Source organism: Ochotona curzoniae, unplaced genomic scaffold (assembly GCF_017591425.1).
Source record: "Ochotona curzoniae isolate NIBS_2020 unplaced genomic scaffold, NIBS_Ocur_1.0 contig_4612, whole genome shotgun sequence".
NCBI classification, from domain to species: domain Eukaryota; kingdom Metazoa; phylum Chordata; class Mammalia; order Lagomorpha; family Ochotonidae; genus Ochotona; species Ochotona curzoniae.
Window position 1 is genome coordinate 14,316,777 of NW_024466343.1, and position 144,179 is coordinate 14,460,955.

Sequence of the window (144,179 nt, forward strand, 5' to 3'; positions counted from 1 at the left end):
CTGCCCCCAGTTCCAGCTCATGCTAGGAGGTGCTGCAGCCTAGCCCAGCCTAGCCAGCCCTCAGTTCTGGCCTTAATATGAATTGGAAGGTCTTGGGTGTCAGCCTGATCTGGCCTGTACCCCATCCTGACTCTTGCACCTGCCAGCAGATGTTGAAGACTAACCCAATCCAGCCCGCCCCCAAACCTGACTCATATGCTGATGGGTACTGTAGTCTGGCTGGACTGGACTTTTTCCAGCCTCAGTTTTTGCCCTCGCCAGCCAGGGCTGCATCTTAATGGGGCAGTTCCCCAAGCTTCTCTATCAGACCAGCTCCCAGTTGCAGACATTATGCACACTTATATGTGTTTGGCTCAGCATGACTGGACCAGGTCCAATCCCAACATTAAATGGTGGCTGCTGCAACCTTGCCAGACCAGCCCACACCTGTTCCTGCTCTCACTGGTAGGGACTACAACCCTACCCTACCACTTCCTGGCCCACCCCCAGACCTAGTTCTTATGTGTATCTTCAAGTGCCATGACCTAGCTCAGCCCACCCCACACCTACTCTGTCTCTCTCAAGCTCCAGTAGGTGCTGGAACCTAGCCCAGTCTGGCACATCCCTAGACCCAGCCCACAAAATGCTGAGAGATGTTATCATGTTCAGCCCAGTCCATCCCTATTGTGGTCACTGGTGGGAACTAAAGCGCAGCAGATGTATCTCCTTAGCTCCCCAACTAGGTCTGCTCTTAGCCAAATCTGTGGACATTCTAAACAGTCTAATAATTTGGTCTTCCTTCATGCTAATACTCACTTTTTCTTAGGTGAATAGACATACAAATTAGAATTATAGAGAGAAGGATAGGCAGAGATCTTTTATCCACTGCTTCATTCCCCAAATGGCTGTAACAGCCAAGGCTGGGCCAGACCAAAGCCAGGAGCTTTTTCAGGCCTCCCACATGGGCAGAGAGGTTCAATAACTTGGGCCATCCTTTGCTGCTTTCCCAGGCAATTAGCAGGAAGATGGATTGAAAGTAGAGCAACAATAATTCAAATTGGCATCCATATGGGATGCCAGCATCACAGGCAGTAGTTTCATCTACTATACCACAGCACCAGTCTTGGAAATAACTTCTTACACAAGGTATCACAAACTGGGAAACTTTGGAGGAATATACCAAACTCCTCAAAATTTAGATATTGAAGCTGGCTCAGTTTAAGGATAGGAGTACTGCCTTGTGGTTGAATATCATAATTTGTACCCTCATATAGTTTTTAAAAAATTAGATCATACTTGATTGAGGAAAGAATGAACTTATTGTTCTCTTGCTATATGAAAAATCTTCCTGTAGAAATCTGAGCTGACAAACTGTTTTCAATGCACTATGTCAACTGAATATCATGAAGATACTAAATTTTATGACAGCTATGTTGTCACTCTCAATCCTTGCCCAACTTGGCTCGGGGAAAGTGTTATCAGCTCAATTTTTGCAGATAAGAATGAGATTTACAGAGTTTATTAGCTTGCCTGATGCCACTTGCCAATAAAGTGGCAAACTTAGACTTCAACTCTTGTTTTAAGTACAGTATTGTTTGAATGTTTCCAGTTAAGAAAGAAAAATCTGCAGTGCCATTGGTAGTCACCATTGCACCTGCAAAACTGGCTCTCTCGTTCCTGATGTCTGCTTATATTGTAGGGCCATCCCCACCATTACAAAGACTCCCCCACCACCAGCTGTTCCTTCGTATAGGGAGTGGAGCCTTATGCTCACGGAGGAATCTGCCCTGCTACCACAGAGTCCCAGTGTTTCTCCTGAGCCCATGCATCAGCCTACCTGGGGAGATCAACTTCTCACAGCTTGCAAGTCAGCTATAGGGCACTATCTTCCCTAGTGGGAAGGGCCAGTGGTTCAGGTGCCTGATGAACCTAGGTTCTCCTTAGTTCCCCCAAAACTCAATCTGCTCTCTGCAGAAGTAATAACTATGCCTTTCTCCCACACTTCAGTACTGTACATATTCAAATTTTACTGACATTTTATTCTGTTTTTTTCTAGAATTATCAACACTGATCTTTTCCTTCAGTACTCATGCTCTGTTCCCAGGCCAGGCCCTGATGTCAGGTTACCCTGTTTCTGAAGCTGAGTATGTTTCTGAGATGTTCACTAATTCCTCAAGCACAAGGTGCTAGTTGATTCCCCCAGCACCTTGAGCACCCACAGTACCCACAGCAGGAGGGGGCTCAAACAAGGGTGCCTACCTTTGCTCCTTCCCAAGCATCCTGATGCACATGGCAAAATCGATCATCTATTCCAGAACTCCACCTGTAGAGTCTGAGCTAACTCATAATATTTCCATAAAAGGAATAGGAAAGTCACCAAAATAATGAGTAAAAGTATACCCCTTAGCTAATTAGATTATTTTTTGCAAATCCAAAAAGAAAATTATCAACATGCCATTGAATAATCAGAAAATAATTTTCAGCTTATGACTCTACATTTCCACTCAACTAATTTACCTAAAACCTATTTTTAAATATTTCGATATTTTAGGCCAACTTAATTCAGCTTCCCCATAGAACACATGTCTATCAGTCACAACAGCAATCTTTCATTTTTTTTAATCTCCTTCCATGAAAAAACAGAAGGTCAGTAACAAATTCATAACATGAACAAATTGCTAAACATTTAGCATTGAATTTCTCTCTTGTATTGTGACTTATGAATCATTCCTTCAAAGGAGCATCCCCTTGGGGTGTCTCTCAGAAGAAAAGCTGACAGAAGGGCTTGGTGTCTCCTTCAAAGCACAAGTTATAATCCTTACTTCCTTAAATTTGACTGAAAAACAGAAACTTAAAAAAAAAGAAAGAAAGCAAGCTTTGGAGGAGTACAAAGAGGCTTTTACCAGAGAGTTCTGAAATGATGTGTTTTCATAAATAGTCAGTTACATGGCTGCTTCTTTATATATAAAGAAACAAGACATCACTCCTGCCATGAGTCTAAAGCGACATCCATGTAAACAAGCCATGTGGTACAATGTGTTATTTTCTATAAGGAGGAAGCAGAGGGAAGAGTGACTAATTCCATCTGTGCTTGTATGGCTTTACTGAGAAGGTGATATTTAGTTGGGTCTTAATCAGAAATAAGTGGGAAATTCAGGTTGGGATAGTGGTAGAAGTGGAGGCTGTGAGTCAGCCAGGATTGTTGAAAGGGTCTGACGTATTTAGGAGCCATCAGGAGCCCTGTGTCAGCAGAGCTCTGGCTCCAGCCTAGGACACACAGGTTCCAGGACCTGGGTGGTAGTGTGGCAGAGGCTTTGAAAAACCATAAAATGAGCAGCCTATACTTGTCTGGAGTTTCTTTGCATTTATTCAATTTTAAATCAATTTTAGTTAAGAATAATTTTCAACATTTTCTTTTTAAATTTTATTTTCAAAGATGTATTTATTTTTGTTGGAAAGGCAGATCAACAGAGAGGAGAAGATGCAGAGAGAAAGGTCTTCCATCTGGCTTACACTTTGGAGATTCACAGTTCAAGAATGAGTACTATCTAGTGGAGGCTGACAATGTGTACATGCACAGAAAGAATCATAGTGAGCCAGGAAAGACACCAGAGGCACACTTGGATTCTACACTCAGCTCTCTTCCAAGAACTTCGTTTCTGTGGATAAGCCTCCTGTCACCTAAAGACTTCCATGAGGCCCACCTAGCAGAGGCCTAAATTAGATAAACTCTCCTGCCCTTAATCCACCAGCCATTAACTCAAGGCTTCCAGATTTCAAAGTCTGTAGGAGTTTGTGATGCCAAATTCAGTTCAATCCCTAACAGATGGCCAAGTGGAGATGGATTATTTTAGCTACTTAGAAAAGAAAAATAACAGAACTTAGTGATATTTCCACTGTGAGTAGCAGGAGTGGAGTCACATTTCTAGTTTTGCAAACTGATGGACAGTGATATTATTTCTGAAGACAGAAATAAAGGAGGAAGAAACTTTCATGAAACATACCTAGAAAGTCATCTGAAGGATGAATTGAATTTGTTTCTGCTAAATTGTGGTACCTGTGTTCCCATAGTTCATGCATCCAATATCTGCTGTGACTATCTGACACACAGCAGTGACCTAGACAGGAAACTGAACATGGAAAATGACTAGGGGAAATTCAGGACTGGTGTTTAAGGGCTAGGTTAGACTGAGGCTACAGAAATGCAAGTCACCGAAGTGTTCAGAGGTAATACTTGAAATTACAGGCAGAAAATTGATATGATGTTCTCAAAAGCGAAATGTACTTGACTTTTGCACTCATAAATTTTTCAGAAATTTGAAGGAATATACACGATCCCACTGCACATGACATCATTCTTATCTTCAGTGAAGATTATGGGTTCTCATTTGTTCTAAATCTCTGCAAATCTCTTTATATTTTATTTAAATTGGTTGTAGTACATTAAATCAGAGAATTTACTGAAATGCATTGCAATTCCTTGCTTAAATCCTGCCAGTTTACAAATTATATATATACTGTAATATAAAGAAAACGGGCAACTGCTCAGAGCTTCCCTCTATGGATCCCACAGGGACCATTATCATAGATTAAAAAGATTTCTTGTGCTACAAGGAGTCAAACTTCTTTTCTTGAGGCCACACTTCAGTTTCTGAGTCCAGCTCCTTATAAAATCAGTCTTGGCAAACGTTAAATATAACACATAAGCAGCCCCAGGATGCCCGCGATACTCAGTGGAACCTGATTTCCTCGCAGGTTCCTAGAAGAGCGATCGACAGGCGTACTGTCCCCAGGGGATTTGAGCAGCAGTCTGCAGGCACACTCCGGAAGGAGGTAGGGATGCCCTGGTGCGACCGAATAGCCGAACCTGTCAGCTGGGGAAACGCCATCACCATGAACACGCTCGGTTTGCTAAAATCTCTCCTCCGGAGGGAGCTGGCTGCTCACGCCAAGTTCATGTTGGATGACGTCACCGCATGGCAAGCAATCAAAAGCCTTCTAAGAAAGAGACTTTCAGGGAGCAGGCTCCCTATTGGTGGTAATGCTTTGTCAATCTCAGCAGAGGCTTCGCCTCTTTTTTCTCAGCAACGGATGCGTCCTAGCAACAGCCGCTGAGGAACAGCGGTTTATGCAGTTAGCGTTTTGTTTTTCCGAAGGAGTGTCAGACGCTCCTCTCCTGCTCTCGAAGGAGTTTTCTCCTGGGTACTGCAGTTTATCACTATCAGGTAAGGGAAATTGAATGGGAAAAAAGATGTGGGGAACAATTTAGTAATTTCTCACTCTGAAAGACCTTCAGAGCCGTCGATGTGCCAGTTGCCGTGAAGATGACGAAAAAAACATAAGGCTTTCCAAGCCTCTACCCTACCTAAAGAGACAAAATAGTGAGAAAGCAGCTAAGGAAATGACAGTTTAAGAACCGACGCTGTGTCCTGCTAATGAACATGTTGTACATTTCTATCACGTTGCTTGGCACATGGCTGAAGCTCAATAAGTCCTGAATGAAAAATTCATGAAAAGCGACCTTATCCTGGCTATTCATCAGTACAGGGAATCAGAAAACAGAATAATACGGGTTGACATCAGAATAGTTAAGAAAGTGGTGGAGGCAGTAAGGTAAACTGCTGTTTTGAAAGCCTGAATCTCAAATGGCAGTACCCATCCAGCTTCCTGCTAATGTGCATCCTGGGCTGCAACACATAATGGCTCAAGTATTTGGGTCCCTGGGAAAACCCAGATGAAGTTCCAGCTTCAGGTTACAGCTTAGTCCAGTCCTGGCTGCTGTGGGCACTGGGAGACTGAACGGCAGGTCAAAGACTCTCCCCTCCCCTCCCCTCCCCTCCCCTCCCCTCCCCTCCCTCCCTCCCCTCCCCTCCTCCCCTCCCCTCCCTCCCCTCCCCTCCCCTCCCTCCCCTCTCTCCCTCCCCTCCCTCCCTCCCCTCCCTCTTCTCTCCCCTCCCCTCCCCTCCCTCCCCTCCCCTCCCCTCCCCTCCTCTCCCCTCTCCTCTCCTCTGTCTCCCTCCCTCTCTCTCTCTCCTGTTCACTTTCAAATAAATAAAAATAAGTGAACATCTCAAACTATAAGAAAGATTATGAAAGATTATATGAAAAACTCTGAAAGTAAGGAATTTGATTTATTCCTCTAACATAGATATATGCTACTTCTGAGTAAACGTACAGCCATCTTTCAGGCAGCCCTGAGTCCGAGGCCATTTGCCCTGGCAGAGGTTCTGGCATAATTAACTTATACACATTGTGGTTGGAATTTGTCAGGGAGGACAAGATCATTTTAGCTTGGGTGAGAGAGTATGGGAAGCTTCGGAGAGAAAGTCATGTTGAAGTTGCACCTTGAAAGATGAGTAAGATTTAAGCAAACAAAATGAAGCATGTGTGGTGTGGGGCTGGAGAGATGGTAGGGAAGGAGATTCTCTAAATGAGGAGAGGGATAAGTACTGGATTGCTTAAGAATGGACAGTAGCCCTGTGAGGCGGCCATAGAACCCAGATGGCGGCTTTGCTGAAGGAACCTGTGAACAGTGTTGAAAACCATGCTTATGAGCTGAAACTTTATCCTGGTCTACAAATTCTTGTCTGCAGACCATAGTGCAAGAGTACCTAATAGATAGTGCTTTAAAAAAAAAAAAAAGATCTTTTTATTTTTATTGAAAAGGTAAATCCATGGAGTGAAGGAGAGACAGAGACAAAGATCTTCCATCCGCTGGTTCACTCCCCAAATGGCCGCAGCTACTTGAGCTGAGCTGATCTGAGGCCAGGAGCCAGGAACTTCTTCAGGGTCTCCATGTGGGTGCAGGGTCCCAAAGCATTGAGCCTTCCTTCATTGCTTTCCCAGGCCACAAGCAGGGAGCTGGATGGAAAGTGGAGCTGCTGGGATACAAGCCAACACCCATGTGGGTTCCCAGAGCTTGCTACCCAAGGTAGCTTATGAACTTTGATTGTAAGGCCTGATTCAGACGTTAAGAGATGGTAGGGTTAGAATTCAGGAGACACAGAAAGCTGTGAAAGAATAACAGCTGCTTAAATGAATAAGCATCAAATTTTGAAAAGATGTGGATGTTCAGTAGGAAGGAGGAGAGACATTGTAGCAATGGTTGTCTTGTGGGGTGTGTTTTTATGTTCCTGTCAGAAAAGTGAAGGTTTCAGGAGTCTTGAAACCTATGAGACTCCTATGAGAGATATACTGAGAAACAACAGTTCCTCAAGATATGTTTGCTGGATAACTAAAATATTAGTCTTGAATTTTATTCTAAATCTATGTCTTAAGGGGAAAAAAGATGAGAGACAAGCATAATGAGTTTGTGAACGCTTAGGAAAGAGAGGAGGGTGATAACTTAGCCAAGGTCAGCTAAATGAAGAAGACTTAGGAGGGATGATCCAAGGTCAAGAGAGAGCATCTTTTCAGAATTAAGATCTCGTGGCTGGAATTAATCACACATAGGTACAGGCAACAAAAGGCAGCATATAAACAGGTATGTGAATTACAGCTGAATAAAGTGAAGGAGGAGGCCAACAGCTATTTAAATCACAGTAGTATTGACTTTGGAGGCAGGCAAAAATAAGTATTGGTGAAGTCATTAATAATAAGTAGCATCTCTTTTTCCATGGTCATTTTCCTCTGCTGTGAGTTGGCTATGATTTGGACGCATTCTCAGAAGCATGATCCCTGGTAAGATGATATTGAAATGATGGAACCTGTAAGAGACTAGGCCTAATAGAAGGTGATGGGCCACTTGGGGCATTATCCCCTGATGGAATTCATGTAATTCTCTCAGGAACCCTAAGCAATTTGTTATAAAAAGAGCAAACCAGGTACTTGAATCCCTCTGTGTCCTGTCTCTACCACGTGATCTCTTCCACACACACTCCAGCAGCAAAAGACATCCCTAGAGACTATACAGAGACTCTACTGATCTTCAGTTTCAGCACCCCCAAAACCAGGAGCTAAGTACGTCTCCATTTTTTAAACTTTGCTAGCATTTTGTTGTAGCAAAAGAAAACAAACTAGTACATCCTGCCATGTAACAGAAGCACCATTAAAAGTCACAGTCAAGACCAATCTAGAGAGTTTGGAGACAGGGCGTGAATGGCCATGCATGCAATGTTTCTTTTAGAGAGAACTTTCCATGCCCATTTCAGTCAGCCTCCCATGTCTTGCTGCTAATGTGGAAGTAAGAAAAAGGTAACCTTTCATAAATCAGTGGCACAAAAGGATTCTAGACTGGCTGAATTAATTTACAAAATAAATAAGTGATCTTAATAGAAAAATATGTTTAATGAAGTAGTTAAAGATTTCCAAATGCTACCTTCCACTATTTCTGTTTGAAATGCAATCAATTCTGGTGCTTTGAATATTAATTGTTACACAAGCTAGTGGATTAAGAATAACTTGTGTAAGGAGTGTCTCAAACAGTGTCCCCATGACTGACTCTACCACCTTGGACTCAGTGCCACCTTGAATGCCTGCTTACCCAGTACTGCCTTAAATGCTCTAGGTCTCAGTCCTCTTAAATACCTGGTTACCCAGCACTACCATAAACCTCCTAGATCTCGACCCCCTTGCCTCATTAAGCTTAGTGACCTTTAGGTTTAAACTGTGAGCTCCACCAATCCCTTGAGGCAGGTATCCTTGGTTTCCACTTACTGCTGCATCTGCCAGTCCCTGAGCTGGCACTCCCCACACCCACCCCGAAACTATAAAGATGCCTCTGCCATTTGTTCTCTCTCTCTCTCCTTTCCTCCTGTTCTCTGTCTCTCTGCTCTTCTTTTCGTCCTTTGCTTTGCTTTCTCTCTCTCCCCAACCGCCTCCCACTGCTCTCACTTACTCCCTACCCACACACTGCCACCCTTCCCGAAATAAAGACTTCTTGTGTGGCTTACTTGTGTCTCTGTCTAGGGTTTGTGAAAAAAAGCTAACAACCTGTAACTTAGGAGCCAGTGAAATATATTTTCTGTTCTTAATTATGAATTGATATCAGTTGGGAGCAGGAAAAATGGGCATTAAAAGTAACCTTACTTAAGTAGCATGTTATTACTTTTTTTCACAATTTGTTGGAAAAAAATTATTTGAGAGAAAGTTTCTATCAGTCCCAGATTGTCAAAATGGCTAAGACTAGGCTGGGCTAAAGACACGATACAAATCTCCCATGTAGGTGGCAGGGCCCCAACTATTTCAGCCATCACCTACTACCTGCCAGGTCTGAATTAGCATCTTAACTGGTGTCTTAACTGCCAGCCAAATTGGACATTTGGCCTCGTGGCTAAACCAACCCATGGGATGCCTGCAACCCATATGCAAATGCCTGGGTCTGAGTCCCAGTTCTGCTCCTGATAAGATACACCTCAGCAGCAGGAGGTGATGGCTCAAGAATCAGGGTACCTGCTAAATACATGGAAGATGTGGATGGAGTTCCCAGGCTCGACTTCTTCCTGGCCTAGCCCCAACTGCTGCAGACATTTGAGGAATGAAGCAGCAGATAGTAGATTTGTGTCTCTCTACCTTTCAAGTAAGTAATCAATTTGTAAAAATCAATTTAATGGAGGGACCAATGTTGTGGTACATGTGATTAACCAATGCTGTGGTTAAGCCACAGCATGCAAAGCTTCATTTCCCATTCAGTTCCCTGCTAGTGTGCCTGGAAGGGAAGTTGGAGAAGGCCGAGTCCTTGAGACTCTTACTCAGGAAGGTCCTTGCTCCTGGCTTCAGCTCGACCCAACCCCAGCTGTTGCAGCTGTTTGGTGAGTGAACCAGAAGATAGATGATCTCTCTCTGACTCTACCTTTTAAATAAATATTTTTTAAAAATCATTTTAATGGAAAGAATAAATTTTGGAAAAAGTAGCATATTCACTATGTGAAAATTTTCATAGATCCAGCAATAATTGCCAGACAACATCTTTAGGATTAAAAGAAAAGTAGAAATTGAAAAGTGCAACTTGAATAACTTTATTTATTGAAATCATGGAGATTACATTATTTGTTTGCTTTAGATGCCTCCATAACATTAAAGTGTTGTGTTTTCTATACATTATGTTAGTAGGGTTTATTATTTGAAATTACTAAGATAAATTAAAAAGCTTTGCCTCAAACACTAATACAGTATAAGGTGGCTAGTCTCAAAGTAATCATTTCCTTGGATGTTATCCCATCTGATCTCCACTAATGAATTTTTCTACCTGTGATGCTTAGCAACTTAGATGTTATGCTTTCTAATTAAGAGAGCTTAGAACCTGTAAAGGCCCATGAGGCAATCAGGTCTTTTTTTGCCCTCAGTCAATAGTCAATAATTTCGAATCAGAGTTAATTAGTAATTGTGAAAGTAGAGGAGCTGGTAAAGCAGCATATACCCTCTGTGTGTTCTAGTTTGGTCCCCTAACTTACTATTGGAAAACTGTCTTTAATTCCCTTGAAAATCAGAAAGTCATATCATAGAATGATGATAATAATTTTAAAATAAGTAAAAATAAAATAAAAGAAAATCAAAGTCTACAAAATTATTCACAGATAATTTAATAGCAGTATTTGAAAAAGATCTAGGTGCATATTTACTTGGACTGGTTTGAGGGATAGTTGTATTAAATGAATACTTATATTCAAGCAAAATGCTAAGGAGCCCAACACATACCTGGAAACTATTAATATATTAGAGTACATGGCAGAGAGAGATTAAGGCCACAGACCAAAATAAGGTTGCTAGTCACCTCATGTTGGGTGTTGTGTTATAGCAGCTTCGGTTGCCAGGTGAGACTCCTGCGTCTCTTATTAGAATGCCAGGCTAGACTGGCTACTCTGCTTCCTGTCCAGTTTTCTGTTAATGCACCTGGAAAAGTAGTAGAAGATGGTCTATGTACTTGGGTCCCTGCCACTCGTGTTGGGTGGACCTGCATGTAAATTGAGGCCCCTGGCTTTGGAGTGACCCAACACCAGCTAATATCAATATCTGGGGAGTAAATCAGCAGATATATTTATTCTCTCTTCATATTCTCTCTCTCTCTCTCTCTCTCTCTCTCTCTCTTTCTTTCTTTCTGTACTCCTGTGTGTGTGTGTTTGTGTGTGAGAAAAAGATAAAGACTCAGCCTTTCAAATAAATAACAAAAAGACTAAGATGATCCTGGATCATTTGGTAGGCCTACTGTAGTCACATGTACATCTGAAAGTGAAAGAGGAAAGCAGACCAGATCATCCTGTGTAGAAGAAGGTAAGCCATTCTTGCCGGCTGTAAATTTACAGGAAGGGAACTTGAACTAAAAAAATGTTAATGGTCCCTAGAAACTGGGAAAGGTGGGGGCAACTTCTCCCTTAGAGCTCCAGGAAGCTCCAGAAACCTCCAGAAAAAAATAACATAATAACCACACTGACTGCTTAATGCCAGCACAGTGAGACCCAAGTCAGACTTCTGAATTACAGAGATGGAAGACAGTAAAGCTGTATTAAGTTGTTTTAAGTTTCCGTTTGTGACAGCAGCAAGGGAATACTATTACAGCTTGCGTGCCACTTATTCCACGGGTCACTCGGCAAAAGCCCATGAAATAAGTGGTATGCAAGCTGTAAGAGGTCTGACTGATAAATCATAGACAGATTAACAGAATAATCACAAGAATTGCCACAATGGTGCAGAAAACACAATCCCCATCTCACAGCGTTTACAGTCAGGCTTAAGATGTGACTTCAGATGTCCCAAATTGCACTCCTGATCTGCTCCTCCCACAGTATGCCCATTTCTCTAAATAATAATCCCAGGCTTTCCATTCCTCATGCAGACTTTACTGTAGTCGCCCTTCATCCCTTCCTTTCTCTTAGGTGCAAATCTGTGTCATCAGCAAAACTAGCACCTACTATAGTACAAACCACAGGGCACTTCCAAAGATTCAAGGAAAAACAGAGTTAAAAGAAAAGAGAGTGTTATTTTCCTGCAGAAAAGAAAAAAAAATCTGACAGTTTTTCATAATATGCCTTTTACTGAAATATGGATTTCAAATAGTTTTGCATCAAAATAAGCATATGTTTAGTCCATTTCCACAAACTCTTTGAAGTATTCTCATACCCAGAGTCCAAACAATTATTTTTTTTTAAGTAGCTACATTTTGAATTAAACAAGAGGACAGTTATCAAAGAGATCAGAGGGCCTGTCTCATCCTGAGGTTGACAATGTAGCCCTGGAGCTAGAATGACCTGCAGCCCCCAGCCCCATCCCGGCATTCCCACCCTCTTGTCTCCAGCAAAGTCTCTTGGCTGCTTTGGGAATTTGCATTCTCATCACAAAAAGGGATGAAGGTAACAAAAATAATAAAGTATGTTTGTAATTAACTTAGAAGTATATTTTTAAAATGCTTCAAACTGTGGTTGTCACAAGGCAAGCTTGTCACCTTTGTAAACACATCTACCATTGTAAAGCAATATATATGAAAACAATTTGAAAGGGAAAACTTCTATATGCAAACCAGTAGACATCCATACCTATTTGGTCAAGATCTTGTGATTAGGGGAGCTAGTATGAAGCTCATGCTCTTTTGAGCTTGGCCTACAAAATAATATTCACTCATTGTTAATTTAAGTGAGGCAAAGCAGTTCTGAGATAAGTTGCTCATGATGAAGCTTTGTTTCAGGAAGTCCTCACAACCACATTGGTTTTTTTTTTTTTTTTGAATATATTTTTATTTTGAATTTTGAATTATGTGGTATAATTTCATAAGACAACCACATTGTGAAGTTGATTTTATTCTCAACCCATGAAACAGATGAACAGAAATTTAGAGAAGGTTGGTTATTTGCCCAGGGTCATCCAGCTGCTTAAGAAAAGAACCTGTTTTTAAAACTTGTTGTTATACCATTTAATGACATGGGTCAAAGAATGACCCCATTGGAGATGACAAACATTTGAGGTCGTGGTGATGGCTTTGACCAGTGTTCTGCATACATACATACATACTCAAAACTAATAAGGAATTCCAATGGATACTTTTCAACAACATTTTCTGACAGCACAAATAAAACCTTACAGGTTACAGCTTCACATGTTAAGATATTAACACAGCAAATATATTACTGTAAAAATTCTGTGGATGGTAAGCACCTGTTTAGGAGCCCAGCACAGGATATCAGAGAGCAAAGGCTTTGAGCAGGACCTGCATTGAGAGAGCCAGCAGTCTCTATTGTGCTTCTCCGACAGGGGCTTTGAAAGCTTGACATCCTGGCAGGTCACCAGCTCATGCCTCAGCTGAATGGCTCCCCCAACCCCCTGCCCTGAGACTCATTCTACTGTAAATGTATAATCTTCTGTTTACTGAGTGATGATGCTTACTATTCAGAACCATGAACCAGAATTTCCTAATGATGTTTTACCTCTTTATACAGCCTAAGTCAAAACCATGGCTCCCAAATCTCCACAGAAGAGCCCAGGTGGCAAAAAAAAGTTACAGGGCAAACGACGCAAACAAATCTTAACGGGTAAGATGATTTTCTTCATTCAGTGGGATTTTTTTAGCCCAATACTTGCAGTCAAAATAATCATGATTTCATGTATCAAATAAAATATCTTAAATATATTAACTAGATGAGCTTTATACTTTTGATTCATTTCAGTGTGGTAAACACCACAAAATGAATGATGTAGCACACCCATGACTGGCAAATAACTGTGAGAAAGTCACTTGTTTATATATGACCTGTTTAGTTTTCCCTGAGATAGTTTAATGCTTCATTGCACATTTGCATTTGTGTTTTGTATATTGAAGTTTATTTACGGATTATAGTATACTAATGTATATAATTGATTCAAAATATAAATTTGATATTAATTTATTATATTCTAGTTCATGAAGAAGAGGAACCAGTGAATATGGAGAGCATGGGTAAGTAGAGGCACAATTTAGTAGTTATATCCCTAGTACTACAGTAGTAATATTGTAATATTTTAATCCCTATACCTGCAAAACCATATCATGAAAAATAACAAAAAAAAATTTTAAAAAGAAAAATAACAGAAACAATTTTAAAAACAAAAAATATATACAATTAACTAAGCAAGAACACTACAAATTGAAATGATTAATCAAAAATGCACAATGGTTAAAATTACATAGTGTCATATAGAAAATGAAAAGACAAATTTTAAAGAAAGGATTTAAAATAAGTAGAAAAGATAATTTAGTTTTAAATGTCTATTTATTTGAAATGCAGAATAAAAGAGAGAAATCTTCCATTGGCTGGTTCACATTCCAAATGGCCACAACAGCCAGGGCTGGACGAAACCTGGAACTCTTTCCAGGTCCCCCAGTGTGGTAGGAGGAGCTTGTGCATGCGCTTGGACTGTCTTTCATTGCCTTCTCAGCCTCATTAGCAGAGAGCTGGATTGAAAGCAGTGCAGCCAGAACTCAGACCAGCCCTGAGGAGGGATCCAGCACACAAACCAACAGCAGAGCTGGCTGTTCCAATGCTTTCAGCCTTTGCCAGCTTCTAGAGGCCACCTGATTTTATCGACTGTGGCACCTTCCTCTATCTTCAAAGCCAGCAGTGCTGTCTGCTCCTTTTTCTCCCCTTTTGCTTTCTTATTTCCTTGTCAGAACTTCTTCCTTAGCTTTGATCTTTGCACCTCCTCTCCCAAAACCCCTTATTACCACACTACTCAGGATCCAAGTCATCTCCCCATCTAAAACTCTCAGTCACATCTGCAAACTTGCTGTCAGAAGGGGATCTCCTCATGGATCCAGGATCAGCACATGGACCTCTCTGTGGACGTTATCATTCTCTAACCACAGTGGTTAATAACATAGACACTGGAGCTGGATAGATAGGATTCAAATGATAATTCTGTCACTTAAGAACTACAGCCACAAATGACTTCACCTCTGACTCTGCCTCTTCCTCTGGAAAACAAGATAGATGCCTACCTCATAAGATTGTTGTGGACGTCAAATTGGATAGTACATGCACATTTCCTTACATAAAACTGTCAGAAGGTGCTTCATGTTAGCTGTTTTGAGTATAAAATAGTATTACAGAAACCTAGATCCATGAATGAGAATTGAGACCAAAAATAGGCCCACACACATATATATGGTCAATTGGTTTTCATAAGTGCAAATGCAATTCAGTGAAAAAAGATGGAATTTTCAACAAATGAAATTGGAACAATTGGATATTTATGTGCAAAAATATGAACATCAATCCGTACCATGCAACACAAAAAGTAGCTTAAAACAGCTAATTATAAAATAAAATTTTATTTTAAAACATTTTGCAGCGGAAAATATCTGTGACCCGTGGTTAGTCTAGAGTTTCGTAGGCACAATACCCAAAACCATAAATCTTCTAAAAATATTGAGAATTTAAGAAGCATTCTTGGTAATATTAATTTTTTTGTTTTATGGAATTCTAGTGAGCAGTTTAAAAAAATGAACTGTTACTATGTGCAGCAACATGGATTATTCTCAAAATAATAAAATGGGCAAATACCATTAACAGCATCTAAACATTCCCCAGAAAAAGCAAACTAGTCCATGTTGACCTGAAGTAGAGCAGTGATTTCCTCTGGGTTGATGGAGCATGCTGGGAGGAAGGGGACAAGAGGAAACTTTGTGGCTTATGGATGTGTTTGTTTCTTATCTTGAATGATAAATATATGTATCAAATTTTACATTTTATTTTTTTGCAGTTTACATCTAATAAAACTTTTGAGTGCAAGCTAGATAGTAACAACATTTTTTAAGTTCAGATACAATATATGGGGTTAATTGATTGTTTCAACATGCAGGGCAAGGAATGACAACCTGTTATTTGTGTTGTGTAACCCTCTGTCTTGTGCACATAATAAGACCCACGCCATGAACTGTTTACAGCTGGCAGCCTACCTTTGGGGTCTGCTCCCTCAGACTGTAAGGGGAATAAATGCCCTTCTCTGCCTACTGTGCAGTGTCACTCTGATCCTGCTCTGATCATGTGTAGTCGGGCTCCTCTGTGTTCACTTACTAAGCAGAGTTCAGACCCAGGGGTGGACCCCAGCTCCAATTCCTGCCCACTAGTCTGGACATGTTGCATGAACCACATGGACTGGGGTTTGTTCCACTAAAAATGGAAACAGTTACAGTAACCACCTCAGAAGGTTGTTGTGAGGCTAATTAGAACCAGTATTCCACAGACATTACTATATTTAACATGCCTGTCATTCACATACATGGCTATGCCTGAGGCCTGTGCTGGCCTCGTGTCCCCACACCTCCACAGCAAAAGTCCTTACGACAGATGGTCCTGAAGTTAGCCAGCTTCGGAAGTCCCAGTGGCTACCTCCTCTGCTCCAACACTATTCTCATCTCAACCAATGCCCCACTCTGCCCAAGGCTCGGCCAAACCCATGTTTATCAACCACCAAAGCCTCTTTGCTGTCACCTGGGATGCTGTCCTTAGTGTGTGCCTTGAAGCCTAAACAATAGCATTTCAAGAGAGACTGTAGGAAGTGGCCAGATACATCAGGCTTTGCTTTGTCTGGTTTGGCCATTGTGCTGCAGAGCGTGAAGATTGGCAGTATCTTGTGTGGTGTATTGGCTTCCAACTACCTGCAGTTGTTATAGATTGCTAACCCTGGCTAGACACAGTCTGCAGGTCTACCTGACTTGTGGAAAGCAGATTGTTGGATCCTATGCCTTGAAGGAACCCAATCTCTGTGGTAGAAAGATTTCTGTGAAAAAAAATATCAGCCACATAGAATTTGGAGTGTGTATTTGCTGGGCAACATGGAACAATCTTAGTCACGTCTTTCCAGTTTCTTGGATGTCAGAAGGCTCTCTGTTCTTTCCTACCATCTCCACTTACTGGTTTTTGGGGTCTGGTGCAATATGAATCAACAGTTACATTTACACTGTTACAATTACAATGTTAAAGTCTACCCCAATATAATAATTGTAAAGATAAGAAAACTGTATAAGTGGAATATCTGTTCGCAGGGTTGTTTATAATAATTGACAAGAAATGGTAAAAATTTTTGTTTTTTGCTTACGAGGATGGACATGGTTTGAAGTCATGCTACAGAATTAAGTGAAAATAAAAGGATATTGTAGAAAGATTGTTTGTTGCCAAATTGAAAGACTTAGGACATAAATATCAGCAGTAAAAGCAGGGTTTAGAGTATATGGAGTATATATAAGTATATATAGAGAAACTAGAGGAAAATATTGAAGTGTTCTTCTCAAGGGATAGTCTTAGATGCCATTGATATTTCCTTCTTTTGGCATTTTTGTGATGAAGTATTTTAAATATGAGAATAATGACTTTTGATTCAAAAGAATTATTACAAGAAAACAAATTCCCTGGTGCATACCTTTGAAGTGGTTATATCTAATGTCCAAACTCTACTTTGACTTTCCTAGGTCATCCGGAAATTTATCCTTTAGTATTGACTACCAAAACCCAGGAAATATTTAACTGCAGAATAGATGAAGATGTCACCGAGGAAACACCTTATAAGCTGATCAAAAAGGAAGACATTTTGGAGGACTTGCAGAACAGAGCTGCTGTGTCTGACTTCCACCCAGTCAAGAAACTTGTGCGGGTAAGAACTGCATCCTCTGACCTATGAGAAGAAGTTCCTGGCACCTAAAAAGCTGACTTGAAGAGTTTCAAATCTGCTATTCTCCATTATTACTTCAGATAATGCTGACATGCCCACACTTGCCCCAGAATCCTTTGTAGTGATCCTCTGTGGAAAGCAAAGCTGCAGCAGTGACCAGTCATCTTCACCCATGCCCAGAAAAGCTCATCTTTTCCCAGTTTTTATGAGAGGAGGAATATACTATGCTTTTCTTATATTGCTTTAACTGTTTACTTTTGGCTCTGATTTGTTGACAACCCCAACCCCCACCCCTACCAAAATATGTCATTTTGCCTTTTAGAGTTACAAATGGTAAATTTCTCTGAATACCTTGTGTTTTTAAGAGCTTTTCAAAGAATTTTTGCAATCTTTTGTTGTCAATCATGGATGGACTCTATGGTTCTCTTTTGTGTTGGTGGATTCGAGAAATGTTTGTTTTGTGTCAATGCTATGTAAATTGAATGACCCTTGAACATTTACCTTCTCTTTGAATTATATTCTTGTAGGAATATCCTGGTAATGAGATGCTGCTCGTTTATGACAAAGACTTCAAATATGGACTTAATTTTTACCTTATTGGCACTGAAGAAGGCAAAGAAAACTATTTAAATGTAAGCGAACCCCAGCCCTTGCCATCTGTGCTTTGTCGGAAGGACCAAAAACCTGTGGGGGACCCCTAACCTTGGTATTATTCTTTTCAACTATGTTTCCTGGGACCCAGATCAGGTTCTGGCCCCTATGGTAGGTGAGCAGTGAATGTGGGGTAAACTAAGACAAACATCTCGGGGTAGTGCGTACTCTACTCACTTGTGCTTCATTGGTCCTGGGAAAGAGGAAGCAGGTCTCGAGTCCCATGGCACTCAGCCAATTCTCTGCCTGCCTTCTCGCTTTCTCCTTGTCTTTAGTTCAGTCACCCGGCTTCTTATCAGCAAAAACAGTGGCACCCGTGACATGCTTTTTCAGGGCTGCCGTGAGGATCAGTGGGATAAAATGATGGAGAAAAACTCAACAGACTGATGAGCCTCACTCTCCTCTCTGACGTTCTCATGTGGTCAGGTTGTTTGGGAGATCAGGAGAGATGGGTTGCTTTGCATGTTTGTCCAGTAATCAAGGGAAATGCAGGAAAGTTGTGCTATTTTAAAATATCTATAGTCTGTAGTTAAAAATAATCTTATATTTTGGCTTAACATTTTCAGTCTTACTTTGGTGGTTGTTTTTTCCACTTTCTAGTGTTTTATTATATAGAAATAAATATTTTTAAATCTACAGAAGATTTAAATCTATAGAAAGCTCCTTAAGTCCTGTTTCTTTGCTCCTCCCTGGAAGGGGTCATTATTCTAAAGCAGTTCTATTAGTTCATAATTGACATAGAAATTATATCATTTCATACAGATTATTCTCAAAGTTTGTTTTTCATTGAATTATCAAATCATTGGTTTCATAAATTTTGACACATCTAGCTATGATGTATATGTAAACTGTTCATTAAAACTGTCTTATGGGATTTTATTTATGATTCTTCTGCACTGTCATCAATCCATCCCCTTACTGACCCTCCCTGGTTTAATACAGCCATTTTTTCATTATTATATATAAAGCAACAGTGAATACATAAAAACACACATAAACACATATAGACATGTTGGTTTTAAAAAACATTTAATAAATATCATATATTTGTGCTTATCCTCTTATTAAAGGATATTTCATTAAGTCAGAGAAAATTGTTCTATGTTTTATCCCAAGTTTAACATTCCTTATTCATATAGATGTTCAGAAAATCCTTTTTCCTTAGTGTTAATCTTTCCTGTTTTCCTCTTCCATTTATGTCTCTTTTTTCTTCTTTCTATATCCTTTATACCTCTTTATTCATCCTTTATTCCTCCTTTTTTGGGGCTTAGTTTACTGCTAATGAACTAATAAAAAGTACAAATAGAAGTACTTGATTAATTTATGTAAGAATGAAAGTTGTTGCAAAATGCAAGTATGAGGCTATAACCTAAATTTGGCCAAAGTTTTCAGAATGCTGTTTATTTTTTTTAGTTTCCAGAAGTACCTGAAGAACAGGAAGAATTGAAAGAACTTGTTCCTGAAGACATATATGTTTATAAACCACCTGTCTCTAAACCTTGGGTTTCTTTGGGCAGTGAAAAAGAAATTGAGGAAGAATCAGTTAAGGAATCTACAAAGCGGGTCAGCAGTTTAACTATGATTCCCATTAATACTTCCCTGTAACTAAGCTTTTATTTCTCAGAAGTCTGTTATGTTTGTATGTGTGTGACGAAGATGTTTTTGGTTTTGTTTTTTATAGAAGACTGTCATTGTTTGAGGGATTAATGGGTTGAATCTTGTCACTCCTGAAAACGTATATTGAAATCATAACCCATAGTTCTCCTAAGCCCTAGAACGTGAACCTATTTGGAAATGAAGTTTTTGCAGGTGTGAGCAGAAAAAAAAAAGAAGTCATTTGAGAGTAAGATGGACCCACAGTTCATTTCATTACAGGAAGGTGTCTGAGAGAGACACAGGGAGAGTGCCTGTGAAGGAGGCAGATATCAAAGGGATTGTGTCTGCCAAGGAAGGCCAGGGGTTGCTGGCCCCAACCTGGAGCTAGGAGAAAATCAAGCAGACTCTCCCTCCAATCCCTCCAGAGGAAACATCCTCCAACACCTCCATCCCACAGCTCTGAGAGAAGGAATTCCTGCTGTCTGAAGCCAGCCAGCTTATGTCACTTGGTGATGGCAACAACCCTGAGAAGCAAAACCACCAATGTTTCTTCCCAAAGCAACTCCTGAGAGGAGGATTTGTGTGTGAGAGATGATGTATTACAAAAAGGGCTAAGAAGAGATCATGAAGCACCACAGACAGGGACATGGAGCATGCTCTTGGAGGTGCAATCTGACAAAATTTCTACAGAATTAGGGCTTCTGCCTGAAGCCAGTAAAGCCACCCTACAGGGTAAATCACAACTGAGCTGTCCCTGACCAAACCCAAGGAAATGACCTGTGTGCTTGCTGCAGGCCATCACTGGTCAAGACATAAACTGTCAGTCATTACTGATTCTTTGTACCTGTGTGAGGCCTAGAGCAGCTTTCTAAAGAGAGGCAGCAGGTGTGGCCTGTGTGCGCAGACTGAGGGGAACACAAAAACTTGGCAAAGAGTCCATAAGAATAGAGCGCTGACATTGCCCTCCTATATATCTGTCTGTCTCCTGCACTTCGTTACCCTTTGTTGCTTCCGTGTGTCGTAGATCACGTACATGATTTCACGTAAACGACGTCAATTTGGTGCACCAGTTTCATTCAGTGACCAGAATGCTTCCAGTGTTAAAGATGCCTACATTGAATGTACGGCCTACCCAGATAAGAATTTCACCCTCACACAACTTGAGAAAGATGTTGGTATGCAAGCAGTCCCCTATATCAAAGACACAAGTACTCAGACCAGGTGGTAAGTATGTGAAGGACTTATGTGTTTACACAGCTGATTACAGCAAAAGCTAACAACTCTCGTGATTATTTTAAAGAGCTTTTTATAATAAGTAGGACTGGATTGACAATGATGGCATAGCTCTTCAGAGAGTAATTCTGCTCAAAGACCTAAGTGCATTCAATGATGCCTTTAGAAATCTGAACAAGAAAATGAGATACAGGTTTGTAAGACTGTGATCTCAGTGAAGTGGGACAGTAGCACTCTTAGTAATTACAGGGCATGTCATCTCTCACCTGGGCTATCGCCATTGCCACCTAACTGCTCTGAGCCAACACAGAATACTCATTCTTACATATCAAATTGAACTGCAATATTGCATTGCCTACATTTTCTCTTAGCTTTCCATCGCTTTCAGAAACACATCCATTCAGAGCCCTCAAGATGGCAAATAAGATCCTTCTCCAACCTCATCACCCCCTGTTCCTAAATGAACCTTCTCTGCTATGAGCTGCTCCCAGGTCCCAGAGAACCTTCATGTCTCCCATTGACTATACTGTTTTTCTCCAAAGATCCTCTCTCTGCCTCATCCACCTGGAGAAATCCCACTTTATCCAGTGAGGTACCAGAAAACACACATACACCTAGAGGTAGAATCGATCACTCCCTCGTCTCATCCGCAGTGGAGCTCAGAAGAGTCTTCATCATGGGCTAATGACCTGGACTGTACTCATTTTTTTTCTTGTCTGGGAACCATGTCATTTTCAGAGGACCAGCTCTTCATTAAAATTGGTCCAGTGAAGAAAATGATGTGAAGTGGATTGCTGATGGAATTTCACTCTGTGGACTTGACCAAGATTTGAATGTTATATAAATGTAAAGACATATTAAAATATGCTTTTTAAAGAACTTTTAAAATATTTTAATTTTGAAATAATTTTAAGTTTGCAGAAGAAAAGCCACACATTTTAAGTAGGATTTTGAGACATAGAGAAAGGGAAAGCAGCACAAATTTCTTACATGGCCTAAACAATTCAAGGAAGTGGGAGGTTTGCATGGGACCACAAAGAGAACAGCCTGGGCGAGTGGAGGAAGTAACAGGGAAGTGGCTTTTCTGAGGTGGACAGCAGGGAACTTTGGCAAGTTCTGAAGTAAGGGAGAAGGATGATGAGAAAGCTGTAAAAATTGAATGAGCCAGGTAGTATATAGAGTACAGGGCTAGGAAGAGAAAATCAGGAGCAGAGATGATTGGCCAAATAAAAGCCTGTGTTAATTAAAGCAGGTAAAATGTGATCGATGTCAAAATGAGCTGGCAACAGTAAACTAAGAGGAAGGAGTGGAAAGGAGACATGTAAGGACCCTACTATTACAACAAATAAAACTCCACTGTATTGACCCCTGTAGCTCCACCTCTTTACGATGAAACATCTCAAAGCAGTTAGCCACATTGCCCAGCTTCACTTTCCCTTCCACTATTCTGTCTGGAGCCTTTCTCTGAACAGTCTTAACAAGGTCACCAAAGACTTTCTCTGGTCTGATTGCATAACCCAGTGGTCAATTTTTCAGACCTTCTCTTACTTCACTTCTTGGCAGGACTGACCAGCTTTCCTCCTTGAAACATTATTTTCACTTAATTGATGGACAACATTTACTTCCTAACTCACCTCCAGCTCCTTCTCAGTTTCTTTTACCAGAGCCTCCTCAATTCCAAGCATTTGAGGATCCCCAAAGCCAGATACTTCTAATCTTTAATTATACTTACTTGCTGCATGAATTGATCCAGTCTTGTGGTATTACTTCTCAGTCATTTGCTTGTGACTCCCAAACCTGCACTTTCAACTTGGATCCCTCTAGTAAACTCTATTGTCATTTATTCATCACTCGGTTAGATTCTCATAGTATTTCAAATTTAATGTGCCAAGCCAACTACTTTATTTCTACCTCCACACCTGAATATCATCAGTAAAAGATGATGATATTCTTCTAATTAGATAGACCAAACACCTTGGGTTTTGTTGGGGTCTATCTTCAAATTATATCCAGTGGTATTACTTTGAACCAAGCCCTCTTCATATCTTGCTGAATTGTTGTCATCCCTCCTGAGCTTCTGTTTACTGCCACAACCTCAACTCCTAGGAGCGTATTTATAAAATGAAGGGAAAGAAGGAAAGGAGAAGGGAAAGGAGGAGGAGAGGGATGAAGTCAAGACTGGGTGGAGAACGATCTCCTGCCAAGGCCAAGCTGCCCTTACTCAGCTGAGTGTGACTTATTCCCAGTTTTGTGTATTTAGAGCAGGGTTTTTCAATCATGACATGACTGATATTTTAGGCTGAATTCTTCACTGATGTGGAAGGGCTACTTTACAGGGCATTTAACAGCATCGATGGGCTCCACCCATTAGACATCTGTGACACTTCCCAATTGTGGAAATCAAAAATGTTTCCAGATATTGCCAGATGTTCCCTAAAAGGATAGGGTGGATTTGATGGAGCACTGACTTAAAGAAATAAAGATTGCTAAACTTCTCAGTATGTTAGCACTGATGAATCTGCATGAAAGGTATATGATAGTTGATTATATCTTCCTATAACTTTCCGTAAGTTTCAGATGTTTTCTAAATGAAAATGAAAGTTTTATTATATTGATTACATTTTAAAACTGTATATGCAAACTTTGAATGGTAGTCAGTTTCAGTTGTCTGAAATAAACAAAAAATCCAATGCATGGGATTTCAAGTATTAAGTAAGATGTTAAAATAACTGCCACAGAGACAATCTTTTGACTTTTCATGATCTATACTTGCTTTTCTTTTATCTAATCTAGATGTTCACTTTTTAAAATACTAGGACATACCCCAAAAATGCTGCTACACAATATCATGCAAGAGAGTTCTCAGAAGAGGAAAAAGAGACATTTGGACAATCAAAGTCTTTGATTGATTTTCTTAACAATGTGTCCGTAAGGTAAATGATTCTATATTAATATTTTAAATAAAGCATAAAAATGTGTATATTTAGCTATCATAGTAAATCCTAGTCATCACTTCTGTAGATGGTATTCAGAGAGTTAATATGAACTGATATTCCGTAGAGTCTGAGCATTTGTTTCCTTTCACTTACTGAACAACATCCTAGACCTTGCAAGCTAGGGCCACACCATTGAGAATAATTGGTTCAGTGACAATCTTTCCCCAATTGCAAATGAACAATTGCAGATTGAGTCTTCCTTGTTGAAAATGCTTGGAACCAGAAACATTTTTGATTTCTAGTCTTTTGGAATTTGGGGATATTTACATATTCATAATGGGCTCCCTTATGCAAGGAGCCCAGTATAAACACATAATTCACTTACGTTTTCTCTATACCTTTTACATATGGCCAAAAGGAAATTCTATACAATATTTTTAATAACTTTTTTATTAAAATAATCATGAAATGAAGTTGCAGAGTATAAATATTTTCCCCCTGTGGCATCATGTCGGTGCTCAAAAAATTAAAGATTTTGGGAGCTCTTAGCACTTTAAATCTTCAGCTTAGGCATACTAATCCTATATTTGTATTCATCATAGTTTGTTTTACTTAAGTCCTTTCCTTCACTTCTCATTCACCTCTCATCTTTGTTTTTTTTTTTTTAAAGATTTACTTATTTATTGGAAAGTCAGATATACAGAGAGGAGGAGAGACAGAGAGGAAGAGCTTCCATCCAATGATTCACTCCCCAAGTGAGCGCAACGGCCAATGCTGTGCCAATCCGAAGCCAGGAGCCAGGAACTTCTTCTGGGTCTCCCACATGGATACAGGGTCCCAAGGCTTTGGGCCATCCTCAACTGCTTTCCCAGGCCACAGGCAGGGAGCTGGATGGGAAGCGGGGCTGCCGGGATTAGAACCGGCGCCCGTATGGGATCCCGGGCGTGCAAGGCAAGGACTTTAGCCGCTAGGCCACACTGCTGGGCCCCACCTCTCATCTTAATTGATCATCATCAGATGGTGAGGATGAGGAATTGTGGGTATGATGAAAAGGTGTAAAAAGGATCTTTTGACTTTTGAATTATCCTAATAGTATTCACAAAAATATCTTTGCAAAGGAGAACCCAAATTAAGACATACCTTTTGGATGTGTCACTGCTATCCCTAATTTCTGTGTTGATTCCACTCTCAAAGCAAGAATACTTCACAGTATGCCTTCTACAATAGGACCGGACTGGGCACAGAACCCTGGGATCATGAAAAACAGGCAGAGTTTGATCGAGTCTCTTTAAGCAGACATCAGGGTTCAGGGAAGTGGAGCCAGTGGGGGACACATCTGCCAGTTAAGCTATTAGCTTGGTTTCAATTTCTTTGCAAAATTAGAAATTCAGTGACAAAGTCAATTAAATAGCATATGTGAAACATTTTTATTTTTACATGTAAGAAAATCTCTTTCACAGTAGATTAAAGGTTGAGAAATTTCATCAAATTTCAGAAACTGCCAAGTATGTCCCAGAAAAATTGAATTCAAAATTTCATTAGGTGTTTTGGAAAGAGCATTAATTGTTCACTACTTACTCTCAGAGAGCATGTTGCATTTTATCCTATGTTGGCATTGAGAAAGAAGCTAGAAAACCTAAGATTTCTTATTCCTCAAATTGCAAATAACATTTGCTAATAAGAACATTTGCTTATATGTGATCACTTCTTAGGGAAAAAAAGACTGAAAAAATGTTTAAAGTGTTCTAGAAATGGGGCTGGCATTGTATGCAGCAGGTTAACCTGCCATTCTCGACACGGTCATTTTATTTGAGTACCATGTCCCAACTGCTCCACTTCTGATCCAGCTCCCTAGTAATGACTTGGAAAAAGCAATGGAAGATGGCTTAAGTATTTGGGCTTCTGTCACCCACATAGGAGACTAAGATAAAGTTCCTGGCTCCTGGCTTAATAACTTTAAATTTGAATAAATAAATCTTTAAAAAAACAGAAACTGTTCAAAATCAATGGCCAGTAGTCAATTCTCGATTATTCACAGCACGTATTATTTTAGTCTCATGTTTTTATTTTTCCCTTTCAGTCATCTTGTTAGAAAGAAATGAATAAGGAATAGTATTATAATAGATGTGGGTGGGAGGTAGAAAATAAGGAGAAGAAGAAACATTAGTACAGGAATTATAATGGCAGTGGTGAGGAAGTACTAAGAAGCTCATCCTACCTCCAGTTTCAAGTTTATTTGACTATTTTAAAAGTAACACAAGCCTGGCTTTGTTCTGTAAGAAAACCTTCTGAGAAATGAGATTTTTCATTGGTCCACATGGCTGTTTTTATGCCAATACCAGACTCTTTTGATTATAATTACCCAACAGAATGTTGTAAAATCTGATCCTACAATGCCTCCAACTTTGTATCACTTCACATTGCTTTAGCTATTTGGGATCTCTTCTGTTTCCATGTGAACTTTATGGGTCTTTTTACAGATCTGAGAACAACTTTAGTACTTTAATAGGGATCGCATTGAATCTATAAATTGATCTGGCAGTATGGAAATTTTGAAAACACTAATGCTTCCAATCCACAAATGTGGAGTTTTTTTTTTTCTTTCATTTTTGTTGTCTTCTGTTTCTTTCCTTAATATTTGGTAGTTTTTACTATAGAGATCTTCTATCTGTCTGGCTAAATTTGTCCCAAAGTATTAAAAATTTTTGTAGTTATGATAAATGGGACTGATATTACAAGCTTTTCCTTAGCCATAGTATTGTCTTTGTATAAAAGACTATTGGTTTTTATGTGTTAATTTTATACCCTGCAGCTGTGCAAATCCCTCTTACAAGTTCTGATAGTCTCTTAGTGAGGTCCTCTGGTCTCCCTATGTACAGGATCATCTCAGCTGCAAACAGGGTTAGCTTGACTCTCCCTTTCCATTAGTCTCCCTTTGATTTCTTTTCCTTGTCTATGATATATGAAAGAGTTATCTGTACCCAATGTTTACCACAGCTGAATTCATAACAGATAACATAGGGAATCATGCATGATTCCACTAACTGATGACTAGCTAAAGAAATCATACATGACCATATAAAGGCTACTCAGCCATAATAACGAATGAAATCCTGTGCTTTCCAACAAAATAAATGCTGTTGAATGTTGTTATGCTTAGTGACATAAGCCAGTCTCCAAAAGACAAATATATTTTCTCTGATTTCTGGTGCCTAATATACAGAGAACAAAAACATGTAATATATGTGAGTGAAATTGAGGTGTTGAGATTTAGTTATCATTTATAACCCTTGTCTGTTCTCCTGAGGAGCAGTGGTATTTCTGCTTTCTACATGTTGAGTTCCTTATTCAGTGGAGAATTAAGCTTGTGATTATAAACTAAATTCAAAGTATGTCATTGCAAGAAGTTAAAATAAAGAAATTAGGAAGTGGGCGTCAGGGAAGAAGTGGGGAGACTCGCTATGCTGTTACATCTATATGAAATATATGGCATCTGTTCTCTTTACATAAATAAATAAATAAATAAATTTTTTTAAGTATGGAGAGATATCTTTTTCATAGGATTTTGGCTAAAACCTAACTTATCAGAAGTATTAGTTGCAGAGAAAATGATAGAATCTGAGAGAGATGGCAAGGATATTCCCATGGCAACCAAGAAACCTGCATTTTGGAATCAGGAAAGCAGTGATGGGCCTGGGTTTTCTTCTGGTTAACAGTTCTGCCAGCCTCCAATTTTTTGCTCTCTGAATCACGTTTTCTGAGAAATCCAGTGACTGCACCTTAAGAAAAGGGTTTTTTTCTCGTCTCCCTTGTGAATGTTGCGCGTGCCTGTCACTCTTAAGCCAGTTGGAAGACTCAGGAAAGCAGAGCAAAGAACCTGTCTTTAACATCCTTTTAGGGAATTCCTGTCTCACCCAGGTTGACATAGAAATGAGTAATGGTTCAACTTGAAATTGAATTGAAGCCTTGAAGTTCCATGCCTTAACATGAGCAGCTACACGGAGCTACTCAAAGGTTAATGAGCAATTGAGCCTCCCGGGGACCTTGTTAAAATGCAACTTCTGATTCCATAGGTCACCTGTGTCTCTACCCTTCTGACAGGTTCCAGACAGTGCTGCTACTGCTGGTCCCTGGGCCACATTTTAAGTAGCAAGGTCCTACGAAATACTCTGTTTTGAAAGACGAAGTTCAAGAATCCTTTCATGGAGATGGGATTCAATCAAGCAATGACTGGTAACAGTAATGATGTAGGAAATGTATCAATCCTTTGTACATATTGTGATGAGATGTCATGGAATCATTTAAATAAATACATTTTCTGATTTTAAGAAATTTGTAAATGAGAACAGCTCTTTCAGCTCACCACACCTATGAACAACACAAGCTGCTGGGTCATTAGGATGAATCATAGAGGGCATCCTAGTTGTGGGAAAGCCCCATGAGGCCTCCAGAGCAAACAGAAGCTTCAAATCTAAGCATATAAGGGATGACCAGCATCATGGTAACCGTTTAAAATGGGAGCCAGTCAAAGCGGGGTCTCAGGTACTGCTAGGAGATAATTCTACCACTCAGAGCATCTCTTACAGGAGAGCCATTAGCAGGACAAGGCTTCATTTTAGAGACTGTTTCATGCATTGCTGGAAGTTTAATAATGCAATTTGACACAGTAGCAACTCTGAAGCTTTAAGGCAACTAATTCCCCACCCCAACATACACCCTTCTAAATTTCCTATCTTCATTGACTGAGAATCTCTTATTTGTTGTTTGGAATTATATAAACGCACTTGCACTGGTGCTATTTGTGTAAGTAATCATTTGGTATTAAATATGCCTAAGAAAATTGCCTTTTGGGCCCGGCGCGATGGTGTGGTGGCTAAGGTCCTTGCCTTACACGCCCGGGATCCCATGTGGTCGCCGGTTCTAATCCCAGCAGCTCCGCTTCCCATCCAGCTCCCTGCCTGTGGCCGGGGAAAGCAGTCGAGGACAGCCCAAGGCTTTGGGACCCTGCACCCGTGTGGGAGACCCGGAAGAGGCTCCTGGCTTCGGACTGGCTCAGCTCCAGCCGTTATGGCCACTTGGGGAGTGAATCATCGGATGGAAGTTCTTCCTCTCTGTCTCTCCTCTCTGTATATCCACCTTTCCAATAAAAAAATAAAAAAATAAATCTTTTAAAAAAATTGCCTTTTGTGTCAGTTTGGGCTCTCCAGGAAGCAACTGAGACCAAGTTGCTAATAGAGGTCTACTCAGTACTCAGGGTTGCACCGGGAAACCGAAGGAGGAAGGAGCAAGTCAGAAAGGCAGAGTTTCAGGCCAATCCCCAGCCAAGCTAGTTCCCTTCCACAGCAACTGAAACCTGGTGCAGGAGTCAGAGGCCAACCAGGCCAAGTCTGCAACTGTCACACTCGGTCCCAAAGCCAGGGGGCAGCACATGCCACAGGCAGCTCAATTGTGCCTTGAAGGCAGGCCGACCAGGAAGCTGCTAGAGGCTATTGGCTAACAGCACTCCTGGTAGCTTAACAGCAAGTTTTTTTTAAAACAAAATACTTCATATTAGCTTATTTATTTATCTTTGCTATTTTATTAATTTGTAGTTTGAAAGAAAGAGATCTGCTATCTCTTGGCTCACTTTTCCAAATGTCTGCAAATAGCCAAGGCTTGGGCCAGATCAAAACCAGGAGGCAAAAGTTCAACCCATATCTCTCAGGAACCCAACTACTTCAGCCATTATGTGCTTGCTTGCAGGTGCACACTAGCAGGAAGCTGGTACTGGGTGCATTGCTGGAAACCCAGGCTCTCCATTGTGGGATCAAAGCATCCCGAGTGGTGTCTTCATCGGTGTGTCCAACACTAACCCCAAAATTGCACATTCTTGAGAGAAGCTCTGAGCTGCACACTGCCAGGAACTTTTTCTAAGTCATTTATCTCACATGAGGTTAATCATTATTTTACCAAATGGAATTGAGAAGGATTGGTTTTTGTTCAGTCTAAGTAAAGTAACTTGTAGCACTAAATACTAAAACCCAAACACTTTATTTTTATTACAGTGTTGAAATAGCCCTGCAGCAAAATGAAATCATGGACACATTTATTGATGACTGGAGACACCTGGCAGAAGAGGAAGGCACATTTGGGGACAAGTCCGACACTCACCTGAAGGAGTACCAGTCCTTCACGGACCTTCATAGCCCCATGGAGAAGATGATCACCTGTGTGTCTTGGCACCCAACTATCTATGGTGAGGACCCTGCTGGTGAGGACATTAAAATCATCTCATTTTCACATGGAAAATAGCCTGTTTGCTCGATTTCAATAAAATCACTTCTACTTGGTGAGTACCAGCCACCTGCCAAGCACTTTCTGTACCTTCCCTTCCATATGTCCTCCCAGCTTTCCTGTAGGAGAGGTTCATATTTATTATCTCTGTTTTACACCAAGAAGAAAGAAACTCAGTGCAGAGAAGTGGCATGCTCAGGTCACCCACCTGGTGCAACACAAAATCAGAATTTGATTCAGATTGATTGTACTGCCAGGGCAGAGTTCATTCCATCCAATCCTCTGTCTCTGATTGTTAAACTAGATAATAAACACCCTGCCTTCAGCAAGCTCTGCGGTCAGAAGCAGTAGGACTACATGCAGATAGAGACATACAGAAGGGCCCTCATTTCTCGTTCTTCTAGCCCAGAGTCCCTGTTGGCCATTATGTAATACACACAAAATCCAAAGCAAATATTACTTTTTTAATGAATGTTTGAAGTCCATTGTTGATTTTATGCCAGCAGTACTCCTCAATTCGAACTAACCTCATTCCGAGTGCTAAATAAATGACCTGTGGCTAGTAGCTGCCACACAAAACAGCAGAGCTCTAAGACAGCTCTGGCGCTCCTATGGATATTTCTACTCAGATTTCGTCAGAATGGAAGCAAAGAATCATTCTGTAGAAAGTGACACTAGAACCACCTCTCCTGATTCAGTTGCAGCTGACTTAAACTTCTCCTTGTGCCTCACTCAGGGCTGATAGCTGTGTCGGTGGCTGTGCGTCTCTCCTTTGAAAACAGAGTCCAGTTTTCTGGTAAATTGTTGCTGCAGCCATCACTAATTCTTTTCTGGAGTTTCTCTGATCCCATCCATCCTCAGGTAACGAGGGAGAGTTGGCAAGGTAGTGTAAAAAAATTCAGCTGCCTTAGTGTTTTTTTTTCAAGCTATGATCTTAATATATTTTCTCACTCTTTCTTGAATGTGCTGGGTTCACCTCAGTTAATGCTAGAAAGCCCAGATGACATCTTCTGTTTCCAGTTCTGTCCCAGTGACCCCAACATCATCGCTGGAGGCTGTATAAATGGACAGGTAGGTGTGAGGGGCTTTTCAGCTACTTATTAAAGTAAAAAACATTTCTCTGCTAAGCTTTGATTTTGTAGGATTTTTTCTTTCCTTTCTTTCTTTTTTGTTTAAGAATTTCAGTTCCACAGAAGCAAAGAATGCCAGTTTTAGGTCACTTTTCATACCAGGGTACAAAGACGTGTTAGACATGATATGAAACACCTGAAGTTCTCCAGAACTGGGTGCCCTCCTGTAAGAACAAAAGTTACAAGAGGCATCATCTGATATTTCCCCAGGGTTGGGGTTAAAAAGTGATTGTAAATTTAAACAGTCATATGTCATTAAGTTTAGGTATCGATAATCTGACACTGTTTGTGTCATTTTTTTCTCCCTTTTTAGATTATTTGATGTACATAGAGTTTATAAAATTTAAATCCTGTCTTCTGATCTTGTGCTTTTCTAATAAAACAAAACAAAAATCTTTGTAATTAAAGTTTGAATTTATTGTGATTTAGTGAGCTAGACAACAATCTTTGTGTATGCCAGGAAAACTTTTGTGGTTAAGATTTAACTGCAGCTCACATAAACATTTATCCAGAACCTGGAAAACAAATTTCTCCTGCATTGTTGTTAAATAATTACAGAGGGTTGTCATAATGGCGCGCAGCTTATCCCCCAAGCCTTTCCCATAATACCTCGTTTATTCATTACAAAGGGAATTCAACTTTGCTTTAAAATATTTTAGAAAAGCGCATACTGAAAATAAAATCATGGGATTTGCTTAATCCTGACAGTTTAACATTTTAATGTACCAAAATATATTTTAGTCATTGAAAATTAATTGAATTCAGTGTTGTATATTCTACCTTATGCTGATTCTTCAAAAAGGTAACTATCTTGACATGAAAATTCAGAGTTGGCCCTAATATTCAGTTTGATAGAAGTTAGCACTTCGCAGCATTTGAGCATAGCTCGGTTTCCATACTTGATTCAGGAGCACAGACTGTTTACCTGGAGTCTAAAGCAGCTGGTCCTACAATCACAGCCCCTGGCCAAGCGGAAGAGGAACTCTTGTCAACACAAACGGAATCTCATGGCACTTGGGTTAGATTTTTAACAATACTAGAATCTGTTAAACTCAAAATTTAAAAGGCTGAGACTTCTTTTATAGAGAAGAAAGCATTCTTTTTTATTTATCTTTAAACGTTCCTGGCTGGGGGTCTGGCACGGTGATCTAGCACCTAAAGTCCTCGCCTTGAACATGCCAAGATCCCATAAGGGTGCCAGTTCAAATCCCGGCAGCTCCACTTCCCATCCAGCTTCCTGCTTTTGGCCTGGGAAAGCAGTCAAGGACAGCCTAAATGCTTGGGACCCTGAACCCACATGGGAAGAGCTCCTGGCTCCTGGCTTTGGATTGGCTTACCTCCGGCAGTTGTGGTTACTTGGGGAGTGAATCAATGGACGGAAGATCTTCCATTCTGTATATCTGATTTTGTAATGAAGAATAAACATAAATCTTAAAAAAAGAAAAGTTCTTGGTTGGGTCCCAGCACAGTAGCCTAGTGGCTAAAGTTATCGCTTTGCATGCGACTGCTGAGATCCCATATGGGTGCCAGTTCATATCGCGGCTATTCCACTTGCTATCCAGCTCCTTGCTTGTGGCCTGGGAAGGCAGCAGAGGATGGCCCAAAGCTTTGGGACCCTGCACCCACATGGGATACCCAGGAGAAGCTGCAGGGTCCTGGGTTCGGATCAGCTCAGTTCCAGCTATTGTGACCACTTGGGGAGTGAACCAACAGATAGAAGATCTTTCTCTCCATCTCTTTTTTCTGTAGTTCTGTCATTCCAATAAAAATAAATGAATTTTTAGAAAAGAAAAGCTCCTGGTTATCCCCTAGGGTGACTGACTTCTCATGTTGTATGTCAGTAGGATTTTTTTTTAATATCTGCAAGACTCAACTATCTCTGAAAATGCAATAATCATATGTGCTTTTGTTTTAGGTTGTCATGTGGGATATCACTTCACACGCAGATCGCATAGAAAACATCAAGGCAGGGGGTAGCAGAAGTAAAAAAGTCGCTCTCAAGGTTAGCTTTTTGTAACTTTGCACTTGTGAGATTGTTCGTAACAGAACTGTGAAGCTTAGCATAGTCATTGCAGGGAAGCAGGAGGGGGGACACTGTTTCCCAGGATTTCCCATCTGCTTGTGGGCATGTCCCAGTCACTTCTAAGTGGGCCTACATTAAAAACTCAACCAAGCTGCTTGCATCATCTGTGCTGGGATGTTAGGTTCTTTTTGCGATTATTGTTGTTAAACAAAATGAAGGGACCAAGTGACTTATCTTAAGGCATGTCATTGAAAAACCGTAAGTGGCAGGGTCAGGTATGCGGGGTCTGCATTACGGTCCTGTGAGGTTGGATGTGCCATCTCACATGCGCGGGAATCAATGTTCCCATGCATAAAATGCAGAGGTTACTGTCCTCCTGAGACTTCGTGAGATGGCAAGTTCTGTGGAGAGAGTTCAGCAGATGTCTCGGCTCACTCTCAGTACTTACCCACTAGATTACACATCTGCATTCATCGGCACATCAACTGTTAGCTCACCAAGGAGTGGTGGCATGTCATGTGGGCACACAGAGATATACCTTTTCAAAAATCAGTGTCTTACTGATTCTTAAGGGAATAGTTCAGTAATATTTGTGGACTTGAAAAACAAAGAAAAAGAAAAGCTTTAAACCACTAGTGAAGGTAGACAATCCTATTACCTAAGTGTATGGCATATAGGAACATTAATTTGTATTTTTCCCTGAGCTGGTATATCTCCAAGTTTCAGTTGGAATAAAAATTTAAACATGAGTTCACTCATCAGCACTCTGAATTAGCAAGTAACTCTGCTTTAACATTTTTGCAGCCTATGTTTCTCCTTGAACCAGACAGTAATAAGGAAGCGATGTATATCAGACACTGCGCAGTCTCTTCAATAGAAAACGGACACAAGAAAGTAATTACAGATATCCACTGGCTGTCTGATACATTTGAGGTAAGTCTTGATGGCTTTACACTTGTCTCAGGATGGGTTGTAAATGTTAAGGGTTTTAGCCCAAGAAGATGTTTCAAATGGACAGTTCACTTATATCTACATCAGCCAGGAACTCCATATCACAAAGCTGAGTTGCTGTTGCCATGTCAGGACCCAGCTTAAGGAGAAGATTATGATCACTCTTCCAGTGTGGAAAGCTTATAAATTAAAGATGTAGATGGTGCCAACACTGATAAAATACAACGGTGAAGAAGATGATTTGATATGTGAAAGTCAGGTATACATATGTTACAGTCTGAGTGTTTATGGAGTTAGGATGCCAGTTATCTGGAGGCCAGCAAGCCCTAAAGATCTGTGATACATTGCCAGCTGTGAGTTTGCCCAAGCACAGTTTTTGAATTGAATGACCAAGAAGGTCGTGTTTCTATGTTGATCTGAGTGTGGCACCTTCACAAATTGCCTACTGATTGTGCAGTAACAAGTCCAGGTAACTGCCTGGCACTCTGGTTCTGAATTTGCCCGTATTGGGGACTTTGGATGCTGTTTGGCACCCCACGTGTTTCCTTCAGGGATACTAAGGAGTTACTGGGTGATTTGAAGAATTGCTAGATAAGAATATCCAAGAATATACTAACTATTCTGGTAGTATTCTGAGTTAGGACAGCTAATTAGATCTGCCAGATAATCTGCCAGATATTTTAATGGCATTCCAAGTTAAAATTATATGAAGTGTATATAATTCTAAAAATCATAAAAAAAACCAAAACAAATAGCTTAGATATCATCTCTATTAGCAAGAAAAACCTAACATGACATTGGAAGTTGGAGCAAATGAAAAAGGACTTCATTTCAAATCACATCAGACACATAAATATGTTGAGATGGCTACAAATTTAAATAAAATAAATCATAGAAAATGCAGCAAATAAGAATACACTATCAGATTCTGGAATTCTTCTAAGCTTGTTAGACCTGAAAGAAATCACAAACAGAAAAACTGACAGATTCAAAAGATTCGCAACAAATGCAAATATAAAATCTCAGATTATCAAAATTTACACAAAAGTAATTAGTAAGTCATCATGAAAACATTAACTCATAAAATATCCACTAATAACAAAAGAAAATTACTGGCTTATTTCAGACTTAATTTTTAAGTGGAAATTTCAAGCAACAAAATTGTAAAACTGAGACTGCAACATGAACGTCTAGAATTAGTCAGTGTGGCTCTTCATTCAAATGTCCAAACTTGGACCAGTCACAGTAGCCTAGTGGCTAACGTCCTTGCCTTGAACATGCTGAGATTCCATGTGGACGCCGGTTTTGGTCCCGGCAGCTCCACTTCCCATCCAGCTCCTTGCCTGTGGCCCCGGGAAAGCAGTCGAGGACGGCCCAAAGCTTTGGGACCCTGCACCCACATGGAAGACCAGCAGGAGGCTCTTGACTCCTGCCTTCAGATAGGCTCAGCCCCAGACATTGTGGCTACTTGGGGAGTGAGCCAGTGGATGGAAGATCTTTCTGTCTCTCCTTCTCTCTGTAAATCTGCCTTTCCAGTAAAAAGAAATAAATCTTAATAAAAGAAGAAGAAAGAAAGGTGGGTAGAACTATATTTGATTTTTTTAAATTCTTCCAAAATTTCTGTTATATTGCTATGTTTGGGTATTTTCAAATGTTGAAGAATAAAGCTCCTGAGCGTACATCTCTGAAGTCTCCAAACTCATCCATCAGAGAAGCCTCAGTATCCCAGCATGAGACAGGCTGTCAGAAACATGAAAGGTTATCAGATTTGAGTGCAAGTTGCTAGCCACAGCTGAACCTGCGACAAGTGCAGGCCTGGAGTGGGTCAGTCGTTTTGTGGTTGTCTGGTTCCTGGGATGTGTCCGGTCTCGCGAAGCCACCACCTGTCCCTGTGCTCCATGCCTCCTTTCCTGGTTGCTTTGTAGCCAAAAACCCTGTTCCTATTCTGCTTATCATCTTCCCAGGAAAACAGGGTATTGGGCTAAGTCACATTCCTCTACTGATCTGAGAGTGGTCCCCTCATAGGTTGCCCTAAAGCTTTTGTCTCCTCTGAGAACTCGCTGAGGAAAGTTGTGGACCCCCTGGGACCTTGGGGAGTCATGAAGACCTGCAAGGGATCCACTGAGGATTGGCAGAGTTGTGCTGCTGATTAGGAGGAGTTCCAAACTGTGCTGATGTCTGACTGAGCTCTAGGTCTCTAATAAGAATGGATAGAGAAACCATGGCACATCAATAGTATATTGTAAACTACTGAGATAGTTTGTGAATGAGCAAGTAGTGCACAAATTATGTAAAGTGAAAAATCTCAGTATTAGGGCGTAGGCATTTCACACAGTTGAGTTGGACATCCAGATGCCTGGCTTCAGGTCCTTGGCTTTCCTTCTGAGTCTGGCTTGCTGCTAAGGCCACCCTAGGAGACAGCAGATGACGGGTCTCTTTCACACATGTAGGGGACCCAGATTGCATTCCAGGCTCCTGCCTTCAGCCTGGCCCATTCCTGGTGTTCCAGGCATTTGGGAAAGTAGAGCATCAGATGGGAAATTCCTCTGTGCAGCTCTGTCCATTCGTCTCTCTTTGCCTTTTAAATAAATAAAATAATTTTTAAATGTACAGGCATTCTTATCAAAACTTTAAAAATATTTCTGGGACAGAAAATTGAAAAAAATTATATGCAGATTGTGTTTGATTTTAAAATCACAGATTCATTGTTGTAGCACAGATTAAACTTCTGCCAGTGACATGAGCATGCCATATGAAAGAGCCAGTTCAAGCCCCAGCTGCTTCACTTCTAATCCACTTCCTGCTAATGCCCTCGGCAGGCAACAGATGATATCTCAAGTGCTTGGGTCTTTCTGCCACCGACATGAGAGACCTAGTTGGAATTACTGGCTCCCAGCTTTAGCCTCACCCAGACCTGGCTATTATAGCCATTTGGGAAGTAAACCATCAGGTGGAAGATTCTTTTTCCCATCCTCTCTCTCTGTGTAGTTCTGCCTTTCAAGTAAAATTAGATTTTAAAAACTTGTAAAATCTTTTATTTCCCAGACATTTATGATAGTATCATGTTCTTTTATTAAAATTTAAAACAAGGCAACAAAAAAACTTAAAAGTACCTATTTAAAAATATTCTTCTAGATGTACAGAATTGACCTTTCTTCCAATTTTTAAAAACTAGATTAACAGACTGGGCTCTGTCTATGAGAATCGAAGTGGAATATCCTGTCAACTTGTGACGTGTTCAGCAGATTGGTATGTCTCATTTCAAACACTGCCTAAAATGTTTCTATATCATATGTTCTTTTTTCACTTGGATGCTCCTAAAACTATTGTCTTCTTTTGCTCTTTGTATGCCCTTTAATACAGTAGCTAAACCCAATATAGCTAAAGGACAGAATTTTATAGATTGCTAGTAGTTCATGCTTTTACAGAGATAAATTGTAAAAAGAGCAATTAACTAGGCTCATGACTGGTATAGAAATACCCATAGTTTTTCCTGCCTCTTCATGTTCCCAATATGTGTTATTTATAATTCCATAATATCATAATTATGAAGATTGTAAACATTTAATTAGGAAAGCATCTTTTAAAAATAGAAGGCTTACATTTTTGTTGTCTATTCATACTTTTTTTAGTATTTTTTTTAGTTATTTGGGAAAGAATTATCTATTTGAAAGGCAGACATATGGAGAGCTCCCTTAAATTTGCTCACTCTCCAAATATCCACAGCAGCCCTGCCAGGGCCAGGCTGAAGCCGCAGTCCTGGGACTCAGTTCATATCTCCCAAGCAGGCAGCAGTGCCACGAGTGCTTGAGCCATCACCCACTTCTTCCCAGGGTGTGCATCAGCAGGAAGCTGGATCTGAAATAGAGACAAGACTCAGAGCCAGGCACTCTGATCTGCAATGTGCATATCTCCAGCACAACTTGATCTGCTGTGCTAAATGCCTCTTCTCTTAGTGGATATTTTTTAAATGTGTTTTTCTATGAATAACTCCATAATTATGTTGAAAAATATATACTTAAGTGAAATGATCTCAATGTGTAGAACTTAAAATTCTGAAGTAGAAAATACCAAGTACAATTTGGGAAATCTTCATAAAGTTCATAAACGTGAATATTAGGGAAAAGTAATGCATGGCTTCCAAAAAATTTTCTTCAAAAAAAAAATGGTCTTTTAATTCTGGTTATAATGGACTTTTTAAAAAATTAGCTTTTTTAATCGGAAAGGCAGATCTACTGAGAAAAGGGGAGACAGAGAGAAAGCTCTTCTATCTGCTGCTTTATTCCTCAAATGGCCACAACAGCCAGAGTTAAGCCAACCAGGAGGCAGAAGCTTCTGGGTCTGCCCTGCAGGTTCCGAGTCCCATGGACTTGGACAATCCTTTGCTCCTTTTCCAGTCGTAAGTAGAGAGCTGGATCAGAAGTGAAGCAGCTGGGACACAAACTGGTGCCCAAATGGGATGCTGGCACTTGCAAGCACAGAATTAGCCTGTTGAGCCACAGCACTGGCTCTATCATGAACTTTTTGAAGAATGATTCTCTAAAATATAAAATGTAGAAAGTACTGATTCACAAAAATTTTAGTTTCACAAACATTAAAATATTACTTCAGGTACATTGTTCATGTATAGTGACACTAAGATTATACCTCATATCTGTAATTATTAAGAAAAGTAAACCATAAACCTTTTCTTTTAGCACAATATGTTTTTGGGATATTAGACCACAGAAAACTTTAACCCCACAAGTGACCGAGAAAAAGAAAGAAGAAACCATTGAAATTCCTTTTGATGTCCCTTCTACCTTTTTACATCTAGATCTCGCCTGGAAACCTCTCACTAAGGTAAATTACACAGGATTTAGTCCATCCCATTGGCTTCCATACTCCGTATAATACATACATATCCATATATATACCCTCATATACACACCCTCTATACATGTATATACATAAATTACCCTCAAATATACACCCTCTGTTCATGTGTGTACATATATGCATACACCCCACACATATACATATATGCACATATGACCCTCATATACAAACCCTCTAAAAACAGAGCAGTAATGTCCAAACTTGGGTCAGTAGCTGGGGGCTGGGAAGTCTATCTGGGCATCCCAAATGGTTGGCAGGGGCCTAAACACGTCACTGGTTTTCCCAGGCTGTAATCAGAGAACTGAATGCCAGGTGCAGCAGCCAGACACAGACTAGTGCCCATATGGGATGCAAGCACTACAAGGCCTGCTTGACCTGCTAGGCTACCATGCTAGCCTCTGATTTGATGAGTCCTGTCTTTATAATGTCTGATTTGAATCACAAACCTGATACTTTTCTTTTGACTTGTGAGTACTGTGGGAATGACATGATGATGTACTTGCTCCCAGTGCAAGAGAGCACATGGGCAGATGCAGAATATTCCTGGAGTTCCAGGGAAAGAACTGGGTAGAAATATTCTGGGTGAGGTTTATTCAAGAGTCATTACAACAAAAAACAAGCAAGCAAAAAGTCAGTAGTCTGTGGAGAGACAGCTGGAAGGAACGGAAGGGGAAGGGAGCCACAAGTGGCAAGTGAGGACGATGATCACAGGCCCACTTCCAAAACTCAGGCGTGTGTGTCCCTAGGGAGAACAAGAAGTCCCCAGGTTAATGCAAGTTCCATCCACAACTTTCCAAGGCTTCACAGAAGAAACAGGAGAACGAGTCATTCTTTTTTTTTTTTTAATTGCATTTTGACAATCTTTACATAGTTAATTGGAGTAAAAAGGTTCAAGGGCAACAGGAAAGTGGATAAGACTATTATTTTTTCCATATTGTTTCCTTCGTGTTTAAAGAGGGGTATAAAGGGAGAAGGCCCACTCCATTTCCCACCCTCCCCAGGTCCCAGATGTAGGGTATGCTCTGAGGTTCTTGCTCAAGTGGTTTTGATATTTCAACAGTTATGAATCGCTGCCAATCTTGCCACTCCAAGCACTATGAGGTTCTTGAAGAATCCACTGATTGACATAGCGCATCATAGAGTCTCTCTTTGCCCCGTATTTCGCTGCCAATACATAGCTGACATAATTGGTTGACCTGTTCTGTCTTCTCTCTTTTCTTGATTAGGGTTCTGAGTCCAGCATTTGGATTGGGGAGATCTCCAAAGAAACTTTGTCTGAGATGTTCTCAAGCCAGATTCTTGTATGTGCTAACAAGTACAGGGCCTGGCACAGTCCATGGTCCCGATCAGCTGGTGGTTGCAATTGCTGAGTTGGTTCTGTTTTCACTCCCGACTTCCACTGGAACCAATTGGTGTTGCAGTCCAGCCTGGTTCTGCCCAGCACATGCTCGGCCCTCGCATGAACCAGTGGGAGCTCCAGCCTAGTTGGAGCGACCCAAAATAACCCCCACCAGGCCCGCCCCCTACCCTGGTTTGCCAGTATGTGTAGCAGTAGTCCAGTCTGTCTCACTCCCCATTCCACCCCAGCCGCTGTCCTAGTTTTATGCCCTCCCGTGGAAGTGGTAACCCAAGAGGGAGGAGCCCACTATTTCCCTCCCAGGCCTCTCCCACTCCCAGATTATGCAGTGGTTTGACTTGACAGAACTAGCCCCCAGTGCCAGCTTCTGCCAGCTGATGCTGTGGCTAAACCCAAACAACCCTCGCCCACTCTAATTTTGTTTGCACCAGTAGGAATAATCAGCCCAGCCTGGCTTTTCCCTAATCTAGTCCGCATGAGGCGCACAGGTGTGGTAGCTCTGCTTAGTCTGGTCTGCCCCCATCCCAGCCCATGCTCTCCTGCGGGAGTAGCTGTCCAGCAAAGGAACCCTCCCATATTACCCTGCTGGCTCTGCCCCCTTCCTTCCTTGTTCTCACGCTGGTTGGGTGCTGCGGTCCCTTCCGGTACAGGCAACCTCACCTTGGCATTCCATATTGTGCACTAGTCTTTGTTGCGACCGAACCTGGCTCAACCCACACTGGTGCTTGGATTTGCCAGTGGATGATGTGGACAGATTCAGCCTGGTCTTGCCCCCATGTCTGCCAATTGTATGCCAGTGGGTAACTTTCCATGGCCTGTTCTGGGCTGTTTCCTATCATGTTTCTTGTGTTTACCTGCCGGGTCTGTGTCCTGCCTGAGGAGTTGCCCAGGCTCCTCCATCAGAACCTCTCCCAATGCAAGGTTTCACGCTTACCAGTGGGTCCATGAGCCAGCCCTACTCAGTCCACCTCCTGTCATAGCAGGAACAGTGGCTTTTCCTGACTGGCCTTCAACCCAAACTGGTTCTTGCTGTTGGATGTTTCAGCCCAGCCATGGTTTGTCCATACCCACATATGGCTCACACATGGCTCAGTAGGGTTTTGAGACCTTGCCTAGTCCATCGCACATCTATCCCAGTCCTCCAGGACACCAGAGGGTGTTGGGGGGTCTGGCCTGGCTTGGTGCATCCAATCCCAGTCCACACTTATGCCAAGGGAGACTACAACCGTTTCCAGATCAGAACACAGCCCCCATTTCAGGTCACACGGCCCTTGGTGGTAACCTCAAACCAACTAGGGTTGTCCCCTTAGCTCCCCAACCAGGCCTGTTCCCAGCCATAGATCACTTGCATGCCAGTGGTTGCTCTGACTCAGCTTGGCGCAGCCCCTCCCCTGTCCTGACCTCTGCCTTAGACACTGTGGCTTAGCGTTCCTGGCTCAGTAGGTGCAAGAGCCTAGCTCCGCATGACCTGTGCTCCCTCCTGGTCTTTAGTTTTTCTTGTGGGGTAAGGTTTGCTCAGTCCTGCCCGATCTACCCTGTTCCATTACCAATTGACACATTTGCCAGCTGTTGGAGCTACTTTGCCTAGCCTGTCCGACCCCGAGGTCTGGAGCACATTGAAAGAGTCATTCTTTTCAAAAGAAGAAAAAAATATTTATTTTTACTTGCGTTACAGAGAGAGAGGGAGAGACAGATCTTTTATCTGTTCCAAATAGCTGCTGCAGCTAGAACTGAGCCAGTCCCAAGATGAGAGCCAGGAGCTTCCTCTGGGTTCCCAAAGTGACTGCAGGAGCCTAAGCATCTGGGCCATCTTCTGCCCTCCCAGGCCATTAACAGGGAACTGAAACACAAGTGGAGCAGCCAGTATTCGATTCATTGCCCATATGGAATGCCAGCACCACAGTTGGGGCATTAGCTTGCTATGCCATTGTACTAACCCTGAGAACAAGTTACTCTTTTATGTTAAAATGAACATAGAGGTAGCAGGGAGTGGAACATGAGAGATTGTCAGAAGACACCATATGAGACTTTGGATTTTGAAATGTGCCCCCAGACAAGCTGCCTTCTGTAGCAAGATTCTAGGCACATGACTTAGGTATTTCACCTGCAAAAAAAAGCAACTAAAATCTTAATGAAAATTGAAATGGGGAAGGTGGGAGAGATGGCTATGATTCAAGGTGATTTAAGAATATATGAACTTCTCTTTCTTACAATTTCTCCTAAAAGTTAAGGTTGTCTAAGGGTGAAACAAGTTTAGACCACTGCCCAACCAAGATCAGCCTGAAGGAAGACCATCTTCTTTACAAGGCACAAGGTAAGTGCCTTCTCTTGGAGTGCTGGTGGCTTACATCTGAAATGAGTTATGATAGTCTAACATGTAAGGACCAAAAAAACAACTCCTCCAATATGATGTCTTATAATGCCTGTAATGGCTATAGCCAATACATTAAAACCTCCTAGACACTCAAAAGGGTGAACAGAATCCAGTTCAACTTGATTTCAAATTGGGCGCATTCGTGTAGGTTTGGGAAACTCAATCCATGACGAAGGTGAGTGGCGCTAACCTAATGAATATGTATGTGCCCCAAGAACAGTTCTGTAAAATGGAGCATGTCTGAAGTTGAGCCAAATCAGTTACAAAGTACTGAGAAACAAATTACCCTTCTCAACTAGAATATAATTTTAAAAATTAATGTTTATGCAGCACTGCAATAAAACTGAGTAAAGGAAGAAAATTGCCTTTAAATTTCTCAGCCCACACAGCTGTGTGGAAATAATGAAAGGGTGCACACAAAAGCTGTCAAAGCCATGGAGACCAAGGTGAGTATGCTGTCATACCTGGAGAGCAACATATGATGAAAAGGTGGAGGAATCACCAGCAACAGAAGTGTTTTTCCAAACATTGCCTTACCAAGAGGCTTTCCATTATTCAATGTTTGGTTAAACAACAGAGCATACAAGAAGAGCACTCCATTCCTGATGCTGATACTCAGCGTAAACAAAATCTCACACTTTGGAGTCATGTGTTTTATTCAGTTAACCCAAAGCTTGATGCTATAAATAAATGAGATCACTCATTTTTATAGATATTTTCAAAGCAATACTAAGGCATTCCATGCGTTTTAGTTGTGTGAGCCTGCTTCATTCTGGAGGGAAGCCAAGCAAAGCTGCTTCCTCCTCCTCTTCTGTATTCCAATGTTGGCTATAATGTGTTGGATTCCAGCTGTAGGTTAGGTACTGCTCTAACACTGTACATGCTTTTGTTTATTCAACAGATATTTGTGAGGTATTCATTTTGTGCTAGGTCCTGGTGAGTACAAGCAGATCATTACAACAATCTGCAAGATGGCACTTGGCATTATGTTCTTATAATTACAGAGACAAAGACTGAAAGAGGTCAACTTGTCTTAGCCCTAAAACAATCCGATGAAAATAATGGCCATGAAGATATGACTACCATCACCCAGTTCACATTAAGGATGTTGTTATCTCTTTTGAAGTGTGTAGGGACTTTTGTAAATTAATTTCTAACAACTTTATGGAGCTTTAATTGAACTACCATAATTGGCCTACACATTTTTAACTAATATTGGCACAGGTGTACACCCTTGAAACCATCTTGATCAAGATATTGACCTGATCTGTCAGTACCAAAGTTTGCTCCTGGAGGAATTCTCTCTGTGTTGCCTGCCTCACTCCCAGACTATCACTGATCTAATTTTGTCACTACATGTTAGTTTGCATTTTTTATAAATTGTGCATAAATCATATATGCTGACTTGGGGGGGCGGAGGCAGACTTCTTTTATTCGACATAACTATTTTGGGTTTTTATCCATGTTGTATCAAAAGCTCATTTCATTGCAAAGTAGTATTTCATTGTGTGAATATAACACGGTTCTTTGCTCATTCACCTGGGGACAGACATTTGGATTGCTTTCAGTTTAGAGATATTATTAATAAAGCTTTCATGAATATCTGTGCACAAGTCTTTGTACAGACCCACATAATCATTTGTACCGGATAAATCCCTAAAGAATGGTGGGATCATGGTACTAAGGGTTTAACTTTAGAAAAACTGCCGAAGTGTTTTCCATCACAGTTTTACCAGTTTCCGTTCCCACTAGCAATATACGAAAGCTCTAGTTTCTCCAAATCCATGCCAACAGCTGCTGTGGTTATTCTGTATCATTTAACCAGTACACCAGGCTGCAAGGAGGGAAAGATAAGGAGGGAAAGTGGGGCCTTCAGGATTAGAACCAGCACCCATATGGCATCCCAGAACATTCAAGGCGAGAAGTTTAGCCACTAGTCTACTGTGCTGGGCCCCTTCCATGTAGGTTTTTAATAGTTTGTTTTGCATGGAAGCTTGCTGATATTTTGATTGGAATTGTATGAAATCTGAAGAATTTGTATTCAATATACAGGTCTTTCACATGTTTTGACAGTTCTGTATCTAAGTGGTTTATATTTTGGCACTCCTGTAAATGGTGCTTTTACATTTCTGATTGTTCACTTCCAATGAATTAAAAATAGAATTGATGCTTGGTGCCAGCACTGTGGCATAGCAGCCTCTGCCTATGGCGCTGTTATCCCATATGGGTATTAGTTCAAGTCCCAGATGCTTCACTTCTGATCCAGCTCCCTGCTGATGTGCCTGGAAAAGCAGCAGAGGGTGGTCCAAGGGCTTGGGTCCCTGCACTCACATGGGAGACCCAAAAGAAGCTCCCAGGTGCTATAGCCTGCCTCCATTGAAGCCATTTGGGAAGTGAACCAATGCATGGAAAATCTCTCTGTCTCTTCTTCTTTCTCTATAACTCTGCCTTTATTAAAAAAATTAAATCTTGGGCAAAGAATATAATTGCTTGTTGGATTTTGCAACTTTCTTAAAACCACCTGTTGGTTTTAGTGCCTTATTTGTAAATTTATTTAGATGGTAATGTCGTCTGCACATACAGATACCTTTATTTCTTTTCCAATCAGTGATTTTTTTTTATCTGATTTCACTGACAGAATCTTCAGAATCTTAATGGACAAGTGAGAGTGAACATCCTTGTTTTTCTCCTTATCTTACAAAGCATCCAGTTATTCATTGTAGATTTTTCACAAGATTCTTTTATAAGGTTGGAGAGGAAGTTGTTTTTTATTCAGAAATTGTCATTGCATTAGTATCCAAAACATTTTCTGCATTTTGAGATAGTCATATACTAAGCTATTACTATGACAAATTTTATTCATTAATTCTAAACAGCTGAATCAGCCGTGCATTGCAGAGGCAAATCTTATTTGTTCATGGCATAGTTTACTTATGTTATGTTGCTGTATTCAGTCTGCTAATATTTTGCTAAGAACTTTCACTTCCATGTTTGTGAGGAATATTGGTCTACAGTTTTCCTTTCTTATTATATCTTTACCTGACTTCAGTATCTCCAGCCTAATAGAATAAATTGGGAAATTTTCCCCTATTTTCCTCATTTTCTAGTAGATTTTATCTAGAACTAGGTTTCCTCATTAAATATTGGCTGGAATTTACCAGTTAAGATCCCTTGACTTGAGTTTTCTCAGTCTCTCTCTCTCTCTTTCTCTGTCTCTCTCTGCCTCTGTTTCTCAATATATATTATTTTTCTTTTCCTAGTTCATTACTTTCTGCTCTTCTATTTCTGCTCTTCTATTTAGTTTTGATACAATTTTATTTTTCCAATTTCTCTCTTTTTATTTTACTTCAAAATCAGAGTTACAGAGAGAGAGGGGGAGCCAGAGATAGAGTGATCTTCCAACCACTGATTCACTCCCCAAACAGTCACAATGGTCAGAGCTGGGCTGATCCAGTTTTCCCTTGTGGGTGCAAGGGCCTAAGGGGCCATCCTGCATTGTTTCTCTAGGTCACAATCTGGAAGCTGGATCGGAAGTGGAGTAGCTGGGACTCCAACCAGTGCCCACAGGGGATACTGGTGCCACAGATGGAGGATTAGCTTGCTATACTGGTCCATTTCCAGTTTATTAAGGAGAAAGCTTAAGGCCTTTATTCTTTTCTAACGTAAGAGTTCAGTGTCAAAGTTCAGTGTCATTAGTTTCCCAAATTACTGCCTTGGCAGCATTCCTCATATTGACTGAAGTTTGAGTCTTTTTTTTCCCAGACCAATCTAAATATCTCTGTTTTTAACTGAGATGCTAATAGGGGTTCAGGTGTCTTGACCTCTGTGCCAAACACCTGCTCCAAGACACATATTTTTAGATCCCAAGAGACGCAGACTGTGTGCCCTTTTGTGTGTCCAAAAGTCCATGTGGCACATATTTTCATGCATCTTGGAAAGAATGAAAATTTCCTGGGGATTTTGATAATGTTATTGGGACTTGAACACCAGGCTCAGTCCAACGTCTTGTCTCCATGTGAGAAAAGTATTCAAGGCAATGTAAAGGCGTACAGGAAATCAAGGTTTCTCAAAAAGGACAGCACACATCCGGATATGTATGCAGGCAGGAAGGAATTCACGAGGAAGGAAGGGCTGCAGTTCCACCAAAGTTGGGTTTGTCCCTCCATATGGTGGGAGGCAGGCCCCGGGAAGGGCTTCATTGGATATTCAAAGACAGAGTGTGGTTGGGGCTTGATTACCACTCGTTATCCTGTCCTTCTTTGGGGGAATCTCAACGTGTCATGATGTCTCTACACAGGACTGGAGCACACACTGGTCTTCTAAGGCATGTGGTGCATTGGTCATGATGTGCAAAGCCTGCATTCAGGCTATTTCCAGCTCGCAAGCACGAACGGGGATTGGGTGTGGGAAGTGCACATGCACAGGTGTTGGTGGCAGGAGTCAGCTTCTCCTCGCCCACCAGACACCTACCTGTCCACTGGCACTTGGCACTACTGAAGCCAGTGACTATAAGGACCTCTTCTGTGAATGGCCAGATTTCAGGAATTTGAGATTGAATGTGGTATTTTAGAGACACTGCCAGCTATCAGCACCTGTTTTCACTAGATTTGGATCTGATACTGACAGTACTACACGTAAACTTATTGCTTACATTCTGGTGATTGATCCTATACTGGTTGGCCTCCCAAGGTGCATAGAAAGCCCCCTAACTATTCCGTGATTGTTTTTCCTTGCCGCCTGCTCATTCCCAGGGACAGTGCCCTGTTCGCTCTCGCCACCTAGTGGTCGGAAGCGAGTCACCCCTTGCCAGCCTGTCGATCTATGATAGGTTAATGCTCTTTTTAATCATTTGCAGAAATTCTCTACTGATTTTATTCTGTTGAAGAAGATTTTGCCCTAAATTGCTCTGAGTTTTCCATTTTAAAAACTCGCAGAGATTCTCAAACATTCTTTTAGATAGCATAGTATAATGATTGAAAGTATGAGCTTAAATTCCAAAGCCATGATTTTTAATGAATGAAGTGAAATTACTTCACCTCTCTGTGTTTACTTTAAAAAAATCTCTTTGGAAACAAAATTAGGAAGATAAACAGAGTAAATAATAAAGTTAAGTTCCTCACAGAATAATGTTAAAATGAAATGAATTGACATACATGAACTGAAAAACCATGGTTAACTCAGGATAAGATGCTAACCGCCTCAGGTGAGACTTTGAACAAATTACCTACTCTGCCTGGGCTTCCACTTATTCATCCTCTAAGCAGGATTAGTGGGTAACTGCCTTGGAAGTTGCAGTGAAGTTAGTGCCTGGCTTGCAGTAAGCCCTTAGCAAGGTTCATTGCTGTTGTTACTGCTGTCTCCAGCAAAGGAAAATCTGTTACCTGGGGGAACAACTTCAGATTTACTGATATACAAAATGACTGCAATTGAGTCTGATTCAACACGGTTGATGATGACATTTCCCTCAGAATCTTTGCTTTTATGTAAATTTGACAGATTTGAAAGGCAGAGTTAGAGAGAGAGGAAGAGGGGGAGGAAGGGAGAGAGATCTTCCATCTGCTGCTTTGATTCTCCAGTCAACGGCAGTAACAGGGTTGGTCCGGACCAAGCTGGGAGCTTGAGCTTCAGCTGGATCTTGGGCCATCTTTTCCAGATACATTAAAAAAGTGCTGGATTGGAAGTGAAACAGCCAAGACTTGAACCACTGCTCAGAAAGGATTCTAGCACGGCAGGGAGCAAGCTAACGCACTGCACCACAATGGCAGCTGTGAATCTATCTGTTTAGTCTTTACCACATTTAAATGCCCTTTTTCTTGGGGTCCATGCCATCATTAGCATTTGTGACAGTTCTGACCTGTTACTCCATCAGGTTCTTCTCCTCTGTGTCCATAGCTTCATTTCCCCACGCTGCCCTCTAACCATGTATGCCTCTTGAACTTTAACTTCTTTGCTTTCCTATCTATACCGTCCTCATAACAGCATCTACCTGCATGATTCCCATTTTTAATCTCTGCGGACAATTCCCTACCCACCTGTTTTACCGTCTCCTGTGTTTGAACCCCATCTGCCCCCTCAATGTCATTGTCCAGAGCAGAAGTCGTAACTTGAGTCGTCCCTGTCCCTGTCCATAGGCCCTGACCCCCAGTCTGTCAGGATGACGGTGACTTCTGTTACTGTATATCTCCTATGGACCTCTTCTTTGTGTTCCACTTGTGACCTGTGGATCAGGTTGTTGCCTCTCCTTGTTACACCAGAGGGCTCTCAACTTTTTGATGTTATACCACCACAATGAAAATTTTTGAGTACAAAATCCTGATGTACATATATTTACTTATAAAAGTATATATATACACATATATAATATTGTATATATATATATACACACACACATATGCTTTAAGAGAAAATCAAGAGTTTGACATGGTGGCATAGCAGGCTAATTCTGCCCCTGTAGCCCTGGCATCCTGTGTAAGACCCAGTTCTAGTCTCTGGTTGTTCCACTTCTGATCCAGCTTCCTGCTAATAGCCTGGTCCTCTGGTCCCTGCACCCATGTGGCAAACCCAGAAGAAGCTCCTGGCTTCAGATGGGCCCAGCTGTAGCTGTGGTGGCCATCTGCTGGGAGTGAAGCAGCAGATGGAAGATCTCTCTCTCTCTCTTACTTTTCTTCTCTCCTTCTCTCTGTGAAAATCTTCCTTGCAAATAAAAATAAGTAAATCTTTAAGATAAAGAGAAACAAGCATAGCCATTCTACCTAGCAGTTAAAATGCCAGTTCAGATGCTTATGTCCCATATCAGAATGCCTGGGTGTGCGTCCCAGCTCCATCTCCTCACTCCAGCTCCCTGCTAACTGCAGACCCCAGGCAGGCAATGGTGTTGGCTTGTTGTTTGGCTTATCTTAACACTGTCTTTAATGTCTTAACTAGTGGGAAAAGAGACTTCTCAAAACATGCAGATTCCAGAAAAGGGGAGTATTGGTTGTACTAACTGAATCATAATAATCATTTTTCATTTCTGATAAAATTATGCTGAAGCTTTTTGGAAACATAAAATGTATGTGTATATATATATTATAGTTGGGACTTTTCTTTCCCGTTTTAGATTTTATCTATTGTCTGGCTTTCATGGGGTTTGGTTTGGTTTGGTTGTCCTGTGTCCAGAATAACGCAGAGGACACATTGAGGAGGTATGATGAGGATTTAATGAACATGTATTTTACCACCATCTTTTCCAGAAGATGTAAGAGCACATTTTTGAGAAACTGGTATTTGACTTGGGAAGGTGCTCAAGACATTTTCTCAAGAAAATGCGAGAGTAGGATGCAAATCTAAACTAGAATGTGTTCAGTAACTTTACATATAAACATTCACAGAGAAGTCATTGGGGAGAATAAGCTGATATGTTAATAATGACCATCTCCAGGGGCATGATGATGTACGCCTCTTCTTTTACCCATGATTCTCTGTCTTTTGAAACTTTAGTAAGGAACAACTGTTAATGTTAGATCATAATAAAACTTTGGTTTTAAGACAAACATCAAACATTTTTACAAAGAAACAAATTACTGATGATGCTTGTCTTACATGCCCAATAAATCAGGCTCTGGCACTGTTGGCCATAGAAGGGCAATTGTAGCTAATAAAACATAGGCCTTGGTGGAAGGGGTGGAGCAGGCTAAGTGGGAAGTCTAAAAATGCTTGAACTTGAACCCACTGCATTGGGAAGGGAATGGCGGTATTCAGAATATCAGAATAAACAAGGTGCCTGTGTTTTAAAACATCTTTCACTGCAAATATGTGCTTCCTCTGTTTTTACTCTTCTGAAAGACAAAATGCTATTGCAGACCAAAGCAGTGAAGGCAGGGGAGATGAATCCATACCATAATCTGGAAGTGGGAATGTCCAATTATCTGAAGCCAATAGACGAGTTCTGCACAAAGTTCTTTGTAGGGACAGAGGTAAGTTGTAATTGCCTGCTTTTAAAATGTATTCTTAGTTATACTGAAATGTGTGAGCATAATATTGTATATATTTGCTGTATGAAGGCTTATCAATGTTTTCCATTTGTTTATTATGCCTATTTGTATTTAAAATGTTCTTAAAGATTTCTTTCTTTATTTTAAAGAGTTATATAGTGGGGGAAAGAGAGATTGTACATCTGTTGGTCACTTCCCACGTGGCTTCTCTCTCTCCTTCTCCGTCTGTGATAAATAAAACAAAAATTTTAAAAGGACATAGTTTAATGCAAGAGGGAAGCTTATGCTTAGGATGCTAGATTGGGGTCCAAAATAAGAGATCCTTTTAGGAATTTTGAATTTTACTTGGTAGGCAACAGGACCCTGCCAAACAGGCTAATGCTTTATAATTTACTTTTCACTTTTTTAGTTTTGAAAGCTTGTGATGATAAGTACAATGTAGAAGTGACCCCCTTAAGCATTTCTCAATATACAGTACAGGGACACTAAGTGCATTCACCCTGCTACACAGCTGTCCCCATCTTCCACGGTCAGCACCCTTCAGCATCCCAGACTGCAACTCTGTATCCATCAAACAGGAATGCCTCACCCCCTCCTCCCAGCCCCCACAAGCCCCATTCTGTGTGCCCTTTCTGTCCCCATGAATTTGACTGCTCAGAGTGCCTGCTGTAAGTGGAATCATAAAGCATTTGTCTTGTCACACATCTGAGATTTTGAAACAGGGGATTCTACCAGTGGATCAACTTTAGAAAGATAAATGGGAACGCCGGCATGGTGGCCCCATTGGCTAATCCTTCTACTCCAAGTGCCAGAATCTCATAATGGGTACTGGTTTGTGCCCTGGTTGCTGCACTTTCCATCCAGCTCCCTGGTTGTGACCTAGAAATGCAGTAAATGATAGTCCAAAGCTGTGGGACCCTGTACCCGCATGGGAGGCCTGGAGGAAGCTCCTGGCTCCTAGCTTCAGATGGGCTTAGCTTGGGCCACTGCAGCCATTTGGGGAGTGAACCAGTGGATAGAAGATCTTTCTCTCCCTCTCTCCTTTTCACTGTAAATCTGACTTTCCAATAAAAATAAAAGGGTGGGGGAGGAAGGAACAAAGAAAGGAGGGGAGGAAGGGAGGGAGTGAGAAAGAGGGAAAGAGAGAATATGACAAGAAGGAAGGAAGAAAGGAAGGAAGGAAGGAAGGAAGGAAGGAAGGAAGGAAGGAAGGAAGGAAGGAAGGAAGGAAAGAAAGAAGGAAGGAAAGCAGAAACAAACAAACATAGGGCCTCACCACCCAGCTAGTGTCTTCAGTGAACTGCAGACAAACACAAGTAAAATCCAGACTTCTCCCTCAAGGCTGTCAGATGCTGCAGAGTTTGGCTCTTGGTCCTCTCCTCCCATCTGCTCCATGCCCCATCTTCCCCGACACATGAGCCATTCTGGTTTTCCTCTCATTCTTCTTACACAACCTCTGGCTTACCTCTCAAACCCTTGCCCTTCACTCATCATTCATCAAGCCCTCCCTGAGCACTTGATATATTCAGCACTGTTCTTGACTCTGGGGTAATAGCCAGGAACAAGCCAGACAGAACTGCTGGCTCCCATGGGGTTGATATCCCCGTGGAAGGCCTTTCTATCAGCCCTTGACACAGCCAATCCATTGCTTTAGCTGGTGACATAAGGATGACCTTGCTGGGGTCTAGCCGGTATGGGCTGAAGGGAGGGACCGGTGGCCAGAAGCCAGAGAAGCCAGGTGGTGATGATCTCAGGTGGACTAGACCAGAAGTGAAGAGTCTAGGCAGTGGGCCAGGAAGGTTGGCTCCAGATGGGGAAGGGGGTTATCAGTCAGGTAACCGGTTGGGAGAAGGAGGTTCAGTCAAGGCTTCCAGTCAGGTTAGGTGATTGGTGGTGGGAAAGGCACTCATTCCTTATGCATGAAATTAACCCAAATGATTCCTGCTTGACTGGGCTCTATGTCAGTGTCTCAGGTGCCAACTTGGAGACCCAGGAGATGTAGAGATCTCAAGGGACTTTGGTGACAGTTGGGGGCCACCTAACTAAAGCTGCTAAGATCTCTGGAAAGTACTGAGTGCTCTCTAAATGGTAGCTTGGAGAGTGATAGGCCCCCCACAGCCACAAACCAGTACCAGGGGCTGACCTGCATGCTTCCGCAGCCTGAGTATCCACCAGGAGTGGGGATAGGCCTCAGCCTCCAACTCAGAATTAGCAGTAGCAAATGTAGCTTCTTGCTGATAGAATGAAGTACCTGGATGAATGACATCACAGGGGAGGGACTGAGTGGGCACTAGCCGCAATTTGTGTAAGTCAAATGTGTTCTTATCCCTGCTGCCTTGTACCTCCCTGCATCCCCTCTCTGGAATCCCCTTCACTCCTCTGTTCACCCTCTTCTCCCCACCAGGTGAAAAAGCAGTAGCATTAGCAGACAACCTACAGGCAGCTTTGTGCAAGTCACTTCATTTCTCTGAGGCTCAGTCTTCCAATCTGTAACGTAGCAGCATGGGACCACCTGTTGTCTACACCTCTCGGCTGAAGCTCACTGGTCTCATCTCTCCCCTGCTTGTGGCTGTCTTCTCCTTCCCTTTGTTCTTCTTCTCCTTCTTCTCCTCCTCCTCCTTCATGTTTTGTTTGTTTTTGTAAAGATTTACCCCCCTTTCAAGACAGATCACATTTATGGAGAGGAGAAACAGAACGATATTCCATCTGCTTATTTCACTCCCCAGATGGCCACCATGGCCAGAGTTGAACCTATCTGAAGCCAGGAGTTTTTTTCTGGGTCTCCCACAGGGGTGCAGGGTCCCAATGTTTTGTTCCATCCTTGACTGCTTTCCCAGGCCACAAGGAGGGAGCAGCCGGAACACAAACCAGGTAGACCCCAGTGCTCACAAGTAAGGATATAGCCACTGACCTATCACACCAGGCCTGTCCTTCCTCTTCTTTAAAACCAGGTCCCTATGCCTTCCCCTTTCTTTAAAACGGCCACAAGGGTAAAACCAGAATATCTGTGACATGGTATTTTCTTTGAATGGAACTTTTGGCTCGTTTGTTCCCAGTATTAAACTTTAACCAGTGAGTGCTATCATATTATGCATTTATATTGCCTCTTTCTTATCCAACAAGTTTTTACTAAGTGCTGACTTTGTGACAGACTGAGGAAAAAGTGACGGAGTAAATCAGTCCTGCTCCCTCCCCTCCTGGCTCCCCAGGAGGGAGTGGGGAGGACTTGAAAACTCAGAAGCTGAGGCTGAGGTACATAGGGTAGCTATTCAGCTGCCTGTGTTCTCCACAACATGTGCATCAAATTATCATATAAGTAAATTGAGCTCTTTTTTGTTTTAAAGCAAGTGCTTCAGGCTCAGCATCTGAAGGTAAGGGCTTTTCTCTGGAGCTGTCCTATTCAACAAGCACTTGTGTTTTCAGGAGGGCGAAGTGATATACACAGATTGGAAAATGGAAAGAGACCCTGAAACTGGCCGATTGATGAGTAAGTTGAATCTTTCTGTTACCAGTAAGGTGTTCATTTCCATTGAAACTCTCTGCCGTTATCTAGAATTGTGTGAAATTCCAAGGGAGCCTGGCTTTGCTGATGGCAGGACTCCTAGGATTAATCCACATATGTGCTTGTTAACCTCAGATCCCCGAGAAGGCAGCTTTGTTGTTTCTTGGGAGCTTGCTGGAAACATGCACAAAAATCTGGGCCCACAGAACCTGAATTGGATTTTAATAAAATATAACAAAAGGTGCCTTGTTTTCACATCAAGATTTGAAGAGCACTGACCTATGTGATACAAAAAAAGCTAGAACTCTTGGACAATTTAATTTAAAAAGTAACATGCCATTTCAAGAATTCAACAGCCTTGGGAGTTCATCTCGCAGGAATATCTACACAGTGTGGAATGATGGGCTAAATCTGCGATGATCTTGAAGATCCAAGAAGAATATGGGAGAAGTGATAATAGAATCCTGTCTTGGAACTAGGAGAGCTGTTGTGCTTGTGTCTCCTGATGCCCCAAGTCCTCGACCCCAAGCACCGGAACAAAGGTGTGTAGGTCCAACATGTAGAAAGACAGGCACCCCGAGAAGCAGTTGAACAGATCTTCAACAGTGGATTCAGTTTATAGTGTTGAAGCATAATTTTTACTGAGCTTGGCGAATTTTAGGATAGTCCAAACCGGCTTATAACTCTAACAAGGCATATGTTAACAATTGAGGTGCAGAACAGTTTTAGGAGGGGTGTGCCGAGAAATCTTCAATACCTTAGTGAGGAGTAACTAATCTTTGCTTGCAATGAAGGAATCATGACTGGATTTGAACCGTACTACTGCAACAATGTGGAGGAATCCAATATGGGGGAAGAGCATGGGGAGAGGTTGGGGAAATCCCAGAGTCTATGAAACTGTGTCATAAAACAAAATTTTTTTAAAAAAAGAGTAGACTCAAATTTTCCAGATGAAAAAGATGGGTAAAGATATTGCAGATGATAAATGTGAAAACTTGGAAGCACAAAGGAACAATGAACACATGAGAAAGAGGGAAATTTAATCACCAGGGCATCAAGGCAGGTAATTGGGAACCCATTTGTATCCAGATGGAAAAAGCCTTGTGGGTCCTCCTCATAGCGTTGCATGGTAATGAAACCACCGTGGCAGAAGGGCTGGAGCTGGTAGAACTCACAATGGAAGAGGGGTACCTCTTGCCACTGTTGGGATGAGAGGCAGCGAAGACTGCAGCACAAGTTTGGCAACAGAAATGTAAAAGAGAAGGGAGACTTAAGGGTCAACATACCAGGACATACATCCAGTGGAATGTAGCTAGTCCAGAAGAAGAGGAGTTGATTTCAATTTAGTCCATTCGGGAAAAAAAATGAAAATTGCTTTACCACTGGTTATGATAATACTTTAAATCAACAGTCAAGAACTTTGTAACAGCATTGTTTTTCATTGAATACAGCTTAGGTGCGGAGAAGTTGCCATGCAGTTCCTCCTGAACTGTAAACTGTGCATCCTGCTTCCATTCCATGCACGTACAGGGCTTTCACTGCGTGCCTCCAGCACAGTATCTGTTGTAAACATCAGGGTGGTTTCCCAAGAGCCGGTCACTGAGATGTGGTCTCCATGGAACCCCACGTACATGTCTTAAATATACAACCAGGCAGGAAGGAGAATGTGCTCTTATGGGAAGAAACTTCTGACAGACGCATTACCCTGAGATGTGTGTGAGTAAGATGCACGTGGTGTGAAGGGCAAGCCAAGAAATGACAGCCTGCATGATGACAGTTGGAACAGTCGTGTCATGAAATGTACTCTAAACCACCAAATCAGTATGTCACGTGCCAGGAACTCTTCAAATTTTATAAACTAGCTCAGATAATCCTCCCACAAGTGATTGGATGGCCTCACCAGCAAAACTGGTACCCAGACAATCAGTCACAAGGTTTTGCACTTCTGATCCCTTACTCAGTTAACTCCCATGTTAGAGAATTACTCTGGAAACTATTTTTTTGTGTCTGTGTTTGTTGGTTGTCATTCTCTTTAGTACTCTGGCCCAGAGGCTTTGGCACTGCACTTAATAAGGGCTGCTCCACTCATTAATGAATGGCACTCAAGACTTACAAAGAAAAAAAGGAAAAAAAGACTTTGATGAGTCGAGAACATTCTCTGCCAATTTAAAGCACACACCCAGGCGATGTTGCTTCCACACATCTGAGGATTATGCATGTTGCAGTCACTAGTAACCATGGCCACTCCCAGAGGCCTTCCAGATGCCTGGACAGCCCTGCTGGCTGCTGGGGGCGGTGGCTAGGGAAGTCTTACTAATCCCACAGATGGGCACCAGGCTCTGAGAAACAGAAGCAGAAGCAGGAAGAGCATGGTTGGCATCCAGGGATCCTGCCTGTTACCAGGAATCCTCAAGATCACCTCAAGATGGCCTGACAAGCACGCCCCTTGCTCTCTCTTCAAAACGGGGACTTGGTGTTAATGGGAGATGAATCTCTAAAAACAAAAACCTTGGCATGGCTACATTTAAAATCTTCGCTTTAGGACCCTTTTTGCCAGTGGCTCTGATGAAGGCCTGATAATAGAACTAATGGAAATGGAATGGATTCTACCACCCTTCTTATTTATCACTTGGCTTTTTAAAATGAAATTCATGCTTGTGTGTCAAGTTGCTCTGTGTACTCATCTGCATGTGTTTCTTTAATCTTGTTAGAAAAGGAAAATAAAAAGGAGATGGAGAAAGCCGCTAAGGAACTATGGTAGAATTTATTATCCTGGATAGAAATGATGCTAATTTTATAGACCAAGTAGTTCTTCTACAGATAAAATGCTTGCAGGTGATTTAATATGCTAACTGGAGATTTTTCTACTTTTGTTTTATAAGTGTCATGTAGTGAAATGCTCCATTAAATGTTTGTAGCAGTTTTTAATGTAACTTTCCCTTCTACTAAAAATAAAAGCAATTGGATAAGCTTTCAAAAAAAAAAAAGAACCCTTTTTGCCAAATAATTTTCAAGTGTGGTAGAATAACATAAGTGATAACATTCAGCATCCTAAACCATGTTCAGGTGTATAATTCAGTCATCTTGTATACTGTCACATTGCTGTGCAGCCAGTCTTCAGAGTTTAATCTCACACCCCTTACATGATAACGTCCCATGCCCCGTTCTCCAAGCCTCTGCCATCCACCGTTCTCCTTTCTGTCTCTCTGGTTTTGACTACCCAGGTACCTAACAGAGATGAAATCCTAGCCCGTAGTATGTATCAGAACGTGCTTTGCTGTTTAAGTGGAATAACAGTCCATTGTTATGTCTGTGTCACTCATATCTTGCTTATCCATTCACCCATCGATGCACCTTTGGGTTGCTTTCCTGTGTGAGCTATTATGAAGAGTGCTGCTGTGGATGTGCACAGACAAAGTGTCTGTTTGAAACTCTATTTTATAAGCTTCCCACAAGATCTTTTGGGTCTCTCTCTGCTTCCTGTCCCATCAGAGTTCTGACTGGGGAGGCATAGGGAAATTCAGTCCTCACATAGCTGACATGATGTAATGCAGAGTAAACTCATGGTCTTAGTGTCAAGCCACTGGCCCTTGTGATTTGGCATCAACAAGCAGCTGTTGTGGCCACTAATGGGGTGAATGGCCGTGAGTAACCAGTAGTGAAGAGTGCCCAGCTCTGCAGCCTTGAGGGAGAGGCACCCACGCAGAGTCCTTGTCTTCAGAGGAGCTGTTTCTGCTTTTTAGTCTAGCTTCCAGTGTCTCTTGTTAGGTATATGCACACCAGTTTCCCGTTCACAACACTCTCACAATGGTGTAATTGTTTCTGGGACTCTGTCATGACTGTGCACTTCACTGGGACAGTAACATGTTTGGTTAGTAATTGCCTCCTCAGTCACCCGATACATGTGGTGCATATTGGCAATCCAGATATGTATTACTAGTGTAAGGAATTAAGGGATGGGAACAGGAAGCTTTCCTGTGAGCCAGAGCAGTGGCCTGGATGGGAAGTTCCCTGGACTTTCTGTATAAAGAAGAGGCAGCACATGACAGAGTAATTCAGCCTGGTCAGCCTCTTCTTCTCTGCTTTGGCATCTGAGCATTAGGGATGGGACAGTACGACCGAGATCTGTGTGAGCGAGGGCAAAACACCCTTTCCTCTCCCCCAGCAAAGAAGCCAGTGAGCCTGTACACGGTCCACGACGGCGCCGTCCACACTGTGCAGAGGTCACCTTTCTACAATGACATTATCCTCACCATTGGCGGATGGAACGTGGCCATCTGGAAGGAAGGTATCATGGTGAGTTGCCTGCGGAAGGGGAAGTGGGTTGAGGGGGTGGTGAGTGTGTGGTCCTTTGTTCCTGAGGAAGACAATAGGAGCATCACAGCTGTTCTGATGTATCCGTGCCTGTGGGATGCTTTTAGGGAAATTGAAAACAGGTGGCATAGCAGCAGAAGCATTGTATGCCTTTTGAAATCGTAAGCATTTGCTTTTTTGTCCGGAGGGGAGGAAACACCGTTTGCAAGTCCCTTTTTCTGGGCAGGCAAGCCATCTTTCCTTGAAAAGGTTTACTCTGTGAGGTTAACTTGGGCTTTTCCCCCTCACTTCAGAACACACGATGGGATCCGATTCCTGTAGAAAGCCACACCGAGTCTGTCATCTTTTTGCTTGGGTCACTGCAATCCTTCCACAGGTTCAAGAAGTGGAAGTGAGCCAGCTGAAGAAATTATCCCATGTAGCTCATAGCCTGTTCAGAGTAGAACAGGGTCTGGGCTGGCGCCATAGCTCAACTGGCTAATCCTCTGCCTGCAAGTGCCAGGATCCCATATGGGCACCAGTTCATGTCTCAGCTGCTCCACTTCCAGTCCAGCCACCAGTCTATGGCCAGGGAAAGCAGCAGAGGATGAATCAAAGCCTTGTGACTTTGCACCCGTATGGGAGACCCAGAGGAAGCTCCTGGCTTTGGATCAGCTCAGCTTGACTCATTGTAGCCATGTAGGAAGTGAGCCAGTGGATGAAAGCAGGAGGGGAAGGAGGCATAGAAGGAGGACATAGTCCAAGGGAGGCAGTAGCAGGACATGGTCAGAACCGGAAGGGGGCTGGTTCCAGAAGCTCACCTGCCAGAAACTGGCAGGAGTGTTAAACAGAGCCAAGCAAGCTTGTGGGTAATCTGGATTCTTAATGGGAATGAAAATTAATATGATTCTCTAAGTGAGAAATTTGAGATTATCTGATGCAGAAAATATATATAAATATATATTACATATGTTAAATACCTATTATGTATATCTAGATAGAATACAGCAGCCTTTTTAAACATGTTTTAAAATATGTCTAAAAACCAAATTTTAACATTTAAAAATGTTTTTAAAAATTAATTTTTTAAAGTTCATGCAAGATTCCTGAACACTATGCAGAGGTCAGGAATCTGATTATCTGTAGAAACTAGAAGAAATCAGGGGAAGTGGCAAGGAAGTGTCATCTGTAAGGAGTTCATGAACTACTTCTCCCTCAAGACAGTTTCTCATTTAGGTATTGAATGGAAGTGATGGCTCTCTAGTTTGTTTTGTTCCTGTTGTGCAAGTAGGCAGTTGAATGCACCTGCTTGCAAGGAGACTGGCTGGGTCGACAGGACATTGTCTGATCATCTTTCAGTGTGAAAACTTTCCAAAGCAGGCCGATTGTTTGTGAAAGACATGATGCTTCAATGATTTAAAATCTCTCCCAAATGTATTGGAGCTTCAAAGCTCCCAACAAAAGTTATTTAAGGAGAATTTGTCAGCACTGTGTTGGATTTTAGCATGCAACTTACAGCTGGAGTTAACAGATTTTTTTATTTGCTTTTGCCAACCACCAACGCTGTTTCCACCTGAAGCATAAACCTAACAAGAATACAATCAAAATGTCTTTATAATCTTCATTTAGCTAGAGCCCAGCAACATGCACAGAAATGGTGATGGAATTTCAAAGCAGCTCAAGTTTTAGAATGACCAGTCACTCAATTAAAAGATTTGATTTAAAAAAATATTTATTTGAATAGTGGAGTTGCAGAGAGAGGGAAAAATGAAGTTCTTCAATTCAACGGTTCACTCCCCAAATGGCCATGATGGTCAGGGCTGGGCTTGGCTGAAGCCAGAAGCCTAGAACTCCATTTGTTGTATGTCTCATGTGGGTACAGCAGTGCACGCACTTGGGCCATCTGCTGCTGCTTTTCCAGGTGCATTACCAAGGAGTTGGAATCAAAAGTAGAGCAGCCAAGATTCAAACTGGAGCCCATATGAAATGTTCATGTTGCCAACAGTAGCCCAACCCAATGAGTCACAGTGCTGGCTTCAGGTTTGATCATTTCTTTAAAAAAGCAAGTAAAAGGGGGAAATATGGTTTGTGGGTGAAAAAAAAAAGATAAAGCCCCATAACAGAAATTAGAATCCCTGTGGGCATAATTTTGCTGTCTGCTTATAGTCAGCTGAGTTCTGCATACGTAAAATCATGGTGAATTGCTCTCAGATAATGACAGAAACTATTATGTTTCTAAAAATGTTCCTGAAGACTGGGCCCCTCCTTCAGTCATGCTGTGCACCAAAAAGGTACACCTCAGGACACTGGTCCCTGACAAGACCTGGAGTTTTCTATATTGGTCGAGAGGACGGATACATTGATATCTGGGACCTTCTGGAGAAGACACATGAACCAGCCTTGTCGCAAAACATTTGCATAACAATGATCACCTACATCAAACCCTGGACCTTTTCTGGTATGTGATTTTTTTTTTTAATTTATTTTTTAAAAAATAATCTTACTTAGTTGATTAAGGCACAAATGGTCAAGGGCTACAGGAAAGTGGGTAATACCATTGTTCCCACACTAATATCATTATTTTCCCTATATCTGGGGTCAGAGGAGAAACAAAGGAAAAGCCCCATCCAGCCTCCCACCCATCGCAGGTCCCCGATGTGAGGCATGCTCTGTGGGTCCTGCTCAAGCAGTTTTGATAGTTCAACAGGTCTGAGTTGCTGCCAATCTCGCCGTTCCAATTGTGATGAAACTTATTCAGAATCCACTGGCTGACATAGTCTCTTCATGATGGGGGTTCTGAGATCAACAGTTCAGTTGAAGGAATCCCCAAAGAAACTTCATCTGAGATGATCTCAAACCTGATTCTTGTGCGAGTTTGCCAGTACAGGGTCTGGCACAGTCTGTCGCCCCAGTCAGCTTGTGTACCTGCTGGTGGTTGCAATTGCTGGGTCAGTTCTGTTTCCAGCCCTGTCTTTCATTTTAACCAATGGGTGTTGTAGTGCAGCCCGATCCTGCCCACTTCATATTCGGCCCTCACGCAAACCAGTGGAGCTGCAGCCTAGTTGGGGCGACTCCCCATAACCCCCACTATTCCTTACCCCTACCCTGGTTCCCATGCATATCAGTGTTACAGCAGGCTTGTTCAGTCTGTCCCACATCCCATTTAGCTTTCATACTTGCCAATGGACATTGAAGTCTAGTTCAACCTAAGCAACCTACTATCCAGCCCACACACTTACTGCCAGGTGTCTTTCTATCTAGCCACCCCTGCCTCTGTATTAGTTTTCGTGCTTTCCAGAGGAAGTGGTTACCCACAAGGGAGGTGCCCACTATCTCCCTACTAGGCCACTCCAACTTCCAGATTGTGTGCTATCCCGGTGGTTCTGGCATTTAACTCAACAGAATTAGCCCCCAGTGCCAGCCTGTGCCATCTGATGATGTGGCAAAGCCCAGCTAACCTTTATCCACTCTAATTTATGCTTGCACCAGTTGAAACAGCCCAATCTGGCCCTTCCCCAATCTGGCTCACATGAGGCCCACAAGTATTGTAGCCCTGCCTGGTCTGGTCTGCCCCCATCCCAACTCATGCTCTCCAGTGGGAGTGGCAGTCCAGCAGGGTAGCCTGGGGAGCCCACATTCCCCTGCTGGCTTTGCCTCCTCCCTTGCACACCCCAGTTCTCATGTGTGCTGTTTGGGCGCTGCAACCTCATCTGGTACAGCTCACCTCACCTTGGCATTCCTTAACGTGCACTGGTATGTGTTGCAACCAAACTTGGCCTGACCCACACTCCATGCTGATGCTCGGATTCACCAGCTGTTGATGTGAACCGGTTCAGCCTGATCTGCCCCTCACCAATGCCGTATGTATGATGCCACACTGCAGGGAGCTGCAATCTGCCCCCAGCCCCAAGACCCAGACCCCCTGGTATGTGAATTCTGACCTCCTAAGCTAAGTCTTTTTGGGTAACTTGGAACATTTGGACATTGACCTGGAAAGCCTCTGGGTTGCTCCATATTGTGGTTCTTGCGCTCACCAGTAGGGGCTGTGTTCCGACAGAGGAGTTTCCCAAGCTCCTCCTTCAGAACCTCTTCCTATGCCAGGTCTTGCACATACTGGTGGTTCCATGGGCCAGCCCTCCTTGCTGGCCTTCAATCCATTCCAGTTCTTGGTGTTGGCTGTTTCACCCCAGCCAAGGCTTGATCATACCCAGACACTGCTCACACATGGCTCAGTAGGGGCAGACCCAGCCTAGTCCATCCTACATCTACCCAGGTTCTCCAGAGCACCAGATAGTTTTGCCGTCTAGCTCAGCTTGGTGCGCCCAGCCCTAGTCCTCATTTGTGCCTAGGGAGATTGCAGACATATCCAGACCTGAACGCAGGCCCCATTCCCGCCCCCACACCCTCCCGTGGGAAACCCAACCCAGCAAGGGTGTACTCTCACAGCTCCCCAACCGAGTCTATTCCCAGCTATAGGTTGCACATGTGCCAGTGTGTGCTCTGACCCAGTTGGCTTAGCCCCTCACTTGTCTCAGCCTTTGCCTTCAATGCTGTGCTGTAGTATCCTTGCCTCATGAAGACCAGTTGGGGGTAAGAGCCTAGGTCGGAATGGCATGTGCTACATCCTGATTTCTTTTTTTTTTTTCTTTTTTCTTTTTCTTTTTTTTTTTTTGTGAGTTGAAGTTTGCTTGGCCCTGCCCGATCCGCCTCCTACCAGTTGCAGCCTGGCCCACCACAGATCCTATTTTAGGATGAACCTTCGGATGGTGCTGCCTTGACCTGCCCAGATTGCCATTGGTTCCTTTACCCATAAGTGATGGCAGGTGCCATGGTCGCTCCTAGTTTAGCCCATCACCATCCCAACTTGCCAGCTAACCTGCGGGACTTGTATTTCTACAGGGTTGGGCCCACACTACCCTTGGACCAAGTTCTCTCGCATACTGGTTAGTGTGTCTTGACCCTGCCAAATGTGACCAGTCCACTATTCCACCACCCAGTCAAGTAAAGGTACCTAGCCCTGCCAGACAGGCTCCCAGCCATAGCTTTTGTGTGGACTGGCATGTGGCAGTCAGTGATGCTCTATGCTAATAGCCTATCTCAGGATTCCTATTTTGGTTGTTGAGTCAGTTTGGCCCAAATAGATCTTGTGGACTCTCCCCTCCTAACCATCAGGTCTCAGTCCCCACGCTTGCCCAAGTTTCATGACCCTGTTACTGGGAATCACCCAGAATTCATCTCTCAGTTACACTAAAACTGGCCTTATTCCTGGGTGTTCCTAAGCAGCAATTTCATATCCTAAAAACCCCAATGCTCGCCATGGAGTGGCCAGCAGACAAAGCCTGGCACCACTTGGTGCACTGAGTCCCTAGCATTGGATCCTGCCTGGCAGGGGCAGGCCCCATAGCTGCCACACTGCAGGGAGCTGCAATCTGCCCCCAGCCCCAAGGCCCGGACCCCCTGGTATGTGAATTCTGACCTCCTAAGCTAAGTCTTTTTGGGTAACTTGGAACATTTGGACATTGACCTGGAAAGCCTCAGGTTTTTATCTCTTCTTCCTTCCCTCTCTTTCTGACCCTTACTTTTTCCCTGCTCATCTCCCCTTCTCCATTTCCCTTCCCTCTTGCTCAAATATAAACAGGGCTTCCTCGCTTTTCTTCCTCATCAACAATGATTTTTAAGACACACTCAGTAGGTCAGGCAAAAGCTGATTATTTTAAATTTTTAATAACATTTTCAAAAGACAAAGAGAAATAGAGTGCTCCCATCTGCCATCTTCTCTCATCTGCCATCTCTCTCCACATACATCCAATTATCAGACTAGGGCTGGGCTAGGGCCAGGATCCAAGAACTCAGTTCAGACCCACCCTTCTCCCCCACCATAGGTGGCAGAGACCGAACACTGCTTCCTCCCAAGGACTGCATTAGAAGGTAGTTGGGGTCAGGAGCTGCAGCTGAGCTGCAAACTCTTACTCCAGTAGGGGATGTAGACATTCCATCATCAGGCTAAATGCTGACTCCAGATGCTGATTTTGAACCACACGACAGAAAGTATTCTCTGAATCACACATCCTTACATCATTGCTAATTTTTGTTGCTTCTTTTCTAGTGTGGTTTTTTTCTTAACTTTTTACCCTAAGTCACATTTTCAATATTATAACATTTTTGCATTTCTCTTAGGAACAAAGCCAAGCAATTGTCATCATGAAATCTAATGACTCATCAGGGTTATATGTATTAAAAGTTTAAATTTTGAATTTATTATGAAGAAAAGTAATGTACAACAGAGCAAGCATAAAAGCAAACATAAATTTAAGGATGTATCTATGAAAAATAATTTATTTCCAAATTTTTGTTTCACTCAAGTAGAATTTTCTGTGTAAATCTGGTGTATTTGCCTTTTTATTTAGAAGAAGAAAGGTTTCTTTTTGTTTCTAGAAGGGCACAGACATGTAATAGTCCTATGAAATTGTCTCAAACAGTAGCCTCTGGAACTAGGTCTTTGCCATCTCCAGGGAGTCACAGGCTGGCTGCTGCTTAACCACACACACCACCAGCTGTGCTTTCCCATCTTCAGTACAAACACTGCTTTTGAAAGAGAGTGCTTACCAGGATGAGGAGTTCATAATTCAGCAACATAAACCTAGATCTTCTGAGAACAACAACATGTGAGACAAACGTTTTGTGCATTATACCCATCCAAAAAGTTCCAGGGAGTAATCTGTCTTCGTAAGCAGGAAAACTGGTTCAGGATGTGTCTTTGAAATTCATCTGGATATGATATCCTTCAGCCTTTGCTGTGTTTGGTTAAAAACATGCTTCATGAATTTTCTTGAAGAATCTCTTCATGTGTTCTCCCTGCTTTCTTCTTTTTATTTTATTTCAAACTCAGATTTATAAAGACAGGAAGAGAGAGAAGAAACAGAGAGATTTTCTATCTGCTGGTTCACTCCCCAAATGGCAACAACAGTTAGGGCTGGGCCAGGCTGAAGCCAGAAGTCAGAAGCTTCACCCTCATGAGGGTAGCAAGAATCCAAGCACTTGGGTCATCTGCTGCTTTCCCAGGCACATTAACAAGGAGCTAGATGGAAAGTGGAGCAGCTGAAACTTGAACCAGTGCCCAGATAAGGATGCCAGGTGCTGCAGGCAGCAGCTTTACCTGATACACCACCACACCTTCCCCCCACAACCCCTCTCCCCTTCTTTCTTCTTATTTCTACCCAGTGGCCCAGAAACAATAGGGTCAGCAAGGTGCCACACTCCTTATATACACAAGAAGAAATCAAGAGTGGAGGTAGAAGGGTAGCTGACAAAGGTTCAGAGTCTTAGCTTTGCTTTCATCAACTGGAAAAAACGAGTTTTGTATGTTTATGTGATCCAGTCATGAATATCTGAAATAGATGCCAATATCATTGTAACCACAGCAGGTCCTTTGGGAGACCACAAAACAAAAACACATTTCATATTTAACTTCTTAAGATGGATTTCTGTTTGCTGCATTTTTCCTCCCTGTTTTTTTTTTTTTCAGCTAAGCAGCAATTTATAGCCATAGCTGATTATTATGGAACACTGCATATATTAGAAATTCCTTGGACATTAAGTCACCCTTCTGCCAATGAGGTTGGTAACTTTGAGGATATCTTTGGTCGGCTCTTGGTGAGTCTTGTCTAAATATGTTATCAAGACATCCTTTTTCTAGAAGAGTACAAAAGACATATATGGTCAAAAACAAGAGGATCTGTCTCCATTGCATGTATTACAGTTTGAAGTGAGAAAGAGTTTTTCTGACAGATGAACTGATTTGAGGATTCATAATCATGATGCTATTTTCAGGTTGCAGGGGCCTTTATCCCAGTGGTGCCCTTCCCTGGGGGGCCAGTGGCCTTTTTATGCAGCTCTTCCTCCCCTACTTCCACCTAATCTTTTCCCAACTCAGTAAATTGAGGGTGGCACATCTGAACTGACAATATATCATACTAACCTCTTATACCCACCACCCAAATGCTTCAAGCAGTGTTAACAATGAGGTTATAAAAAGATCAGTAAATATATATACATAGAGCCAACATTCAACCTAGAGATTGTGACCTGAATCCCAACGGTGTCAGCCTGCTTACTGTCAAAACAATGAGGCTTCCTCCTCTGCTGGCCTTCCCAAAGGCCTCTGCTGCTTTGCCTGCTTCCATTCCTATGCCTCCACACTAAGCCCCCAGGGACCAGGACCTCAGCTCTGCCTCCGGTCCCTTTAGAATCTACATTGATAACTCATCTGGGTTTTCCAATTTTGGTTGATGATAATAAAGCTTCCCCTTACTTTGGAAGTGAGAAAGAGGAAAATTAAAAACGTATCTCCCCAATTTTGGATTTTTTTCAACCCTCTTTTGTTTTCCAAAGATTTGTTTATTTCCTTGAAAGGCAAAGTGACAGAGAGAGAAGGAAAGAGAAAGAGAGGTCTTCCTTCCACCAGCTGAGTCTCTAAATGCTCCCAACAGAGGTAGATCAAACTGAAGCCAAGAAAGACTCCATTCACATCCTCCCACTGGGTGGCAGGAACCCAGGCATTCAGGACATCATCTGCTGCTCACCAGGCACACTAGCAGGAAGTGTGGAGTAACTGGGGGTCACACCAGGCACTACCAACGTGGGAAGTGGGTGTCCCAAGTGCCAGTCCAAACCATTGGTCACTACACCTATCTCAGAAACCATCTTTTGTAATGCTGCTAGTGATCTCCAAGTTGCAGGGACCTAATTTTTAGGAAGGCAGTCACCAAATTTGAGCTAGCTTCTCTTAGAGGAATGGACTCATGAGGACAGTTCACAAATAGCTTCATTCAGAGAATTAGAAATAGCTCAGAAGTAACCCACCTAATGATGTTGCAGAGGATGAACAAATGAATGGTCAGGTTGGCTAGCCAGGGAATCCACCTGACGACAAGCAGTAGGAACCCTACTAGCATGGTCAAGAACAAGGGGACTCCCTAACCTCTCACTCGCTTTCGTTTGCCACAGGCATCAAGTGTCAACCACTACTTTGAAAGAGAAGTCAGGCACCTAGAATACGTAGAACAGCGCCGAAGTATTCGTGAACAAGAAAAGAAGGAAATGGAGCTAGAAAAGGAAAAGAAGAAAGTTGTAAGTTACATTTCAGAAATCGAAGTTGCTTTCTTCTAATTCTAGTGGGGATGTGTTTGGTTGGCAGTTTCCATAGCTGCTCTAGGAAATGCAGTGCCTTTTCACATTCCTCTCTGGTTCTGCTGTGAGTCAAGAGGACAGGACACTTGTCTGAGTTCCAGGCCCACTATGAGTGGGGACTACACTCAGTAAAACCCTCTACGATTTAAATTGCTAACATGATCTATCACGTCACAGTATATATGAGTAGATATAAAATGTGAATGCTTCCACTTCATGGAAGTTTAATATCTGCTGAATTAAAGCAAGCAGTGCAAAAAGTCAGACTATAGGAATCAAGACATGGGTGTCCAAATCCCAATGCTGCCACTTACTGGCTCTGCGACGCAGGACGAGGGTCTCATCTTCGCTGAGTCTCAGTTCTCTTGTCTTTAAAATAGGAATGTTGATAATGACCTGTGAGGATCACTGCCAGGCCTCCTGGGAAGGCAGCTGACCAGCAACAGGCTTACCCTGAAGGACAGCTTTTCTGGCCACAATAGTGAATGGATAGATAAAATCTAAGAATAAGAGAGAGATGAATCTTACTGTAATATACTGTAGGTATGAAACTTGAAATAGAAGTATTGGCACAGGAGACATCCACTGAAACTCTATCAAAAACGAACCTGAAACTCCACTGTCCTCTCCCTCTGGCTCTCTGTCTCACGCAGGCTCTATGACTCTTTCCGTTGCCTGCAAATTGGGAGCATTTAAACATTCTGTGAAGTCAGCCCTTCTCTCCTGTGACTCGAGGTCCATCCAGCCTACATCTGTGCTTTTCTGTTCTCCCTTTTTACTGCCAGCAATTCATCATTGATCCCATCTGTAGTTTCCTTTTAGTTAAATACATAGCCTCCCCCAATTTCAGGTCTCCATTAATAAGTAGCAGCATATAGAAATATTTTCTTTTTTTGGTTTTATTCTTTTTTTACTTTTTAAAAATTTTATTATTATTATTATTTTTGGAAGTCAAATATACAGAGAGGAGAGACAGAGGGGAAGATCTTCCGTCCACTGATTCACTCCTCAAGCAACCACAATGGACAGTGCTGAGCCAATCTAAAGCTAGGAGCCAGGAGCCTCTTCTGGGTCTCCCACACCAGTGCAGGGTCCCAAGACTTTGGGCCATCCTCGGTTGCTTTCTCATGCTGCGAGCAGGGAACTGGTTGGGAAGCCAGGCATCCAGGATTAGAACTGGTGCCCATATGGGATCCTGCCACATGCAAGACAAGGACTTTAGCCACTAGGCTACTGTGCTAGGCCCCATTTTTTAAAATTTTATTTTTAATTTTGAGTTTTATGATACAATTCCGTAGAGTCTGGGATTCATCCTCTCACCAAATTCCTACCCACCAAATGATTTTCCCCATATTGTTACAATAGTATAGTCCTTCATAAGGAATTATATTTCCATCAGTCTGTTATTTCAGTGTTCCCCGACATTGGTGGTACAAACAATGTCAGTCCATCTTCATGCCTGCATTAGCAGTCAATTAACATAATCACTTTGGATAGGTACTAATTAGTGCAATAAGAAGGCCTCATTTGAAATATATTGTTTACTGATAACAATGTATTAAAAAGTACAAATTAATTAACTTTTCACTGTGTTATACCACTGTAAACAATTTGGTCTTAGCTTTGTTCTTTTCTTGCTTACAAGTGTTGATTGGGGTTCTATTATGGAAAATAATCTACCACCCTTCCCTCACTCAGCAGTTATCCATCATTATTAAACATCCTTGAATACCATAGCAATAGCTCCTAATTACATACATCAGTAAGAACAAGTAGAATTGTGGATAATTCAAAAATAATTTCCATGCAGAATCATTGTAAGCCACTTGAGAGGCAGACAATGTGACACAGCAGGTGAAGTGACACAGCACCTTGGGAACACCCAGGTGGAAATGCCAGTTCATGTCCTGGCTATTTGGTTCCCCATCCAGCTGCCTGCCAATGCACGTGGGAAGGCAACAGAAAATGGCTCTCTTTCTCTGTCTCCTGCTGTCTGTGTGTGTGTGTGTATGTGAGAGAGAGAGACTGTCTTTTAAATAAAAAATAAATTTTTTATTATTTTTTTAAAGATTTATTTTTATTATTGGAAAGGCGGATATACAGAGAGGAGAGACAGAGAGGAAGATCTTCCGTCCGATGATTCACTCCCCAAGTGAGCGCAACGGGCCGATGCTATGCCGATCCGAAGCCAGGAGCCTCCTCCGGGTCTCCCACGCGGGTGCAGGGTCCCAAAGCCTTGGGCCGTCCTCGACTGCTTTCCCGGGTCACAGGCAGGGAGCTGGAAGGGAAGCGGGGCTGCCGGGATAGAACTGGCGCCCATATGGGATCCCGGGCGTGCAAGGCGAGGACCTTAACCACTTGCGCCACCGCGCCAGGCCCAAAAATTAAATTTTTTAAAACACTTGAATAGGATAATCATATCAAAATTATATCATTATTTCTGGTTTCCAAAACTTCCAGCTCTTGTAATATCATTCCATTTGTTTGTAGTATCTCTTTTAAGTCTCCAACTTTCTCTGGATCTGGATCATGAATGAGTGAATAAATGTAAAAAAAAAAGGGTTCCTTTGTTACATTTACAGCATAGAGGGGAAAAAGCTCACTAAGGAAATCCAACTGACGTTAGTCAGAAAACCTTCTTACCCACAACTGCTGATCGAATGGGAAACAGGAACAATAGTTGATTTCAGAAGACTGCATGGGGATTAAGTGGGACAGTATACTTACAACACTTTGCCAATAATGGGCATATAAAGCGCTAGTGTTTGTTCTTCAGATTTTTAAAGATTTATTCACTTATCTATTTGTTCCTTTGAAAGGCAGAGTGACAGAGGGAAACATCACAGATAGAGATCTTCCATCCTCTGGCGAACTCCTTGGGAAGCTAAAACTGCCAGGGCCGGGCCAGGCTGAAATCAGGAGCTTCATCTGGGTCTCAGCTGTGGGTCACACATGCTTGCACCATCTTCAGGTGTCTTTCCAGGTGCAGTCAGTAGGAGCTAGATGGGAAGCAGAGCAGCCAGTACTTGAGCCAGCACTCCAATATGGGATGCAGGTGTCACAAGTGAACACTGAATACGGCCACAGTGCTGGCACCCCTGAATATGACTACAGAGAGAAGGGGACAGTCACACATCTATCTGGCCAGATGATCTTCATGAATGCCTACCCGGTGCATATTAGTGCATTCTGATTAATCTTGATTGGGGAAGCATCAAGTCTGTGTGCAGCTCACTTCTTAAAGGATAATAGCAGTGATTGCTCTCACAGAACAAGAGATGGGAATTTCTCTAGCTGAAATTTTACCTGGACACTCAACACTGGGAACAAATAGCTGTCATGGGGCCCACAAGCTATGCTATCTCAGTAAGACTGAGGAGAAACAGACTTCAAAAGAATTCTACAACCTGGCGTCAATTGCCCCCCTGCTCCAGATGGCATAGGGAGGCAAGAGCTTTGGATGAGAAGCCAAGGCAAGGGATTTGGGTGTTGGGAGGAGGTGTTTGAAAGCCATGTCTCCTCCATGTCTCCCCAGATCGTGGATGGCTGCCTGCCCTCCCCGTACCCCTGAAGAGAGCAGCAGCTGTCAGCTGTTCAGAAACAGCCCTGTTCATCCCCTGGTGTTGCCAGCCATCAGCATTTGATATCCATGTCTTGCTTCTTTCCCCCTAGAAAGCGTACCAGAAATCCAAAGAACAAATGGAGGCTGAATTAAAATCAGACTATGAGAGTTACCTGGAACTGGAGAAGAACACCCTCATCAATCTTGGCCTAATCAAAGTCACAGAAAAAGTGTCATATATGGACTTGATGTAGAAAAACTTTCCGAAGAGGCATTTTGGGGACTTTATGGGTCTTGTTTTTGTATGATTTTTTTTTTTTTATGTAAGGTGAACTCGCTAACTAAACATTTTAAATTACATGTGGGCTTTTATGCAACTGATGTTAAAATTCTGTATTATAAGATCTGTTTCGATTTTTTGAACTGAATGTGAAAGACTTCAATTCCAAAATTCCCATTTTCCTACAGGAACACAGAGTTCTGCACATGTGCTCCACCCCAAGTGCTTGTCATCCACGCACAGGCCCCAACGCCAGACAGAAGTAGAAAACAAACTTGGGCCTAACAATCAGTGTGCATTCAGTCACCTCTGAAAAAAAAACAATTGGACCATTGCTCCAATTGTAAAGCCAGGTTCTAAACAAAGTGCTAATTGAATCCAAATACATATCCATATACATATGGATATTTATATTAAAGGATGTTTATATTAAAGGATGTTTATATCAAAGGATAATATGCAGAGAATATAAAGTTAATTTAGCAGTAGAAAATTAACGCTTGATTGAAAGAGAAAAATTATGGTGCATGCACAATAGATGCAGAAAAAGGTTGTATCAATCAAGCATCCACTCTTTACACTCCAAGAAAGGTTTGGCAACTACAGGAGGAACTTCCTTCATCTGATACAGGTTGTCCCGAGTGCTCTTCCAACCAACACCACACCTATCGATGAAAACTTGAAAGCCTTCCCAGGAGCAGTGAGACAAACCCAGAGCCCACTATCAGGTCTTTCAGTCAGCAATGGCAGTCAGCAATGTGCCAGTGAGGCACAGCGAGGAAACAAAGCCGGTGAATCTGAGCTGCCCGAGAATTTGGGGCCCAGCTCTGAAAGCTCCAAAACAGGCTAAGGAGCTGGATGATATTTTACAGGAAGTTAGCAGAGGCTAAACAGGAAGGTGACACAATCAGCTGTTTATATAGGAAGATAAGGAATAAAGTAGGGGGTACTTGTGGTAGCAGTAGCTGAAGGTAAAAGATGCCCTGTACTGAAGATTAATGTGAAAAACAGAAATGAAAGCAAAGGATGGGTCGAAGGTGTGTCAGTTGTGGGAGGAAAGAGAACCTTGATGTCTGATGGAAACTAGTGCTTGGTCTGAGCGCCCTGCATTGTGACCCAGCTCTGTAAATGAGAGTCCCCTCCCATCGGATCAGCTTGAGAGTACTTTCCCCACAGCATAATAATTAGACCTATCCTTCCTCATACACAATGTATATAAAGAACCAAGCACGCAGCTGGCACTTAAGAAACATTGTTTCCTTTTCTTGTGCACACTCCCACCAGAGAAAGTATTCAGTTAACTCTTTTTCCTTGTAGTAATTTCTGATTTTAATATTTTTATTACTATCAATAATAATGGGACTGTGTCCCCCCATCACATGTAATGTAAGCAGTGACTGCATGCCTGGTTTAATATTAGCCTTTGATCGTTTTAATAGGAGACCACTAATGTCCAACACAGCATTACAACCAGCAACAGTAGCTTTCTTTTTACCAGAACTTTTAACTGCTACTTGGAAGATTCATTGTTCTCATATCATTTCTTTAGATTAAATGTAATTATCACTCTACCCCTTTACAAATTGCTTTCTACTCACCAAGAAAGGTGTAATTAAGGCAGTGTACTTTTAGGTCTCCAGCTAAACACATCCTGTGTACACTTTAGATGAAAGCCATGAACTGCAGGAGACAGTGGGCCCAGTGCAGCTCACAGCTCCACCAATCTACCACTGTCAATAATTAACATCTCCCTGGGCCCTCACAGCCCAGAGCACTGCCCAGGTAGGTGGCATTCCACCCGTTGCTAGGCTGCCATTGCCAGGGAAGATATTGTATAACCAAGCAAGGTCCCCGCAACGGAAATTAAATATACTAACGAAGAGCTGATTAAACCCTGTGTAATGAAGTCACTCCCTCTATGGCTGATGAGCTGACAGCCAGACACAGGCTCATGCACAGCAGCTGTATACCCTGGAGAAGAACCCCGCAACCAACCTTGGAGGTTAAATCAGGGCATGGTGGGTTTTAAAAACAAAAATGTACTTCAAGTGCTTTCTTATGAATAAAACAAAACAGAGCAAAAATCACTGAACATGGTTGGTATGGCAAATAATACAGGATCCACATCCTAAATCAGTGCCACACCAGGTCCATGCCCAGACACAGCTCTCATGTGGTTCAGCGAGAGTCGAAACCTAGTCCAGCCCATTCTATACCCACCCTGGCTCTCACAAGTACCAGTGGGTGTTGAAGTCTAACCCAGTCTGGTGCTACCCAGACCCAGTCCATACCCATGCAAGAGGATACTGCAGCCATGACCAGCCCAGCTTATTTCCCCCATTCAGGTTCTCGCACTCACCAATGGGAATCCCAACTCAGCTGGGGCATCCCCTTAGCTCCCCAACCAGGCCTGTTCTTAGCTACAGATCTTGCGCCTGCCAAAGGGGATTGCTGTTCCACATGGGTGAGCCTACATACTCTCCACATATTCTGCCCCTAGACCTGATTCACTCACGTGCTGGTTAATGTCATGCACTAGCCTCACATTACCTGTTCCCTTTTCTGACTCTCACTGATGGGTTCCGTAATGTAGCCCTGCAAGTGGCCTTGTCCATGGAGGACCCTGATCACACTGTTCCAAGTCCCTGGAACTATAATTTTAAGAATAATAATTCACAAGGTGGCTGCCTCGAGTAGCCCCAGTCACAGGCCTGACTGGGGACCTCTCCCCACTTGGCAGGCAGCTGGTTCCAGTGGCCCTGGTGCCAATGGTGCTTGGTAAAGCCCTCAGGCCACTCATCAGCATGCTCTGGGGGTTTAGGGGTGTGGATTTTCAGGGATTCTGGGGGATCACACAAGTAAAGGTGAGCAGTGACCTGAGAGTTCATGTCCAGGTGAGGAATTACTACTGAGGGACTTCCAAAGATAAAGCCACTGCACATGTAGGTAAGCAAACGGCTGAGAAAATGGTTTGGAGGGGAGAATGGGTGTGCCTGGTGGCGTGGCCTAGTGGCTAAGGTCCTCGCCTTGAATGTGCTGGGATCCCATATGGTCACTGGTTCTAATCCCAGCAGCTCCACTTCCTCTCTGTCTCTCCTCCTCTCTGTATATCTGATTTCGTAATAAAAATAAAAGAAATATCTTTAAAAAAGAGAGAGAGAGACCAAAGTACCAGCACACGTGACCTGAGCTGGGGTAGTTAGCATCGATCATCACTGAGCATCACTCATTGGCATACACTAAAGCTAAAGCTGGGTGCCTACCTGGTAGGGCCAGATCACAGAACCCACTAGTGAGAATCAGAACAGTGGACAGGTGATATTAAGATGGGTTATGGCAATAACCAGCACATGAGAGAATCAGATCTGGTACCAAAATCTCTGGGGGTATGTGGGCTCACCCCTATGCAACTGCAATCTCTGTTGGCACACACAAGAACTATGGTTTGGAATGAGGAGCTACACTTGATCTTAGCCAAAAGTCCAAGAAGCATTTCTGGTTGGGGAGCTAAGGGGACACCTTGACTGGGTTGGGGTTCCCACTGCAACAGCCCGAATGGGGGCTGGGCTGGACATGGCTGCAGTGTCCCCCTGCACAAGTGTGGACTGGGTCTGGGGAGCACCAGACTGGGTTAGACTTCAACACCCACTGGTGTTTGTGAGAGCCAGGGTGGGTGTAGAACAGGCTGGGCTAGATCTTGATTCCTGCTAAACCAGGTAAAAGCTTTGTCTGAGCGTCAACCTGCTGTGGCTGGGCTGCAACACCTAATACTAAGAAACAGAAAGTGTGTGGATCAGTTGAGCAAGGCCACTGTTCTTGCCAGGACAAGAGGTGGACAAAATTAACCTGGGCTAAGGACCTACTGGTGTGTGTGAGATCACACAACAATCGAGTTTGGGAAACTCCATTGTCGGGCCACAATCCCTACAGGTGAGTGCAAGAATCAAGGCAAGAAGTAGCCCAGTGAAAAAGGCAAAGCAGTAGACACATACTCTGATTCACATGGAGAATATGGCAGCCTGTTGGGTACCATAGCAGAAAAAAGGGAACAGAACAAACCGAACAACTACCCCAGCCAAACTATGACAGCAAAAGTCTGGGTGAATGGAGATTTAAGGTCGACCGTGTCAGCCAATGGGCCACTAGGAGGGCTTCCTCATTCTTGAATTGGTGAAATCGACAGTATTTCAGAACTATCCAAACCACTTGGGCAGAACCCTCAGCATGCACGATATCAGGACTCTGGGTTGATACTGAGTGGCAGTTCCCCACCCCTGGATACTGGGGCATGTGGGAGGCTGGATATGGCTTCCCCGTTCATCTCTTTCCTTCCCCCAGAAACAGGAAGAAGAAACAGAAAATTTGAAAACAATGGTCACATCCACTTTTTCCTAACCCCCGATTCTTCCCAACATGATCAAGCTTGTAATCATCATCAAAAATAAAAAGTTAAAAAATCCACAATTATTCAAAAAATAATGCTAAATCAAGTTTAAGAGAAAGTATCTATTTTAGCCTTGTAAATAAGGTCAATTAACCACTGAAATTAATATAAATATTTTATTCTTAATGAAGTTTCTAGGTTATATGGATCTAAGTGTAACAATAAAAATAATTTACTCCCAATTATTTTTAAGAATATTTATTTATTTGAAAGGCAGAGAGACAGAAAGAGACAGACAGACAAATGCAGAAGAGAGAGAGAGAGAGAGAGAGAGAGAGAGAGTCATCTTCAATACATGCCCCAAAGCTGAAAACAGCCAGTTCTGGGTCAGGTCAAATTCATCCTGTTCCACATGGTCTCCTAGAACGCCATGTTGTCTCCCATGTGGTTGGCAGGGACTGAAGTACTTGGACCACTTCTGCTCTTTTCCCAGGCATTACCAGGAGGCTGAAGTGGAAGCAAAGCAACTTGAACTGGAATCTCCAATATGGGATGCCAGTGACACATGTGGCAGCTTAACTCCCTGCACCACAACACTGGTTCCACACTTTTGGTTCCAGTTTTGAGGCTGGAAATTAACAGTTATGAAAACAGTGGACAAATAAGAATTTTTTGTTTGTTTGTTTGAAAGGCAGAGTTACAGAGAGAGAGAGAACTTGTTCCCTCCTCAAATGGACACAACCAGGATCCAGGGACTTCTTCCAGGTCTCTCACGTGGGAGCAGAGGCTCAAGCACTCTGGCATCTTCTGTTGCTTTCCTAGGAGCACCAACATGGAGTTACAAGTGGAGCAGTCAGGACTCAAACAAGCACCCATTTGTAATGACAGCTTTTTCAAATGGCTTTACCTACTATGCCACAGTGCTGAACCCTATAAAAAAAACTTATGAGTTGATTATTTATATAACCAAAATCAAGGTCCATGGAAATGTCAGTAGGATTCAGCCAGTCTCCAGGACTGAGCTATAATTACTGATGGCCAGCTGTCTAGGGACAGGAAAGAAGTGTTCAAGCTCAGCCAAACCCTTCTTTGTGATACTAGGAAAGTAGCTTTTATTCTCACTTAATAAGTGAGAATAATAATCCCCACTGGACAAAATTACAAGGATTAAGTAAGATAAAACATATGAAGATATTTGGCAAAGTCTAAGTACTCTGAAAATACATATGAAAGGGCCCTATATTATGGTGTAGCCCATTACGCCTCCACCTGTGACACAGGCATCCCATATGGGTGCTGGTACAGGTCAGAGCCTGGAGCTGCTTCTGGGTCTCAAATGTGGGGACAGGGTCCCAAGAAGAGAGCTGCAGTGGAAGCAGAACATCTGGGACTTGAACCAGCACCCATATGGGATGCCTATGTCACAGGTAGAGGCATAATTTGCTATGCCATAACTTAGACTTTATCAAATATGATCAGAGGAAACCTAGTTATGTTAATTGGAGCATATTTTCCTTTACTACTTGAAACTCCTGATAGTCAATGTTTACTTAATATTTAGCTGAGATGTCCCATTCTCTTATTCCACTGGATAAATAATTCACACACTTTAGACCCAAGTTTATTTGTTCTACCAATTATGTGGATCTCAAAAGCTGGAACTTTAGATAAACGGGTAGGAGAGGTCAAGAATTCTCTTACAAACAGAGCCACTTCTTGAAGAGTGAGGAGGACACTGTATGTCCTTTCAACTGTGTTAGTGTCAGCCATGGGACCACTGAGTCATCAGTCATGTGTGTGTGTGTGTGTGTGTGTGTGTTATTTTTTGAGATTTTGTGGGCATTTTCAGCATCTCATTGGTCTGATGGTACATGTTGGGACAGCATAAGGAAAGGGCAAGCCCTGGGGGCACATCCGTCCTCACTGAATTCTCAGATGGCATGCTGGTGAGGGGATCTTCAGAAATTGTGCCCTAGAGACAGATCTGCCAACAGAGTTCTCTCTACGTCCATTTGTGAAGAGAATCTGAACTTGAACTAAGAGGAGAACACCTAGGCTGGAAAGGGGATGGAAGAAGCCACAGGTGCCTGCCATATCCTTGTGTACCTCACCTTGGCCAGACTCTTTGATGCTCCAGAAGAATCCTGTGACTGAATCCCAGCCAGTAGGATATTGGGCAAGTGGCAGTAGCCAATCCGCTTTAGCTCAGCTCCTTAAATCTCCAACTTTGTGTCACAGATGCCACTATTGGTAAAGCACAAAAGTTTCCCAACTCATTCCAGATTTTCCCAGGCAGAAAAGAACTCTTTCTTATATTAAGCCATGGACGTTTATTTATCCTGTCACAGCCTAGTTCATCTTGATGGCTTCAGGTCTCATCAGAACAGTTTTCAATCAGAAAGGACCCTGAAGCTGATGTGGTCGTTCAAATCAAAGCTGAACCCCAACTCTTCCCTGCTTACAACCTCCCAGTAGCTTCTGTCTGCCTTCATGATGGGTCTGCTAACAATGAGGCCCTCCTGGCTTTTGCTTTCTTTTTAATTAAGGAGAAAAAGAAACAGAGATAAAACTCATCCACTGAATCCCTCCCCAGATGTCTGCAATGGGCCAGTGCTGGATTCAAATCAAAACCATAAGCTGGGCCCAGCACAGTAGCCTGACAGCTAAAGTCTTCGCCTTGCATGTGCCAGGATCATATAGGGGTGCCAGTTCTAATCCTGGCAGCCCTACTTCCCATCCAGCTCCCTGCTTGTGGCCTGGGAAAGCAGTCGAGGATGACCCAAAGCCTTGGCACCCAGCACGTATGTGGGAGACCCAGAAGCTCGTGGCTCCTGGCTTTGGATTGGCACAGCTGTGGTTGTTCCGGCCACTTGGGAGTGAATCAACAAACAGAAGATCTTCCTTTCTGTATATCTGACTTTGCAATAAAATTAAATAATTCTTTTTAAAAATCCATAAGCCTCCTGGGAGCAGATTCAAACTCAGGTACTCCAGAATGGAACATAGGTGTCTTAATTGCTGACCAAACACCCACCTCCTCCCTTCATCTCCTCCAATCCAAGCTTGCTTTTTTAAGATTTATTTATTTTTATTGCAAAGTCAGTTATACAGAGAGAAGGGAAGACAGAAAGATCTTCCATCCTGTGATTCACACCCCAAGTGACCATAACAGCCAGAGTTGAGCCAATAGGAAGCCAGGAGCTTTTTCCAAGTCTCCCACATGGGTGCAGGGTCCCAAGGTGTTAGGCCGTCCTTGACTGCTTTCCCAGGCCACAAGCAGGGAGCTGGATGGGATATATCCTGACATACGCAAGGCAAAGAGTTCAACCACTAGGCTGCCATGCCATGCCCACAAGCTTGCTTTTCAAGCCCATCTTTTCCCCCTTCCCTCCTTTGTTTCCAGCCCTTGTAGTCTCCATTGGGGTCTCCATACAAAGCTGTCCTCTCTCACCTTGGTTCCCTTGAAAATACTATTCATTCTCATGGATATGAAACTCATAATACCGAAATGAGTAGATACAACAACTCTATATTTACACATTTGAAAAGTGACTCATAACCCATAAATGATCCTCCTATAGGTAATGAACACTGCTCAATACAAAGGGGAGTAATAAAGCAATGTGAATAGCTAAAATGTCACAAACAACTATCCAAATCACAGACTGGACTTTGGAGTCAAAATTCTGCAGAACTCTGTCACTAACAAGCATTAGTGACTCAACCACAAGTTTCTGCTGAAGCAGAAGGAATCCACCAAAGTGGCAGGCACTACTTCTCATCCCACATGCTTTTGTCACAGTACCCACCAAGAAATAGACTCTACCAGTATTTTCCACAAGAAAATGGATAGACTGTTGTGGTTGCCTTGAAGGAGAATATTGCAGTGCAAATGACAGCCTTCTTTCCCAGGCCAGGGACCAAAGGAGACTATGACTTCACTGGGCTCTCGCTCACTAGGCTTGTCCTGGAAGCCCAGGACACTGCAGGCTATAGGGAGAGGGTACATCAAGGGATTCCAGGTCACAGATGCAGCAGCTGAGGTTGCAGCCAGCATCCAGCAACAACCACCATATACATGAGTGTCTTGGTCTCCAGAGGATCCCCACCTGAGTCTTCGAGTTGCCCCAATGAAGCCAAGAGCAGAGACAAGCTACCCTCACCTAGACATGTGCAAATTCAGCTTTGCCCTTCCTTTGTGTTAGAATTACTGCAGAAACAGGACTTTCTTATTTTTCATTATTTTTTTTCCTACTGGAATATTAGGTACTTGCAAATAAGGAAGCAAGCAAAATAACTTCCATTTACAAGTGCTGCAGAGAAAACACGTGGGGTCAAGCCAAAACACACACAGGCTTCCCGGTGCTGAGAGCTGTCAAACACCAATGCAAGAAATCAAAAATAAAGGGAATAAGAAAGTCGTGGATTTTATATTAATTTTATGCCAGTGTTAATGGATTAAGAAGACACAGCTCCAAATAAAGATGACAAGCCTTTGGACCAGACCCCAGTACTGTCTGGTGTTCCTGGAGGACCAGGATAGAAGTGGGACGGATTATGCGTAGTCGCAACCCCTACGAACCATGTGTGAGCCGTATTGGGAATGGACTGGACAGCCTGGCTGGGGCTGAAAATATCCAACAACCAAGGAAAAAAAAACCTGCTTGGTCAAAAGCTAGTCAGGAAAATGGCTAGGGCAGGCTCATGACCCACTGGCATGCGCAAAAGCTGCACTGGGAGAGGTTCCTGATGGAGGCCTGGCAACTCCTCTGGCAGGACACAGAACCCCACTGGTAAGCGGCAAGCACAAGAATGGAAACAGCCCAGAGGCAGCCACAAGAAGTTTCCCACTGGCAAACATTAGGCATGGATTGGGCAGACCAGCTAATCATTAACATCATCACTGGCAAATCTCCGAGCACCAGAACAAGTAAGTCGAGCCAGTTTGTTGCGATAAAAACCAGTCCACACTACGATTGCCAGGAGAGTTGACTGTGCCGATTGTGATTGCAGTGCCCAACAGCACACGTGAAAACAGGAGGGAGGGACAGAGCCAGCGGGGGATAAGGAGGTTCCCCGGCTGGACAGCTACTCCCACTGGAGACATGAACGGTTGGGGCAGACCAGACTAAGCAGGCTACACCACCGTGCGCCTCATGTGGACTAGACCAGGAAAAGCCAGATGGTTGATGGTTTCCTTGGGTGCAACCTACAATAAATGGAGAGGGTTGTTTGGCATAGCCGTAGCATCAGCCTGCAGAAACGGCACTGGGGGCTAATCCTGTCAATTAAACTGCAGAACCACCTGAAAGTGCACAATCCAGGAGTGAGGAGACTTGGAGGATATAGTGGTTCCCCCCTCGTGGTTACCACTGCCATGGGAAGCACGAGAACTAGGACAGGGGCTGGGGTAGCCAGTCAGAGCACTCAACCACACCCGTGAAGCTTTACTGTTTGAGCGGTAGATGGATCCAAGCTTCAAACAATTTGCCATTATGACAACCAGATGTGGTCAATTGGACGTGGTCGCCACCATATTGCAAACCAGGGTAGGGGGGTGGCCTGTGGGGTTAGTGTGGCCCGCTCTCATCAGGATGCAGCTCCCACTGTTTAGGTGAAGACCAAGTATGTGCTGTACAGAACGCAGGCTGGCCTGCAACACCCATTGGTCCATAGAAGGCGGGGCCGAAAACAGAAGCAACCCAGCAACGCAACTTCCAGCTGACCGGGTTAATGGACTGTGCTGGGCCCGGTCTGCTGGCATACAATCATCTGGCCTGGAACACCTCAGACGAAGGTTCTTTGGGTATCAGCTCAATTGAAATGCCAACTCAGAACACTAAACCATAAGGACAGAAATGGAACACGTTAATCAACCACCTCAGCAATAAAAACCGGGCAAATAGAGACGGTATGATGACAATGTCAATTAGATGGAATTTTTCAACAACCTCATCGTGTTTTGGAGAGGCAATATTGCAGCAATTTCCAAGAGAACTGGTGACCTAGTGAAACCACGTCAATGATATCTCAGAGCATGCCCCACATGCGGGACTTGGGGTGGGTGATTCCAGGTGGGGCTTCTCCCTCAATTTCCCCCTGTACCTCATATAGGAAGGAATCAATATGGAAATATAGGCCCTACCCACTTTCCTGTAGCCCTTTACCCTTTATGCACAAATTAACCATGTAAAGATTGTTAAAATAAAAAATATTAAAAAAAAAAGATGACAAGCCTCCCACCCCAACACCATCAGAGATTTAATGCCATTCCTATCAGCCACTGGCAACTGCCAGTTTCCTTTCTGTGTCTGTAATAAAGTTGATTACCCTAAGTACCTCAAGAGTGAAATCACATGTATTTGTTCTTGGTAACTGGATTATTTCACTTAGAATCATGTCTTCACGGTTAATCCACATTTACATAATATGTATTGGAATTTCTTTCCTTCTTAAAATGATTGTTTACCAGAGAGGCAAAGAGACACAGAGGGAGCACACCCATCTGTTGGTTTAGTCCTCAAACGCCCCAGAGCAGCCAGGAGCTGCAACGGCAACCAAGGCCTTCCTTGTGTGGGGCAGGGAGTCAACTATTTGGCCAGGTAACTGGATTAAGAGTGAAGCCAGGACACATTCAGCTATGCTGCGGATAAGGGATCTAAATGTCCTGAACAACATTTTAACCACAAGCCCAAGCTCCTGCCCCTTCATCCTTTTCCAAACTTTTCCAAACTGATTAATATTCCATAGAGTTTGTTTGTTTGTTTGTTTAGAGGTCTGATGGTTTTCTTTTTAAAAGATTTATTTATTTTTATTTTTATTTTTATTGGAAAGTCAGTTTTACAGAGAGAAGGAGAGACATAGAGAAAGATCTTATATCTGCCAGTTCACTCCCCAAGTGGCCTCAGCTCTGTTGGGAGGGTTGGGTTCTACACTGTGCAGTGTTTAGTAGCATCACTGGTTAGTGATACTTCCTCAGGATAAAGAAATGTTTTTAGACAGGGCCAAGTGCCCAGGCCTAAGGGGAATCCACACCCTTCCCCCACCCCCGAAACCAGTGCACTAGAAGGAAAGGGGGAGTTCCCTGGAAGAGAGCTACCCAGTCACAGCTCGCAGCACCTGATGGCTGCTGGGATTCCCAAGCCCAGAGCTGAGTCCCTAAATCTCTGCTTTATCTCCACCATTTCCAAGTCTCCCTCGGCCTCCCCTTTACAATGACACCTTAAGGGTCCATCTGCATAACCCAAAAAAATTCCTTCCCATCCCCAAACCCTTAAAGATGTCTGTCCATTCCTTTTGGCAATAAGAAGCAATGTTCAGGGCCTCCAGAGGTTTTGTAATGAGATGCCAAAGCTGGAGGGAAATCTCCACAAAGATTTTACCTCTTAGTTTACATCTTTGGTTATTGTAGGAGTAAAAAAAAAAATAGAGCATAAAGGAAAATATAAGAGCTCTGTATACAAAGAAATAATAAGTGTGAAACTTTAGGAAAAAAGAGATGAATATGGCAGTCTGGGGACTGAAGAGCAAACTTGCAAATGTGCCTATAGATTCTTTACTAAGAAAGCGCAAGCAGTTTTCACAGTGGTAACTTACAACATGAGCATAAAGCTACTTCTGCTCATTTCTTACTCGCAAGGATCAGCCTTGTAGACAGAAGAAGCCGACTGGTCTGCAGAAAACTCAAGGAATTAGTGTGCTGTGTGCCAGCCAAGAAGCTGTTAGACACAGTTCTGACATGAATTCAAGAACTACTGCTAGCCAAATGAAACTGCAATGTATGGAAGCAATGAACAGCAGCATGAATAAGAAAAAGAACAAAATCTCAAAAAAAGGATTGAAGCTTTGGGGTCGTCTCTGGAGCATAACAGGCTAAACCTCTGCCTGTATCACCAACATCCTATATGGGCAACAGTTTGTATCCAGCTGTTCTACTTTCAGTCAGGCTCCCTGCTTATGGCTTAGGAAAGCAGCAGAGGCTAGTTCAATTCCTTAGGCCCCTACACGAGGCGTGAGACCTGGAAGACGCTGCTGACTTTGGATCCACTCAGCTCTAAGCATTGTACCTATTTGGAAGTAACCAGGGGATGAAAGACCTCTCTCTGTTTGTCTCTCCTTTTTTTCTCTGAAAAACCATCCCTTTCAAATAAAACAAAGGAGAAAGTCTACAAATTATCAAGAGAAAAGTTGTACAAGATACACAATGTGGTCTTAGTCATGTAAACAGGTGTATGTGTTTTGGTACTAATACGTAACTGTTCATAGATATTCATGTCCCCTCTTCCATAAGTGTGTGTGAGTGTATGTGTTTGAAAATCAGCATGTGCAGCCATTATTAATACTGCTGAGAACTAGAAAGGGAGGAGTGGGGAAGTGAGCCAAGCGAAGATGTGACTTTTGTTGCCTCTGGCTTTAGGAAAGATGACTACATGGCTAATCTTTAATCTATGCACCTTACTCCAGATTATTGTGAAGCAAGGATTACACTTAAAATAGATCTGTTTTACTTGAACATTTTTTTTTACTTACTTATTTGAAAGGCAAAGTTACAGATGGGGACTTGGGGGAGACTATCTTCCATCTGCTGGCTCATTCAGAAGAATGTTACTTGTATTTTTTGTTTATCACTTATTACTATTTCAGGTTTATATAAACATTTGTTCTCAATCTACAGTTAATCTATCATCCTCTTAACAATGTCTTTCAAAGGGCAGAAGTTTCAAATTTTGATGAAGTTCAGCTTATTAATTCATCTACATTTATTTGAAAAGCAGAGATAGAAACCAAACCCCTCACTGCAGTCACTTCCCAGATGTCAATGGGCCCCGACCAGCACTGAAGTCGGGACCTGGGAGCCCAGCTCAGGCCTCCCTCGTGGGTGGCAGGAACCCAATAACTTAGGAAGTCAACTGTGTCCCCTAGGACCTGTTCTAACAGCGGGAAGAACAGCCAGGTGCTGGAGCCAGGCGCTCTGCTAGGGGTCGACAGTATGCCGATCACTGGGCTGACTGCAAGCCCATAGCATCAGTTGGCTTCTTAATATATCATGTCTGATGACTTGAGAAGTCATCACATAATCTGACATTCTTCTAGAGTTTTTTTTTTTTACTTTAAGGATTTATTATATCCATTTTTTTATATTTTTGGTATATAAATGGTATTATATATGGTATTAATGGTATATTATCCATTTTGTGCTTTTACACATTGTAAGAGATACAGATCAAATAGGTGTTTTTTGGGCAACATTCTTTATCATCCTTTAAGATATTCCAGCCTTTCCTAGGATAACACTGGGTTTCACTTTTTCAAATTTTGAAATATTTATTTCAGCAGTAAAGCAATCAAATAAGTACCTGCTAGCTCACTCTCCAAATGTTCACAGTGGCTGGGACTGACCAGGCTGATTCCGGGAGCCAGGAACTCGGGCTAAGTCTCACATAGGTAACAGGGCCCAGTTATTTGAACCATCACCTGCAGAGATTTACGTCTCATCATAGTCTTGGTCATTGTCTCTTACATAAGTCATACTAAAATCAGATAGCAGAGGTCCTCCAACATTGATTTTATTACTTTAGGCCCTTTATTTGTATATTTAATTTACACATAAAATTCAAACTTTTGCAAATTCTTCACTAGGTGGTTTGTTAGAAGTTCATCAGCCCCAGGGCCAGCATTGTGACACAGCATGTTTGTTTGTTTTTTTTAAAGATTTATTTTTATTATTTTTTTATTGGAAAGACGGATATACAGAGAGGAGAGACAGAGAGGAAGATCTTCCGTCTGATGATTCACTCCCCAAGTGAGCGCAACGGCTGGATGCTATGCCAATCCGAAGCCAGGAGCCTCTTCTGGGTCTCCCACGTGGGTGCAGAGGCCCAAAGCTTTGGGCCGTCCTCGACTGCTTTCCCGGGCCTCAGGCAGGGAGCTGGATGGGAAGCGGGGCTGCCGGGATAGAATCGGTGCCTATATGGGATCCCGGGCGTGCAAGGCGAGGACCTTAACCACTGTGCCACCGCGCCGGGCCCGACACAGCATGTTTTAAGGGGCCACCTCCTAATCAGAGCACTGCTTCTTGTCCAGCTGATCCATTTCCCATCCTTCTCCACGCAAAAGTTCCTGGGAAAGTAGTGATAGAAGGTCCAGGCTCTTTGGTCCCTGTCACCTATGTGAGAGACATGTCATTTAGGAAGTAAACCAGTGGAATGAAGCACTTTCTCTCGCTCTCTATTTCTCTCTCACTCCCTCCCCATTTCAATACTTTGTCCTTCAAGTAAGCTTAAAAATACATCTTTGGGCCCGGTGCAATAGCGTAGTGGTTAAAGTCCTCGCCTTGCACATGCCGAATCCCATATGGGCGCCAGTTCTAATCCTGGATGCCCTGCTTCCCATTCAGTTCCCTGCTTGTGGCCTAGGAAAGCAGTCAAGGATAGTCCAAAGCCCTGGGACCTGTACCCACGTGGGAGACCTGGAAGAGCTCCTGGCTCCTGGCTTCAGATTGGCTCAGCCCCAGCCGTTGTGGCCGCTTGGGGAGTGAACCATTGGACGGAAGATCTTCCTCTCTTTCTCTCCTCCTCCCTGTATATCCGCCTTTCCAATAAAAATAAATCTTTAAAAAAATACATCTTTTTACGCCTTGCATTAAGAATTATCTGTTAGCATCTATGGATATAGGTAAATGTGAGAAACTAAAATGATTAACATAAAATCCAGTAGTCTTTTACAAGTTGAGCATGACATGAAATTTTAGTAGCAGCACTGAGGGAGCTCAGCAACAAAAACACCAAGAGAAATAAAGGATTTTCTCTAATAACTTGGTTAGGCATAATCTGTAAAGGGGGTTCCGTAAGCTCCCATCTTAAAATCAAGCACAATGAAACCCCATTCATCATGAACGCTCTCCTGTTTTAATCAGGTTGAGTACAACTTCCAAGTGAGCTTCACATGTAAAAGGAAGGTGCATTTTCCATGCAGGTGGAGATGGAACAGGCAGATTCTATTGAGAACAGGAAGAAAAAGCAAGACTTACGGGTCTGCCTGTGAGCCTCTAGGCAGACAGAGTGGGCACAGGGTCCGGGACCTGAGGAGGGAAGTGTTTATCCATAGAGGTCAGAGCATGCCCAATTTGGGGCCACTCTTGAAATTAAACTGGGTAATTCACAAGAACCAGAGCCGGAAGTGGGACTGGCAGGGAATCTTTAGAGACTTCCCTGATAAGCCACAGCACCCACCAGCGTGTCTGAGACCCAGAGCTGGGAGTATCTTGGCTAGTCCAGCACCTGCTGGCCCATATGAAAAACCAGAGGGCAGGCCAGTGTAAGTTCTTTGGGGTTGCCCTAACTAGGCTAGAGTACCAGCTAGTGTATGCGAGAGTCAGGCTTGGGGAGCGGCTGTGCTGGGCTAGGCTGCAGCAACTACCAGTTCACATGGGCCAGGGCCAGGGATGGAACTGGCCAGGCAGCTGTACCTAGTGGTACATATGTGACTGGTGCAGGAGTCAGGCAAGCCTGGTGTACAAGAGAGTAAGGTTTGAGACCTCCCGGGTGAGGTTTCTTAGATGGGTCCCCAACTAGACCATGACAGTGCTTGATCCCTGACCTCAAGGAAAATCACATAGACATGTGGTCCAATCCTGGAGCACATGCTGCAGAAGGACTGGCCATCTCAGTTGCTGATCCTCATGCAAGAATGAGAGCACACCCAGATGAATGTGAAGACAAGACAGCCAGCTCAGCTAAGCCGACAGAAGATTTTGAATACCACATGAAGAGATAAAAAGAAGGGCAGTTTGAACTTTCCAGGTCAGGCTCTACAACAAGCACTCAGATCTGTGGTCATACTGAAGAAGGCAAGGACAGCCAATAGACTTTAGGAAAAAAAAAAAATTCTCATCTCTGTTGCAACAAGCCCAACAACCTTTCAGAACAAGCAAAACCACTCAAGTAGGGCCTGACGCAATAGCCTAGTGGCTAAAGTCCTCACCTTGCACAGGCCACGATCCCATATGGGCGCCAGTTCTAATCCCAGCAGCCCTGCTTCCCATCCAGCTCCCTGCCTGTGGCCTGGGAAAGCAGTAGAGGACGGCCCAAAGCCTTGGGACCCTGCACCCATAAGGGAGACTTGGAAGAGACTCCTGGCTCCTGGCTTCGGATTGGCTCAGTTCTGGCCATTGTGCCCACTTGGGGAGTGAATCATCGGATGGAAGATCTTCCTCTCTGTTTCCTCCTCTCTGTATATCTGAATTTCCAATTAAAAAAAAAACATGCAAGTTACCTCCTTGGAATTCTTCTCCACATCAGGGTCTCAAATGATGACATATTGTTCCCAGGCACTGATGCAGTGTGACAGCAAGGAGTAGCACACTCTCACCCCAACCCCAGCTGCACTGTGGATACAAGAGGGAAAACTAAATCATTTATCTCACCCACTTTTCCAGGATCCCCACGATGCTCCATCCTAAATGGAATCAGATGATCTGCAATGCCCTCACCTTTGTAATAAATGAAAAAAGAAAATTTCTTAATTAAAAAAATTTTTTAAAGAAATTGGTTTGGGTACCCGAAAGCAGCAATTGCCTAGCAATTACCTGGAAAATCATCATATGCTGTTTTTGGCTGCCAAGGTGCAGGTCAGGATTTCCTCCTCTCACTCCACTCGTTGAAGGTCTCAGAGTTCACAAATGACATTAGATGATCAAAGGAGGAAACAATAGCAGGTAGTCGTTAGGGAATAGCATCCTGTGCTTATCATTTCCATAAAATGGAGGAAATTCCTCACTTCTCAACAGGAAGTCATATGAGAGGATCACTTCCAGCTATTCTCTGTCCCCCTCATTTACTGCTCCCCAAATCACACAGAATGACTCCTCTGAGTGGGATATTAAGAAGGACTTGACCATGCCTGGCTGGATGTCTATGGAGTCTCTTACCTCATAGTCAGGCTATTGTAATACATCTTAAAGTAATGCTGACAGGCTCTGTCCCTGCCAGGAGAGGGTTGGGTTTTACTAACTCTGCCAATGACTGGGTGAAACCAATCAGATCTCATGTATGCAGAAGCCTGCTTAGTCAGCCATAGATCTCAGGCACATCACCCAGCTCACCTTGATCAGCAGGACCTTAGTATTTTCATCTTACTGCCTTGATAATAATCTCAGGAGAGGAGGCTAGTTGGTCTCCTACCACTGCTATGTTAAAACAGAGGTAGTTTAGGGAAGGCACAGCATTTCCAGGACAGAAATTCGGACTTCGAGGACTGGGTTTTAGTTCCCTTCCTGCTCACATGAAGCCTCCAAAGCTCATGAAGAATGACCCCAGTTGGGATGAGGGAGCCTCGGGGAGGAAGCAGACCACCCTCTCCAGTGGCAGCTGAAAGTGGGACTTAGACAAGTGTTTTCCTGAACAAGGGGCTTTGTACCTTAAAAAGTGAACAGCCTGGGCTTCTCAACGTGCTCAACTTTGTTTTCTTGTGCCTAACTTGACTTTTCTTGTTCCCCAATCTTTGTAATATGAAAAGGGGTAAGGATGGAGACTGTAGCTTAGTACTTTCTCAAAGTGTTTTATACATGCCAAAGTGAACACAACAGTTCATAGAATATATACCCTCACTCATAGCTATTAATTTAGTGTATAGAATAAAGCTGCTTAATGTTTATGTGACACTAGCTTTTTCCTGTTGGCAGCAGTATGAAGTTTTACTCTAAAAGTAAAGTTAACTGAAATATTATTTTAGATAAAACATTGCAAGTGATAATTGATATGATAGACATAATTGAGGCTGCCTGTGAATGTTGCACGTCTAGGACAGTTAAAATTAGTGTAGAGGGTCCATCACAGTAGCCTAGTAACTATAGTCCTTGCCTTGAACATACGAGGATTCCATATGGGCTCTGGTTCTAATCTCAGCAGCCCTGCTTCCCATCCAGCTCCCTGCCTGTGGCCTGGGAAAGCCGTCGAGGATGGCCCAAAGCCTTGGAATCCTGCACCCATATAGGAGACCTAGAGGAAGTTTCTGGCTTCGGATCGGCACAGCTCCCACCATGGCGGTCACTTCGAGAGTGAATCATCGGACAGAAAATCTTTGTCTCTGTCTCTGCTCCTCTCTGTATATCTGCCTTTCCAATTAAAATAAATAAATCTTAAAAAAAAAAAAAAAGTAGTAGTATGGAAAGGATTCCAAGAGACCCAAAATACTCATTAGAGGCTATAAGCAGCAAAATTTATCTTTCTGTCGATGACTGCTACAATTGGTAGTGAATTCACACATCATGTGACTCTTTTAGAAATCCCCATCACATATTGTTCATCTGTAATTCTGTTTTTTGTTTTTTTGGTTTTTTTTTTTTTTAGAGTTTTTGTGGTCTTTTTTCACTTTCAAAATAAGGCAGTAAAATGAGCTGATGTCAGGACCAGTGCTGTGGTTAATGCCAACACCTACATCTTTGGCGTCTCATATGGGCATCAATCCTGTATGCACCACTTTCAATTCAGTTCCCTGTTAATGGACTGGGAAAGCAGAGAAAGAAGGCCCAAAGACTTGGGCCTATGCACCTCCTTGGACAAGCCCTATGGAGCTCCTGGTTCCTGACTTCAAACTGGTGCAGCCCTGACCATTGCAACCACATAGGGAGTTAATCAGCTGATGGGAAATCAGTTTCTCTCTTCACTTCTCTGTAACTCTGACATTCAAATAAATAAGTAAATACTTTAAAAAATGAAAATGCAAAGATTCAAAAATGAACTGATACCCGCAACTTACTTTGAAACATTCTAAAAATTAAGACATAACAGACAACATGATGAAGCAAATGTGGCAAAATGCTTACAATTACAGGTTTAATTTCAGATTTGTAGCTGTCCATTGTCTAATTTTCAACTTTTTGTTTTTCTTTTCTTCCTTCCTTCTCTTTAACCTTTAACAACTTTTTTAATTGCAAGAGAAAGAGATCTTTGATCTGTTGGTTCACACCCAAATGGCCACAATAGTTGAGGCTGGTCTAGGCCAAAGTCAGGAGCCCAGAGCTCCGTACTAGTCATCTACACGGAGGATGGAGCCCAGGTACTTGGGTCATTACTGCTCTTTCCAGGTGCATTAGTGGGGAGCTGGATCAGAGGTGGATCAGCTGGGACTTAAAACTAACGCTGAGCTGTGGGATGCTGGGGCTGCAGGCAGTATAACAACACTGACCCCGCCCCCCAACCTTTTCCTTATCTTGAAAGTGTTCATAATGAATTGTTGAGCAGAAAACACACTGATGCATCTTTTTTCTTGTATATTTTGGCTATACAAGTGAGTTGTGGTATAGGCTGTATATGAAATGCAGATTCAAACCTCGGACAAACAGCACTTTATATTTTGACATTTCATATCTACCAGTTTAGACAAGCAGTTTTTACTTACCTAATGATTCAAACTTGCCCTTCAGTTAAACAGTGAGTTTTATAATGGCTGTAGGGAGAATAGTTGGGCAAGAATGCTTGTCAAGAGGTTGGCAGCCTATATCTCATCTCTTGGACAAAGGTCAAGAACAAGGGTCACTGTTCAATACCTGCAGCTGTGGGGGAAAGGTGACCTGAAAGCAGGCTGTTTCATAATCTACACCAAGAACACCTGCAATGCAAAGGCCTTCCCTTTTTGGAGTTAACATACATTGTAATTCTCTAAAGTTGGGATTCTAAAGCCTCCTTGGAGGAGTCCATGCAAAGAGTGGAATTTCTAGTCAAAGAGGTATTACATAGAAAATTGAGGCTAACAAAGTTTTAACTACATCTATTTACTTCCATCAAGCAAAAAAGCAGGCTGAAATTCCAAATGACTTTCAAGCATGCCAAGGGACCTTATCAGACAAAGATGAAGTCAGCCCTGGGAACCCAAAGGACTATTCAGATATTTTCTCAAATGTTTAAAAAATAACAGTGAAGATTTAAAAAAATTTTAAATGATGCACCTATCCTCAAAGTCGTTCTCTGTTATTCTTTCTGATAATTGAGAATTCTATGTATATGGTTCATTTAGATGTATGAGAATATTTTTAATAAAATTAAAAGTTCTTCCAGTTACAGAAGAGTTTCATACAAATATGAAACAAGTCAAAACAGGATATATTTTGTTCCCAGTTTCCATAAAGAAATAAATAATGTATTTTACTAAAATCTATCTTAGAGACGTTCCTTCCTAATGGTAAGTTGTACATTTTCATATCTTATAACAGAAAAAAAACTGTATTATGCAGCCAAATCAGTCTCTATCATACTCTGCAACATAAATTATCCAAATTTTACCAACCCAGTAATTAGAGACACTAATTTTCCAAAGACCAATCTAATTCCCAAAGTCACTAAAAACATATTAGTATTACTTTCTTAACCACAAATTATCTATTACTCAGGAATGAATATTTTTTGAATCACAGACATTACATCTTATAGTCCTTAGTCTTCTTCTCCTAATAGGAATACAGCCATTCTCCACACACGCTTCTGTGGTCATTCATTTATTGACAATCATTGAACATCTTCTATTACAGTCCCTAGGCATGAGTCAATGAACTAGACACACAAGCTCCCTGCTGCCATGGAGATTACATTCCAGAGGGGTAGGCATGGATAACAAGCAATACAACGTAATTTCAGCTAATGTCTCCATGAAAATAAGCCAGGGTGACACGACAGTGACAGTGGCTATGGAAATCGTTTTTATAAGATTTGTTCTTGTGAAATCAAATTGTATCAGAACCAGTACCTGTTACAAGAACCAAGTCTCCCATTTCCTTTTTCCTCCAATTCTTCAGGCAGGAGAGGCAGCTTCTTTTGAAGTGACATTTGAGCAGAGAAGTGAATGACAAAATAGAGCTACCTATGAATGGGCCAGACAAAAAGCTTTCCAGAGAATGGAAAATGCATTCAGACAGGAATGCCAGATTACAGGGAACAAGGAAGACTTAGGGCAGGAAGTGATGGGTCCTTTTAAGACTGTTTTAACCTCTACAGAGAACATGGACAATGGGTGTGCAAAAGAGAGCGTGACAGCAGAGATGTCACAGGAGGAGACAGCAGCTTGAGATGACAGCAGCTTGAACCAAGGTATTAGCCAAGACAAGCTTAAATGCACTGAAGGACATGGTGGGCCAGACAGACTCCAGTTGGGGGAAACAAAGTAAGTTGTGGACATTGGCCACTGCTTTTCTTCCTGACAAGCCAATTTCCTCGTAGTTACTGAATTCAACCACTGTGGAAGTTTTGAGGATAAGTCACAAGCTAACCCTTTTTTTCTTGAAGCTGGGATCCAATCGGATGCTTCTACAAGGAGTTTTGGACCAGGAACAATGCAGAGAGCCAAGATGGTTTTATAAGGAATCTCAGTGATGTTCCTGGGGGCCATTTGTTGCTAACAGCAACAGCAACACAGTGCCAAGACTCAGCCTTGATGGCTGTCAGTCTGTTCATCTTTAAGTTCCAGCTTATTATTGTTTTCTGTTTGCCTATTTCTTAAAAATGTAGTTAAAAACAAGAGATGCCTTATAGAATGTGCACAAATCTTAAGTATGTAACCATCTGTGTAATAACCTCTGAATTAACATATCAAAAAAACACCTAAAACCTTTGTTTTCTTTGATATATTACTTTTCCAAAATATTCAGTTTCTGTCTGAATTTGCCAGTCAATTTTTGGCTAAATTCAGGATGCTACCAAGAACTCTTTCCTGCAGCATTAAACTATTGACTAGTATGAACCTTAGACAACTGGACATGAAAATGTAGCAGGGAAAATAACATTTGTTTTTGTAGTGCAAGTCTCGGGCCAGTAAGACTCAAATCAAGACTATTATTAAACAAAATTACCTTATCATACCAAAGTACCCCAAAATTGTTTTTAAATTGTAATATCCTATTCTTTTAAAACATCCTGTGTTCTAGGCACAAAATTTTTTCAGAAACAGTACCTGTACCACAACTGGTTTCTTTAATATCCCTAAATATTTAAAATGTGAAGCTTTGCAAATCTCATTTATTATATGAGACTCAGACAAACATGAAGTCTTGTTTTATTAGCTCAGCAATATAAGAAACCAGTAGAAAACTATGAGGCATTTGCTAAGTACTGTATTAATAATTATAACATTCAATGAATTTTTATCTTTAAAAGATATATTTAAAAGGCAGAGAGAGAGAATCTTCCATTCACTGGCTCATGCCCCAAATGGTAACAAAAGCCATGGCTGGGCCAGGCCAATGCCAAGAACCAGGAAGTCAACCCAGGTTTTCCAAGTGGATGCCTCGGGTCAAACTATCTGGACCATCATCTGCTGCCTTACTAAGCACATGAGCAGGGAGCTGGATCAGAAGCAAAGCAGTAGGGCTGGCACAGTAGTGTAGTGGCTAAAGTTCTTGCCTTGCATGTGCCAGGATCCCAAATGGGCACCAGCTTATGTTCCGGCTGCCCCACTTCCCTTCCAGCTCCCTAATTGTGGTCAGGCAAAGCAGACAAAGACAGCTCAAAGCCTTGGGACTCTGCACTCATGTGGGAGATCCAAAGAAGCTCCTGGCTGCTGGCTTCAAATTGGCTCAGCTCTCGCTGCTACAGCCACTTGGGGAGTGAACCAGCGGACAAAAGATCTTTTCTCTCTGTCTCCTTCTCTCTGTAAATCTGATATTCCAATGAAAAGAAATAAACCTTAAAAAGAAAAAAAAGCAAAGCAGCTAGCACTCAAATTGGCACCCCAATGTAGGATGCCAGCATCATAAACAGCAGTTTAATCTGTTGAGCCACAACTCTGACCCCTACAAATTCATTTAAAAAACACGAAGTCATTTCAATTACAACTTATACAACTCCATCTTTTGAATGCTCAGAACTCATTTCATAGTCCTGACATATTCTTTTGGCTTCTTTAATATAAAACCATAGGAGCAGTGTTGACTATAGCAGTTAAAATGCTACTTGGGAAACCATATAACAAACTGGAGTGTCTGGGTTTGAGTCTAAGCTCCACTCCTGATTCAGATTCCTGTTAGTGTGCACCCTGTGAGGTTGCAGTGATCATGTGCACCTTGTAAGCAGCTGGGCTCCTGCCACCCACAAGGTAGACTCAGAGGGCATTCCAGGGTCCTGGGTGGCACAGTTTGATCCAAGGTGTTCATGGGCATTTGGGGAATGAGCAGATGGAAGATCTTTCTCTCTGCCTTCAAATAAATAAATAAATAAAAATCAAAAGAAAAAGATATGCCCATTTCTGATCACATCTGTTGCTTTTTCCCTAGTCTAAATGACCATCTGGCTAGCCTTAATGGCTGCAAAACTGGAGTAGAAAATGAGTTTGAACACAGAACTTTAGGTCTAATCAAAATGAAGCGCGAAGATACAAAGTTTATCTACCATGTGCCACTTCCAGAGGTAAAACAACACTTGTAAATGCCCAAACTAAGAAACAGATTCAAAATATGAAACTCAAAACAACAACAAATGTACAACATAGCAGTACAAAGAAAACATTCCCCGGAATGATTGTTAATAATCATTTTGCCCAATATTGGGTAAAGTTGATTAAGATGTATAATCAGAGTTAAAGTGAAGAATGTGTTTTCCTTTTGTTGAAGAAAATAAAGATAAATATGTAGGTCAGCAGTCCCAGAATGAGGACTAAAGGTACCCTGGCAAATTTGGTAAACATGATTAGAAGAAGAAATCATAAAGAAAACAATTTTTTTAAGGGCTTCACAAAGCAATCACATACTCCAGGAAAAAATTAAAACTGCAATAGCCATGACTTAATTATTAAGCAATAACATAGGGCATGATTTGGAAAAGTTAATGGCTACAAGAGAAAGGACTCCATTTGACCCTGAAGATGGAATATTCTGCTTAAATAAGTACAGACCTAATGATCTAAGATGGATGTATAAGACAATAAATCACCTGGCTTACCCATGAATACTTTACATAATCTAGAGTAACTGTTCCTGATTGGCAGCTTTTAGAATCAGTACAGGATAAATGAAAGTCACATAGTTTCTCAAAAGATACAAATTATTAAGTTATAAAGGAAGCCAAAAACTACCAAGAATTTAACTAACAAAAACAATGAAAAGAAATGGCATAAGTCGCTTGCTCATAATGGACAACGAACAGATCCTACTTTAACTGATAGAAGAACAACAAATGCTGTCACTCCTGACAAGTGGCACTGCTGTAGGGGACAGGGAACGATAGTTTTATTTTTCTATTTTCCAACCATCTGGGTTGTTTTTATTCAGGTATATGCACCAAAGTTAAATTTGTTTTCTCTTCCTATAAACATTAGAACTCATAAGGTCACAGGGAACAACAGATGAGAATCTGATAGAGTAGGAAGCTCCCAGAAAATTTAGCCTGCAGGTATAAAAACTCAAAAAGGGTTTAAAGTAAAAGGCTATTTAAAGGCACTTAGACTTATTTAGCAATTCTGTATTCAGCAGAGTCCATAAAAGATGTTCATAACAATGACTTGGCTATGACAACCAAAATCTTTAGAATTCTCTAGGACAGCAAAGATTATTTTTAAAACATTTCCCACTCAAAATGATATGATAATACAACAACATAGCACAGACTTAAAGGTATTTTGTAAAATTCAATTTTGGACAAATAAATGTTAAAACATACTTAAGGATACTGTATAATGGCACAACAATACTTCCGTTACAAAAAGATTATTAAGGGTTGATATCACCAGGCAGCATGTTGAGCCTCCACCTGTCACACCTTCTGCTCCAGCTCCCTGTTGATGCACTTGGGAGAGCAATGGAAGATGTCCAAGAGTTTGGGCCCCTACACCCACAGGCAAGACCAGAAAGAAGCTCCTGGCTTCTGTCTAGCTCTGGCCACTATGGCTATCTGGGGAGGAATCTAGTGGATGAGGGTTCTCTCTCTTTCTGAACAATTCTTTCAAATAGATTTTAAAGTAATAATAATAATAATAATAACAATATAATGGTCAGCACGCTGGTATAGTGAGTAATCCTCCATCTGCTAGCACCAGCATCCCATATAGGCATGTCCCCACTGCTCCACTTCAGATTCAGCTCTCTGCTTATGGCCTGGGTAGACAGTGGAGTTTAGCTACCCCTGCACCCTAGAGGGAGATCAGGAAGAAGCTCTTGGCTCCCTGCTTTAGATTAGCTCAGCTCTGGCTGTTGTGGCCATCTGGGGAGTGTACCAGCAGATGGAAGACTACTCTCTCCATCTCTCCTCTCTTTGTAAAATCTGCTGTTCAAATAAAATAAATATATATTTTTAAATAATAATAATTTTTAAAAGGAATATTAAAATAAGTGATCATTAAAAAGTATTATAATTAATAGCTTTATCAAGATAATAATGTTTTTACAAAACACATCTCCGAAACAACTTATTCATATCACACGATACATATGATAGAGTAAATAAATGGAAGAAAACCGTTTTTCTACACAACATTTCAAAGTACTTTCTTTCGCTTATTTACCAACACATAAACCACTCACATACTGTTTTGGCATTTTGCTGAATTATTACAAAAAATTTAAAAATACTACATTTTCGTATAAAAACATCTCTCTTTTTATCAACAGGATTTCAAATTAAATAATGTTATTCTGCTTGTCACTGAATACTGCAAAGAAATAAATACTTTGATATTTAGAAAAACATCAGAAGTCTAATTTAATGGCTGCTACACCTTTAAGTTAGTAATTCTAGTTTTATTTCTAATTTTTCAATTGCATGTTTTGTAGCATAAAAGTGAAGTCTAAAATTACATTTTCAAACTTTTCTGTGACTGCTATGATAACTATCATACACAGACAAAATAAGTTATTTTTAAAGAACTGGTAAGAATAGAATGCTGGCAAAATGCTTTCTTTAGAAACAAGTAAGGGGGACTATAAAGCCAACATTATAAATTTGTCACTAGTAATAAATATTTAGAAAATACAAAAATGCACAGAACAGACGAAGGTATTTTCAAATCTAGGTCATCAGTGCAGAGATGATCCTTTAAGGAGAAAGACTATTTCAATTTAAAAGATGACTTTTTACAGAAGATACTGTGTCTATTATTCAATATGAAACACCAGTTTATTATTTTTACTAAGATGCTTCTAGAATGTCTTTGTTCAAGTCTTTTTATAACAATGTTTAAATCAAATGTCCTTCCCCCAAAAAGACATTTTAAACTAGTAACTTTGGCCTCATGACATATATATTTCAAAGACATATGTGATTCTATAGGTGAATCCCTTCCCTTGTCCTAGTTCTTATATATATGTTCCTATGTATATATATATATATATATACACTTGGAGTTATATACATATTTTCAGGATTATAAAAATATTTATTTTATAAGCTTAAATAATTACTGAGTGTCAATACAGAATACATTAAATATGTGTATAATTTCACACTTATTTATAAACATATTTTTCATAGCAGCATTTTCATTGCAAATGAAATGTGACCCAATGATGCTGGCACTGACTCAGATCTCAAGTCAGATGGAGCAGCTGCACTGAAAGGAACAGGCTTCAGCTATGTAAAAGCAATTCCTAGAAGTAACAAAAACCTGGATGGGCCAAGGACTTATGCAAACCTTTTAGATACATTTGAAACTTAGCTCCATAGAGTTGGCAAGATTTATTAAAATACCCATGTTATCTTTATCCCCAGAACAATTTCCTGATACCATCCATAAAAATCACATCAGCTAACAGTTTTTTTTAATTAAATCACATTAATGTAGAAATCAACGGAAGGTTTTGCGAGTAAAAAAAAAAATCACTGAGGAGGTTTAACAAAATAAAGACTGATATAAATTTTAAAGATATTATTTAAAAAAAACAAATAAATAAAACCCCATCAATCTCAAACACTTATATTAAGTTTGTTCTTGTTGAGTTCACGTTCCAGATTGCCAATCAAAATATCAATGCTTTCTTGTAGATCTTTGAGGTTGGCTTTTCGATCCACTGTGGACTCAATGGTCTGTACTGTCAAATACGTCTGAAATGCACACTCTTTGGGCATGGAAACCGGCTGTTCAATCATTATCTCAGGTCCATTCATTTTGCCATAGTCTTCTGCAATTTCCCTTTCATCTGAAGGCACATGATCATAATCTGCATCACTTGAATTTTCCTTTGTATTTAAAAAATAGTTTTCTCCACAGCTGCTCCAGTCTCCTGCATAGCGATTGCTAAGCGGACTGTCTAATCTGGCTTGCCTTGGCCTGAGGACTCCCAGCGATTCAGTTCCACTCAGATTTAACATGTAAGGCCGCTCTTTCTTCCGCCTCAAATAATGCAGAGAAGACGTCTGCTCAGGGAACAAATGGTCTGTTGATTCTTTGGCAGTTAAACGTTGCACTACAAGTGAACAATAAGTTTGCTTTATTGACAGTAATCCAACTGGCCTTAACAAAACAGCGCTAAAGATAAGCCATTTAATAATCAACTACAAGCATGCATTACGACAAAAACATGCACACTATCGATAGAAAGCATTCCATAGTTATTTTTCCTACCACCACACATAATCAAGATTAGGGATAGAAGCTAGTAGAATGTTCAGTGGTGCTAATTCATGCTATATAATAATGTATCAAAACAGAACAAAATTTCAATGTTGATTAATTTTTTTGTGCAAGTTAATTATTGACTAGCTATAACTCAAAGAGTAGCTAAGCTGGTAGCTTCTCCTAAATTAAAAGCTATAGCAAAAAGCAGGCAAGGCATATTGGTGAACAAACAAAAGAAACCAAAACAAAAATTTCCTTTGTCTGCAAACATCTAAAAGAGGCAAAGGCATCTAAAGTGATCACTGTAGAAATTCTGACTTTTGTGGGCTTTTTTTTTTTTTTTGCAATTCTATTAGCAGCAGTGACATAATTTACTTTATGAAGCAGCCCAAATTTCATTTTGATAAAATGCATGAATGCTAAACTTGACCACTTGTTACCTGAGTTTCATTATACAGCATTAATTACTAATTGTCTTCGTTAATTGCCTGAAAATAGTACAGATATTTTATTTTCCCATTCTGAAGACATATTTAAAAATTCCGAATAACATTCCATGCTAGCTGTAATATTGTCTTAATCTGTGTATTGTGATGGAAATATAGTAGATTACCATAAAATTACTTCATAATAACTCAAAGCTTTATTGATTACTCATGTATACTTAGCAAAATATTTATCTAAGGTTTTTCTGTATAAAAAAGACAATTTAAAATGCTGAAACACAGCTAATACAATTTTATATCTTTCTGTTTCTGCTTGTTTATTCTCCATTAATAAATGTCTCTCCTTTTATATTTCTCTTCACCGAGATAAATGGAACATAAATCAGTGATAACAATTCAACTTTACACTCTCAACACATGATGAATGTTTGCATGCAGTTGTATAAAATAATACAAATGAAAACTACACAAAGGTATATGGTTTTAGTTTCCTAGACTTAAAGTGAGATTCTTAACATATTTCAGAGGTCACATAATTTTCTGTTAGTTATGTCTTATAATCATTTCTGTTTTTTATTTTTTAATTGTTGATGATCATAAGTCATTATAGAGCTAAAAATTCTTGATTTGAAATTTTCTAGAAAAACCATTTATTAGACTGATCTTTAACATCAGTATTAGTATAGAATGTTCCATTCCATTAATTGATGTAATTGCAAACTGGTATCTGAATATTTGTAGAATTTAGTTATTCCTATTCCTTTATCTCCAGCTTATCTTCATTGTCTCCTCACATTTTTCCCGTCAGCATGTTCTTGCTTTTTTTAGTGTTTAACTGTCATGTCTGTTGTTTTCACCCACCAATTAGAGTATTCTGTAATTCCCTCTAGTTATCTTAGTGTGCTTGCAAAAACCCATAATCACGGGACAGGCCATTGGTGCAGTAGCATCCTAGGTGAGAGTGCCTGGTGTAAGCTCTACTTCAGAGCCAACTTTCTGCTAATATGCACCCTGAAAAACAGTGGATAAGAGTCCCTTTCACTTTCGTGGCAAGACCAGGATGAGCTCCCAGGGCTTTGGCCTCACCCAGCCCTGGCTGTTGGGGTCATTTAGAGAGTGAAATAGCAGATTACGTTTTCTTTGTGACTGTTTCTACCTTTCAAATAAAATGGAAATAAATACAATCTTCTAAAAACTTCGATTCACTATGTTGCTACTTGCCTAAGGTTGCTTCTAGTCAAGAACCTATTTAAACATTTTGTATATTTTCTTGAATGTATTTCAGAAATCACTAAGTTGATCATACTTTAAAAGATCTACTTGTTTACTTGTAAGGCAGAGGTACAGTGGGGAATAGGGAGGAATAAGAAAAAGGTGTCTTCCATTTGCTGTTTCACTCCTCAATGCCCATAATGAAGAAGGCTGGGCCAAGACTAAATCAGAAGATTGGAACTGTATCTGAGTCTTCCAAATGGGTGGCGTGGCCCAAGCACTGGAACCAACCTCCACTGTTTCCCAAGTGCATGAGCAAGGAGCCATATTAGAAACAGGGCACCAAGAGTTGAGCCAGTACTCTCATGGGAGGCCAGGATCGTAATGTCCTAATCTGCAGCAGCACATGATCAACTCCGATAAATTGCTGTTGTTTTTAAAGATTTATTTATTTTTATTGCAAAGTCAGATATACAGAGAGGAGGAGAGACAGAGGAAGATCTTCCATCTGATGATTCACTCCCCGAGTGGTTGTAGCAGCCAAAGCTGAGCCAATCCAAAGCTAGGAACCCGGACCCTCTTCCGGGTCTCCCACATGGTTGCAGGGTTCCAAGGCTTTCGGTTGTCCTTAACTGCTTCCCCAGGCCACAAGTAGGGAGCTGGATGGGAAGTGGGGCCGCTGGAATGAGAACCGGGGCCCCTAAGGGAACCTGGTGCATCCAAGTTGAGGACTTTAGCCGCTAGGCCACCATGCCAGGCCCAAACTTCTATAGAGCAAATAATTTAAACTGACATTTTATGCCTTTTAGACATAAATTAAATTTCAAAAAAAATCACCTGAGGGCAGACATTGCAGGTTAAGCCACCATTTGAAACATCAGCTTCCTACACCCCAGCACCAGTTTAAGTTCTGGCTGCTTTGTTTCTAGTTCAGCTTCCTGTTTATGCATCTTTTAGAGCAGTGGAAGACGGCCTAAGTGCTTGGGTGCCTACAACCCATGTGGGAAAACAAGATGGAGTTCCTGGCTTCAGCCCTGCCCAGATCTGGCTGTTGTGGCCGTTTCAAAAGTGAACTGGCTAAAAGCAGGTTTGATCTCTGTCTCTCCTTTTGTCTCTATTACTATGCCTCTCAAATCAATCAATCTTTTTTTTTTAAGAAAAATAAATTCAAAATGTGTTAAAACTGCTTTTTTCTACCAACATAGTAGTTTTATTCTATTAGCTTCTATATTCTAATTACTTTGACAGAAATATGTTGAGTTACTAGTTACCAACTAATTTTCTAAAGTCTAGGATATAGGTGATAAGTAAAATATGTTCCCTAACCTCATGAAATTTATAATTAGGGGGAGGGGGGATGAAATAAAAAGGATTACAGAAAGTGGATATCACTTCTAAAAACTGTGTACAGGCTATTCATCATGGAAAACACGGTGCAGCAAAGTTCTACAAGTTACGTTATCTCGAAATCTACTTTCTTATCTATAAACTAAGAGTGACCTATTAGTTTTCAGCATTCTTAAAACAAAAAAAACCTATTTTTAAAAGAAGAAGTTTTATGAAAACATATAACAGATTAAAAAAAATACTGTCCTGTTCAACAGATAAATATGTTTCCTTTCTATTCCCTATCTCTCATTAAGTTGGCTCCAAAATCACTTGCCAAAAACAGAATCTGAGGGCTTGTGAGAAAATAACTTGATAAACTATTGGTAACATGACTTTTAACTTGTATCACTATTGTGCTAGGGTTCGAACTACTCTGATGACTTGGGGCTTTTGAACAGAAACCTCTAACCAAAGTATCTCCTTGGCTAAAGTTAACATATGCAAAATAAAATATATCACAAAATAAAATTAAAATGCTTTTTAGTGAGAAAAATTGCAAAACTACAGTACACATCAAACAAAGCCAAAGTCTTCAATGGAATGCAGAGAGATGGGCAACACTGAGTTAATATTATCATTATCTCCTACAAAAACAGTGAGTCTGTACCCTATGGGATTGAGATGACTGCAGTGTGTGTGTATGGCACTCAAGTGAAAGACCCTCATTGAGTTCTGGGCTCCTAGTTTTGGCCAGCTCCAGCCCCGACTGCTGCAGGTATTAAAGGAAGTGAACCAATGGGTGGAAGACCTCCCTCTTTCTTTATATTTTTCTCTCTGTGTGTCCCTCCTTGCCTTTTGATTAACAAAAAAGAAGTAAAATAAAATTTAAGAAGACTAGATCAATCACTGCTTTGCACTTTGGTCTTTCCTTCTCATATATACCAATAAAGGAGCAACAAAGAGTATTTATGAAGGGCTCACTTGACAAAAACCCTTTGGCCATTGCTTTAGGTGCTGTTTATCTCAATCTTCACAATAATCTTGACATCAGCTCTACGTAAAAAGAAACTAAAGCTTAGAGAAGCTGAACCCACCCTGCAGTCAAGTGTCACAGTTCAAACCTGAATCCTGGTTGACCTCAAAGCTGAATACTTTACGTTAAGCACCTCAGTCCTTTCACAGTGGTCCAGTGCAGTGTGGGCAAGGCAAGCAGGGAACACTACACAATCAAAACATCGTGGAGCTTAAATACAGGATCCTTGTTGGTCCTTAATTAAAATTAAATATACATTTCTTTAAGTGCTGAAAATATATAAGAGGTGTTTTTGGGAAAATAACTGTCAACCTTTGGATACTGAGTGGAATAATGGATGGATAATGAAAGCTAAATCAAAAATAATTACCAGTTCAATCTGGAATAACTTAAAGGGTAACCAGGACATACAGTAAAGATATCAAGGGGAAGAACTGAGTTAAGGAGAAGCATGAATTCTGCTTCATACTAATTAAACTAAAATTGAGAAAACTAAAAAATATTTAGTATCTATTGTGTATCAAGAGATGTGTTGAGCACCTTACACACAAAACCTTTTGTTTAATCTTCATGCACAATCTAGAAATAAATTTTTTAAGATTATATAACAAAAGATAAAGCTGAGGATCAAAGATGGAGCTTATCCAAGATCAGATTGCTAACAGGTAGCAAAACCAGGATTTAAAATCATATCAATCATGTCTAAAATGTGCATTGATCTATATGTCCATAAAATTATCAGCAAGTACTGTAAGCTAAAATAGAAAACACTTAACGGCCAGTACAATTTCATATTTGAAAAAAAAAAAGCAAAATTTAGTTAACATATTGTTGAATCATAGAGGGGCATATTGAACACTCTATCATCAAAAGAGAAAAATATTTCCAAAGAATCATTTACCTGGCCAAAGTTGTAGTAAATAATGAAGAACTTCAATATGTTTTTTAAAATCCAAAGCACTTGCAAGTTCTTCTGAATCAGTAAAGACTCTATTGTTATGGGTGGAAGTCTCTTGCCTCTGACTTAACAACACTGGTCCGAAGCACACAGCCAAATTCTGGCAGGTCATTTTATTCACTTCATGGAAAGAAGCCACAAGTTTCAAGTGATCCAACAACATCTTTAGGGTTGCCTAGATTAATTTAAATTAACATAACAGTCATAGAAGGGCAAATTCAAGGACACAAATTATATCAGAAAATACAGAGAAGCATCCCCTTACTTTCAAAGGTATTTCAAAGGTTTGCTTATAAATCAGATGTTTGGAACCTGAAACAAAATTTCCTGCAGAAACATAACACAGAACCTAAAATGCATTCCAATAACATAATTAAATGGCTAGACCATGTACTTTGTACAAAAATGCTTATGGATACAATCCAAATTTCAGCTGGAGTCCCTGGGAAAATGCATCATCATTTTGTTCTCTTCCCTTCTATAAAATGACAACAAAAAAGGCTGTGCAGCTTAGGGTAAATGGGGGTTATTTTAAGTACAGGTAAATCATGTAGTTGTAAGTTGGAACGACAATCTTAAATCTAAAAATAACTATTGCAGAACACAGGCAAGTTGTATACTTCTTCAAGTTATGAAAGACAGATTTTCAAAAGGCAGAATATTTCTTAAAGATTTACTTATTTGAAAGCCAGAGTGAGGAACCAGGCATGATGTCTCAGTGGCTAAATCCTCACCTTGCAAGCACCAGGATTCCACATAGGTGTTGTTTTATGTCCTGGTTGCTCCACCTCCCATCCAGCTCCCTGCTTATGGCCTGGGAAAGCAGTAAAGGATGGTTCAATGCCCTGTGATCCTGCACCCTTGTCGGAGACCCAGAAGAAGCTCCTGGCTCCTGGCTTTAGACAGGTTCGGCTCCAACTGCTGCGACCACTTAGGGAGTAAAGCAGCGGACAGAGGATCTTTTTCTCTTTCTCTTTCTGTCTGTGCTGGTTCAGTTCCCCAAGTGGCTGCTATGGTCTGAACTGAGCCAATCCAAAGCCAGTAAGACTTTCTAATAAAAATAAATAAATCTTAAAAAGAGCGAGAGAAAAAGAATGATGGTGGTGTGGAAGGAGAAATAGAAAGACATCTTAAGTCTGTTGGTTCATTCCCCAAGTGTCCACAACTGGGCCACTCGAAAGCCATAAATCTAGAGTTTCTTCCAGATCTCCCATGTGGTGGCAGGGGCCCAAGTATCTGGGCCATCTTCTGCTGCTTTCTCCAGCAGATTAGTAGGGAACTGGATTGGAAGTGCAGCAACTGGGGCAGTACCCATACGGGATGCTGGCATCACAGGCAGTAGCTTTCCTATTGTGCCACAACTAACAAATGTTTAAAGTAGTCAAATCAAAGAAAACAGAATAGCACAATAAGAAAATATTATTGAAAATATATGCTGAAAGAAATGTGATATCATTGAAATATTGGCAGAAAGAAAATTTGGGAATAATCAGTTAAAAGTCTCAAAATAAATCTAGAAATTCTTCTGAGACAGTAATTTCAAGGGTAAGAGTGTTGGTTAAGTTTTTAGGCTAGGTCATGTATACCAAAGCAGTTACTGTGTCTGAAAAACCCTGGAGGGAAACATACCAAAATATTGATTGCTAGTGTCTTGGAATATAAATGCAATTTTATATTTCTATACTTTCCCATGTTTTCTATAAATTGCAAATAATATTTGAATAATATATCTTAAAAATTCACAGGAAGCAATCAAGCCTAAGCTAAAATTTTTGGTTTTTTTCCAAAGATTTTTTTGTTTTATTGGAAAGTCAGATTTACAGAAAGGAAACAAAGATCTTGCAACTGATGGTTCACTTTGCAAATGGCTGCTATGGCCCAAGCTGAGCTGATCCAAAGCGAGGAGCCAGGAGTATCTTCCCAGTCTCCCATGTGGGCGCAGGGTTCCAAGGCCTTGGGCTGGCCTCTACTGCTTGCCCAGGCAACAAGCAGGAACTGAGTGGGAAGTGGAGCAGCCGGGATTAGAACTGGCACCCATATAGGATCCCAGCACATGCAAGGCAAGGACTTCAGCCATTAGACTACAGTGCCAGGCACCTAAGCTAAAATCTTATAAATAAAACATTACTTTTTTTTCATTGTTTTTTGATACAATTTAGCTGGTGCTGGGCTCTTTCTTCCTCCTCCCACAAGTTCCCTCTCCTCTCCTCTGTAAAACTTATTACCTCTTAAGTCAACTGCCCTTATTGGTTTCTTTAAGGTTTGCATTTATCAATGTCCTAAGACAACTGTAATTAACATTAAGTTTCTTTCAAAAAATGCTACACTTAGTGCCTAATTTAAGTCTTTATAGATGACCTACACATAGGTAGATAGATATAGATATGTAAATGAGACAATGTGTTTAGAAGCAATAGAAGGGCCCAGCACAGTAGCCTAGTGGCTAAAGTCCTTGCCTTGCATGCACCTGGATCTCAAGTAGGTGCTGGTTCATGTCCCAGCTGCTCCACTTCCCACTCAGTTCCTGCTTGTGGCCTGGGAAAGCAGTAGAGGATGGCTCAAAGCCCTGGGATCCTGCACCCATGTGAGAAACCCAGAAGAAGCTCCTGGCTCCTGGCTTCAGATGGGCTCAGTTCCAGCTGTTGCAGCCACTTGGGGAATAAGCCAGCAGACAAAGGATCTTCCTTTGTCTCTCTTTCTCTCTGTAAATCTGACTTTCCAATAAAAATAAAGAAATCTTAAAAAAAAAAAAAAAATAGAAGCAGAGTTCTAGTTAGGAATACCACAAATGTCAAATACTTAAAAAAATAATAATAATTTGTGGCTCTGGCTATATTAACCAATGCCATGAAAAAATATATACTAATTATGCTTACCTTCTCAACATCCGGCAGGTAATCCAGTAGGTCTACAGTGTACTTAGAGTCACTTGGGTCATTCTCACAACCATTCGATGACATTTTCAAAGGGCTTTTTGCCATTGCTTCTAACACAGCCTCATAAAGCTGCTTTGTTATCAGAGGAGAAGGAAGTTCTCTAAGGTAATCCTTAAGAACACCTTTAGAAAATAAATAAATCAAAGGCAGTCAATGATTGGTCTTCAGAGTGAAAACAAGAAGAACTAAAGTGATTTTTTACAAAACATTTATTAGTATAGCCAAATATCCTGAGACTAAAAGCAGCAATATAAAAAGAAAGTATTATAATAAAACACTAGCACTTTGTATTTTTTCAAAATTGTCTTGGTAACTGATCTTTTGTTTTGAAAACATACTAAAAATGTATATATGCAGCTTCTAGCTACAGAACTTATTAGCTTTATTAATCATAAAGTAAGCAATCTTGATGAATATACTCCGATTGAATCTGCACTTCTATAAATATTCTTCTAAACGTATGCACACCAGAAATTACAAAAGTAAGGCATATTAAAGTTAACTGTCAGTTAAGTGACAGTGGAAGAGTACCAATGGTCCAAGGCCCACGTAAATAATGAAGAATATAAACATTTTTTCTCTTTTTATTTTTTCTATTATTTATTTTTTATTTTCAATATTGTTTACATAGTTAAGAGGGAAGCACACCCATTTATGTCTCTGAATAGAGTGGGGAGGGTAGAGCCATGGAAGAAGTTGGGTGGGACAAATGTTTCAATTTTTTTTTCCTCCTTTATCTGCAGGGCTGCAGCAGGTTGGAGGAGAAGGGGACGGGACTGCCAAACCACATTAATACGTGGGAATGAGACTGTCATTTGACAACACCCTAGAGACTCCAATGTGTGCAGGGGTGCTACCCGAGGCTCTTTTGTTTGTTTGTTTGTTTGTTTGTTTGTTTAATAAACAGAAGTCATATCTGCAGCCTTTCTTTCCTTTTTTAATTTATTTATTTTTTCAGAAAGGCAGATTTACAGAGAAGGAGAAACAGAGAGAAAGATCTTCTGTCTACTCGTTCACTCCCCAAATGATTGCAGCAGCTAGAGCTGAGCCATGGAGCCAGGAATCAGGAGATTTTTGTGGGTCCCCCACATGGGTGCAGGGTCCCAGGGCTTTGAGTCGTGCTCTATAAGTTTCCCAAGCAATAGGCAGGGAGCTGGATAGGTAGCAGTGCAGCTGCAACACGAACCAGCATCCATATGGGATCCTGGCGGATGCATGACTAGGATTTAGCCAATAGGCTACCACACCTGGTCCTTGAGTGGTTTTCATAGTTCTGAGATGGCATCAGTTTTGTTGGTGGTGGCTTCACTACACTGGAGTTGAGAAAATCTTTCCAAAGTCTATTGGCTGACTAAGTTCCACCTTAATGAATTCACGTCCTGCAGCATGTTGCAAGGCTTGGCCAGGAGAATGATCCAACTTGTTCTGCCTCCACCCTTTGACGAGGTACACAACGTTCTCTGCTAACCTAAATGAATTTGTCGTCACGTCCTCAACATGCAACTGGACATGCACAGGTATCAGCAAATGTGGAGACCCAGTCCCAGGACATGCACTCCAAGGTCAGATCACATATGTAGTGACTTTGTAGGCCTGTGGCTAAACCCTGTGGCCAGGGTTTGAATCCACCTTCTTAGTTAGAAAATCCCCCAAGAAACCTAACCTGGGGTGAGGTTGTGTGCACCAGTTAATGCAGGGTTATGTTTGAACTTTCACCTGCACCAGCTAATGCATATACTGGTGTATGCAGCTGTCTGGTCAGTTCTGCCCCCAGTCAGTTCTGAATTGATGGGTGTTTTGGTCAAACCCAGGCCTGGTCTTCACACACACCAGTGGATGCTGCAGCCTAGTCAGGGTAACCCCTAAGGCTCACCCCCTAGCCCTGGTTTTTGTGTGTACCAACAGGTGCCGCAGTTTAGCCCAGTCTGTCTAGCATCCTATGGCTCTCGTGTACACCCATGAGTGCCACAACTTAGCTCGACCCCAGAGCTAAGTCCACACACATGCCCAAGGGTGCTGCCATCTTACCTAGCCCAACATCCTGGACTTCTGTAATCACCAACGGGAACTGCAGCCCTGAAGAGGAATATCCAGTTTCCCTACCAGGCCCAATCCTACCAAGTCCCAGATCCTGAGCCTGCCAGCGGGTACTGCAGTCCAGCCTGGCACAACTTGCACCCAGTCCCAGACTTGACAGAGGATATTGTGGCCTAGACCAACTGGCCTGCACACATTCTGGCTTTTGTGTGTGCCACGGAGTGAGGTAGCCTACCCGAGTCTGACTGGCACTAGACCCAGCTCTCTTGCTCACCAGTGGAAGCAACAGACCAGCAAGGGAATCCTTAAAATTCTACTATCAGGATCTTGCACATGCTGGTGGGTGTTTCAGCCCTGGATCATGTGCATGCTGGTGGGTGCTTCAACTCAGCCTGGCATGGTCCACCTGCAGTCTCAGCTCTTATATAGGTGAGTGTTGCAGCCTAGTCCAGCTAGGTGCAGCCCACACACTGTCCTAACTCCTGTGCATGCCAGCAGGAGTTGCGGCACAGCAGGGCAGTTCCCTATGTTCCCCTACCAGGGCCACTTCCAGCCTGGATCTCATACATGCCAGCAGGTGCCATGGTGCTACTTGGCATTGCCTGCACTCGGTCTTGTCTTTTGCATGTGTAAGTAGGTACTGCAACCTGACCCCACCCAGCCCAGCCTGCTCCCAGCACGTTCCTGCTAGTGTCAGGTGGGTTCCTGTCACTTGAGTTTCATGGTCCAGCCTGGCTCAGCCAATCACCACCGGTTGGTCTGCAGTACCACAGAGGTAAACCCACAAGTGCCCTACAGAATCTGCTGCCAGTTCTCTCGCATTCTAGCTGGTATTGCAGTCCAGCCTGACATTGCCGACCCCCCTGCACTGACATTCTTAGGCAGGTGCTTCAGCCTAGGCCAGCAAGGGCATGTCCCCACCCCCACCTTTTGCGGGCAGCACACAATGCCACTTAGCCCAGCCCTGATCTCCCACATGGGTGACTGCCTTGGCCTGACCCAGAAATGCCCTCCTGGCTCTCCCCTCTAAACCACCCTGCCACAGCTCCCTTGATACCTGCAAGTGTAATGGCCTGGCCTACGGAAGCCCCCCTGAAGTTATTCCTCACCTGCCAAACATGCCTTCAGTGCCCCTACTCCAATACATCCCCAGACCTCCTTCCCTGGGGAACTGCAGTCCTGTTGCTGCTGCCTGCCTCCACTGTGTGGGGGTGTGTGGCATACCTGGGGGCCAGGGTGGCATGTTCTGCCCTGGCATTCCTTGCCTTCCCCACATACATTAAAAAAAGAAAAAATAGACAACTATGCTGCACTGGAATATTTAATACAAATTTGGCATTAACCAGGCCCAGAATGCCCACCAACCTTGGCTACATTTTCCCCAGCAATGTAACAATTGCTTAGGTACAAGGCAATCTACACAGTTGCCTAGCACTAGGGCCATATATTCTCTGTAATACTGGAGATGTATTTAAACATACATTGCATGTCTGGGTGATTTGTAATGCTGTAGTATCATATGGAAGGAAAAAAAAAATCATTGCTAATAAAACATACGAACAAAACCAGAAGCCAAAAACAGAAAACATCAGATTTCACTGGTTCAAAAAGAGAGAAGCGAAATCAATTCCAAACATCATAACTGGTTTTGAACTAAGAGATAACCTATCACAAAGGAAACAGAGAGTAGTGCTCTTACATACAAGCAAGTTAGAGAAGATACTAACAAAAGGCTGCAATGTGACTTCAAGGGAAAACAGAAGATATGTCCGACACCAAAAATCTACACATATGTACCTTATTCATTCAGAATGTGCTCAGTTTAGCTAAAACCTTTGTTTGCACATAAATACAGTAATAGGAGAGATGCCTCATCTGGTGATTTTAAAAAATTCAACAGTAACACGAACTAGTCATTCTGTTTTATGTATTCTAGTATTTGTTTATATAAATGTAAATAATACATTATTTCACTCTCTTTCATAACAAAAGATAGCATATGCATCCTGTCCTGTTTCTCATTTTTTTTCATTTACCATCATATCGTTGAGATCTTCTTAGTATACAGCTTCCACAACTATTTTAGGCTCACATTATAGTATTTTCAGTGCATGGAAGTCTCATGGTTTCCTCTCTTCAGTTCCTTACATAGTTACTCAGGTTGTTTCCAACCTTTTATTATGCTAACACACATTACAATGAGTAACCCTGCATATCATAAGTCTGTATGAAAGTAGGACTGTCTATAGGAACAAATCCTCAAAGCAGCACTGCCAAGTCCATATTTTTGCTTTTTAGGAAAAAGTAGGATTAAGATTGTTCCTTTCCTAGGTTAAGGTTTGAGTATATCGGTGGGTACTAATGACATGACTTGAAATAGGGAACAATGGATGAAAACTATGTTTTGGCACATAAAGAAAAGAATTTCATTTTGAACATATGGAGTTTAAAGAAGCCATGGCAAATTCAAGTCTATAGATTGAAAAACCTGGGGTTCAGTAGAGAGGTGCCTGGAGATACAGATCAAAGAATGACTAATTCAAACATGATAACACACAGATGAAACCATTACTCAGGATGCTCACATCTCATATGGGGCTGCCAGCTCTCAATTTTGAGCTATGCCGCTGCTGGGGTTTTTTGTTTTGTTTTGTCTTGTTTTTGGTCTTTTGTTTTTTAAAAATTGTACTGGTTCACTCCTCAAATAGCCAAAACAACTGGGAACTGAGCTGATCGCATGCTAGGAGCTAGAAGCTTCTTCTGGGTCTCCCACACAAGTTAGGCCCCAAGGCTTTGGGCCATCCTCCACTGCTTTCTCGGGCCATAAGCAGGGAGCTGAATCAAAAGTAGAGTAGCCAGAACACGAACTAGTGCCTTTATGGGATGCCAGCACTTGTGGTAGATGATTAGGCAGTTGAGCTAATGTGCTGGTCCCCAGCTATGCTGCTTCTAAAGCAACTTCCTACTTAGGCATCCTGGAAGCAGTGGATGATCAACCAAATACCTGGCTGTAATACTATGCTTAACTGTAACCCATATGGCAGACCTGGCTGGAGTTCCTGGCTCCTGGCTTTGTCACTGCCCAGGCCTAACTACTGCATTCATGTGGGGAGTGAATCAGTGGATGGAATCTGTATCTCTCTCTTTCTCCTCCCCCTGTCATTATTCTCTTTTAAATACATCTTTGAAAAAAAAAAGTTGGAAACTTGGAAATGACAGAGGTATCAGGGAGGCATATGCAGTGATGAGAGCAGATCTAAAAAATAATCCCAAAGTACATCAACTTTTCAGTCATCAGGGAAGGATATCTTCCAAAGATGACTAAGGAAGAAGTAAGAAGAGTGGGAAGAAGAGGCAGGGATGAGAATGGGAGGAGAATGTCAAATGTGCTGCCAATGAATTCAAGGAAAATAGGTTTCAAGAGAAAGTGTATGGCATCAAATTATAGCCAACAATAGTTAGGTTAGATAGGAACAGTGTTAGAAATTGGCCTGTGCCACCTCTACTAAATCATAACCTCCAGGGGACAAAGCTTAAATTCTCAATACATTTCTCTGTGATTCTAAGGTAGTGGATATTAGTAACCAGCTCTGCTAAGAAATGATCTGAACTCCATTTAAAATAAGAATCAAAACACATTTACCAGAAAGGAAACCTATAACCTTAGTTTCAAGGGAATAAGAGACATGAATTGAGGTTGCAAGCGGTTAGGAAGTGAATGGGTATTAAAGAAACTACGAATGATAAGAAAATACAGACAATCTGTCAGGAAATCTGGTTCTGAGAGAATGTGATAACCATAGAGGGGAAGGAAGATCAGGGGAGAAGCGGTATCAAAGCAAGGATTTTTCTTTAAGGGTGGGAGACACTTGAGCATTTAAATGCTAATGTGAACAAGACAGTAAAAAGGTTTTAAGAACCAAAAGAAAGGGGGTGCAATCAATTGAAGCAAGTCCCCAAAGAGGAAAGAAGAGATGCCTGAGAAAACATGTAGCAATTAAATTAGTCCAAGATGTGAGGAAGATCAGCACGATACAATGAAAGGAAAGTGGAAATGATGGATGCCTTCCAGCTGAGTGGATGAAAATCCAGCAATCAGATTGCTTCTATTGTCTCTGTGCTTCAAGGGAGGTAAGATGGTCTGCTAAGAATGAAAGGGTGAAATGAGGTTTTGAGAAGGAAAAGAAGATACTAAGCAAAGAATAAGAAGGAGACCTAAGCTGAGGTTGTACTGCTTAGGTCAGGATATAGTTTGGATGCCCACTTCCCATACCGCTACACTGGTTTTGATCCAGCTTCCTGCTGACTCACATCCTGGGACACAGTTAACAACAATCCAAGTACTTGAAGCCCTATCACCCTACAGAAAAACCTGGATATAATTCCAGGTCTCTGGTTTTTGACCTAGCACAGCTCGAGTTCTTGTGGGCATTTACCAAAAAAAATTGCCTATAAAAGATGTGGGCATCCTCCACTGTTGGTGGCAGTGTAGCCTAGTGCAGCCACTATGGGGGCAGTATGGAGTGTGCTCAGACAACTAAACATTGATCTACTGCATAACCCAGCTATTCCACTCCTGGGAATATACCTAAATGAAGTGAAATCTGCCAATGAGAAAGCGACCTGCAACCCTATATTTATAGCAGCTAAATCTACAATAGCAAAAAAATGAAAACAATTCAGAAGTCCATCAAAAGAGGAATGCATAAAAAACTGTGGTACATCTACTCTATGGAATGCTATATAGTCATTAAAAAAATGGTACCAATTCAATATGGAGATCATTATCAGTGAAATAAGCCAGTGTCAAAAGGACAAATATCACATGCTCTCTGATATAAGACAAACTCCATGCAAAATATAAAATAAATAGATATATAGATAAACAAGTATACACAGGTATTGTCATAGATTGAATATAATGGAGACTAGTATACTGGGAAGTGAAGATACATTGCTCTATACATTTCCAGTCCAAAATAAAAGAAGGATTTCCAATGAAACAGTCAAACACACTTTGACAGTACGATACTAGGTTTTTTATCTTTGCTTTTACCCACAATGTCATGACACAATTAAACAACAGAAAGTTAAACTTTTAACTGTATATACTACTTGCAACTGTTACACCACTGTTTGGACTATACTACTGTGATAATTGGAGGGAAAATGTTGAGAAGGGAAAATAGAAAAGGAGGAAGAGGGAGGGAAGGAAGAAAAAAGTCCCTTTACCAACAACACTGTATCTTGAAAAATAATAAAAATAAATAAATGCCTATCAACAAATGAATGGATAATCCAATAGCTACTGCTATAAATGTAGTGGAATACTATTAAGTAATAAAAAGGAAATGGTCTACAGACACTTGTAAAAATAGGGTGAATCTTAAACTGATAACAATACTAAAAGAAATCAGATCCCTAACAATGACACCTATGACAAAAACCTATATGATTAAATTATGCAGAGTTTCACAGAGATGAAACTAATCTACAAGTACAGTGACAGAAAGCCACTGGTTGTCTCAGCACAAGGGACAATGGAAGAAAAGGGGCAAGCATTACAATGGTGAATAAGTGGACCTGGCATGGTAGCATAGTGGCTAAAGTCTTCACCTTGCATGCACTAGGATCCCATACGGGTGCTGGTTTGTATCCCAGCTGCTCAACTTCCCTTCTAGCTCCGTGCTTGTGGCCCAAGGCCCATGACAATGGAGGTCCAAGGCCTTGGAATCCTGTACCCACAATGTGGGAGACCAGGAGAAGGCTTCTGGTTCCTGGCTCCAAACTGACTTAGCTCCAGCTGTTACAGCTGCTTGGTGAGTAAACCAGTGGATAGAAGATCTTTCTGTCTCTCCTTCTCTCTGTAAATCTTCCTTTCCAATAAAAACAAATAAATAAAAACAAAAAAGACAACTACGTAAACTTTTGAAGGTGATGGTTGTTTTTATATTCATTGTGGAAATGGATTCATGGTCTTTACATATGTTGTCACTTAACCAATAGTACACTCCAAATACATGCATTTTCTTGCATCACATGTTGTTAAATAAGACCAATAGCAGACATTGCTGTGTGGGAGCTTTTTTCAGAGCAGTTAAAAGGAAGAAAGAAAATTGAAAACATTCCGGTGAATATATCTTAAAAAAAAATAATGATTCAAAATCTAAAATTGCCAGCAAGAAATTTTGACAGAAGGAAATTGATCAAACAAAAATAAAGTAAAATGAATTAAAGGAAAAATAGGAGTAGGAAGAATAAATGAATGAGAAAACTTAGTGGATAGGACACTGTAGCTTTATGATGGTAATTAAAAATTTCAGATGCAAATTAAATCTGGATAAAAAGAATCAAGTTACAGGACCCAGCCCAGTAACTTAGCAGCTGAAGTCCTTGTCTTGAATGCTCCAGGATCCCATATGGGTACCAGTTCTAGTCCTGGAAGTCCCACTTCCATTCCAGCTCCCTACTTGTAGGCAGGGAAAGCAGCTGAGGACAGCCCAAAGCTTTGGACCCTGCACCCGCGTGGAAGCCTGGGAGGTGGCTCCTGGCTTTGGATCGGCTCAGCTCTAGTCATTGCAGCCACTTGCAGAGTGAATGATCGGACAGAAGATCTTTCTTTCTGTCTCCCTTCCTCTCTGTATATCTATATATCTGATTTTTTCAATAAAATCAATACATCTTTAAAAAAATTACAATCTTATGACAAAGTTATCCCATATAAGTGCCAATTTGAATCTCAGCTGTTTGTTTTACTTCCCATTCAGCTTCCTGTTAATTTCCTTGGAAAAGCGGTGAACATCACCCAGTTGCTTAGACCCCTGCACCAACGTGGGAGAACAGGAAGAAACTCCTGGCTCCTGGTTCTGGCCTTGCCCAGCCAATGGATAAAGAGCTCTGCCTCTCCCTCTGTAATTGTGCCTTTCAAATAAGTAGCATAAATCTTTTTTTTTTTAAAAAAAAAGGTTATCCATTTGTAAACTGCTGTTTGCCTAGTGAGATTTTCCTCATAAATTTTTTGTAATGCATCAATGATTTCATCATTCTTCTATCAACAGCATAAATGTAAAGCTTGGTTTTGCCTCCATTTTAGCAGAATTCATATTCTAATAACATGTTTTATCCTATTTGTGCCTCAAAATACATTTGTTTGTACATCTTATAAAAACTTCTTCTTAGTTTGAAGGAAAACATTTCAAAAAACATTGAGTAGTTTTCTCATAATGTTCATTTTTACATCAACTTTGTGAAATCCCATAGTAGTCCCCCCTCTCCAAATTTTTGCTATTACACTTCCCTCTTCCAAACTTTCTCTGGCTAAGTTTACTTCAGCCATTGGAAAGTTGGCTGACAAGTCATCTCTAGGAAGTTTACCCTCATTTTCCTGGGAGACGTTAGGTGCTTCTTCTTACATACTATAATTGGTTGTTTTTATTTCTCTCTTTTCCTGTACTAATATTCTTGAGGGTAGAGATGACTTCTTCTGCACTTATGTGTCCCAAATGCCTTAGCAAAGTACCTCACATGCAATAAACACTCACTATACGATGGCTGGATAGGTGGATATCATCTCCCTACTGGCAACTGCAAGGCTATGAAGATTTATACAATAAACAATCTCATTCTTCAGTGGGATTCTGTCATCTGGCAGAGTGACATGCAGCTCTACAAGTATCCAACATACAAAAGACTAATCCACTTGAACCACTGTGCATTCAACTGTGAGAATTGTTCTCACAGGTAAATCCTACAGATAACAGAGAAAATTCAGAATAGGCAGATTTGAATGTTGAATCACTGGCATTTACTGAATTCAAAACTACAAAATAATGTTTTAAATCCATTAAGCTGTTCCACCTTACCTCACTGTGTCTGATTTTATAGCATATTTTAGTTACACTCTATACACTACTCAGATCAAATGGCTTTCATAATCTCAGAATATTTGACTTGCTCAGTTTGTCACTGTTCCTCAATGTCTGACATTTTAGTGTTTTATAGTTTAAACATCTATGTTCAATCCAAATAAAGAGAAATAATGTTGAAGTTAAAATGCCAAAAATCAGAGAATACTTTTATATAATATGTATGGTAGGAAAATGTAACAATCTTTAAATGAAAAAAAAAATACTAAGGTTGTAAAGATAATTTCTGGCTTATTTCTTATGAATTTTCCTTTGAAAGGCAGACATGATAAAATTACTAAGAAATTATGAAAATCAGAAAAAAGTTAGCCCAAATGAATTTAGAAGTACTGATCTATGCTACAGTGGATGAATACACTCAAGCGGGTTTCCTCCCAAGATTTTTGTAATAATTGTAAAATAATAAATATCCTCTTTTCTAAATTATCGTTTCCAATAGTAAATAACACCACAAAGTATTAAAAATAAGCTTTGTATCTTAAATTTTAAACTTCATTGAAAAAAATCTTGGTTCCCTACAGCATATCACTATGTGTTTCAGATAAATCAACTAGTAACACATTGAGCTGTGAGCAACTATCACTCATTCCAGTAGTTTCTCTTTTTTAGGCCCACTGAACAATTAATTATATTTTTAATTTACTTTAAAATAAGTTAATATTGAGAAACATGAGACAACACCATTACTATCCAATTCCCAAACCATCAATATCTTATTTTGAGTCACAATGACCTTGTGTGTAATGCATTGCAATTCCGATAATATTTCTTAAACCAGTTCACTGGCTTTTTAACAAGGGGAAAGATTATTACAAATTCCATTGAAAAACAGCCTAAATGAAATAGAACAGTCCAGAGAACAGAGTCAAGAAATGCTCAATTTAAAGATCATGGAAACCATCAATTTTAGAAAAGAATGCTGTAATTCAACACTCAGTGGCCTACTGCTGTCCATATTTGGCATATGCTGTAAGTTCACAAAACTAAGCACACTGTCTTACAGCAAACAGTCAATTCAAACCACACCATATGATGTTTTAAATCATTTGCATTTACCTTAATTTTTATTTCTAAGACAAGGTTCTACCAAGAGAAAACTTACTTTCATTTATATAATATATATATTGGATATTGGTACGTTTTTGTTAATCAAATTCATAAGAAGGATCCTTTGCTGATTTTATTAATTCTATATTAACAATGAAAAATATTCCATTTGAAGAAATTATCTCATTTCTTAAAGAAATAAACCTCCCTCTTTATTACAAAAAAAAAAAAAAAAAGGTAATCATCACTTAAGATTTAACAAATTTAAAAGAAAGAAAAGTATCTCAGTTACTTTTTCCTAAATGTTTTGGATTAAAGTTTTGGTTATCCAAGAACACATAATACATACAATACGAAAATATAGTGATTCAATGTTCGGAGTTAAATAATGTCAACTATCTGGGACAACTCAATCCCAGAAGCCCTAAAGATTCTAACTAGCAAAAACATCTTTAGTATGGACAAGATGAATTTTCCTCAAGTTAGCCAAACAACTGATCATGTGTGAAACAGAAAGTAAATTAGAAGAAAAAAAATAACATTATAATAAGAAAATGGTTATAAACCATTATAACAAAAAATGGCAGTTGACAACAAAAATGACAAAGTACAAAATACAATAGATCAAAATATACAAAATCTGATGATACACACTGAAACATCATCTATAGATGAAAGAACATGGTATCTGGGATTTCCTTCCACACAACCCAAGGCTAGGCAGGACCAGACAGAGGAGACAGGAGTAGGAGTTCGGCCATACGTAAAATGTTGGTTAAAACAGTGCCCTTACAGCACCTAGGCTGATTCCCAAGCCTAGCTCCCAATTTCAGCTTTCTGCCAAGGACACTACTGCAGTAGACCTAGATTACTTCCTAATCTCTGGCTCTATCCTGCCCAACTATTGTAGGCATTTGGGAAGTGAATAAGATGAAAGTATTCTCTGTCAACTTTTCCTCCCCAACAAAGAAAAATAATAATTTAAAAGGGATGATGGGTAAGTGAGACAAACTTGATCACGCATTTTGATTATGGAAAACAGATGATGAAAGGAAATTTATCAAAGCATTCTCTTAAAAAAGAATTATAAGCATTAAATATCCTTTAATATTATAATAAGGTTATAAGCTGGTATGTAATGCCAAAAGGCCTTCGTTCCCCATCTTGCAAGATTATCCCTATAGAATGACATGCATTATACCTTCCCATATCTCTGTTATCTCCTGTCTCCCAAACTTCCCCTTTCCCTCTTAATGTCTATGTATTTTTTCTTTCTTTTCCTCCCTCTGAAATTTGGAGATCCCCAAAGTCCTTGTTTGTTCAAACTATGGTCAGTTGCAAGGCCTTACCAACATCCATTTGCTGATATCTTCAATGTGCCATTTTTACCCCATCTCTCAGGAGTACCAAATGTTTAAGTTTTGTTATTGTTTTGTTTTAGATTTATTTATTTGTCTGAAAGGCAGAGTTACAGAGAAGGAGAATAAGTGACAAGGCCTGGCCTAGTAGCCCAGTGGCTGAAGTCCTCATGTTGCATACACTGGAATCCCACATGGGCTGCTCCACTTCCCATCCAGCTCCCTGCTTATGGCCTGGGAAAGCAACAGAGGATGGCCCAAAGCTTTAGGACCCTACACCTGAGTGGGAGACCCAGAAGAAGCTCCTGGCCCCTGGCTTCGGACAAGCTCAGCTCTGGTCATTGTGGCTACTGGGTGAGTGAACCAGCGATTGGGAGATCTTTCTCTTTCTCTCCTTCTCCCTCTAAATATGCCTTCCCAATAAAAATAAATAAATCTTAAAGAGAGAGGGGGTAGGGAAGAAAGAGAAAGAGAGAGAGAAAAGAACAGAAAGCGAAAGAATCTTGCACCTGTTGGTTCACTCCACAAATGGCCACAACAGCCAAGGCTGGTACAGAATGAAGCCAGGAGCCTAGAACTCCACTGGGTTTTAGAGGCCTAATCACTCATGCTGCCTTCTGCTGCTTTACATTAGCACAGAGCCAGTCTGAAAGTGGGACAGTCAGAACTAGAACTGGTATTCATACTAGATGCTGGCTGCAGCTTAGCTAGCCGAGTGCACAGCACTGCCCCTACCCCCACCCCCCAAAACTAACTTTCTTTCTTTTCCTTTCTTTTCTTTTTTTTTCTTTTCTTTTCTTTCCTTTTCTTTTTTCTTTCTTTCTTTCTTTCTTTCTTTCTTTCTTTCTTTCTTTCTTTCTTTCTTTCTTTCTTTCTTTCTTTCTTTCTTTCTTTCTCTCTCTCTCTTTCTTTCTTTCTTTCTTTCTTTCTTTCTATTTATTTGTATTGGAAAGGCAGACGTACAGAGAGAAGGAGACACAGAGAAGAAGATCTTCTGTCCAATGATTCACTCCCCCAAGTGACTGCAACAGCTGGCACTGCGCCAATCCGAAGCCAGGAACCAGGAACTCTTTTTCCAGGTCTCCCCTGTTGGTTCAGGGTCCCAAGGCTTTGGGCCATCCTCGACTGCTTTACCAGGCCACAAGCAGGGAGCTGGATGGGAAGTGGAGCTGCCGGGATTAAAACCAGCACCCATATAGGATCCTGGTGCATTCAAGGTGAGGACCTTAACCATTATGCTATCGCGCCGGGCCCAAAAAACCTATTGCTAATGTTTTACATTATATGTACCATTTTGATAAATAAAAGATCCCTCAAATTCTACTACATCTTCTCTCTCTCTCTCTCTCTTTTAACCTACTTTATCTGACAGAGGAGGGCAATGAGGAAAGACTAAGAGAAATCTTTTGTCTTCTGAATTACTCCAGAAATGGCAGCAATAACTGTACTGGTCCAAGCTGAAATTGGGATCCTGACACGCCACCTGTGTATCTTCATGTGGGTGGCAGGAGTCTAGTACATAGGCTACCGTCTGCTGCTTTCCTAAGTGCATCAGTAGGGAGCTGTAGAGGATGTAGAGCAGCCACAACTTGAACATGGCATGTTGGCATCACAAATCTGTGGCTTAACCCACTGCACCTCAGTACCAGCTCCTACTACGTACGGCCTCTCCCTAGGATTTTCAACTTTGCTTAAAGTAGATTTCCTACTACTATATTAAATTCAACAATATTACATCCAAAATGTAATTCATAATCTTTCTCTATATATCCCTGCCAAAAGCAGTAGCTTTCCTATGACACTCCTAATTCTGCTAATGGTACTGAGTCATCCAGGTCTCAAATTCCCCCCCCTTTAAACTCCTGGGCTCTATCTTTCCTCACATCTTTTCAATTCCATGCTTTCCTATGTCTCAGTTACAAACCGTCTTTAGTTCTTACTATCTCGTACTTGGGACTATCATCAGGCATCCTTACTTTCCTTCTTCTGGTCTCACCCAATTCCAATACAGCACATTAAGTTGGCAGATGAAAATTACCAAAAACAATCTCTAATTATTTCAGTGCCCATACTCAAAAATCCTTAATGACGCTCCTCTGTGAGTTAACTCAATCTAAATCCCCTAATCACGTAGCCATTTATATCACCTAAGCCCCAGCCACACTGGACTCTATGCTTTCTTATCTATTCCTCAAAAAGGTATCCTTTTCCTCCTGATAACTCCTACAGCTAACGGAGGTTCCATTTCCTCGGCCATATACCGACTATTTAAGAGGATGAGCCATGTATTAATATTTCCCCCCCCTCAGAAAATAACACATTAAACAATGTTTGTAAAGGAAGAAAAGAAAGACTTCAGAATAAAACCAAATTGCACAGAGCTAGCATTGCAACTCTCTTTCCTACAGATAACAGTCTTTTCAAAATGAGCACATAAGATAAAGTGCATTTATTACCTGTGATTACATTTATATCTGGGTACTCTTTTTCACACAAACCAACAGCTTTGCTATCCCTCTCAAAAGCCTCTCGAAGTTCTTTCTTGACTGCTGCCGAACCACATAACCGATACAGGCCTACTACCTAGAAATAAAATTATGGCCACATTATGGTGAACTTGACAATATAAATATGTAACAATATAGCAAGTCACATAAACTAGGCAAGCAATATCTTCTAATGGCATTTAGTTAAAATATACCTCAAATCACTTTCAAAAATTTACTATAAACTGAGATACAGTGATAGATTTAAAGAAAACATGACACCATTTACAATGAAACTGATTTCTATGAAGCTATCTTAAGCAAAAATACAAAACCTCATCTTTCATTCTCTATACTGAATCAATATTTCCAAGCCCCAAGAATGAGTCCCTTCACATCTTTTCCTCTAGACTGAACTAATACAGCACAGCAATTAAACATGAGTTTTGGGGGTCAAAAAGTCCCATTCTGTCACTCCTTCTTCGGTGAATTTGGGCAAGTTATTTAATCTCTTTAAACCTCAACTTCTGTTCCATATAACAAACACACACTTGCAAATAAGATTCCAATATACAATTTGTATAAAGCTTTCTAGGAAAAAGAAAAACAGATTCTTAGGAAGAAATAAAAGCATTTGTATGGCTATTTCTCAAATTAATTGATTATAAAGTGATGAAAGAAATTTCATTAAAACATATACTAAAACAAACAAAAAGCCTCAGTTCAAATTCCCATAGGGTACACAGACATTGTTCACCCCACCAAGATTTATTTTTTAAATACTATTAATTCCTACAGGTTCTAAAATATTAAGAAGTTCACTACAGGGCCCAGCAGTGTGACCTAGCGGCTAAAGTCCTCGCCTTGAACGCGCCGGAATAACATATGGGTGCCGGTTCTAGTCCCGGCTGCTCCACTTCTCATCCAGCTCCCTGCTTATGGCCTGGGAAAGCAGTCGAGGACAGCCCAAAGCCTTGGGACCCTGCACCCACGTGGAAGACCCAGAAGAGGTTCCTGGTTCCCGGCTTCGGATTGGCACAGCACCGGCCGTTGCAGTCACTTGGGAAGTGAATCATCAGACAGAAGATCTTCCTCTCTGTCTCTCCTCCTCTCTGTATATCTGACTTTCCAATGAATAAAATAAATCTTTAAAAAAAAGAAGAAGAAGTTCACTACAAACTCAAAGAGGAAATCAGCATCTCTGTAAACAGAAAAAAACCTGATCACACTACCAGAACTGTTTTAAAGAATAAAATTTCAACAGAGTTAAGGATAGTAAGTGGCTGCCATCTGCACTTTCCCACCAAAGACCTTTTACAGTTAGGAAGTTAAAGCAGTGTGAATTGAGTGGGGTTTTGGAAAAAGGATTTCCAGACAAAACTAAAGTAAGAGCAATCCTTCAAGGATTTGAATAACAGACATCATAAAGTGATATAAACGTCTTAGAGTAAGGAGTGTGCAGATGATATATCCAGCTTTATCTATCAATCATTCAATGCACCAGAAGAAGTAAGATTCAATCTAGAAAAATGATAACGAAGGACTTAGAGAAATGTCATCCAAAGTTATTTAAGATGCTAAGCTGTAAATATTAACAAAAAGACAGTTAAAGGATCTTAAAACTGTTGCTAAGATATGGTATTGTTCAAGGTACTGGAACATTTAAAAAGGATCAACCTATTAAGGGAAATCAACTAAGATGAAAATTCAAATTGCCTATTTTAGCCACATTCCTGACACATTCCCATTAAGAACATATGTTATATTCTTATATGTATATAATCTCAAGAAAGGCATCGTAAAAAGGCAGGTGAACCAAAAAATAAAACTAGAATATTCAATAGAATATTCAATAGAATAAAGGAAATGCTACCAGAATGAAAGAAACTAATTTGGTTATAACCCTTATGATACATGTACATTTAAGTGTCATTAAAATCATGATAGGACATATCTCCTCAAACCTGAAACAGATTAAACCTAGAACAAATTAAAGGATTATTATTTCTTTTATTTTATAAGCTTTAATTAGTGGACCATTATATCTCAAAAATATGAAATTACAAATAAATTATTAAAGGCAATTAAAAAATCTAATACACTTATTTAAAGGAAAGGATATTTTAGGATGTGACTAACTTCAAATGCTGAATTTTATTCTCTCAATGCCTCAGAGAATCTCTACTGCACTGTTAAACATGTTTTCTTGGTACTTACAGTAAATGATAAAAGTCTTTACACAAGCTTCTGTTTATAAATATTTCAGAAAACATTCTATGTAAAAGTACAGTGCAATTGAGTTTCATATTTTAATACTCAACTATTAAAGTTTCATAATTGGTTTTAAATTCTAATTTCTGAAGTCTACACTACCTAATAAAATGGAAGAAAAATTGAGAACGTCAAGAAAAGTAACTGACCAAAAACAGAATTGGAAAAGAAAGCCCTGTTCTCATACGAACAACAAAAACCAGAGATGAACTCACGTATTTGAGTTAGAAAAGGTTCAAAACATGAAATTTGTTCCTTCTGTATAATTGTTTTAAGTTAAAAAGAAGTTTCAAAATTTTAGCCGCCTTACAGAGATTAACTGACTTGCCCAATTTCACACAGTTAAGTAACACTGAGGAAAAACTAAAATTCAGGTCTTTTGCATTTTAATGAAAATGACACTAAATTATGCAGGTTTTTAAAATTCAAAAGAGTATTATTGTAAATACAGAAATCACATTTCACCTTCTGCCATATATACTCTCCTCTCTTGTCTTCTAAGCCCAATTCTGGTAGAATCAAAGGATAACTAATTCAAAAATATGATTTTAAGGATAACACATTTTATAAACAAATCTAATAATTTTACCTTAGAATAACATCCCAGAGTCAATTGTCATAGAACATGTACTCACACTATGTACATATATTAAAGCAAATAAAGGAAGCAATGATCTACCAACTGGCTAACATGTGTATATTTTGTTATAAATAATACTAGATTTCCTTTTTGTTTTAACAGGATGCCACTGCCTTTTAAGAAAAATGAGATATGTCCTTATCTTAGTAGGATTTCTCCTCTTACTGCACATTATTCCACAATAAAGAGACAGACAAGCATATGCCTTCCAATGAGTGGGACTGAGAGTAGGAGTGAAGCAGGGTTAGAGAGTTCACTATTGCAACTTTCTCCCATTGGAATGTCAAACCATGCAGAAACATTTCTTATATGAATTTGTCTTTGCCTGTGTTATCAGCTCAGGCTTATCCCAGGAATGCTAGCATAAAGCAACACTGATCTTATGAGACCCATGCGGCTCTGTGTCAAAACATTCACTGTGCAACCATACAGCATGTTCTCGGTCACTGACAACACAGGTGAAGGTGTCAATTATAACCAGACAGCAGTGGCATAAAAATAAAGATTAATGAAGAAATGTCCAAATCACTTTTTTTTAACTTTATCTTGAATTACTTTACCAAGACTCACAATGAATTAATTAATGAAGAAGTTAGTAAAGCAACAGAATAAAGCAATACCTGACAGCCCCTCTTTTCAATTTCCATGATACATTTCTGTATCAGAAGTGGCACCATCAGTCCTACATTTTCTTTTTCCACAACTTTGCGAATATCAACACCAAATATTACTGATTCTCGGTTCTGATCCAGTCCATGAAGAGAATTATCCCATTGTTCCATAAGAGTCACTTTCACATAAATAAGACCTCTAGGTTCCAATTTAACTGCCAATTGATGTGTCTTTGTCACTCTGAATAAGGTGGGCAGGACAACAGTTCCATGGCAACACACTCGGTTTCTTCTTGGAGTAGGTTCCCAACTAAATACCACTAGTTTCAAATGCTGTGCATTTTCAATTTCTATGTTGAAAGTGTGATCCATGTCCAAAAATGTTGTTCGACATGTGAGTAAAGCTGTCCTTGCCTTGTTCACTGAATCTACCTGAATTGCACAAAAGACATCTTTCGAGTCTACCCGGGGTGGTTTTAAATCCTCAGCACCATAGAAATGCACACTCATGAGGCCAGATATATACTGCGAACACTTAGGCTGATCAGAAAAACTGTAATGCCGAAAAGCATCAATGTCTATTTCATTTTTGTTACAAGCAGTTGGAATTATTTCTCTTCCTTTTCCAAATTTGTTTTCAGAGCCATGCTTGCTAGATTTAGTTACAAGTTCAGGTGAGTCTCCATCACTGAGATAACCACTTTTGCAGGAATACTTAGAACTCACAACGCTTTTCTTCTGGTAGCTGTGCTGAGAAGTTACACTGGTATCAAGATGGTACCGGCTTATAACATTTCTCTTTGCAACTGTGGTTGTATTCCCAGCAGGCAGAATAACAGTATGATGAATTTCTTGACAGTTACATTTAGACAAAGAAGGAGTATTATCTGGACTATTCACATAATTCAAGGTTCCCCGAACACTCAGTTTTCGGCTAAATTCTGGCAATTTTTTCATCTTCATAGAAAGTTTCCTCACAGTCCGTGGAGATTTTATTTTATCTGGTAAAGACCAATTAATTGAACTGCTTTTCTTTACAGGGCTAGGGCTTGGAGAAGATGGTTCTGTAATTCCCAATTCAGTCCTATTTGTAGCAGCTAGGATACCAGGACCTTAAAAGAAAAAGAAAGAAAAGGATGATATTATAAAGTTATATGCTTTGATTTCTACTTTTATTCCTACTTTATAAACCACTGACTAAACAGGCTCTCAAACATAAAAAAAAAAAAATACATTATCTTGTTTCATTTCAATGAAGAGATTAAATACTCAGGTCAATTTCCATTTACCCCTTCAAGAACAATAGCACAGGGGCTGGCATTGTGGTACAATGGGTTGGTCTGCTGCCAATGAAGCCAGCATCCTATACAAGCGCTGGTTTGAGTCCCAGCTGCTCCATTTCCAATCCATCTCCCTGAGGATGTTCCTGGGAAAGCAGTGGGAGATGGCCTAAGTGCTTGAACCTCTATCACCCATATGGGAAACAGGATGAAGTTCGATTCCGGCTTCAGCCTAGCCCAGCTCTGGCCACTGTAGCCATTTGGTGAGTGAACCAGCGGGAGGATGTCCCACTCTCCCCCTCAACACTGTCTTTCAAATAATAAATCCTAAAAAAAAAAAAAATTCATTAAGGTCCTACATTCTGCTTAATGTTGAAAGAAGTAGCTTCTTCTCCATCTGCTATTCTGAAAATCTCCATGACAAGTACAAGTTCCTTTTAAATCTTTCCCATAAGAACCCACTTCAGTGAGTGTGATATTTTATTTCTTTAACAGCGTGTGTCAAAGGAAACTAAGAAAACTTCTCTGCATTAATACATTTATTTTAAACATAAATTCCTCCTTAGTAGCAGAATATTTACTCTATATTTACAATCCTCTAAAACTAAATGCTATCAAAGCAGTGCTGGTTTTAAAAAAAAACAGTTTATGGGGTTGGTGCAGTGGCTGGCATCCCATAAGGGTGCTAGTTCGAACCCCAGCTACTCTACTTCCAGTCCAGCTCCCCGATGATGGCCTGGGAAAGCAGTGGAGAATGCCCAAGGCATTAGATCCGTGCACCCATATGGGAGACCTAGAAGTTGGTCCTGGCTCCCAGTTTCAGATCAGTCCAGCTCTGGCTATTGCAGTCATTGGGGAGTGAAACAAAAGATAGAAGACATCATATCTCTCTCTCTCTCCCTCGAAACTCTGCTTTGAAGTAAAATAATAAACCATATTTTATTTATTTATTTATTTAAATTAGAAAGGCAGATATACAGAGAGGAGGAGACACAGAGAGGAAGATCTTCTGTCCGATGATTCACTCCCCAAGAGGCTGCAATAGCTGGAGCTGAGCCAATCCAAAGCCAGGAGCCAGGAGCCAAGTCTCCTGCGGGTCTCCCATGCAGGCACAGAGTCCCAAGGCTTTGGGTTGTCCTCAACTGCTTTTCCCAGGCCACAAGCAGGGAGCTGGATGGGAAGCGTAGCTGCCAAGATTAGAACCGGCGCTGATATGAGATCCCAGGCCGTGCAAGGCAAGGACTTTAACCACTAAGCTATCAAACTGGGCCCTAAACCATATTTTTAAAAAGTTTGAAAACAGGGTCCAGCATTGTGGCCCTCGCCTTGAATGAGCCAGGATCCCATATGGGCACCAGTTCTAATCCCAGCAGCCCTGCTTCCCATCCAGCTCCCTGCTTGTGGCCTGGGAAAGCAGTCGAGGATGGCCAAAGCTTTGAGGCCCTGCACCTGTGTAGAAGACCTAGAAGAAGTTCCTGGCTCCTTGCTTTGAATCAGTGCATCTTTGGCTGTAGCAGTCACTTAGGGAGTGAATCATAGGACGGAAGATCTTCCTCTCTGTATATCTGATTTGGCAATACTTGCAAGAATGTGGAGAAAGGGGAACTTTTATACACTGTCAGGAAACATTATATAGGTGCTTAGAAAAAACTGAAATAGAGGTGGGCATTGCAGGCTAGTGGGTTAGGCAGCCACTTTGGACAATTGCATCCCATATCAGTAGCCTGGGATTACGTCCCACCTCTGCTTCTGATTCAGCTTCTTGCTATCAAAGGCAGTAGATGATGTTTCAAATGCATGGGTTCCTGTCACCCGTATGGGAGACCCATATGGATCTTGTAACCTCTGGGAAGGCAGTAGAGGACAGCCCAAAGCCTTGGGGCTCAGCACTCACAAGGGAGCCGCAAGCAGATTCTGGCTCCTGGCTTCAGATCAGCTCAGCTCTGGCCACTGCAGCTGAATCAATGAATGGATGATTTTTCTGTCCATATCTCCTTCTCTCAGTAACTCTACCCTTCCAATACAAATAAGCAAATTTTTTAAAAAAAAATAGTAATAATAAGATAGAAATTCTACTTAAGTTTCAAATTCCTTTTCTTTTAACCAACCAATAGAGGTCTATTTTTTGAATTTAAGAGAAGCATTTTCTATAATCAGAGACGCAGTAAAACTAGGTTTTGTGTTTCACAGTTTGACGTTTTAAAGCCATAGAGGTTTTTAAAAAAGTATAGTCATCAATTTCACTTTTACACTTTTTTTTAATTTATTTGTTTTATTGGAAAGTCAGATATACAGACAGCAGCAGAGACAGAAAGGAAGATCTCCCATCAGCTGATTCACTGCCCGCCCCCAGAAGCCACAATGACCAGAGCTGAGTCAATCCGAAGCCAGGAGCCAGAAGCTTCTTCTGGGTCTTCCACACGGATTGCAGGGTCCCAAGGCTTTGGGCTGTCCTCTATTGTTTTTCCAGGCTGTACACAGGAAGTTGGATGAGAAGCAAGGCCGCCAGGATATGAACCGATGTTCATATGAGATCCTGGTGCTTGCAAGGCGAGGACTTTAGCCACTAGGCTACTGCACTGGACCCATCAGTTCCACTTTTAAACTTATTCATAACACACCTTCAAAAATAATAAAGCAAAATTAAAATACTGTCTAAAACTAATATTATAGAATTTTTAATTGTCCCATTAAATAAATCATCTAATATTCCAATTATTTAAAACCCAAATAAACATTTCATATGACTATTTCTTACGGACAAAGATCTAACAACTTTAATAGCAGAAGCTAATTTATACAGCACTGCATTTCACAATTAAAACGAGAACATGTGGGTCAGGCATTTAGCCTAGTGATCAAGATGCTGGACAGAACACGAGCCTCCCTTATCTAACACCTGGGTTTGACATTGAATTCTTACTAATGCAAACCCCGGGAGGCAGCAGTGATGGTTTAGCTGGTTGTGCCTGTGACACTCCCATCTGGATGAACTTCCCAGTTGCCAATTTCCAATTGTCCCAGCCTTGGCCACTGCAGGCGTCTGGGCTATCTTTTACTTTTCCCAAGCCATGAGCACCAAGCTTGATCAGAAATGGAGCAGACATGACATGAACCTGCACCCACAGAAAATACTGATGTCAAAAGTTGTGGCTTATCCCACTACACAACACTGGCCTCGTAAAAAAGTAATACTTTAAAGTTTAAAAATGTGTTTATTTACTTTAAAAGGCAAGGGTTGGTTCGTGCTATGCCAGTTCCAATCCAACTTTCTCCTAAAGCATGCTGAGAGAAGGCAGAGGATGGCCCATTTGGTTGGACCTCTGCCATCAACATGGGAGACTCAAAGTTCCACGTAACTGGTTTTACTTGACTGTTGCAGGAATCTGGGAAGTAAAGCAGCAGATGAAGATCTCTCTTTCACTCTGCCTGAGTAGTTGAAAATAAATATTTTTTTAAAGTCAATAGATTGAGACCTTTTTTGAAAACACTAATGTAATATTCTCTCCTGAACCGCTTTCTATGTGACCTAGTGACAAAGAAGTAGTTTCTTTGTAGAGAAAGGACTATTTTAAGCATGCCCACTGGGTTTCTCTGTTAAGCAATGAACATGAAAAAGAGTGTTTGATAAACTGTACAAAGCATCCCCTTGTACTGCAAATTGTAGTATAACACTACTGGTTTCTCAGTCTAAGACATTCTATAGTAACCAGAGCCCTGTTACAAATGTCTGTTTTGTTTCAGGATAGAAAAGCTACCCTGTATATTAAACTGCTCTAGATTGTATTAAATCATTAAGAAAGTCAGCATTTTTTACATAAGCAAACAAATTCATACTGAAGCTCTTAACTGATTATTAAACTAAAATACTATACATTAACAACTTTTATTGCAAAGAAGACTGAATGCACTGGAACAAAAATTCTGCTTTTGTAAACTACAGAGGCAATTAAAACTAAACCAAACTAATCAAGTCAGAGACCAATTAATTATGAAAAAGTATAAAACAAAAATATTTATATTTATGAACCAGGCTGGAATCAGTGAAACTGGCCCATTCCTTCAGCATGTAGAACAGTAACGGCACATAAGTAGGAGTTCATTTCATTTTAAATAAATTAATTAATCAAACAACAAATTTTCAGTTGCCCCATAAGCCAGTAAGCCCTTTAGGAAATACAATACAGGAATTACCAATATTAGTTACCAGCTAAAAAGACGCAGTACTTATACTAGTAATTAATCTTTTTTTTTTTAAAGATTTATTTTTATTGGAACAGCAGATATACAGAGAGGAGGAGAAACAGAGAGGAAGATCTTCCGTCCAATGATTCACTCCCCAAGAGGCCACAACGGCTGGAGCTGAGCCAATCCGAAGCCAGGAGTCTCTTCTGGGTCTCCCATGCGGGTGAACAGTCCCAAAGCTTTGAACTATCCTGTTTTCCCAGGCCACAGCCAGAGAGCTGGATGGGAAGCGGGGCTGCTGGGAATTGGAACTGACACCCATATGGGATCCTGGTGCATTCAAGGCAAGGAGTTTAACTGCTATGCAATCGCGCTGGGCCCAGCAATTAATCTTAATAAAGTAAAAATGATCATGACAAAGATCACTGCAGTGGCAGTGAAAACAACCTAACAGCCAGCACCAGGGAAAGTGAAGTAGATTGGAGCACATCAACTCCATTAGATTCACAAAGCATGAGAAACAGAAATGTAAATCTGAAAGTTATCATGCAAGACAAAGGTACTAAATAAAAATAACCTAGGGCCTGGCGCGATAGTGTAGTGGCTAAAGTCCTGGAATCAATCCCAGAACTCTAATGTGAGACAGGGGCCTCTCCCAGGTTCAACACCAGGTCCCGAGTTTTACCTTTTTTTTTCCAAAAGCCTATTGGCTTTTCCAGATTCAGAATTTACCATACATAAAATACTTTCTCATGGAAGTACTGTAAGTCAAAATGTGTGTCACTTTACAACTTTGCAGAAAATAGTTTCTATGCTCTTACCCTCCTGCCTTCTCTGCACCATTCCACACCCATCACTCTCATTGAAACTCAGCCTTTCCTATCCCTCACCCTGATTACAACCTTCAGTCCCAACTGCAACTCTACTTATTTCTCCCCATATCCTGATTACAAAGGAAGCACACATTTACTCCAGAAAATTAGTCCACAACTGGAATTGCACAAAGAAAAAAACACCTTCAGTCTCAACACCCAGGAAAAAGATTATCATTCTTGATATAGCATTCATCATTTCTTTCAAAACTACCATCACACTGTATATAATTTTTTAATTAACCTTTCTTAATATAACATTACCCCTGAGCTCAAATTCAAGTACCTGATTTGCAAAACAAAGAAATATTAGCAAGAGAATGAAAGAATTCAGGAGAAAATTCAGAGTTATCAACTCTGCTGTCATTTCGGGCAACTACAACTTAACCTACTGAAATAAAACTCAGGGAAACAATGTGAATACTAACTCAGATTATTGCACCCAAGAGGTAAGGGAACAGGGGTAGTTGTAGTTCAAGTCCCATCAGTAAGTGCTTGAGAAGCACTCCCAGGGCGCCTACAGAGATCTCTTAAGATTCCAAAGTTCCCAAAGAAACAGATAGTGGCTAAAAACAGATTTCTGCCCTTGAGGTCGCAAGCGATAAAACCAAAAGAGTATGATATGTGATAAGGCATGGACAGATCTGCCTTGACCCATATCTATAAATTAATAATTCTACAGATTCAGATTTGATATAAAACAGAATTTCTTTCTATTCCACATTTAATCATTGCAACCAAATGTACCTTATGTTCTGTTTCCTGGGTAATATGTCTGCCTGAGACTAAATGAAGCACAATGGAAAATTAAAGGCAATCAAGGATAAATACATCCATTAGGTTGATCTTTATAAAATGTTTCAATTCACTACTTCCTTTTTCAGATGCTCTATTTGTAAGATCTTAATTTCTGTCTCCATTTCTATTAAGCAACTGCATGTATCAACATAATTTTAAGCTTATGAAGTTTTATTTTCATGGAAATATATTCACATAATAAGGAAAAGGACACAAATACCAAAGACATCTATATTTGATTTCAGCAACTATCGAAGAACCGATGAGGAAACAGAAGGCAGAAGAGCAGACAGCACATATGATCCTCTTTTACCTGTAAAAGGAGACTTTGATGTAGGACTATCCTCTAACACCACACTTTCTAGTGTCTTGTGTCCTAGCTTTGGCTTGCACTGCTGTCCAAAGTCTGTAGGATGGATGGGATCCATAGGATGCACTTCACGTGACTGCACAGTGTGTGCATCACCTGTGTGTTCGGAGGAGTGACACGCGTCTTCAGGATGTTGCTCTGCTTTTTTCAGAGCACTGCCAGACACCGTGCTCCAACTGACGGCCGGAAGCTTCTGACCAGCAGAGTGCGGCTCGCCAAAGCTCCAGGTACTCGACATACTGAGCTCGTCATCCTCAGGAATGGGGTTGTACCATATTTCTCCTTCATCATCTGCATCATTTTCCTCATTACAATCTAAAGAACAGTTTCTTGATAAGGCGGACTCCGCAGTATTACACATCATATATGTACAGTATTCTTCAGACGTTTTGAGGAGAGGTTGAGATAGTTGATGTTTAGGTGGAGTGACAGGTGAGATGGGTAAATGACTTCTCTCTTGGCATTTCTTACTTTCTTCCTCCAGAGATCTCAGGGTACTCTGATATAGCCAACTGCGTTTCTTTGAAACAGTGATGTTGTTAAGTGGCTTATGACCACTGAATTCAATATTATCCTTCAGATCTTCAAGTTCCCTTCTCTTCACTGAAGACCCATAAACGTTTTCGAGCAAATCTGTTTCAAAGAAGAAAAGAAGATAGATTATAATCCCTGGTGTATCAGGAAAAGTTGTCCTTGACTTTCAAAAAATTTCAAAAATTTCGAAAATTTTTTAAGAGAAAAATAAATAAAAATTGGTATCAGTCGCAATCAGAGACTAAAACTGAATCCAAAAAGTTCTGGACTTTTCATCTAACTATGATTTCTATTATCCGTCACTAAAGTTTCAAAGTAAATACAACACAATTTTGTTACGATTGGCCAGGCACAAACCGGTACAAGGAAATAATAAACAAAACAGTGCCCGCTCATAAAAAATTTATACGCCAACGATGTATGCATGTATGTATTAATATGTGATCATATTCTAAATATGTGAACATTATGTTAATTCCATATAAACAGGAAAATCATTTACACCCCGAAGAGTTTGCATATAGCAGGTTTCCGTGGCGGTCAATAAACTAACAGAATAATCCACTGTAGTCAATAATAATCAGTCCGCTAACCAAATATCTGTAAGTAAGTCAATGCATATAGGTTATTAAAATCATATTTTCAAAAATCTAAGATCATGTCAAATTTATAAACTTATAGAATTATCATTTTCTGTTATTTTGAGTGTGTATGACTGAATCATCTTGGTGTCAAACTAAGTAAAAAGTAATGGTTAAACAGTTGTAAAACACGTTAAGTGGGCCCAGTGCAGTAGCCTAGTGATAAAGTCCTTGCCTTGCATGCACCAGAATCACATATATGCGCTAGTTAGTGTTCTAGATGCTCTACTTCCATCCAGCCCCTTTCTTGTGGCCTGGGAAAGCAGTCAAGGATAGCCCAAAGCCTTGGGACCCTGCTCCTGCATGGGAGACCCAGAAAAAGTTCCTGACTTCTGGCTTCAGATTGACTTGGTTCTGGTCATTGTGGCTACTTAGGGAGTGAACCAGCAGACAGATCTTTCTCTCTGTCTCTCCTTCTCTCTGTATATCTGCCTTCCCAATAAAAATAAATAAATGAATACTCAAAAAAATAAAATACAATACAATTAAGAACTGAAAATCAATACATATTCAGGAAGTACTGGAGTTTCTGGGCCTTCAGTGACCACGTGCTTTTGTCAAACACACTGAAACCTTTATCTCATTATAATTTCCAGTCTTACTTAACAGTATTTCAGACCTTCAAAGGCCATAAAATGTAGCTTTGACATAACATAAGTTTGAATCTAGAAGTACAAAATTATGTAACTCACAATGGCCATGAGTCATATCTTTACCTTTTTTCTCAGACCTCTGTTAAAGCATATAAAACTTTATATAATTAAATGAATTATTCTGAGCGCTACTGGAGTTTTTTGACATATAGTATAAATGTTTCTTCCTTAAACACACTTTTATTTGTACTTTATTCCAAGAAACTGTAACGAAAAAAATAAAGCTATTAGAACCCCATATTTAAGCAAGTTGATACCTTTATTGATATAAAAGTACAATGTTAAAAAGGAATAATTACACTGCTAGACTCACTGCAACAGTTTTTAAGATATATCCATTCCATTGGAAAGGCAGATCTACATACAGAAGGAGAGAAAGATCTTCCATCTTCTGGTTTGCCCGGCAAGTGGCCACATAGACCTGAAGCTAGCCAATCCGAAGCCAACAGCCAAGAGCCAGGAACCTCTTCTGGGACTGCCCCACGGGTGTAGGATCCCAAGGCCCTGGGCCATCCTCAACTACTTTCCAGGCCACAAGCAGGGAGCTGGATGGGAAGCAGGGCAGCAGCTGGGACATGAACCGATGTCCACATGGCATCCTGGAGCATGCAAGGTGAGGAGCTAGTCAGTAGGCCATCACACCAGGCCCTCACTACAACTATTTTTAATGAAGCTATGCAACTACAAAAGTTTGACTTTTGTAATAGTCTAACTGCTATTATAAAATGCTGATGCTAAGTTTTCATTTACACATAAATGGCTACATTAAAATAATTTCAGATGAAGGCCTAATTAAGGGATGGGTGATTGGCCTAGAATGGAGACTGCTGAGTCTCTTATCACAATACCTGGGTCTAGATGTCAAGCTCTCCAGTTTTCTGCTACTGCAAACTGTAGGCAGTGATGGCACATGTGACTGGATTCTTGCCACCACACCCAAAAACTGGGTTGAATTCCTGACTCCTAACTTAGCCCCAGATAAGGGCCATTTTGAGCATTTGGGGAGTGATTTACCAGTTGGGAGCTTTTACTGTCTTCCTCTCCGTCAGATAAACAAATAAGTTTAAAAGTCAAATTTGCTTAATTATTTTTTTTTAAGATTTATTTATTTTTATTGGAAAGTCAGATTTACAAAGAAGAAAGACAGAAAGATCTTCTATTACTGATCACTACCAAAGCAGCCACAGTGATCAGTGTTAAGCCAATGTGAAGCCTGGAGCCAGGAGCTTCTTTGGAGTCTCCCACATGGGTGCAGGGTCCCAAGGCTTTGGGCTGTCCTCTATTGCTTTCCCAGGCCACAAGCGGGGAGCTGAAAGGGAAGTGGACTTGAAACTGCGCTCATACTGGATTCCAAGTATGCAAGGTGAGGACTTGCAGCCACTAGGCTACTGCACCATGCACAAATTTATTTAATTGTTAAAGAACATATTACACAGGCCCAGCGGCGTGGCCTAGCGGCTAAAGTCCTCGCCTTGAGCGCGCCCGAGATCCCATATGGGCGCCTGTTCTAATCCCGGCAGCTCCACTTCCCTATCCAGCTCCCTGCTTGTAGCCTGGGAAAGCAGTCGGGGATGGCCCAAAGCTTTGGGACCCTGCACCACATGGGAGACCTGGAGGAAGCTCCTGACTCCTGGCTTCGGATTGGCATAGCATCGGCTGCGCTCACTTGGGGAGTGAATCATCAGACAGAAGATCTTCCTCTGTCTCTCCTCCTCTCTGTATATCTGACTTTCCAATAAAGAAATAAATCTTTAAAAAAAAAAAAGAACATATTATACAAGGTAGTAAGCTTTACTTGACTAATCACTTATAAATTATTTAAAACATATCATCTTTATGTTAATTAATTAAATGGATGCATACATATATATACAAATTCAGCAAAATGGGAAGTTATTTCAATCTTTTTCCTTCCTTTCTTGCTTAGTGTTTAATCCATTTACCATAAATTTTAAGTGTTACCTTTAGCTTTTTACTCTTGGCTTCAGATTTTAGATATGGTGAAAAAAGGCATAAATAAGATACAAATAAATATTCAAAGTTGCAGAGCAAAACAGTCCTTATCATGTTGCAAATTCAAATGTTACATAATTTTAAGATTCTATTTACCCTAATTAACTATGTAAAGATTGTCAAAATATAAAAAAAAAAGATTCTAACTAAAATCATTTTATTTTGAAAATCTGTAAGAGAATGCAGACATGGCAATTTCTGCAAAATTATTCAACACAGAAAAGATTGCATTGTGAGGAGCCACTTCTGCCAACTTTATATTCTCAAATTGTTATCTTGCAATAAATCTATACTACTTTTACTGAACAATTAATTAATACATTCTAAAATTATATACTGTAGTCTTTATAAAAATATGTAGCATCTACAGACATCTTATCATTGTTTTAAATTTTTTACTGCAGAAACAAATTGTTGATTTTCCTTACTTCTCTATCCAAATCCTAAAAAAGGGGCTGGTACTTGGGGTAGAAGTTAGACACCCCTGGCATCACACACATGGGTTAGAATCCCAGCTCCATTCCTTATTCCAGCTTCCTGCTAATGCACACCCTAAGAGGTAAGTGTGATGCCGTCAGTCCCTGGGTCCCTGTCATGTAACAGAAGGTCCTGCCTGAGTACCAAGTGCCCAAGCACTGGAGCACGTGGGGAAGGAACCAGTAGATGGGTACTCTCTGTTCCCTTTCTGGCTTCATGTCACTCCCTCTGCTTTGCAAGGAAAATTTTGGTTTTTAAATCTTAAAATTATTCTCACGAACATTGCATTAGTGTTTAAGTCTAAAATTAAAATTATTAAGTATGCTAACATTGATTTAAAGTTTATGTTTAAATAAAAGCAAGCATCCTCTGCTTAGAGAGCCACCCTAGAAGATCAAAGACAAAATGAGAATAAATTTAAGTCTTAGGCTTCTGTGTGTGCTTTTGTGTAGATATCTGTATCTTCCCAGGTAAACCTAAAGGGAGAAGAGGGCAGAATAAAAAAAAAAGTACTTTTATGTTTTTTGGTATATGATTAGTAATAAAATCCCTTAAGGAATGCAAGCTATGTATTGACTTTCAAAACAGGAAAACTAGCAAGGGATACTTTGATCCCACAAAAGTAATAGCAGCAAGAAAAAGAAGCATAAAAGAAAAAGACTAGCAGAGCGAGTTCCTCTAGAGGGTGGACCCTTGCCCTATTCTCAGTGCTCCTCACAGCAGTATTCCGCAGCTTCTGACCATCTTTCTCTATCCAGAATCCTGATGACCTTGGGCAACCGCTGTATTCTCACAAAGCAGGCTTGACTTCTTTTGGATAATACAAGCAAACTGCTGGGCACAGTACCAAATGGATTATCTTGTTCACCCGCACAGCAATCAGAAGACTGAGCCCAAGGCAGAATAACTGGCATCGTAAAGACTGGCCTCTTAAGTGCAGGACTCGGACCATAAACCTCTCATCTCTATTTTGCTCAGCACTGTGTGACACAGGTTCTTCTGTTGCCACTTTCAAGATCTCACTAACATTCTAGGGCAGGATGACAACACTGCATACGGAAGTGCTCAAACTCATCAGATAGAAGCAATTAACTATTAACTCATGCAAATACAACTGAGCAAAAAGGGCTCAAGTGCTTTGCTCTCACAGCAGTTAGTTTAAATATTAAGTATCAAAAGAAGATAGAATTCTTTTTGAAAACTTCAGGGGGATGTAAGCACTCTATAAGCTTACTACTTAAAGATGTGACTCACCAAAAAGCAACAATCTATGCTGCAAGTTTAATAAAATGAAGAATCCCAGGTCATATCACACACCTGCAGGATCTGCATTTTTAACAAGATTTTTCAAAATTTGTACGTACATTAAGTTTGAAAAGTGCTGTTCTAAAACACTGAGCCACCCTGGGAATGGCAAAAGTCTAGAAAATAACCTTGGGGGGTCTTAAAAACTAAACACCAGACATATCTTGAGAATCACTGATCCAGAAACATAGAACTTTCAAATCCACACAACACAATTTTCTGCTGAATTTACAATCCTCAAAGTTTTCCAGCCACAAGCAACTCCAATGTTCTATGGCATTCTTCCAAAAACAAAGACCAAACAAAACAAAACAAAACAAAACAAAAAAGCAATTGCATTTGCTTGTAGGACTGCAATGACATTCTCAGAGAAGGATTTAAAGCTCAAAAGTCTCATGCCTTTTGCTACTAACCTTGAACAAAGAGGACTCATGCAGAAAGAATTTTCTGGGAAAATTTACAACTGGTTGGAAAAATTCACAGTAATGAAACTCATAAAAAAAGAAATTAGAGCTACAAATATTTGAGCAAAAAAGTAGATAGGTCTGGGGCAATAGCCTGGTGGCTGGAGTCCTCACCTTGCTTGCACCTGGATTCCATGTAGGCACCAGTTCATATTCTGGTGGCTCCACTTCCCCATCCAGCTCCCTACTTGTGGCCTGGAAAAGCAGACAAGGACAGCCCAGGGTCTTGTGACCCTGCATTCACAGACAAGTCCCGGAAAAAGCTCCTGGCTCCTGGCTTCTGATCAGCACAGCTCTGGCCATAGTGACCAGTTGGGGAATGAATCAGCAGACAGAGGATCCTTCTCTTTCTCTCTCCTTCTCTCTAAATCTGCCTTTCCAATAAAAATAAATAAATCTTATTCAAAAATAGATAAGAATCTGCATCAAAACAAATGCCAACCTCACCTTAAAATAATTAAAGATCATGATAATTTTTAAAATATCACCTTAAAATAATTATCTCAAATTTTAGGCAAAATGTTAAAAAGTAATAAACAAAATTTTTCCTTTCACAAATCATGTCACAGAAAAAAAATAGGCTAATTTTTAAATAATTTTTAAGATTATATTTTAAGATTTATCTATTTTCTTAATTGGAAAGGCAGATATACAGAGGAGAGACAGAAAGAAAGATCTTCCATCCAATGGTTCACTTCCCAAGTGGCCGCAAAAGCTGTAGCTGTGTCAACCCAAAGCCAGGACTCTCTTCCCGGTCTCCCACGCAGGGGCAGCGTCCCAAGGTCCTGGAATGCTTCCCAGGCCACAAGCTGAGAGTTGGATGGGAAACAGAGCTGCCAGGGTTAGAAACAGCATCTATATGGGATCCTGGGGTGTTCAAGGGAAGGACTTTAATCATTAAGCTACTACAATGGGCCTAAGATTCTTTTTAAAAAGGGATTTTATTCATTTTTATTGCAAAGATAGATTTGCAGAGAGAAGGAGAGATAGAAAGATCTTCCATCCACTGGTTCCCTCCCCAAATGGCTGCAATGGCTAGAGATGAGCCTATCTGAAGTCAAGAACCAGGAGCTTTTCCAAGTCTCCCATGTGGGTACAGGGAGGGTCCCAATGCCATGGGTCATCCTCTGCTGCTTTCCCAGGCCACAAGCAAAGAGCTGGATGGGAAATGGAGTAGCCAGGACCAAAGCAGCACCCACATGAGATGCCAGCACTTGCAAGGGGAAGACTGCCAAGTGAGCTACTGCACCAGGCCCAAGATTCTATTTTTTATTTATTTATTTATAAAGTAGAGTGACAGAAAAAAAGGGAGAGAGAGAGAGAGAGAGCTCCAAGGAGCAGAGGGAAGAGAAAGAGGAAAAAGTGAGGGAGGGAGAAGAGAGGACAATTTTCCACCTGCTGCTTCACTCAAATACCCACGGCCTGATCAAAGTCAGGGGCCTGAAACTCTGTCACTTGGGCCTCTCTACCTCAAATTATTTTTAAAGCAATAAAAGGATAAAAAAGCTCAACTTGACACTTTGGAATTTGTATCTGAAAACTATATGCTAATTAAGAGTTATTTATAAAACATAATGAAGTATAGTTGGGAAATATTTATAATTTTTTTAAAGATTTATTTATGTTTATTGGAAAGACAGGTACAGGGAGGACAGAGAGAGAAAAATCTTCTGTCCTCTGGTTCACTCCCCAAGTAGCCACCAACAGCCAGAGCTCAGCTGATCTAAAGACAAGAGCCAGAAGCCTCTTCTGGGTTTCCCATGCAGGTTCAGGGTACCAAGTCTTCGGGCCTTCCTCTACTGCTTGCTTTCCCAGGCCACAAGCAGGGAGCTGGATGGGAAGATGAACAGCTGGGACATTAACTCATGTGGCATCCCAGCACAGGCAGGGTGAAAATTTAGCCAATTAGCCATCACACCGGGCCCCAAGATTTGTAATCTTAAAGCTTGCTGAAACTTGTCATTATTTACTTCATGTAATGACTTTAGATTTCTTAAATAATCATCTCAATTAAGAACAAATTGGCCACTCTGTGAACACTACACAGTTAATGCATCAAATGCATTATGATAAAACCAAACTTTTTAGCAGTTCTTAATAGGAGTCAGAAACCAAAATAAAAAAATATTTTGGCCTCCATTTCTCACATGTTCTTCAATGTGTTTTTCAAAATATCTAGGTAAATTAACTAGCTCTAAGTCCTCAAGAAATTATTGTATATTACAAATTCTAAATGCAATTTTATTTTTAAAAACATGTGTGGGCCCAGGCCAATGGCTCAGTGGCTAAATCCTCACCTTGCACATACCACGATTCATATGCGTGTGCTGCTTCGTGTCCTGCTGCTCCATTTCCCATCAACTCCCTGCTTATGGCCTGGGAAAGCACTCAAGGAAGCTCCTGGCTTGACTTCAGAAAGGCTCAGCTCCAGCTGCTGCAGCCTTTAGGGAGTGAACCAGCAGACTGAAGATCTTTCTCTCTGTCTCTCCTTTTCTCTGTAAAACTGCCTTTCTAATAAAAGTAAATAATCTTTAAAAAAAAATAAAACCTGCCTGAATAAGCTGTATGGAAAAAATGTGACACAAACTTTTTGGACTATTCACATCTTAATACCATCAATAATGCACTGCTTTAGGCCCAGCACGGTGGCCTAGTGGTTAAGGTCCTCGCTTTGAACACGCCAGGATCCCATATGAGTGCCGGATCTAATCCCAGCAGCTCTACTTCCCATCCAACTCTCTGCTTGTGTCCTGGGAAAGCAGTCCAGGACCTTGGGACCCCGCGTCTGCATGGGAGACCCATAGGAAGCTCCTGGCTCCTGGCTCCTGGCTTCAGATCGGCGCAACACTGGCCACTGCAGTCACTTGGGAAGTGAACTATCTGACAGAGGATCTTCCTCTCTGTCTCTCCTCCTCTCTGTATATCCAACTTTCCAATAAAAAATAATAAAATAAATCTTAAAAAAAAAAAAGAATACACTGCTTCATCTGTATAATTTTTTTCAGAAAACATTTAAAAGCAGAATCCAAGTAACATCATCTTAAAGTAAGCATTTAAAGGTAAAGGTTTGGGCCCGGCGCGGTGGCGCAAGTGGTTAAGTCCTCGCCTTGCAACCCCGGGATCCCATATGGGCGCCGGTTCTAATCCCGGCAGCCTCGCTTCCCTTCCAGCTCCCTGCTTGTGGCCTGGGAAGGCAGTGGAGGACGGCCCAAAGCTTTGGGACTCTGCACCCGTGCGGGAGACCCGGAAGAGGCTCCTGGCTTCGGATCGGCATAGTATCGGCCCGTTGCGCTCACTTGGGGAGTGAATCATCGGACGGAAGATCTTCCTCTCTGTCTCTGCTCTCTGTATATCCGCCTTTCCAATAAAAAAAAATAATAAAATAAATCTTTAAAAAAAAAAAGGTAAAGGTTTAAAATAATGCAGTGATTACTTAAAATCCTAAAACTTAAATTCCAAAATTCCAAAATTCCTCATCTTCTTTGCAACTCTGAGGAAACTGCATACTTCTCTAAACCTTGTTGAAATTCCAACCATTTCTTCATTTTATCAAAATTAATTAGCTCAAGCCTCTAAAGAATTTTAGAATGTCGTTGGCCTTATCTTAACAGGGGTTTTGGAAGCACAGAGATCTGAATTTGGATTTACATAACACTGATCATTTAAATCCAGGTACCAGCTGTGCGACCTTTGCAAACTACATAACCCCTCTATTTCTGCTGTTGTTAAATAATACTTGTCATATTTCCCACCCAAGTATCAAGATTGGTCTTAATAAGACCAAATTATGCTTCACACACACACACACACAAAAACCTTGAAAACAAACAAGGAAAACAAAACACTTAAAATCTGCGTTAGTTATGCAAGCATTGCACAAATCACAAATCCTCAGCCTTCCCAAAAAGAACATTTACAAGAAATTATGGTAACTTTTGCTTTGACTTCTTATAAAATATCTAAAATACTATCACTATAATTCTGTTACATTTTCACTGGTGTTAGATGAGCAGTTTTCTTCATCTTCTTACCAAAAAAAAAAAATCAACAAAACCATTTTGAAGGACCTACATTTATTATTAGTTTTTAACTCTTTGACTGCTTATACTATATAGGGCCTCAAAAGCCATCAGATGGTAAATGTTTCATTTCACAATAGGTAAAAAATATTTGACTGAAGTTTTTAATACATTTTTATTATGCCTGAAATTCAATTATCATAGAGTTAACTGAACCAAGATCAGAAGTAATGATGCTGTGACAATAAAGTATAATAAATGAAAGATACTTTACTCCTGTAAATGCGTGCTAATATGAATCTAGTACAAACCATCCTCCCTTTACAAAAAGTTTACATCTTATCATCCTATTGTTCAAGGGAAATGTAATTTGTACACTTGAGGATGAAATTTGACAGCTAAGGATCACAGATGTGCAGATCCAAAAAACTTTGCAACTATGCCTGCACTTTAAAAAATCATTTGATCTGTCTTGTTTGATTAGAGCTTTTGTTTCTCTTCACCATTGTTTATTGGTGAAAGAAGCTAACGTACTTAAACCCAGTCCTGTGGAACTTGAAATTCTTACCAGTAAGACAGAATATCATGAATCCATTTCAGTATACAGCATTCTTT

General features: G+C 41.1%; 2 protein-coding genes across 2 annotated transcripts in view; one reads left to right on the forward strand and one right to left on the reverse strand.

Annotated features, from left to right (window-relative positions):
• Nucleotides 1-5,091: 5,091 nt before the first annotated feature.
• Nucleotides 5,092-71,873, forward strand: DNAI3 (dynein axonemal intermediate chain 3). Its single transcript, XM_040987239.1, has 23 exons — nucleotides 5,092-5,204; nucleotides 13,344-13,436; nucleotides 13,802-13,840; nucleotides 17,351-17,532; nucleotides 18,078-18,182; nucleotides 19,615-19,764; nucleotides 20,822-21,021; nucleotides 23,847-23,963; nucleotides 30,011-30,201; nucleotides 30,976-31,100; nucleotides 31,221-31,310; nucleotides 33,285-33,371; nucleotides 34,197-34,325; nucleotides 37,519-37,592; nucleotides 39,041-39,185; nucleotides 42,805-42,892; nucleotides 50,777-50,907; nucleotides 54,349-54,412; nucleotides 58,593-58,723; nucleotides 60,974-61,178; nucleotides 66,246-66,337; nucleotides 67,727-67,849; nucleotides 71,582-71,873. The coding sequence occupies exons 2-23, from the start codon at nucleotides 13,358-13,360 to the stop codon at nucleotides 71,723-71,725; spliced, it is 2,691 nt and encodes an 896-aa protein (XP_040843173.1). The 5' UTR covers nucleotides 5,092-5,204; nucleotides 13,344-13,357; the 3' UTR covers nucleotides 71,726-71,873.
• Nucleotides 71,874-98,961: 27,088 nt separating this feature from the next.
• SYDE2 (synapse defective Rho GTPase homolog 2) overlaps nucleotides 98,962-144,179 on the reverse strand; it is a 46,908-nt gene continuing 1,690 nt past the window's right edge. The window contains exons 2-7 of the mRNA XM_040987240.1: nucleotides 133,402-134,091; nucleotides 125,963-127,065; nucleotides 122,402-122,528; nucleotides 107,519-107,700; nucleotides 104,586-104,817; nucleotides 98,962-99,512 (exon numbers count right to left, since the gene is read on the reverse strand). Coding sequence (XP_040843174.1) covers nucleotides 99,013-99,512; nucleotides 104,586-104,817; nucleotides 107,519-107,700; nucleotides 122,402-122,528; nucleotides 125,963-127,065; nucleotides 133,402-134,091 — 2,834 coding nt within the window. The 3' untranslated portion in view covers nucleotides 98,962-99,012. The remainder of the gene's footprint in view (nucleotides 99,513-104,585; nucleotides 104,818-107,518; nucleotides 107,701-122,401; nucleotides 122,529-125,962; nucleotides 127,066-133,401; nucleotides 134,092-144,179) is intronic.

Excerpts from the sequence above, each read along its gene's own strand:
- DNAI3 (XM_040987239.1), top strand. The coding sequence starts at position 13,358 with ATGGCTCCCAAATCTCCACAGAAGAGCCCAGGTGGCAAAAAAAAGTTA. Across the intron at positions 18,183-19,614 it reads GCAAAGAAAACTATTTAAAT|TTTCCAGAAGTACCTGAAGA; the intron begins GTAAGCGAACCC and ends TATTTTTTTTAG. Across the intron at positions 31,311-33,284 it reads GAGGCTGTATAAATGGACAG|GTTGTCATGTGGGATATCAC; the intron begins GTAGGTGTGAGG and ends CTTTTGTTTTAG.